The sequence below is a fragment of the Carettochelys insculpta genome, chromosome 1 (genome assembly GCF_033958435.1).
Source record: "Carettochelys insculpta isolate YL-2023 chromosome 1, ASM3395843v1, whole genome shotgun sequence".
Classification (NCBI taxonomy): domain Eukaryota; kingdom Metazoa; phylum Chordata; order Testudines; family Carettochelyidae; genus Carettochelys; species Carettochelys insculpta.
The window spans coordinates 147105940-147245327 of record NC_134137.1 but is presented as its reverse complement, the minus strand read 5'-3'; the positions used below and the strand labels follow the sequence as shown (position 1 = coordinate 147245327).

At 44.3% G+C, this 139388-nt stretch overlaps 3 protein-coding genes across 3 annotated transcripts; all 3 read right to left on the bottom strand.

Annotated features, from left to right (window-relative positions):
* Positions 1-16295: 16295 nt before the first annotated feature.
* On the bottom strand, positions 16296-19370 carry LOC142006848 (toll-like receptor 8). Its single transcript, XM_074983346.1, has one exon. The coding sequence runs from the start codon at positions 19368-19370 to the stop codon at positions 16296-16298; it is 3075 nt and encodes a 1024-aa protein (XP_074839447.1).
* Positions 19371-40838: 21468 nt separating this feature from the next.
* TLR7 (toll like receptor 7) lies at positions 40839-70317 on the bottom strand. Its single transcript, XM_074992865.1, has 4 exons — positions 70255-70317; positions 69561-69712; positions 52449-52497; positions 40839-45732 (listed from the first exon to the last, which is right to left on the bottom strand). Exons 3-4 carry the CDS (start codon positions 52449-52451, stop codon positions 42583-42585), a joined length of 3153 nt encoding a protein of 1050 aa, XP_074848966.1. The 5' UTR covers positions 52452-52497; positions 69561-69712; positions 70255-70317; the 3' UTR covers positions 40839-42582.
* A 981-nt stretch (positions 70318-71298) lies between these two features.
* On the bottom strand, positions 71299-112706 carry PRPS2 (phosphoribosyl pyrophosphate synthetase 2). The gene is made up of 7 exons (XM_074992854.1): positions 112476-112706; positions 97567-97750; positions 91450-91548; positions 85236-85360; positions 80735-80908; positions 76650-76809; positions 71299-75343 (listed from the first exon to the last, which is right to left on the bottom strand). The coding sequence occupies exons 1-7, from the start codon at positions 112595-112597 to the stop codon at positions 75251-75253; spliced, it is 957 nt and encodes a 318-aa protein (XP_074848955.1). The 5' UTR covers positions 112598-112706; the 3' UTR covers positions 71299-75250.
* Positions 112707-139388: the final 26682 nt, after the last annotated feature.

Here is a 139388-nt window from a genome sequence, read left to right as displayed (position 1 = left end):
CAGACACACACTTCTTACGATGAGCAAGGATGGGAACCCTCCAGCACTGAGAAGTCAAGAACAGATAAAAGGGAAGTCTCATGTTTTTAATGGAACCAAGAGCAAAGAAACAGGAACAAGATATTTTACAGTTTTATAACAAAGTCAATGGGCATTAGAAGATAAAGTCAGAACAGAAGTGTCATGGTATTCTCTGTTTTGAAAGTAGGATCATTGTTAACAAAACAGTCTTGAGTGGAAAGAGGAAGAAAAAATACAGTTAGTAAGAAACTTTGAATTTAAAGTGACATTTAAATTTACAGAAAAATTAATGCATTGCAGCAAAATTCACATTGCCAACCTCTGATCGTTAAAGAAGAATATTTCAGAGGGGTACCTGTGTTAGTACGTAAGTTTAAAAAACAAGTGGTTCTCTTGTTAGTTTATGTGCTACCGCAGGACTGCTCCTTGTTTTCAAAGAACAATACTTTGAGCCTAAAATTTTCCACATCACAATTAATATGAAAACCAGACTTTTTGATTGAGGGTCAGATTTGAACTCCTTACTGACAGCATGAGCAATCCAATAGAAGTCATCTAATAATTTTCTTTAAATAGAAGTCAGTGGGACTATTCATGTGAAGAACTGTGACACCCTTACTCCCGAAGGCATTCAAGGTGTCTGTTAGATATTTCTTTATATAAGGAATTCACCTGATTACAATATATTTCACACTCCAACAATGACATTCCTTCAAGAACCTTGAGGTTGTGCTGCCACTTGGGGTAACTTAGTAGAAGCTCTAAAATGATTTACCGATCAGCCTATTTTCTATGTTAAACCTAAGTAGCTCCTGACATAGCTAGTAGTCCCTCTTAATACCTTTGTCCACATCTACACTATCAAGTTCTTTCAGAAAATCAGGCCCTTTTACAAAAGAACACGCGGAGAGTCCACATACAAAATGCGCTCTTTCAATCTGAAATTGAAAGAATGAGGCTCTTCTTCCGGAAGCCCTCGTCAGCTCCCAGATCAGGAACAGCACTTTCTTTTAAAAGCTTCTTTCAAAAAAAAAGCTTCTTTCAAAAAAAAAAAAAGTTTCTCCATGGGCCCTTTTTTCAAAAGAGCAGTCCTCATGGCACTGGATTTTTCGATCCCTGGCCCATTCTTTCCAAAGAGCAGGGGCTCTGTGGATGCTCTGTATCAAAGGAGCAGATAGATCTTTCAATCTGCTCTTTTATGTGTGGAGGTGCTCTTTTTAAAAGAAGATCTTCCAAAAGGGCTCCTCCAGAAGATCATCTTTCGAAAGATCACTGTAGTGTAGATGCGGCCTTTGAGATACGCCCATTTTGAGCTAAAAGAGCCAGCTTTTCGCCTCCTCCTGAAAATAAAAGGAAAAGAACAAAATGCAAGTTTCAAGTTTTGTCTTTCTTGAACCAGACTAATTTGTTGCTGGATCTAGAGCTAACCCTGATCATCCTCCAGAACAAGTTGCTTTGTTTAAATAAAAACAAGTCAATTTCATTTTATTTTTTCTTTATAAATTACTGAAAATATTGGGCCTTCTTTTTCTCCTATTTATATCATTTTTGCACCAATGTAACACCCTTGTCTTCAGTGGAATGACACCTGAGTTATCTTATCCAAATATACATTAGCGATTCCAGCTTTGGTGCAGCTGCATAAATTAAGCCCCTTTCAACCCTATGCCATGCCTTTTATTACAGTAAATTTATTAGGTTCTATTATTTACAACTGCAGAAAAAAACAGAAAACAGAAAAGACAAAAAAGGCTGAAGGAAATCCAAGTTTGGCCATAAAGTTTAAAAAGACATGTGATTACCCTCTAATGTAGCTGTGAACAGGTAAATTGCAGCGCACACAAGTAGCATAGAAATCAGAATTTCAGGACGCTGACAAAATGGCACATGAGGAGACACCTTCAAACTGTCTAAATAAGCACTCTCCTCACCCTCCCCCCACCCAGGAGAAAATTCTAATGGCAACCAATGATAGGCAGCTTTTGCCTTCTCATGCTGATCAGAAAAATGAACTTGAATAGCTGGAAGCACTGGTGGACCAGACAGAGATAACTCAGTTTGAAAAAAATTTTGGGCCTGATCAATCATTCACAAACATTTACAATAAATCTTTGACATAAACTGTGATTAAAAATAAGACCTGTTTGTATTGTCCTGGTGGGCCTGTTCATGAACTTTCACAACAAAGGCCATTACTTGTTCAAATAATCATGACGCAAAAATGTTAAAATGCAAGGAAATTTTCTGGCTTATGAAGGAGAGTGCTATAAATGAGACATGGCTAAAGAAACTCAGACGTAGAGAAGATGGAACAGCTTACAGCTGGAACTGAGAGTCCTTTCACTGCTGCGTTAGGCCAGGATATAATTTAATTGTTGCCCATAGCCCAGTTCCTGTCCACACAACCAAGCTTCTTGTTCTAATTAGGTGGTGTTTCAAATGTGAGCTAGCTGGCCACTAGGGCATATGGGCTGAAGTGCAGGTGATGCTGATGCTTGACAGGGTGCTCGCGAACAGGGTGTGTGCTAACAGGAGGGAGTTTGGAGAGGCTCCCCTGGAGGAGGAGAAGGAAGGAGCAAACTAAAGCACCTTGGGGTAAGTGGCTGCTTATATTTGGAGGTTTTGGGCTTGTGTGTTTGTTTGTTTTGGAGTTTGTTTGTTTGGAGTGCTGAGCTGAGTGTTTGTTTGTTTGAAAGGCCGTGTGCTCAGGCAGGCAGGCAGTTGGAAGCTGATTAGGTTTGAATTGAAACACCGTGTGCTGATTGGCTGAGCTGTAGGCAGAGGGAGGAGCTATCAGGGAGGCCGAGCACTTAAACCCTGCTAGTAAGCGACCAGGGAGCTCTGTGACCGGGTGCTTGCGAACAGGGTGCGTGCTAACAGGAGGGAGTTTGGAGAGGGGAGTTTAGAGGGGGAGCTTGGAGGGAGCCAGTGACTTCTGTTGCCCTTAAACTAAATCCTTTATAACAACCTCTATCTGAAACATTTAATTAACCCTCATATATAACTAGAGTAGGAAATGGAGGCAGAAGCCCAGCAGCAGAGTGGGGGCTATCCTGTTTATTGTGTCGAGTGCAGTATGTATGACTACCTACCCTGTGGGCGGGTGGCGTATGTGTGCGCTCGATGCAAGGAGCTCCTGGCCCTCAGAGACCGAGTGCGTGCTTTGGAGGCCAGGGTGGCTGAACTGGAGGAGCTAAGGAAGGCAGAGGTGTTTGTGGATGAGACTTTCCGGGATATAGTAGGGCTGTCCCACCTCCAATCTGACAGTCCTGAGGCTGTTACGGAGGATGAAAGGCTCAGGGAAGGAGAGCAGTCAAGGGGAGCAGAGGGAAACCATCCCATAGTTGGGACCCTCCTTCCAGAGGGTGATGTTGTATCCTCTTGTGCCGAGGATACTTCTCCGGGGGAGGGAGCGCCAGCTGTTAGGAAGAAGCAGGTTTTAGTAGTGGGGGATTCGATCATTAGAAATATAGATAGTTGGGTTTGTGATGACCGGGAGAACCGTATGGTGACTTGCCTGCCTGGTGCGAAGGTTGCGGCTCTCTCGAGGCATCTAGACAGACTTATGGGCAGTGCTGGGGAGGAGCCGGTCGTCGTGGTACATGTTGGTACCAATGACATAGGGAAGGGTAGAAGAGATGTTCTGGAGGCCAAATTTAGGTTACTAGGAAAGAGACTGAAATCCAGAACATCTTTGGTGGCATTCTCTGAAATGCTTCCAGTTCCACGCGCAGGGCCAGATAGACAGGCAGAACTTCAGAGTCTCAATGTGTGGATGAGACGATGGTGTAGGGAAGAGGGGTTTAGATTTATTAGGAACTGGGGACACTTTTGGGGTAGGGGGAGCCTATACAGGAATGATGGGCTCCACCTAAATCAAGGTGGATCCAGACTGCTGGCATTAAACATTAAAAAGGTCATAGAGCAGTTTTTAGACTAAGAGGTGGGGGAAAGCCGATTGGTGCGGGGGAGCACCTGGATCGGACGGAGACTTCTCTTACACGAGGCTCCATAGACAGGGATTCCCTAGAAGTTAGTCACATAGGGAACGTGGGAAATAATATATGGGCAAGATCAGATGTGAAACAATCGTGCATAAAAAAATCCAACGCGTCTGTGAAAGGCGGACATATAAATAGTGGTAGTTTTCTAACATGCTTTTACACTAATGCTAGGAGTCTGTCTAATAAGATGGGTGAACTGGAGTACCTCATATCAAAGGAGGAAGTTGACATAATAGGCATCTCAGAAACATGGTGGAATGAGGACAATCAGTGGGACACTATCATACCGGGATATAAATTATATCGGAAAGACAGAACAGGTCGTGCGGGTGGCGGAGTGGTACTATATGTGAAGGATAATATAGAATCAAATGAAGTAAAAATCCTAAAGGAATCAAAATGTTCCATAGAATCATTATGGATAACAATTCATTCCTCTAATATGAATATGGCATTAGGAATATATTACCGACCACCTAACCAGGACAGTGATAGTGATGCTGAAATGATGAGGGAGATTAGAGAGGCTATCAAAATAAAAAACACAGTAATAATAGGAGATTTCAATTATCCCCATATTGATTGGGTGCATGTCACCTCAGGACGGGATTCAGAGATTAAATTTCTTGATGCCTTAAATGACTGCTTCTTGGAGCAGCTAGTACAGGAACCCACAAGGGGAGAGTCGATTCTCGATCTAGTCTTGACTGGAACGCAGGATCTGGTCCAAGAGGTAACTGTTACTGGACCGCTTGGAAATAGTGACCACAATATAATAACTTTTAATATTCCTGTGTTGGGAAGAACACCGCAGCGGTCAAACACTCTGGCATTTAATTTCAAAAAGGGGAATTACGCTAAAATGAGGAAGCTAGTTAAACAGAAACTAAAAGGTAGAGTAATTAAACTAAAATCCCTGGAAGCTGCATGGAAACTGTTTAAAGACACCATACTAGAGGCCCAACTTAAATGTATACCCCAAATAAAAAAACACAGTAAGAGACCTAACAAAGAACCACCATGGCTAAACAGCCATGTTAAAAAGGCAGTGAGAGAGAAAAGGGCAGCTTTTAAAAAGTGGAAGTCAAATCCTAGTGAGGAAAATAGAAAGGAACATAAACACTCCCAAATTAACTGTCATAATGTAGTAAGAAAAGCCAAAAAAGAGTTTGAGGAACAGCTAGCCAAAAATTCAAAAAAACAATAGTAAAATGTTTTTTAAATACATTAGAAGCAGGAAGCCTGCTAAAAAAGCAGTGGGGCCCTTGGATGATAAAGATATAAAAGGAGCGATCAAGGAAGACAGTGCCATTGCGGAGCGATTAAATGATTTCTTTGCTTCAGTCTTCACGGCTGAAGATGTTACAGAGGTTCCTAAATCTGAGCCAGCCTTTTTAGGCAACAAATCTGAGGAACTCACTCAGACTGAAGTGACATTAGAGGAGGTTTTGGAATTAATTGATAAGCTGAATAGTAACAAGTCTCCAGGACCAGACGGCATTCACCCAAGGGTTCTGAAAGAACTCAAATGTGAAATTGCGGAGTTATTAACAGTGGTTTGTAACCTATCCTTTAAATCCACTTTGGTACCAAATGACTGGAAGACGGCCAATATAACACCAATATTTAAAAAAGGCTCTAGAGGAGATCCTGGCAATTATAGACCGATAAGTTTAACATCAGTACCAGGCAAATTAGTAGAAACACTAGTAAAGAGTAAAATTGCAAGGCACATAGAAGAGCACGAATTGTTGGGCAAAAGTCAGCATGGTTTCTGCAGAGGGAAGTCGTGTCTGTCTAATCTATTAGAATTCTTTGAAGGGGTTAATAAACATGCGGACAAGGGGCACCCAGTGGACATAATATACCTAGATTTCCAGAAAGCCTTTGACACGGTCCCACACCAAAGGCTTTTATGTAAATTAGGTGGTCATGGGATAGGAGGAAAGGTCCTTTCATGGATCGGGAATTGGTTAAAAGACAGAAAACAAAGGGTTGGAATAAATGGTAAATTTTCACAATGGAGGGGGGTAACTAGTGGTGTTCCCCAGGGCTCAGTCCTGGGACCGATCCTGTTCAACTTGTTCATCAATGATCTAGAAAATGAGGTAAGCAGTGAGGTGGCAAAGTTTGCAGATGACACCAAGTTGTTCAGGACAGTCAAAAGCAAAAGGGATTGTGAAGAACTACAAAAAGATCTCAGCAAACTGAGTGATTGGGCAGCAAAATGGCAAATGAAATTTAATGTGGGTAAGTGTAAGGTAATGCATGTTGGAAAAAATAACCCAAATTACACGTACTACATGATGGGGTCAAATTTAGCTACGACAGATCAGGAAAGGGATCTTGGAGTTATAGTGGATAGTTCTCTGAAGACATCCACGCAGTGTGCAGCGGCAGTTAGTAAGGCAAATAGGATGTTAGGAATTATTAAAAAAGGGATCGATAATAAGACAAAAGATATCATACTTCCCCTATATAAAACTATGGTACGCCCACATCTCGAGTACTGCGTGCAGATGTGGTCTCCTCACCTCAAAAAAGATATATTGGCATTAGAAAAGGTTCAGAAAAGGGCGACTAAGATGATTAGGGGCTTGGAAAGGGTCCCATATGGGGAGAGGCTAGAGAGACTGGGACTTTTCAGTTTGGAAAAAAGGCGATTGAGGGGCGATATGATAGAGGTATATAAAATCATGAACGGTGTGGAGAAAGTGAATATAGAAAAATTATTTACCTTTTCCCATAATACAAGAACTAGGGGACACCAAATGAAATTGATGGGTAGTAGGTTCAAAACTAATAAAAGGAAATTTTTCTTCACACAGCGCACAGTCAACCTGTGGAACTCCTTGCCCGAGGAGGCTGTGAAGGTCAGGACTCTATTAGGGTTTAAAAAAGAGCTTGATAAATTTTTGCAGGTTAGGTCCATAAATGGCTATTAGCCAGGGATAAAGTATGGTGCCCTAGCCTTCAGAACAAGGGCAGGAGATGGATGGCAGGAGATAAATCACTTGATCATTGTCTTCTGTTTTCCTTCTCTGGGGCACCTGGCATTGGCCACCGTCGGCAGATGGGATGCTGGGCTTGATGGACCTTTGGTCTGACCCAGTATGGCCATTCTTATGTTCTTATGTTCTTATGACTAGTAGAAAGTAGCTGTGTGGCTGATGCTACATTAATCATTCTGTGTAGCTCAAGTATTGTTTTATACTATGGCTGCTTTCACTTGAGCGAGGCTAATTTGAGTTAACGCTGCAGCGAATGCTTACCCTCGCAGGCTATGTCTAGACTAGAGCATTCTGTTGACAGATCCATCAACAGAGGTGTTCTGCATCATGGAAGAACAGCAGGATGCTGTCAACAAAAGTGCTGTGTTCTGTCAATTTAGGGTTGACAGAATGGCTTGGTAATGTGGATGCTCCACAGATTTTGTTGTTTGACAAAACTCTGTAGTGTAGACATCGCCAGACAGTTCCAAGAACAGTTCTTACGCTGATGGGCTTTACCTCTCACACTGTGGGAATTGTATGTGAAACAGAAAGAAGTGACAGCCCCCAACTTGAAACCACCCAATATACATGTCAGCTCATCATCATGCAGTGATCCCCAAACGGAACAAATCCAGTTACCCACACATTTTCTACAGGCAATTTGTAAGAACAGCTGCTTGTGTGCTTCTCCGTGTATAACAGTGGTTCCCAAACTTTTGGGCATCATGCCTCCCTTCTGATTTTTGAGAAACCCTCACACGCCACTACCTCTTTTTTACCATGGGCCAACCACCCCAGCTGCCTGTGAGCCACCTGCCTGAGCCCCTCCCCTCCCCAAAAGCCAAGCACCGCCAGCTCCTCATCTAACCCCATCCCACACTCACTCACCTTTGCAGGAGGCAGCTAGCTCCTCATGGGCCTTCACCAGCTCCTTGCTTTTTAGAGGGTCTGTGCTGGGTTGCCCATGTGAAATCACAGGGGTTGAGACTTGGAAGCAGGAGCTGGTTTTTTCTTCGGATGGGGGCTGACTGGGTGACTGGGGGGCGGGTTGGGTTGCCTTGCGCTCCCTCTGGAATTGCTTCACGCCCCCCCAGGGGGGCACGCCCCTCAGTTTGGGAAACTATGGTGTATAACATTTCTACAACAAATACCTGTATAAATCTTACCAGATCGTGTTTTTCTCCCTGATAGAGCAATGCTAGAGTAATTGTATGAACAAACAACACTGTACATTACAACAAGAAGTCCTGTGGCACCTTATAGACTTAGTCCTTTGGTGCCACAGGACTTCTTGTTGTTTTTGAAGAGACAGACTAACTCAGCTACCTCTCTGATACTGTACATTACATCGATCACAGGTAACACTCTCACACTCCTATTTATACATTTACCTAGCTATTTATTCTTATCTTTGAATATGCGTATTAACCTTTATGCCCATTTTGATTTTACTCTTAAAACCATTGGTGAGCACTTTCTAAAGACAATGTAATTGACAACCTTGAACACAGGGAGGTTGGGTATTATGAAGCATAGACCAGAATCAGTCTAGCTGTTTCCTCACAGGAGGTGGTGGAATATATAAAAATTAATATAACTCAAACATGTATAAAAAGACATTTTATTAATGGTGTAACAGAAAAAATATGATCCAGTGACAGATGCGTGAATAACACATTGACACAAAGAAGCCGTCAACTCCACAAACTATTTCTGGTGTCATTATTAATGTGGCATCATAGCTGTGTCTACACATGCACGCTACTTCGAAGTAGCGGCACTAACTTCGAAATAGCGCCCGTCGCGGCTACACGCGTCGGGTGCTATTTCGAAGTTAACTTCGCCGTTAGGCGGCGAGACGTCGAAGTCGCTAACCCCATGAGGGGATAGGAATAGCGCCCTACTTCGACGTTCAACGTCGAAGTAGGGACAGTGTAGACGATCCACGTCCCGCAACGTCGAAATTGGCGGGTCCTCCATGGCGGCCATCAGCTGGGGGGTTGAGAGACGCTCTCTCCAGCCCCTCAGCTCACTGGTGGCCGCGTGGAGTGGCCCCTTAAAGGACCCCTCCCCCGCCCTGACTCTGCAGGAAGCTGAGGCTACGTGCAGGCTGCAGCCTGCACACGCGGGCAGCTTGCAGCACCCTCAGCCACCCACCCAGCGGCGATGGCTAGCCAGCAGCCCCCCCAGCGTCCCCAGGGGACCCCCCCCCCAAGGGGAGCCAGGGCAGCCAGCCCAGCCAGAGGGCCAGCCAGTCTGGGAAGCAGCAGCGGGGCCCCTCCTGGATGGAGGCCGAGCTGCGGGACCTGCTGGGGCTCTGGAGCGAGGAGGAGGTGCTCCAGGTAGTGGGGAGCAAGAGGCGGAACGCGGATGCGTTCGCTCGGCTGGCCGAGGGCCTGGCTGCCTGGGGTCACCCTGCCCGCACTCCTGACCACGTCAGGAGTAAGGTGAAGGAGCTGCGGCAGGGTTACTCCCGGGCCCGGGATGCGGCCAGCAGATCTGGGGCCGCCCCCGTCACTTGCCCCTTTTACAGGGAGCTCAGGGACATCCTGGGCTCCCGGCACACCTCCTCCCCTCCGGCCACCCTTGACACCTCAGCTGACGAGCCCCAGCAGGCCCTGCAGCCGGAGTCCGCCCCGGAGGCAAGCCCCGCACCCTGGGGGCGCCCCCCGGAGGCCATCCCCGGGACATCGCGGCAGGAGGAGGAGGAGGAGGGGGGCTCCTCCTCTGCAGAATCCAGCCTGCAGATCCTCCTCCTGCCATCCCGGAGCAGCAGCAGGGCCTCCGACCCCCGGGGATCTCCAGACCGTGGGAGCAGACCCACAGGTAGGTACTCCTCTCTGGTGGACACCCCGGGGCTTGAGAGGCGGGGGTAAGAGATATGTGTCCTGGGCCCCCCACATGCTCACATGGCCATGGCCCCAAGGACACCAGGGCCATGGCCCTCACAGCACTGCAGCCATCAGCCCCTCCTCCCCTCCCCGGCATGACAGTGCCATGCCCCATCCCCGGGCCAGGGGGGAGCAGAACCTCGAGGGGCCCCCGGGAGGAGGGGGTGGGACACCCCGCAGCAGCAGCATGTGATGGAGTGGGGGGAGTGCCAAAGGGAGACTCAGGCTACATATGAGCCACAAGAGCCGAAGAGCTCCCAGGGCCAAAGGGGGATCCTGGTGCTACAGCTGGCAGGTGACACCTCTGCCCTGAACCAACAGGAGGGAGGAGCCGAGCCGGCTTGGAATTGGGGGGCGAGGGCGGGGGCCACAGGTAGAGGCTAGGGGAAGGGAGAGCTGGTAGGCAGCCAGCCTGAGGAGGGGGAAAGCTGCATCCCAGAGGGGCCCCCCTTTGGGGTCTTCTCCCCACGACGGGTTGGAAGGACTGTCTCTTCCGACAGCTGGTGCTGTCACTCCTGCCAGAAACTGGCCATCTGTGGCCTAAGAAACCTCTCCTGCTGTCAGACCCTGCGGGGTGAAGTGAGAGTCGCTCCCACCAGGGGACGGGGTGCAGGGCCGGGGGACCCCTGAACCCCATCCATCACAGCAGCATTTCCCGGGGACGGGGATGGAGAACCTGCAGCACAGGGCTGGGGGGACAAAGGCCATGGTTCGGGGCCCACACTAACGCCTGTCTCAATTCTTCTTCCCCTCCTCTCCTGTGTCCTGCACCTGCACCATCACAAGGACCGGAAGAGAGCGCTGGGACCCTCGCTCCAGGGCAGCCCCTCAGCCGAGGACCAACTGGCCCCGCGGAGGGCTAGATGGCGGACCCCGCGCCACCAACTGCCGCCGGCGACGGACCCCCAGCTGCTGGCCATCCTCCGTCGGCAGCTGGAGGTCGCGGAGCAGCACCTCCACCTGCAGGAGCGGGCGCCAGGAGGCATGGGGGGCCTACATGCAGACATTTAACCGGCTTGTGGACTATCTGGCCCCCCATGCCGCGCCGGCCGAAAGATCGCCCGCCCTGCCTGCTCCTGCAGCCCCACCACCAGCTGCTCCGCCCGTCGCCGTCCCGTCCGCCGTCGCCCTGCCACCCACCCGCGAGGGCCAGAGCGCCGAGGGACCCCTGGAGCCACCTGACACTCGCCGGCCCCGATACCTTCCGGTCCAGCCCACTCCCACCCAGCCGTGGACCAGGCTGGAGGCGCGGCGGGGCTCCCAGCCAGCTATAGGGGCGAGGGGCCCGGGACGTGGCCCCCCCTTTGTATATAGTTGCACCCTGTTTGTTTGGCCCCCCCGTTTGCCCCACCCCCCACATGTAAATAGTTCTCCCCTTTATCCTCCCTGGTTTCCTTTTTATTATTTATTGCACACTGTTGTTTGTTTGCATTGTTTTATTGTTGTACATATTGCTTTGGTTGGATGTTTGTCCCTGTTTTCTGTTTGTGGTTGACATATTTCTTTTTACATCCCCCCAAAAAACAGTTTCAGAAAGACCCAAAAAAAGTTTACGTTCAGCCACAAGTGTGTGCTGTCATTTGTCCAAGACAAGTGGGCGGGGGGGGCGCTGGGGTGCTCCATGGTGTGGGTGTTGGGGCAGGAGTGTGGGGGAGGAGGGGGCGGGCAGTAGGGGGCCTGGGCAGAGTTCACCCCGCGGCCTGGTTGTCGAAGTGGGCCCGCAGGGCCTCCCGGACCCGGGTCCCCTCGGGGTCCACCTGCCGACTGGGGGCAGCAGGTGGCTGGACGTGTGCCCTGGCGGCCTCCGCAGCCCAGCCCTGCAGAAAGGTCTCCGCCTTGCTCTCCACGAGGTTGTGCAGGGCGCAGCAGGCACCCACAATCTGGGGGATGTTGTTGGGGCCCGCATCCAGGCGGGTCAGGAGACATCTCCAGCGTCCCTTGAGGCGGCCAAATGAGCGCTCCACCACCTGGCGCACACGGTTCAGGCGCTCGTTGAAGCGCTCCTGGCTAGCAGAGAGATGGCCCGTGTAGGGGTGCATAAGCCACAGCCGGAGGGGGTAGGCCGCATCTGTGATGACGCAGAAGGGCATGGTGGTGTCCCCCAGAGGGATCTCCCGCTGGGGGATGTAGGTCCCCGCCTCCAGCCGGCGGCACAGGCCCGAGTTCTGGAAAACCCGGGCGTTATGGGCGCTGCCAGGCCAGCGCACGTAAATGTCCTGGAAACGTCCCCGGCTGTCCACCAAGGCCTGCAGGACGACAGAATGGTAGCCCTTGTGATTGAGGTATCGTCCGCCACTGTGATGCGGGGCGCGGATGGGGATGTGAGTCCCATCCAGAGCCCCGAAGCAGTTGGGGAAGCCCAGGGTGGCAAAGGCCGCGATGGTGGCATCTGGGTCCCCCAGCCTCACGAGCCTGTGCAGGAGCATGGCGTTGATGGCACGCACGACCTGCAGAGAAAGCACATGGAACGGTACCAATGAGGGGTGAGTAGGGTGTGCGTGGCCCTGCCCTGCCCTGCCCTGGCCCCGCTGCCGTGGCCTGCCCTGCCCTGCCCGGCTCTGGCCCCCCTGCCGTGGCCCTGCCCTGCCCTGCTCTGGCCCCCCTGCCGTGGCCCCCCTGCCCGGCTCTGGCCCTTCTGCCGTGGCCCCCCTGCCCTGCTCTGGCCCCCCTGCCCTGGCCTCCCCCCGTGGGTTCGCTTACCTCCATGAAGACAGCCCCGACGGTGGCCTTGCCGACACCAAACTGCTGGCCCACGGATCGGTAGCTGTCCGGAGTGGCCAGCTTCCAGACAGCGATGCCGACCCGTTTCTGCACCGTGAGGGCACGCCGCATGGCAGTGTCCTGGTGCCTGAGTGCGGGGGTGAGCCACTGGCACAGCTCCAGGAATGTCTGCCGGGTCATCCTGAAGTTCCTGAGCCAGTGGTCGTCGTCCCACTCCCCAAGCACCAGCCGCTCCCACCAGTCGGTGCTGGTGGGGTAGCTCCACAGCCGCCGGCGTGTGAGGCGGGGGGTGGAGCGGGGTGCTGCAGGGGTAGGGGTTGAGCTCTGCTGCCCTGGGGGTATCTCCTCCCCTGGGGCAAGGAGGTGCTCAGCTGCCTCTCACATGGCATGGGTCAGGGCAAGCCCTGCTCCTGCCGGGAGGGCTGGGTGGACCTCTAGCTGCTGCTGCTGCTGCTGCTGGGGGTCCATGACTGCGGCGCCCGGGGTCTGTGTGCCTATATGGCTCCTCAGACCGCGTGCTGTGCAGGCTGAGTGTGTCTGGGAGGGGCCCTTTAAGGGAGCGGCTAGCTGTTGCCCCGGAAGCGCTAGTCCGCCCATTGACCCTGTCTGCACCTGTGCCTGGCATCCCTATTTCGATGTGTGCTACTTGGGCATGTAGACGTTCCCTCGCTGCGCCTATTTCGACGTTGCTCAGCCCAACATCGAAGTTGAACATTGACGTTGCCGGCCCTGGAGGACGTGTAGACGCTATTCATCGAAATAGCCTATTTCGATGTTGCAACATTGAAATAGGCTACTTCGATGTAGGCTTCACGTGTAGATGTAGCCCATAAGTGTATACCATCTTGACAAAGGATTAAACATGCCACACATGCAGCAACCCATGAATAGTTGACATTCTGAGGCAATTATTATGTAAACATAAATTAATAAAATGTTGTATTAATTATAAACATAAATTCATATACATTTCAAGAAATAAAGTTATTCTAATAAATATGTTGTTCATACATGTAAAGTTACAGAAAAATAAATATCTGAACAAATAATGCCTTGTTAGAGATTAAACCTCCTGCCACTACACTTCTGCCAAATGAAGCAAAAGAAAGAAAAAAATGCTGTTTTTATGCAGCAAGCTTGTGCATGTTATTAATTCTCTCTCTATAGTTTTATATTAGCTATTTTACCTTAAACTAATAAGGAAGACTATAGAAGTGGAATGGGTATGTTAACTTTTAGTACTCACTTGGGTTGCAAACTTTCTAATTGCATAGAACCGAACACAGCTCTTCTAGCCTCAGTTAAGTCCCTTCTCTGAGGTCCTACCCCCTGTTAGTTCAGCCCCCTTCCTCCGTCGTTCACTCTCCCCCACCCTCACTCACTTTCACCAGGCTGGGGCAGGGGCCTGGGGGGCGGGGGAATGAGGGCTCTAGCTGGGGATGCAGGCTGTGAGGTGGGGCGGGGAAGTGACCAGGGTGTTTGGGGCAAAGGAAGGGGCTCTGAGATGAGGTAAGGGGTTGGGTATGGGGCAGTGAGGGGCGCTGGCTCCAGGAGGGAGCTTAGGTGCAAGAGGAGACTCCAGGCTGGGGCAGGGAGTTGGGGTGCACATTGGACATGATTCCCAGGCAAAGGGAACAGTGAGTGGACATTTGTGGCAGAGGTGACACTCAGAGTCTCCTGAGTCTAAGGCAGCGGTTCTCAACCTTTTCCAGAGAAGGACCCATTTTCACAATTCAGGAAGACTTGGTGACCCAAGACACTTCAGAAACAGGGGTTGGGGGTGGAGAGCAGAGCCACAGTTAGCTGATTTTGTGCCTGAGGCAAGACTATAAATTGCGCCCCTCATGTTTATATATTCATAGTGGTTATTTAATAGAAATAGGGAAAATACATCAATAATAATAAAATAAGAACACTACATTTATTATAGTTAAATATTAATATTCTAGTTGATCTGTATTGTGGTGGGGGAAAGACCCTCATCTCTGAACCACTCCCCACCACTCCCCTTGCTTAAACCCCACACACAGCAGCTGAAGGGGCTGGGGGGAGAGTCACACTCAGGGGCTGAGGGGGGTCATACGCAGGGGCTGGGGGATTGGAGGGCTGGGGAGCTACACTCAAGGGGCTGGGGGGGTCACACTCAGGAACTGGGGGAGATACAAACAAAAAATGAAAGCTGACAAATCAGCTACATAGAACAGAGGCTGGGGGAAGGGAGGAAGGGTGGGAGTGAAAATTACTCACTGCAAGAGTCTATTAACTGGCTGCCTGGGATATCTACAAATATCAAAGGTGGAGAGGCTGTCTTTGTAATGTGTAATTGCTTCTCTGTGGATAGAGAGAGCTGCTGGATGTGGCAGCATTAAGGAACTGCAAATGGCTTCTGTAACAGCCACATGGAGCTCCAAGCTGTTAGCCACCCTTAATAAATCTAATCGCAACCCATGTTTGGGTCCCGACTCATAGATTGGGAATCCCTGGTCTAAAGCCACCAGGGACATAGCAGCCCCTTCCAGGAGCTGTGCAGAGCCAGGCAGGTAGGGAGCTTGCCTGAGCCCCAGGTCTCTGCTGTGCCACCGACAGCAGGGGCGGCAGTTTTCAAAAATGTTGGTGCCCAGAATGCCCAACACTCGCACCCCTCCCCAACTCATATGCCTGCCCCCACCTGCCTAAGGCCCTGAAAGGGAGCTTGGGTGGGAAGGGGTGGGAAAATGCCATCCCTATTGGGAGTGTGGGGCTTGGGGCAACTCTCCAGTTCCCCAGGCGTGGGGCCCAGGGCAACACCCCTGCCACTGGACCCGCCCCGGCCCCACTACACCCCTTCCACTAATCCTGTCCATGCCTCACCACTTCCTTTGCTGAAGGCCCCTCCCCTGAGCAATATGAGCTGGGGCGGAGTTATGGGGGCCCTGGCACAGGGTGGCAGCAGGGTTGTCCCTCCTTCCACACTCACCGCATTGGCAGGAGCTGGAGCAGTCCAGCAGCCTGTTCCACCCTGCTGCCCTCTCCCTGCCCGCCGCACTCTGCTTCTCCATGATGGTGAGAGCAGTGCCTGAAGACTCCACTGCCTTTCCCTCCCCAGCTGCAGGGACACATGCTGGCAGCTGAGGTACATGAGCAGCCAGGAGCCACTCTAACCCCAGCTGGGCCCCCCAGGGCATTTTAAATCATCCCAGGTTTGCAGGTGGGGCTGGAGGACATGCAGGGAAGCACACAGAGCAGCGGGTGGGCCGGGGTCACTGGGGACAGGGGTGGCAGGAAGTGAGTTTTCATGGAGCCCAGCCCCAGGCCAGGAATATTTCTGGCGCTGGGGCTCCACACGCACATATTACTCGTCACCTACGGCAAACACCGCTGACCAGAGCCACCCTGGTTCCTTTGCGATGAGGTTTTCAGTTGAAAACCAGATGCTTGTCAACCTCAGAACCTATCCAGCCCATGAAACTTTAAGAACACCAGACAAAGGTTTCAAAATGACCTGTGAGGTTGGTTGTCCAGCTAGGGGCACGGCAGAGCAGTCTGATTTCCAGAAGAGGCTGAAAGCGCCTGTCCCTGAAAACTAGAACTCTTTTGCAACGTTTAAAATTTGTCACCCAAATAATGAGGCACAGAACATCACTAGTTACTTTTTGAGAACTGAAGACGGGTGTTACAACCCCTCTTTAAATGCTGTACACCCCATCGTCTCGCATGCTGTTACCAGTTAGCACGACGCTTTTTAGTCTTTGCCAGAAAAAGCCTTCAGCGTGTGGATTCTTAGGCCACTCAAGAACAGAGCTCCTGCAGAGCCTTCTCTTCAGCCTGAGGTACTGGGAATGTTGCAGCACAGGCTCCAGCAGAATAAACACAATCACGTCTATATTCTCATCCATTAGCCTCTGCAGAGCTATGTAAAAAGCAGTTTTGAAGTTCCAGGTGTTTACATACCTTTTGGTTAGAACAAATATTGTCTTTCTGCTCTGATGGATGCTCTGTGCAAGGTTGTCAATAACAGCCCTTCCCAGCTCCCAGTCCCTTTCCTCCAAACAAAGCAGAATTCGTTTGTTGCCATTTTCCTCTAAATGAAGCTGTAGCTCATTTACAACCCAATCAGTAACTGATGTATCCTGAGTGTCATAGGCTATGTAAGCATCATAGAGAGCTTTGTCTGGGGCTGTAGACTTGTAGCCTTTTAATTTTGCCATACAAGAATGATAAGCATACCAGACATCCCAGTAAAATAAATGTTTGGTAACTGCTGTCATCATAATGCTTATAATTGTGAAGTAAGAGAGACAAAATAATGTTGCTGCAATATTATCCAGAACGCAAGCATGCATGTCAACCAAGATAATGCTATGTTGTCTTTGGTCCTCTGGGTTCATGCAAATAATATTTCTTGCTACGTGTGAGATTGGGGTTTTGGCTTTCTGAATCCACCTTATGAAGTTGCTGTTTTTGCAGGTGCAGTCAAATGGATTCCCTTTTAATTTTAAGACCTTCAAGTGTTGCATAATGCCTGATAAGAAAGTTGGCTGATTTAAGACTTCCAATTGGTTGTAACTCAAATCCAGGTACAGGAGGCTGCTGTTTCTCTCCAGCAATGTAAAGGCAATGCTGGAAATCTTGTTCTTCCGTAGCAGCAGAGTTTGGAGGGACTGTGTATAGTTGTACTGGATATCAACAGCCTTCAGTTTGTTCTCGTTTAAGTCAAGCAACTTCAGAGACTTAAAGTAGCTGAGATTTTCCCAGCTGATGACATGTAGTTTGTTGTTGTTTACATACAATTCAGTTAAGCTCTGAGGCAGATTTTGGAAAACCTTAGAGGGGATATTTCGAAGTCCGTTGCACGAGATGTCAAGATGTGTCAGCTTTTTCAGGTGCTTAAACAACTGTATGTAATTCGTTTCTCCATTTTTCCATAAGAGATCAAGACAGTTTCCTTTGAAGTCCAGCTTTTGAAGGGAGTCACTCCTTAGTTCAAATTTTGTTAGTGCGGAAATATCATTCCAGCTTAAGTTTAAAATTTTTAACTTCGGAAGGTTTTCAATAAATAGTAGTTGATGTGCAAAACCTGTCACTAGAAAATAGTGTTTGTTGTAGCTAAGATCCAGCACCTCTAGGCTAGGTAGTTCTTTAAATGCAGAGTAACTGGTGAAGTCCAGTTTATTAAATGAGAGATCTAAATATTTGAGATTGATCAAATGGACTAATTCAGTGCCATTAAAAGCCTGGCCAAGGGCATTTGATGACAAATTCAAACAAGCTATATCTCCAAGGCCCTCAAACTGATTTGGGTTAATGAAGAAGATATTGTTTGAACTCAGATCCAAGGCTTTCCCATATGAGGTACAAAGCTGTTTAAGGAAGTAATGTGATTGCTTTTTATTATCAGAATATATAGCAGGATGGTTGTCCCTTTTCTCATATGGTTTTAAAAAACCACTCTTTTCTGTTTGTGGGAATATTTTGTTTTCTTTCAAGTATATTTCTGTGAGGTTGGTAAAATTCCGGAAGACAGACATATCAACTCTTTTAATAAAATTTAGCCCAAGGTCAAGGATATTTAGTTTTCTAAGAGGAAACAGAGGTTCCAAGTGCAGTTTATCTAGTTCTTTGAAGACATAACCTTTAATATATAATCGTTTTAGAGATACTAGAGAAGAGAAGTTTGGTGCCAGAGTTAGGTACCTTGTATATGTTTGTTTTTGGTAGTTGAAAGATAGGTCAAGTTCCTCTAAGGAAGACAAATTCTGTAAGAATTCTCCTGTAGCTATTTCATTCTGTAAGAAGTTAGATGCAAGGTGCAGCACCTCCAGCTCTGGCATGTTCTGAAACCAAATGGCAGGGACACTTGTGAGTGACAAGCTGGATAGAACCAAAGTCTTTAATTTTTTAAGGTTCTGGAAAGCTAGAGGATGTATTTGAATGGCAGAGGTTCCAGTGCAGGGTTCACATGGAAAAGGGGTATGGAAGCATTTTGGACAGTTGCCACTTAAATCAAGAACTTTTAGATGAACTAGTTTCTTAAAATCATCTTGACCAATATTCTTTATCTTGTTATGACTCAAATAAAATTCTTGTAGTGACACCGGAAGTTTGGTTGGCACCCAGGTCAAGTTATTGTAGGAAAGTGATAAAACAGTCAAACCGGTAAGGGCTGAAAAAGCCCCATCTTGCACGCTGAAAGGTTTTTCACAGGCACTAGCAAAGTAACAGTTCTCATCCATATAGAGTTCCTTCAGTCTTGTGAGTCCTTGGAAGGTATTCTTCCCAATAGTAACAATTTTATTGGACTGTAGGCTTAGTGAAGTTATGCTAGGCGAAATCCCTGCTGGCACTTTGGTTAGCTGATTGCCATTAAGATATAATTCCTTTAAGTGTCTTAAGTTTGAAAAAGTTGCATCTACTATTTGTAAAGGTTTTGGAGAGAAATCAAAATTAGATTCTTTTGGCTTAACATGCCAATTCCAGTTTAATTTTAAAAATTTAAGTTCCTTAAAGTTGTTAAAATCCTTTTTGGATATCTCCTCAATCCAGTTGAAAGACAATATCAAGCCAGTAACATTTGCATATATTTCCTGAGGAACTGCTCTCAACTTTTGTTTACTGCAGTCAAGGAGAATTGAGGAGCTATTCTGTTTTGCTTTTATTTTACAAGGTAGATCCTTAGAAACCCATTGATGGTGAGTCGGGAGACCAAACTCAGTCTGAATAAGGAGGAGAAAGAAGAACAGGTTGTGGGTTGTGGTATCCATGTTTCCCTAATTAAAAAGAAAGCAGATTAATGGTCTGCATCTTACTGATGACAAATACTGTTCGTATACATATGTTTCACTTTACAAACTTAATATTTAAAATGTATGTCCAAATCACAGTATTAAAAGCAAAACATACTACAGGTATAGTGTACTGGTAATTTAGGATTATTATAAATATTGACCAGTAACATAACGGACCTGTCTACACTTAGAAAAAACTTTGAAATGGCCATGCTAATGGCCAAATCGAAGAATCCTAATGAGGCACTGAAATGAATATTCAGCGCCTCATTGGCATGCCACCGGCTTCGGCACTTCGAAAGTGCTGCATTTCACTCACGCGTGGCTCATCTACATTGGGATCCTTTTCGAAAGGACCCTGCAAACATTGAAATCCCCTTATTCCTACCAGCTGATGTTTCGATGTTTGCAGGGTCTTTTTGAAAAGGACCCCCATGTAGATGAGCTGCTCGCGAGCGAAACACAGCACTTTGAAAGTGCTGTGGTCAGTGGCATGCTAATGAGATGCTGAATATTCATTTCATTGCCCCATTAGTATTCTCTGAATGGCCATTAGCATGGCCATTTTGAAGTTTTTTCCAAGCGTAGACAAAGCCGTTGTTTACAACAGTCAAAAGTTCATTGCTTCACCTGCTCCCATCATGCTTTGTTTACAAGTATTACATATGCACACCTTTGCATTTTCATGCAAATGATTTCTAAAGGACACAGTCCCCAAATCCTTCAGCAGTATTTAGCTCCCGCTGGCACATTCCTTACACTTCAAAAGCAAGTGATACATTGCAGTTGTAATTGTGCAGCTGGGAAAACAAATTCTTCCAAGTGATGGCTTGTTTATCACCTCCCCGATACACTCTGCCAATGTTTAATCAACCTCACAGGCAGGCTATCGCCTCTTCTTTCAAGGCTGTATTTGTCCAAATTCTTCTTCCAGCCATTGGATACTGTCTGAAGATTGAAAAGTCTAATACTATCAGATATCTTTTCCCTGTATAAGAGCCTAGATACGGTGATCATGCCTCCTCTCAACCTTCCACTCAATACATGGAGAAACTTGAGCTCTTTAAGCCTCATTTTCCAACCCTTGGATTATTTCTGTGGCCTCCACTGAATTCTAATATTTCTTCATCCTTCTTGAAGGGCCAACACCACAACTAGATGTGTGATCTAGTAGAAATCTCACCAATGCTGTATATAGAAGCCAAATCACTTCCCTGCCTCTACCTGAATTTCTTCTATTTATATGGATCACAGTAGTCCTTGTTGTCTCCACATAGTACTGAGAGCTCCTGGCTGAGGCAGTGCTCTGGGATGACCCCTTTGTCTTTGCTTAGTAACTGCTTTCCTCTGTCTTGGAAAGGCTTGGAGGAAAGTAGGTCCATTGCTTAATGAGGAGGGAGATGAAATGCTTCCTCAGCAATGGCTGAGGGTCTGAACACTCTTTTAACAAGACAAATAATACTAAAAAAATCATACCACACAGAACCCTGTCACACACATACAGAGCCAACTCCAATGTTCCCTCTAATCTTTTCCTTTCATATGTGGAATAAATGTTCATGCCTATCAAGGCTTGTGCGAATGTACACCACCAGTAGAAACAAACACTAACTGCAGGTGCTCTGCTAATTAGCTGGGCCGCATTTGAATCTCCCCTGAGTGGCCGTACAAGTACACAGCTTACAGGGAACAGTGGTCAAATCTTGAGATTTTTTTAAACTCATTTTTACTGAGTTTTTAATTAATTGTTAGTAACACCCATGAGAGCTGTGCTGACAAGGAGCTGGGAGCAGAAGCAAGTACAGGGGCTCACGGCAACGATCTCCAAACTCAGGGCTTAGTCTCAAATTCATGTTTATACCCATAAACAAGGTCTTGATTTTCAAAAGCATTAATCCTTTAGCACCTGCTGTTAACTTCAGTGAGAGGCACTGGATGCTCAGCACTGTTGAAAATCAGGTCACTTATTTAGCAGCCTAGCTTTAGCCACACATTTCTGAAAGTCCTTCAAGCGGAGAGTGCAGCATTTCTGTCTGCTTCCCTCTGACAGTAACCAATCTGGAAAGTAAACCCTTGCCCGTTTTCAGGAAACCAAATAGAATTTGAAGGAAATTCCCTGAGCAGAATTTGAATTTAATTCCCCTGTCTAGAAGAATCTGCCTTTGCATGAGGCCTCTAGTACCATGCCACTGTATGTACAATCCTCAATTGGTATCAAAATTTCCCCTGATTTCTGGTTCAGTAGGGGTGTATGCGAGTGTATACACACACACACATACACACACACGCATACACGCAGAGAGAACAGGAGATTAGGAAATATTGTGATTGTCAAATTGAGCATTGCTAAGAATGGCGAGATACTATGCAACACATCATACACATTTAAAACTTCATGAGAGCATATACTGAGAAATAACAAGTTTGGCACAATACGTGATACTCCTGTATAAATATGGCTAAATCGCACTCCATCACACACATGCACACTGAGAGAAAGCAACTAATAGCCAAATACATTTATGTTAAAGAAATGTTACTACACGGTGAGATTTTTAGCAGAAGGGTGTGATCACTTACTTGCAGAAATGAAGAATCAACACTAGCAGTTAATTGGATGGTTCTAAGGAAGTGTAGACTTGCACTGAATCTGCTCTCAGGACGTCCTTTTAAGCAACGTAGCTAACATGTCTTGAGTGGCTCACATGAAATACTTCTACATCTGAAAAAAGTCTAGAAAAGCAGCATGATGATTAGAGAGAATATTTCAGCATTAATGTTGACTCACATGATTTTCTCTTGCACAAGCCCCTCACAAAACAGGAAGTGACTGGGAAGTAAAGAGGAAGACCAAGGTTAAATAGAATGAAGAATTGGGAACTAAAAACTACATGTCCGACTGATGACAGGGACAAATAAAAGCTCAGACCATGTATGGTCTATTAAACATTACATACATTATTTTACAAGATTAGGGGTATTTTCTTGTGTCCTAGCTAAATTCCATTTTGGTAATAACTTTCTGCCTACAATAGCTTTACTAGAAGTTATTCCTCATCCCTCTCCTGTGAAACTGTTATGTAATTTGCTAAAATAAAATAGCTGCCATACTTGGGATATTCTTTAAAGCACAATCAAGGTAGCAGTTAACTATGGATAGAAAATGGCATTAGTTATCTGGAACTTACGAAAGAGAAAAGAGTATGTGTAGCCAGGTTGGCTTCCTGGAGAGGTTCCTCCCACTACGGGTCAGTGTGCAGCTGCTCTGCCCCACTGCCATGGGTACCACAACCCCCAAGTCAGTAGTTCTGGGATTCCCACCTTGCCTCAGGTGGGTGAGAGGTGACAGCTCAAAATCCCAGCCTTGCTTTAGGCAAGTGCTGGGAAAATTAGCTCAGGTCAAGGCCAACTCTACGTCAGGGCAGCACACGTGTGCTCCCAGTGCACCCGGGCCCTAGCTCAGAGTGGGACAACAAAACACCCCGTCTCAGCAAGGCCCAAGCCCTGGTTCAGTATCAGGCAGCAAATAGTCTCAACTAGGGAAAGTAGCTCAAGTCTTCGAAGGCCCAGGCCCTAGCTCAGGACAGGGCAACAAACCAACAGGAGGCCCAGTCCTTACCTCAAGGTGGGGCGGCAGACATCCAGGAGAGTCCAGGCCTTAGCTCAGGGTGGGACATCAACACACCCAGGTTGTTTCCTCGTTCAGGAGAGTTCTGGCCCTAGCTCAGGGCAGGGCAACCAACCTAGTTCACAGTTCAGCGACGGCACTGACACTTTGCCTGTGCTGGCTGGAGTGACCCTCACTGCCAGTCTCTAGTTTTTTCTAATTTGTCCTGAGTATTCAAATGAGTCTGGGTCCAGTAGCCCCTCCCTCTAGGCTGGGGAAAGGGCTTTGGTGGACAGGCATAGGCCCAGGCCCACCACCACCACTACCTGTGCTCAAATAGTGCCCCACTACAGTATGACTAAAGAACAGTATTAGACAAGACAAAACAATATTAGACATAAGAAGCAGAATAACAAGTCAAAACTAACAACAAAGGACAGAGAAAGAGCTGGAAGTAAAAAGAGAGAGATTAAATTATTTAGTAAAGAAGTGAAGATTTATGTGGTTGTTTCATTTGAAGTTAAATCTGAATGTTTGTCATCTCATGATCTACAGAGTTTATGGTTTTGTTCAGAGCTTTTTTTTTTTTTTTCTGTGAGAAATTCTTTGCAGATACTGACATTTTCAGCACTACTTAATGTGCATTCTCTACTTACCTGTCAGCCTGGAGGCCCTATATTATGGCAATCCTTCTCGCTAGAGAAGACAGACATGGCAATTTTCAGGACCAGTCAGCAATGTCTAGCCAAGAGTCATTCAACCATGATATAATCTACTCTTTCTAAACAAGAGGTGGAAGCAACTCAATTCACCCAGAAGCATCCGTTTTGATTGCACTGATCATCAGATATTTTTGTAAAGCTGCACCAGCTCACAAGCATTGTTTTATTATTTGTATCATGGTTCCTAAGAGCCCCGGTCAGGCTGAGGACCCATTGTGCTACTCATTGTACAGGCATATAGGAAGACATTCTTACTGGTAATTGTGTACAATGCTATGCACAGTCATGACAATTCTACCAGTCCTGTTAATCAAACTTGGGTCCATTCTTTAGCAGAGCTGGAAAACAATTCATAATAAATAATAGAGTTGATAATTGTAGTTATCTTTTCCGTTGTCTTCTACAAATATAGGCTTTCTTCATAACTGTTTGCCAAATAGATCAAACAACCTGATTCCCACCTATAGATTCTTTATGATTAATATCTGAATTAACTTTACTAATCTCCTAATATGGCATCATTTCTGTTCCCTGATTGGCAACCAAAGTTTAAAAAATAGAAGCAGTCCCTAACTCAGCCTCCTGATTTTATATTGATTTTAAGCTTATATCGATCATAAAGTAATAGCTGGTATTGATTTAAGATGTAGCATAGTTGAAGTGAGAAATAATAGGTACTGTGGGATCTGGCACAGTTTCAGTTGCCACACTAATGCACTTATTTGAGGTCTGAAAACTCTGCATGACAGTAAGAACATGTTTCAACACTCAAGCTTTGTTAGGCCACACTCTCTTGCAAAAGATTTTAAATATTACAACAATCTACCTAAGGATGTGGAGAAGTCCCCATTACGGGCAGTCTTTAAATCAATTTGGAGTGGCTGCCTAAAAGATAAGCTGTAGCACCGGAAGCTATGGTGTTAGGTAGGCCTTACTGGGTGAAATCCAATGGCCCTATATTGTGAAGGAAGTCAGAATAGGTTAAATGATACCATCTAGCTCTACAAATGTTTTCTATTGCTCCTCTGCCTGGCTGCTATTCTGTTCCCCTGCTCATAGGGTTTTATGGCAGAGGATGAAAGTATTAGCTGCCAAAATATTAAAACATTGTGCTATAGGCTATATAAAATCTCTTGCACAACAGAGAGGGTGCTTGGATTGAATCCACAGATCTCTACATTAATTCACGTTAATATGTACCAAGCACACAGCCCTTTTGTACAATATATTTGTGTACCCTCATTAGCTATATTAGCTATGTTTATGGTAGATACTTCATCTACGATTAGCAAGCAATACTGTGTAACTGCCCAGAGAAGTTCCCGCTACAACCACATACATGTTTCAATCAAATGCATGGATTAAAATTAGTCAGACAGCTATTCATTAGTGCTGTTTTCACAGAGTGTATCAACTTATTTTCACAGTTCTAATTTAATTGCCAGAGCTCTGGCCTGGTGAGCCTGGAGAACTGCCATGTGAGATCAAGGGTCAGTTGTCCATCCGAAATAGACTGTGTACAACATTTTTTCATATATTTGCCAAGCGCATGGTCTGAATTTATTATTCTTCATTTTTAGCTGTTCTTTTTAATACAATCTTTGCAAATCGCAGTAATGTGGTAATTGAACGTGTTCGCAGTGTAAATAATTAGACTGTAGAATGCTGTGAATGTAAAGTGCCAAATAAAATTTGTTATTGTTAGCGAAAGATAGCTTTGATGCACAACATTGATGATTCTAACAGCCATTTGTGTGAAATTTCACACATTTGTTTGTGTTTTGCACATATTGCTAATTTTGTTGCACATGTTGCAGTCTGTTTTATCATGGCATTTTCAAATTCGATCAGTACATACTTTCATTATAGCTAAGAGTAATTAAAATATTAAAATTAAAATATAAAATATTATAGTAATATTTGGTCTTACTGTCTAATTTAGGAAGACATAAACCCAATTAACGGTTATTTGGATTGTTGGGTATATGTTGCTGAGTATTCAGTATACTTCATTCAATTATGCAACATTTCTCTTGACATGAGATTCATTATATGATCATAATTTAACACAGAATACCAAAATATGTTCAAGTATTTAAAATACGTGATTATAAATTGTATAATAAAAACTAGATACATTTTCAATATGCAGTAATAAACATTTAATTGCCAGATTACTTATATCAGAAATAACTGGGGGAAGGTAAGAGGAACTAGTTTGTGAAACCATTGTAGATCCATTTCTTTTCCTCCAAGAAATGATATTCTTCACTCTTACCTTTTGGTTTTGTAATCTTACATTTCTTGCCTCTTTTGCACAATTTAAACATCTTTCGATTTCTAACATGTCACTCTTCCCAGCATTCTTATTATCAGAATAACATATTGGATGTATATTCGTCTGTTGGATTTTTTCTGTTTTAATGTTCTTTTGAGGCGTGCGGGGATTGTTTTCGTGTACAAGAAATAATTGTTTTTTTTTTATTATGAGTGCAATATTTGGGGTGCCATTGTAACACATTCAGATTGCCTCAGTGCCGTGGGTGACTTTTTCAATGAGACTTAGTTTCCCGGGTCAATTTTGAAACTATGCCTTGGGTTATTGAATCCATTAGGTGGCTTTGAAATTGTTACCCTTGTTGAATCACACTTTTCTTCCAGCAGCTCACAGTATCTGCATTAAGGAATTTGTGTCATCCTAGAACAGTTGTTTACTAAAACCATGAAATCGCGACACAGAAGAAAATGAATCTATTTATTTTTAAAGACTAAAACAAGAATGGTGTGATTGGTGTGGGTTACCCGCTGCCACCTGTGACCCCTGCAAAAGAAGAAGAAATATTATTTCCACAGTATTTGGGCAAACAACAGCAACAGAATCTGTGTATGTTGGTCTCAAATCAGTAACAGGGAGCCTGATTGCCCCCCCTATAATTCCTTTGTGTAGAGTAACCTTTACTGGGGCAGATAGTCAGCGACTTCAGTGGCCGTAGACATCCCTGCCTCCATTAGCCTTCTGTGAGGTCATCATTCCCTTGCTGGGGATCAGACTAGTGGGAGGAACAGCGTCATACCACCACTGTGACATACGTATCAGTCACAAGGCAAAGCAATGGGAAAAAACGAATTCAGCCTGAGTCATTGTCTTTTGCTCAGGGGCTCTTCCATGCTTGAACATCTCCTCAAAGCAGAAGTTGAAGCATTGCTTGCCCATGCAATGAAGCAAAAGTGTGAGGAAGTCTTAATTCAATGTCTTTGACTTTATATCTATTTATTTGTTACAAGTGGTTGCTTTACAGATCATATAGATTTGTGCAGTCTGCCCCACCACCACTTTTCACCCCCTAAAGAGCCTGCAATCTAACAATAAACATAACCTATTTCTCTACTCTTACTGCTCTGCTTGGATGGTGTTACCCAACCAGGCATTTTACAAACAAGGAGACTGGCTGATGAGGATTACAAAAATAAGGACACAAGATTGCTTATCTGTTATGTGTGTCTTGTCCACAATATTTACAAAAATTGAGGGTGTGTAGTTCAAACTCACTAAAATTCCCTCCCAGGGGCCAATGCTCCCTCTTCATCCATCATCCTACCACCTTCTGTCCTGATTACACATGGCAACAGTATGCATGCCATTTTGTGGACATTTCTATCAACCAGAAGGCTGACACTATCATTCAGTAATGGCCAGGAGAGGAGCTTTTCCTGTTTCCTTCACTGTCTGAGGGAGAAGGGCCAGAGGTCTGCTGCAAGGGTCTAGGGCCAACAGCTAAGTCCAGGAATGTTAAGGCCAATGATTGACCAGCCCTAGCTAGGACTTATTTCCCACACTGGCCTTTCAGTTTCAGGAGGCCACAGATAACAATCTTTTGATTGTTTTCTAAGGCCTCCTGTAACCTATAAGAATGGCAATGCCATCCTGGCAGAGAGGCATTGCTGTATAAGCCATATAGTGGTCCTAACCCACTAAAATTCCCTTCCAGAGGTCTGTGCTCCTTCAGCCAGCTTTCCTACCTCCTTCTGTCCTTATTTAACATGGCAACAGCCCACATGCCATTTTGTGGCTATTTGGGGATAATTTGGGCCTGACTACATCTTTTTGCTTTTGCAGGCACTCTAGTTGCTGATTCAATACCAAGGATGGTTAGCTTTGCTGCTGGGAGTTCTTCAGTTAGCCTGCATGACTGGCGTAGAGACCACTGGAAACCTCATGCAATGGGGTAAGGTAGAGACTTCCTCCTACTGGTGCCTGGCTTAGAGATGCTGGAGGGGACCAAACCTGATCCATGTTTTTCTCCTTTCCTGCTCCCAACCCTATCTAGAGGAACAGCTTTGGCTGCTGGTGGTGTAATTGCTCACTCCCAGTGGCTGCAGGCTCCAGCCCTGAGAGATGCTCTTCCTCCTCAGCATACTGACATGAATGTGGGGTGGTGGACTGACTGCAAGTAGACCACTGCCAATACAAAGCTTAGGAAAGAGCTGTAGAATGTGGCTTATTGTTATATAGCGAGGCCTCTCTGCCTGGAGGGCATTACTATGTTTACAGGTTTCCACCCCAGTTACAGGAAGCCATAGATAACATTCAAAAGCCTAAATAGCACTGCCAATGACACTTTTGCCCAGTGCCCCTTGTGCTCGTGCACATATTGATGCCCTCTCTATGCCTGTTGGCATCTCTGGTACAGGAGTCAAAGCTAACTTTGAAGGTGTAGAGAAAGACATGGGTATTTGGGACCTTTGACTTTTCAAGGTAACGGGGCCCAGGAAAATGTACTAAGACTATATGAAATGAGAGAACATATGACACATATATATGTTGCGTGTGTGGATTTATTACATGTTGGCCAAAGGAAAAACAACACCAAAAGCACACAATTTTGTGGTTGTTGCTTCATCACATCTCTACCATCACATCTAGGGCACAGGCAGGTGACAGCTCAGAAAAAGCAGTCAAAGGTCAGATTCACAAAGGAACTGTGGGCTAAGACCCACTTTGTCAGCTGCATCTGACCAAGTGAACCTTTGCTGATGAAAGCTCATGCTCCAAAACATCTGTTAGTCTATAAGGTGCCACAGGATCTCTTGTTGTTTTTGTGGATACAGACTAACACAGCTGTCCCTTTGATAGGAGGCTCCTTAGTCTAGGATTCACAAAGGCCAGCAAGCTTGGCAACTCCTTGGCTAAGCTTGCCAAGATGCAAAGAAGTGGGTGTCTGAAGACTTTCCTTCATCATGGAGGTAGGCAGCAGAGGCCAGGCTGGAGGGAGGCACCTAGACTTGCTTGGGATTCTCAGCTTTGATGCCTCTTTTGCATTAGGAAAATATTGTTGAGTAGAAGAGGCCGTCCTTGCTACTTCTGACACCAAGTAGGAGTACGCACGTGGGATGTAGGAGACTTCCCCCACTCCCCACTTCAAGCACCTCCCCTGCTCAAGGAGAGGAAAGGTTTGAAGAAGGTTCTGCCACATCTCAAGTGAGTGCCCAACTCTCTGGTGTTCCAAACTCTCATGGGGGGATCTTTCAGTCTCTCCTGCTGAAGATATTCCACAGGGGGTAATGAATGAAAAAATTTATGGGTACAAGGGGCTTGAAGAGTGGATCACTCACCTCCCAGTTGAATACTTTAACCACAGGCTAGAGCAGTGATGGTAACCTGTGGCCCAACGGATGTATGTGAGTCATTGGGGATCTCTGGGTGGCCCAAAAGACATTATTCCTGCATGGGGTGCCAGATCCTGCTGGTTTTCCTCTGCATAGTGTTTTCCTACTGATATTACAAAAGTCATACACACACACACACACACACACAAAGTAAAGGCACATGAAGTGAGGTACTTGCTGATTGCACAGAACTTTATGGGAGCTGTGCACTCCATCTGTCTCTAGTTGAAGTGCAGCTACAGTTCAATTGGCACATGCCGTGAACTCTAGATATGAAAGTACAGCTAGTTAAAACGACAGTTACTTCCGCAATTGGTGTTCTTCAAGATGTGTTGTTCATATCTGTTCCAATATAGGTGTGTGTGTGTGTGCACATGCCCAGTTGCCACGAAAATTTTCCCCTGGCTGGTAGCCCTGGAGTGGCACCAATATAGTGCCCAATATAGGCACTCTCTGACCTGCCCCCCTCCCCCCGACCACCCACCAGTTCCTTCTTGCTAGCTACTCTGACAGTGGGGAAAGGCAGGAGGGTTTGGAATGCACAGGAACAACATGTCCCAAAGAACACCAGTTATGGAAGTAAGTAACTCTCTTTTCTTCTTCCAGTGATTGTTCGTTGCATTCCTATGTAGGTGAGTGTAAGCTGACATTAGGAGATGGGGTCAGAGCCCCAAGATAACTGTAGTACAGCCCTGCCCACTTCAGTGTCCTCCCTAGCCTGCTGCATGATAGCATAAAGGGCTGAAAAAATGTGAATGGAAAACCAGGTGGCTGCTCTACAGATTTCCTGATTCGGGACATGGGCTAGAATTGCTGTGCATGAGGCCTGAATCCTTGCAGAATGAGCCCTGAGGAGGAGGAAACCCTGCAAGCATGCAGCATTCTCAATACGAGCGACTATCTAGGGGGAAATCATCTGGGATGAAGATGGGAGGCCCTTCATCCTGTCCACAATGGTCACAAAGAGCTGTCACAACTTTCTGAATGGCTTGGTCCTGTCTATGTAAAAGGCCAAAGCCCTACAGACATCTAGGGTATGTAAACTCTGCTCTCTTGGGGTAGCATGAGGTTTGGGGTAGAACACCAGTAATGAAATATTCTGGATGACATGGAAATAGGAGACGTCTTTGGCAGGAAAGCTGGTTGGGGTCTCAGTCCAACCTTGTCCTTGTGGCACACCATATAGGGTGGATCCACTATAAGAGCCCTCAGCTCAGACACCCTTCTGGCTGATGTGATGGCCACCAAAAAGGCTGTTTTGTAACTTAAAAACAGCAGGGAGCAGTCAGTAAGGGGTTCAAAAAGGGCCCCATGAGCTTGGCCAAAACCAAACTGAGGTCCCGGGAAGTTAAGAGATCCCACACCAATGATCTAACCCTCTCCAAGCCCTTCATAAAGCTTTTGACCACGGTCCGAGAACACCAACAAAAGGCATGGATCAGGATGGAAGGTGGAAATAGCCTAAGGCAGACCCAACTGGCTTAGGTGCCACAAATAATCCAGAATCAAGGAGATTGTGGCCTGCAAGGGGGATAACCCCTTCTGAGATGCCCAAGTCACAAACCTTTTCCACTTTGCCAAGTAAGTTGCCCTTGTGGAAGGTTTTCTACTATTAAAGAACACCTCCCTCACTGGGTCTGAGCAGGAAAGTTCCATGGCACTCAACTATGAAGCTTCCATGCTATGAGGTGAAGGGACAAGAGTTTGGATGCTGAAGCTGCCCATCCACCTGTGTCAACAGGTCCAGGCATAACAGGAGTGTTATTGGATTGCACACCAACAGATCCAACAGAATCAGGTACCAATCCTGCCTGGCCCACGCTGGGGGCACCAAGATTACTGAGGTCTGGGACCTTTGAATTTTGAGGAGGACCTTGTGGATAAGGGGAACCAGCGGGAACACATGCAGCAGAGGGTCTGACCAGGACATGTCAAACACATCCACTCAGGACCCTGGACTCCATGTCCTGTAAGAACAAAATGATTGGCACTTCACACTGAGGTGCAGTGCAAACAGGTCACCTGGAGATACCCCCAAATTCAGAAAATTGATTGCAGCACATCCATATGAATGGACCAGTCATGGTTTGTGACAGACCTGCTGAGGTGGTCCGCTATGGTATTGTGCACCCTGGGTAAGTAGTGGGCCTGAAGGAGAATTTAGCGCTGAATGCAGAACTTCCATAGCCTGAGGGCCTCATGACATGATGGAGAGAGTGCGTTTCCCCCTCTGTTGGTATAATACATTATTATTTTGTTGTCTGTACTCACTGACACTCAGTGCCCCACTAGGTTGTCTTGAAACACCTCACATGCCAACCTGATCACCCTGAGCTTTCTGACATTGATGTGAAGCTTTAGGTCTGAAGCACCCCAAGGAGCCTGAGTTCAGCACTCCCCCATATGTGCCTGCCCAGCCTAATTCTGACATGTTAATTACCAGATATAGAGAAGTTTGGGACGGCCTGAAAGATAGCCCCAGACACACGGTCTGAGTGTCCAGTCACCAATGCAGGTTCCTGAACACCTGCTGCAGCAATGTCACTAATTTGTCTATATTGTCCCTCACAGGATGGTACACTGAAGTGAGTCACAACTGGATGGGACGTAGATGAAGTCTGGTGTGTTGCACCACAAAGGTACAGGCTGCCACGTGTCCCAGGAGCCTCATGCAACATCTGGTCATCGTGGTGGGGAAGTTGGTCATGTAATTTATGATGCTGGCCATAGTCTGAAACCTGCTGTCTGGCAGGGAGGCCCTAGTGAGCACTGAGTTCAGAAGAGCCCCCACAAACTTTATTCTTTGAGTGGGGACACAATGGTAGCTCTAGGGCGTGAGGACTGGACCCCCAGATGGGTGTTGTTGCCTGACTGTTCCAGGTATGCCCATGGCACGTTTTTCCCCTGCCGCTGCCTGGGAGTTCTCCCTGCACTTCAATGCCATGAACAGCCCTGGTTGTGTCTTCTTTTTGTGAGGCACCAGGGATGGAGACTTATGTCTCCTGGGAGGCTGAGGTGCTGGCTCTTTGCCATGGTGTCAGACTCCCTCCTCCTTTGTCAATACCATGGCTGAGCTAGATACCAATGCACTCTACACCAAGGAAGATGTCTCGGTCTGGCAGATGGGGATTTCTTGTGCTGGAGAGCTGCCTCCATCAAGACTTTGAGGTGCTGAGCCCCGTCCTTCAAGGTCCTTGGCTTGAAGGTTTTACAGACTGGGCAGCATTCCGACTGGTGGCTTTTGCTCAGACACTTCAAGCAGGCCAAGTGTGGGTTGGTCTTTGGCATGTGCTCCCCACAGTCTACGCAAATTTTGAAGCCTGTTGACCTTGGCATGCCCCAGTGCCGTGGCCTCAAGCAAGGGATCTACCTTCCTACTCGGGCCTGACAAACTACTCTACTAAGAAAAATAGACCTATGCCTATTAATTATGTAAACTATTTAACTATTGATACCTAATTAGAAACTATTTACAAACAACATCTAAGTGCTACCAGCTGAGAAGATTGCTCCCACCAGCAAAAGGGGTTTCCAACAACCCACATCACAGCAAGAAGGCACTGAGCAGGGGGCGGATTGGGCAGTGCCTATACTGGGCACTATATCAGTGCCACTCTAGGGAGTGCCACACCAACCCAATGGCAACCAGCTTGGGGAAAAATTTTCTCACCACTGGGCAGGCACATGCACACACACCTGCAGTGGAATGCACATGAACAATCATTCAAAGAAGAACTACCCTGTTCTGGGAGACTATCTTGGTGACAACAATCTTGTGGGCTACAGAGATGAAATAGGGCCACTCATGTGGCTCACTCGCTAACTAAGGTTGCGCCTCCCTGGGCAAGAGTATCAATCTCTGATTTGTGCTCACTTTCTTGCTCCAAACCAATGACTCTTTCATTATTTCATTTATAGTTGAACAGCTTCAAGTAGGAGAGAATGAGACTTACTTGCACCAAAATATTCTATTTGCTGGCCTTAGGGCATGCTCCTGAGAAGTTAGAGCCACATCAAACCATGTCTCAGCGAAGGGAGATTTTACTGCAAATACTTAGATGCTGAGTGAGTTAAACACCTACAAGACTAGGCAGCAGATGCTGAGCATGAGTTTTGTGAATCCCAGTGGGGCCTGATTCTAGGATTTAGGGGCCAAAGTGGCAGTTTGACACCTCACTCATTTTCATAACTCTACCCCGAGCTTTTCTACACCAACAATGACATTATGGGGATAATGACAGTCACTTGTTTTATTATGAACTTTTCTTTCCTCATTTGTAGAGTATTTAAGAACATTATTGTTATAGGAATGATGGTCTTTTATATAAATATCTGCACCTCAAACACTGTGAAGTTATGATTTTCTCAGTGTGCTCGTGACAAACAGAAAACAAAAGGAATAAAATTCATAGGTGCTCTGCTTCAGGAATGTTTTTTTCCCCAATCTGTTATGTTAAAATAAATGTTTCCATTGGGGCATTTCAATGACAAAGTAGCTTTTCATTTAGGAAGGCAAACATGGAAAATACTTTTAAGGGAAAAAGATGTATGCTTGATGGGGTGCTTGCAGAAGACAAGCGCTCTCTTTAATGTGGCATACAAGATATGTAAGGAAAGATCAGACTGTGGATTGTACTGTTTGCTATGTAAACAGCAAGGACTTTCAGATTCGTTCTCACTACTGAGATAGTTTAGCAGAATCCTAGTGTAACTGATATAACTTGTCAAGCATGCAGCTATTATTGAGAGTAGAGTGGTGGAGCTAAAGTGGATGGAACAGCCAGAAAACAAAGTTTGAGACTGAAGTTAGATCCAGTGACTTTGGTTTTGTGAAGTCACAACTTTGCAGCCATTGTATGAATTGGTTATAATTATTTTTTAAAAGTCCCAACCATCCATAATAGAGATTTTTTAAAAAATGAAACTTCATTTCAAATTTCTCAAATTTTTCTGAAACTGCACTAGCAAAAACATATTTTTGCTTGTTTCTGCCATCCCTTTAAAAGGTCAAATCTACCAGGTTTGCTTCCACCAAATATTTTTGATGCCTGCTACATAATTGGTAAATGAAAGAAAGAAAGAAAAATAATTGCTGGAGACAGAAGTTCATTAATTTAGGGTTAGCAGCTGCTCTGCCTCCACTCCTCTGTATCAGAAATTTTTATCTAGTGGGGTTAGGGACACCCTACAAAAACCAATTATTTTGGATCCCAGGGATGTGTCTATTGGCAATAACAGAACATACGAGATAGAAGTCTTCGTTAAACCTTCTTTAACCCTCCCATGTAGGGTCAATGCTCCTCTGTCCCAAATTCAGAACCTTACATCCACAGCCTCCCAAATTTGATTCAAATAGCAAATGTCTTCATACATGGTGGAATGAGGACAATCAGTGGGACACTATCATACCGGGATATAAATTATATCGGAAAGACAGAACAGGTCGTGCGGGTGGCGGAGTGGTACTATATGTGAAGGATAATATAGAATCAAATGAAGTAAAAATCCTAAAGGAATCAAAATGTTCCATAGAATCATTATGGATAACAATTCATTCCTCTAATATGAATATGGCATTAGGAATATATTACCGACCACCTAACCAGGACAGTGATAGTGATGCTGAAATGATGAGGGAGATTAGAGAGGCTATCAAAATAAAAAACACAGTAATAATAGGAGATTTCAATTATCCCCATATTGATTGGGTGCATGTCACCTCAGGACGGGATTCAGAGATTAAATTTCTTGATGCCTTAAATGACTGCTTCTTGGAGCAGCTAGTACAGGAACCCACAAGGGGAGAGTCGATTCTCGATCTAGTCTTGACTGGAACGCAGGATCTGGTCCAAGAGGTAACTGTTACTGGACCGCTTGGAAATAGTGACCACAATATAATAACTTTTAATATTCCTGTGTTGGGAAGAACACCGCAGCGGTCAAACACTCTGGCATTTAATTTCAAAAAGGGGAATTACACTAAAATGAGGAAGCTAGTTAAACAGAAACTAAAAGGTAGAGTAATTAAACTAAAATCCCTGGAAGCTGCATGGAAACTGTTTAAAGACACCATACTAGAGGCCCAACTTAAATGTATACCCCAAATAAAAAAACACAGTAAGAGACCTAACAAAGAACCACCATGGCTAAACAGCCATGTTAAAAAGGCAGTGAGAGAGAAAAGGGCAGCTTTTAAAAAGTGGAAGTCAAATCCTAGTGAGGAAAATAGAAAGGAACATAAACACTCCCAAATTAACTGTCATAATGTAGTAAGAAAAGCCAAAAAAGAGTTTGAGGAACAGCTAGCCAAAAATTCAAAAAAACAATAGTAAAATGTTTTTTAAATACATTAGAAGCAGGAAGCCTGCTAAAAAAGCAGTGGGGCCCTTGGATGATAAAGATATAAAAGGAGCAATCAAGGAAGACAGTGCCATTGCGGAGCGATTAAATGATTTCTTTGCTTCAGTCTTCACGGCTGAAGATGTTACAGAGGTTCCTAAATCTGAGCCAGCCTTTTTAGGCGACAAATCTGAGGAACTCACTCAGATTGAAGTGACATTAGAGGAGGTTTTGGAATTAATTGATAAGCTGAATAGTAACAAGTCTCCAGGACCAGATGGCATTCACCCAAGGGTTCTGAAAGAACTCAAATGTGAAATTGCGGAGTTATTAACAGTGGTTTGTAACCTATCCTTTAAATCCACTTTGGTACCAAATGACTGGAAGACGGCCAATATAACACCAATATTTAAAAAAGGCTCTAGAGGAGATCCTGGCAATTATAGACCGATAAGTTTAACATCAGTACCAGGTAAATTAGTAGAAACACTAGTAAAGAGTAAAATTGCAAGGCACATAGAAGAGCACGAATTGTTGGGCAAAAGTCAGCATGGTTTCTGCAGAGGGAAGTCGTGTCTGTCTAATCTATTAGAATTCTTTGAAGGGGTTAATAAACATGCGGACAAGGGGCACCCAGTGGACATAATATACCTAGATTTCCAGAAAGCCTTTGACACGGTCCCACACCAAAGGCTTTTATGTAAATTAGGTGGTCATGGGATAGGAGGAAAGGTCCTTTCATGGATCGGGAATTGGTTAAAAGACAGAAAACAAAGGGTTGGAATAAATGGTAAATTTTCACAATGGAGGGGGGTAACTAGTGGTGTTCCCCAGGGCTCAGTCCTGGGACCGATCCTGTTCAACTTGTTCATCAATGATCTAGAAAATGAGGTAAGCAGTGAGGTGGCAAAGTTTGCAGATGACACCAAGTTGTTCAGGACAGTCAAAAGCAAAAGGGATTGTGAAGAACTACAAAAAGATCTCAGCAAACTGAGTGATTGGGCAGCAAAATGGCAAATGAAATTTAATGTGGGTAAGTGTAAGGTAATGCATGTTGGAAAAAATAACCCAAATTACACGTACTACATGATGGGGTCAAATTTAGCTACGACAGATCAGGAAAGGGATCTTGGAGTTATAGTGGATAGTTCTCTGAAGACATCCACGCAGTGTGCAGCGGCAGTTAGTAAGGCAAATAGGATGTTAGGAATTATTAAAAAAGGGATCGATAATAAGACAAAAGATATCATACTTCCCCTATATAAAACTATGGTACGCCCACATCTCGAGTACTGCGTGCAGATGTGGTCTCCTCACCTCAAAAAAGATATATTGGCATTAGAAAAGGTTCAGAAAAGGGCGACTAAGATGATTAGGGGCTTGGAAAGGGTCCCATATGGGGAGAGGCTAGAGAGACTGGGACTTTTCAGTTTGGAAAAAAGGCGATTGAGGGGCGATATGATAGAGGTATATAAAATCATGAACGGTGTGGAGAAAGTGAATATAGAAAAATTATTTACCTTTTCCCATAATACAAGAACTAGGGGACACCAAATGAAATTGATGGGTAGTAGGTTCAAAACTAATAAAAGGAAATTTTTCTTCACACAGCGCACAGTCAACCTGTGGAACTCCTTGCCCGAGGAGGCTGTGAAGGCCAGGACTCTATTAGGGTTTAAAAAAGAGCTTGATAAATTTTTGCAGGTTAGGTCCATAAATGGCTATTAGCCAGGGATAAAGTATGGTGCCCTAGCCTTCATAACAAGGGCAGGAGATGGATGGCAGGAGATAAATCACTTGTCTTCTGTTCTCCTTCTCTGGGGCACCTGGCATTGGCCACCGTCGGCAGATGGGATGCTGGGCTTGATGGACCTTTGGTCTGACCCAGTATGGCCATTCTTATGTTCTTATGTTCTTACATGAAGAACATTCAGAGATCAGTAATTAGGTATTAAGGAGGCAGCAGCACAGTTAAGTAGCTAGGTTACTAGTCTAGCAGCCAGACGACCTGACTCTGCTCTTAGTTCTGCTGCTGTTGGGCTGTGTGATCTTGTGGGAATCACTTGCCTGAGTTGGATGTCAGTTTCTCTAGCCGTAAAAATGGGGACACTACAACTATTAAAAGTGATTTGAGATCCTTGTGTGGTAAATGCTGCATAAGTGCTATTAATAAGCATGATTATCATTGATCACTGGGAAAATTAGAAGTGACGCTCTGGTTTCTCAGATGAGTGCTCTACCACATCTCTTGTTTTGAGCAAGACTCAGCAAGCACGAAGGCAGGAAATGTTGAGGATGAGGCAAGATGTACATCTTCTATTTTTGGTGTGCAGTGGTGCTTAACAGTTGGTTCCGTTGGCAGCCCACACACAGCCAGCGTCCCAGCCTCCTTTTGTTATTAGCTCTGAAATATTATTGTGAAGTTCCCTAACAAGCAGCCTAACAGGACAAAGTCTTTCCACCCACCTCTGCAAGCTTTGCTGCACATCCCTCTTGAACAGACAGTCTTGTCCATTTGCCAGGGCAGAAAAAAGGCTCCAACCCAGACTTTTTATTTTTTGTTGGGCTCCAGAAAACCCAACTTGAAGTTGTACAAGCAGCCTCCCCTGGGAGTGGTCCCTCTCTGGAGGTGGTTCATCTTAATCACCCTATCCTGTTTCTAGCTCTTGTAGCAACTCTTCCCCTTTGGAGTTGCACACAATCCCTGGCCCATGGCATTGAGTAAACTGTTCAGACATTTACAACCCAGGGGTTTCCACAACTATTGCATATAGATGCAGCATGTGAAACAGCAGGGGAGGGTTTGAATCTGGGTCTCCCACAGCCTAGGTGAGTTGTCCAACCACTGAGATAAAAGGGCACTTCCTTCTCCAAACAGGTCCCAAACCAGTAGCCATCCCCTGAACACACCTATCAGTTCAGGTGCTGCAAGCAGCATGTCCAGCTTCCCTTGGTTTGTGGGTTGCTCTGCACTGTTGTCATCTCACGTGCTAATGGGAGACAGCAGTGTGCATACTCAGAGGCAGGCTCATTGGTACCCAGGAACTTTTACACTGAAAATTTAGGCATGGAATCATAGAGTCATTGAATTCTAGGGCTGGAAGGGACCTCAGAAGGTCATCTAGTCCAGCCCCCTGCCCAAAGCAGGATGAACCACAACTAAATCATCCCACCTAGTATATATATTACATACAATATATAGTATTATAGTATATATGCCTACAAATAGTTATAGTATACATAGCTACAAGGTTAGGCAGCCACTGAGCTGGGGGAGGAGGGGCTGTTGGTTCAAGCACCTCATCTTCCCTGTCTTCTCCATTAGAGAAGTATCTCTGAAGTATCCAAGCTCTAAACCATTAAGGGTGTTTACTAGCAACCTGTTGCATATAATTAAGGTTATTTCACTCCCCCACCACTTTTGAAGTAGTGGTTAGATGGGGCTGAAAATCACCAGGACAGTGAGCAGACCCAGCTCTTCAAAGTTATTTAGGTGTTTAACTCCAATAAATACTAGGGTTCTAAGTTCACTTGAGGGGTTGGGCCCAGATGCTGTTTTTGCATATTTGCTCTCTTGTATTTTAACTATGCATTTTGTGAATGTTTAGGTCTTAATTTTTGCATTGATCATCTTCAGAATGTAACTCAAATGTAAGCCAGTTCACAGGTTTACAGTCTGTGTTTTAATCCATGACCAGACTGCAGCAGTAGTTCAGAGAGCAGTGTGACCTGCTGCTTCATCTAAACTAGTTGGTAACTCAGTGTGAACTAACTGTAACTCTCCAGCTGCAAGGATGGAAGTGGAGAGGAGGATGTGGGTTAGTTTTCTTTTTTCCTAAGTTACTTGCAGCAAGTCGTGTTCTTAACTCTGCCCCACCCCAATGACCGCCTCAGCTCAGGTGGGCTAGGAGCCACTCCCTTACCTCACATCCTACTTTTTGTGTAAAAAAAGAAAGTCTTATGTGGTGTAAATTAATAGTAAAATTACAACAGGTAGTAAAATGCTTGTTAGCACAAGGGTGTAATGCTGCACTATTTAGAATGAAGAACATTCTACATTTGCAGATTGAGGGGAGGCCTGGATAATTTACTGCTAGTAAATTACACAGGTCCAATTATGTACAAAAATATTATAGGACCTATAATGTAGGGCTTCCAATAAGGAGCAGAAAAGGAGTAAAATGTCTCCTTTGTCTCCTTTCAACCCTCACATCTACATACTTGGTTTCAGGGGTCTGAGGGCATATGTGAGTGTGGGGTGCCACATGAAGGTTGTTATTTGCTACTCCTGCATTAATTCCTGCATAGACAGTGAGCTGTGGCTCAGTCTGTGATTAATGCACTGCTTGGGAGAGGAACTCTGATCACTTTTCAGAGCTGAGCACAGGCAATCATTCAATTTTTATAGGCTGTGCATGGGCATCGCCACACACAGTTACTCCTGCTTTTGCTTACTCCTGCTCATGAGCAGTGACTGGGAATCACTACACAACCCTAACAAACATTTGTGGAACACCATCCTTATTTACACTTATTGACAGGTAGGGGGAGACAGACAAGATTGTCTTCTCATTCTCACCATGATGTTTGACAGGTCTGCAGAAAGAGGCCTAGGTGCCAATAGTCCACAGCAGGATGAACCAAAGCATTTTCTTTCACCCTCACCAATGATAAGAGAAAATAGGCAGGAGCAAGAAGAATTAGAAGAGTCTTCTGTTCCTGCCCCTTTCCCCGTACCCAGAAATTGGAAGCCATTCCACTTAGATGAAACATTGTGGGAAAAAGTTGGGGGAGAAGCCACCAAACATAGCTTTCTTGGGCAGAATAATCTCCTGCACGCTGTTCCATTATCCTTCATGTACGCAGTGTGGTAGACAGTGTTCCCTCTAACTTTTGCCATCCACGGGCAGACTAAATTCTGTTACATGCACCAAGGCATGTGCGAAGGTGCACCACCAATAGAAACACATGCTGCTGGCTGTGAAGGCTCTGCTAATGAGCTGGGCGGCATCTGAATCTCTCCTGGGTGGACAACCAAGAACTCAGCTGACAGGGAACACTGGTTGTAGCCATATAAGTCTCAGAAGATGAGGGAGACAAAGTGGGAGAGGTATTTATTATTTATTTGTCCAACTTCTATCGGTAGGAGAGACAAGCTTTCCAGCTTACACACAACTCTTCTTCAGGTCAGGGAAACATACTCAGAGTGTTGCAGATAAATACAAGGTGGACCAGTTTGTTTAGCATAAGTAGTTAACACGTATTTCAAGGGACCCTAGAAGATGAAGGGCCTTGCTAATATCCCTCCACTTATTTTGGGGCAGGAAAAAGGAGACAAAGTGAGGAGGAAAAAAGGCACCCAAAGGCAAGGGAAGGAGTTGATAGTGGTGTATAGATTGTTGTAATAATCCATAAATACAATGCTTTATTCAGTCCTTGATTTTAGTGTCTAGGGAAGCTATGAATTTACGCTAGAAAAAGAGCAGGTGGTCCTTTGAAGCAGTTGTGAGGAGAGGTGGAGAAGCAGAAAAGAGCAGGAAAATCTGCCCCTCACCCCTCCAACAGCTACTAACACCTGCCTCTCCTGTGATAAGACTTGCGGCTCCAGAATTGGGCTGATCAGCCATCAACAAACTCACAAATAGGAGGGTGACATGAAGATGCCCTCCTCTTTATTGAGTGACCCCTGACAGAGAGAGCAGGTTTCCTTTGAGAATGAGGCCTGAGAGGTCAACTGTAGAGTGGTTGCTCTGTGAAGAGCACTCACCTTCAGGTAACAGGGTACTTTTGTTTTTTATCATTTTTCAGTGTGAGTACTCTGAAAAGGTAGTGATTCACCTACATAGTTATCAGGGCACCTAGTGCTCTGGAAGAGGTACTCCACATGTTTCTGATAGGCATGTACAGGAGCCAGGGCATCTGAATGACGTGTGATGGAGGGTATTGATCACTGCAGAAGTGGAAGTATACCTACATGTTCTGCATCTGTTGTTCTGGCGGGGTCTGGTGCTGCTTTGAGTGGGTGAGCTATTGTTTTACATGAGACTCTTTTTTCATCTAATAGTGATCCTAACAGCAGCAGAGTCTATCATAGCTAAACACCTAATAGCCGCTGCATGGGAGGTGGATGACCCCACAGCTTGGGGGAGACAAGCACTCCCAGTCTCCGGCCGCCCAGGCCCACTCCCCATGGTGGCCACTGGCCTCTGCCCAACCACCCCATAATGGGGGATGCTGGCCCCAAGTCTAGAGTAGTGCACCCTAGAGCTGCGAGGAGCCAGTGGGTAGAGCAGCTACAGCCTTCTGTGGCCCTGGAGCTCTGAATAGCTGGCAGGTACTGTGGCATAGCCATCAGTGAAGCATGGGCATTGCCAAATGGAGGAGTTTGGGTAGGCGTTGCCTTCCCCTGCCTATGATACCCACTACCCGTGAGTCCATATAGTACACTAACACAAGTAAGTGGTGACACCTTTGAGCCAACCTATGGGAGATTCTCTCAGCCTCCATTGAACTGAAAACTGCAGGCTAAGCTTCTGTTCCAAACCTGAGTCATCCAGTTGGTAGTGCATCTCCTCTCTTTGTGTAGCTGTGAGTGCCAGGTAAGGTGCATGTCATTGAAACAGTCTGCTTCGCAAGTGGTGATGGTTAAACGCAAGGCTGTCATGTTGCAGGGCAACAGGTAAAATACTGTCTTTACAATGCCGGTTGTGCGTTTAACTCATTTAACTTCCAATATGATGTCATGCTTAAGTTATCGCTTCTGCTTTGGACCCTTCTTCAAGTAAAATATGAGTTTCAATGTCACCCGGTGTACGCAGTATCATACTAAGATTTTACAGATAGAGCTACACAGCTACACAGTTTCTTGGAACAGTTTGTTGTAAGGCATATGATTGTCTGCCATTAAGGCATTTTTCAGACATTGCCAGAAATAACACTGGGAGCGAGGATTGGTTGGCCATTCTAGAACAGAGGTACTGCACAGTCTCTTCCTCAGCTGAAGATATCTGGACTTCTTCAGAGTTCTCTCAAGAAATATCAAGATAATCACATCCACTTTTTCATCCATAAGTCTCTGGTGTGCCATGTAAAATGCTGTCTTAAAGTTACCATTCGTTGTGTACTTGTTAGTCAGCACAAATATGGTTTTTCTGCTTAGTTGTATGCTCTGGGAAAGATTGTCCAAAACGGGTTGTCCTGGCAGCCAGTCTCTTTCTTCCAAACATAAATTGAACTGTTTCTCTTTTTGATCTTCCAGGTTTTCAACTAATTCTTTCAAGACCCATTCAGTTACATCCGGATCTTTGTTATCATAGGAAATAAAAGCATCATAGCAAGTTTCCGGCGACTGTAAACGCCGATAGCCCCTTAACTTCGCAATGCAGAAATGGTAGCTATACCACACATCCCAAAAATAGAGGTGACTTGTAACTGTGAACACCATCAGACACAGGATAGCTGATGCTGACATGGAGTACAGGGTCACATAGGAGGAGTCCAATTCACAGGTATACAGATCCAAGAAAATCACACTCTTGCCTTTGTGTGCTCCTGGGCCTGCACAGGTCACATCGGTGGCTAGCAGAGGAATCGTAACCTCAGTCTGGTTGATCCACCAAGCAAACCACACAGCATCACAGATGCACTTAAAAGGGTTGCCATGTAAAAGTAACATCTCCAGATTGCTGATGACATTCTCCGGGAAGCTAGATTTCTTAATTATTTGGATTTTGTTTGAGCTGAGGTCCAAGTATTTTAACTGGAAAGCATCTCTGAGAAAGTACTTAGTCAGCCTTCGGATCCTATTGTTTTGTAGTATCAGTTTGTGGAGGTTTGCCGAGCAATTGGAAAGCTCCCGTGGGACCGTACTGAGAAGGTTGTTGCTAAGATCCAAGGTTTCCAGTGTCTTCAAAAAGTGGAGTTTCCCCCAGTTGAAAGACTTCAGCTTGTTATTGCTTAAGATGAGTATCTTAAGCCTTGGAGGCATGCCTTCAAAAACACCAGGAGGTAAAAAACTCAGAGAATTGTAGGAAATGTCCAGTTGCTCTAGGTTGGTCAGATTCTTGAAAAAGGACAAGTATCTTGTATCCCCATCCCTCCATAAAACATCTAAGTGATTTCCTCTGAATTCCAAAGTCTGAAGAGAGTTACTGACCATACCTGCAGTGGTAGAAGTGGAAATTTCATTCCCATTCATCATCAGCTTCTTCAGAAAGGTCAAATTCTTTGTAAAATCAAGCATGTGTGTAATACCTTCTGCCAGAAAATAATGATTGTTATCACTCAGGTCTAGTATTTCCAGATCTTTCAGTTCCTGGAAGGCAGTCGAGTATAGCAAATCAATCCGATTGTTAGAAAAATCCAGATATTTCAGTCCAGCTAGAGGTTGGAACTCACTTCCATTCAAAGTCTGGCTGATAGCATTACCTGATAAATTGAGGCATTTGAGGAAAGTGAGATGCTGGAAATCAGAGGGATTGATAAAAAATATGTTGTTTCTGCTTAGATCCAGAGTTTCCCCATAACTGAGGCACTCTTCATTGACAAAAGGTTGAAAGGAACCAGACTCTTTGTCTTTAGATTTACAACTTCGCCCATACTCATCATATCTGAAATAATGCATGTTCTGCTGCATTTGGGTTTTGTATTGGTATTCTAGAGCCATGGGGATAGAACAAAAACCATGATGATTGAATTCACCTGAAGAAGGGGATATTTTATTTACTGAGAGGTCTATGATTTTAAGAGTTGGGAATTTTTTAAACATATTTAGGTTAGCAACTTTGATAAAATTAGTTCCCAGGTCCAACACTGTCAAATTTCTAAGATGAAGCAGTGGACTTAGGTTTTCTTGATTTAATTCTCTGAACACATAACCCTTAAGCCTCAAGATTTCCAGATGTGAGAGAGAGGCAAATGTCTTTGACAGGTTTAAAAATGAAGAATAGACCTGAAGTTCAAAATTAAAGGACAGATCTAGCTCTACGAGGTTGGGGATAAAGTTCAAAAAATGAGCTTCTCCAATTTCTTTGGCTAGGAAATTCTGGGAAAGGTCAAGCATTTTGAGATTCTTGGTGTTCTTAAACCAGCTACTGGGCACAGTTTGTAGGGAGTTACTGTGAAGGCGCAGAATTTTTAATTGTTTTAAGGTGTCAAAGGCCTTGTGGTGGATCCAAATTGGGGCTTTATTAGGGCATGGTGTACATGGAAATGGGGCATTGTAACAGCGAGGGCAGTTGCCACTTAAATCAAGTATTTCCAAAATATAGAGGTCTTTTAAATCATGCTCCTGAACTTTTTGAATTGCATTATTATAAAGGTATAGTTCCTTTAAAGTGGATGATAAATTGTGTGGAATGTAAGTTAAATTATTGGATTTCAGGGACAACACTGTTAAGTTCCTTAAGCCCTGGAAGGCTGCCTTTTCAATTTCAAATGAAACATTGCATGGATTACGGTAATAGCAGTTCTGTCCCAGGTACAACATTTCTATGTTTCCAAGTTCTGACAAATTCTCTTTTGTGATGGAAAAAATGCTGTTTGCTTCAAGGCTCAGCAGACGTAAATTAGGAGGAAGACCCCGAGGTATTTCTAGTAGCTGATTTCCATCCAAGTACAATGACTCTAGCTTTGTAAGAGTGGCAAAGCTGTTGTTCTGGACTTTCAGGCGTTTGGTGCACACGTGGTCCTTTGGTCCCAGTCGAACAGGCACACAGTTGCATCTAAAATCAACCTCCACGAGATTATCAAGATGGGCTAAGGATGTTGGGTAAATATTTGGAATATGGTTAATGGTGAGAGTCAGGTTGGTGGTGTTAGGAGGAATCCCACGTGGGATTTCGATGAGGTGACGATCACTGCAGTCCACTATCACATTGGCTTTCGAAGCTTCAACTTTCACATCACAGGGCAAGCTTTTAGGAAACCATCTGGCAGACAACAGCGTGGAGAACAGGAACAATAAGAGGAACTGCAATCTGTTTGAGGGCCGTGTGTGAAAGGCCTGAAAAGCAGGAAAGAAACACACATGGATTTAATACAGCTGCAACAGAAACCTACAATTATTTTTCTCTTTTAGCTATTAAATGTTATATCACAAAGGTTTCTATTCAGAAAGCCCAAAAGATCATTAAAGAACTTACTCGAAAGTGCTGTGAAAGACAAATTAAATTAATATACCAGGAATTTTTTTGGGTTAACTTCCATTTCCATGCACCGCTACATTATAATAATGTAGATCCACAGAAACCCATTTGCAAACTTGTGTGGAATTAGATAGCTCTCTATTTAAAAGCCTTAATTAAACCCCAGATAGAAACCTACCAACACAATCCAGCTGTATATGCTAAGTCAGCAAGGCGAGGTGGAGGGATCTAACATTTGTTTCATTTCATGCTCGTGATTTCTCCTTATAGTATGGAGGGTGTGCGGGAGGGACTGACCGACTGGCTGGGGCACTGGGCAAGGTGGGAGGGGGCTGCTCTGTGCCCCCGGAAAGGGAAGAGCTAAGGGCAGTCATACCTCAGTGCTGCCTGATGTGCCCTGTGCTGTGCACCGCCCACCCTCGCCCCCACCATCCAGCCTGCACAACTGCCAGAGTGCACCATGTGGCACTCCAGCAGTGATTTAAAGGGCTCGGTGCTCCCACTGCCGCTGCTGCTGTAGTAATGGCAGCTGGGAGCCCCGGACTCTTTTAAATCGCTGGGCCCCTGAGCAACTACTCTCTTTGCCTTCCTTGCTGCCCCCATAAGCAGGTCAGCTTCTCGGTATCCTCTGAGAATGTAGTTTTGTTATATTTAAAAGTATCGGGGAAACATTCCAAATAACACATTGGAAATACGCGGTAATTTGTAGCAGCACAAAAGGAAGCAGTGAAATGACTCGTACAAATTGCTATCAAATGCACAAAATAAACCAACAGAAAAATATGATGTTACTGTTTTTACAATACTCAGGTCCAGTTTATAATAGGTTAAAACAGGGGCCAACACATATGCCAAGAATGGCATGTGAGCTGATTTTTATCAGCACAAAAAACAGGAGCTCAGTCCCATCCTGCCCCTCCTCCCCCATGCAGCCAGGAGCTTGCTCAAACCCACCTGTGGCTTAACAAAAGACCAACTAATGCTACCAACCACCACATCAACTGTAAAGCTCTGTATCTTTATTTATTCATTTATTTAGTAATGAAGCTGTTATAAGTAGCACTATTAGTGACTTTAAAAAGTATCACGGGACTGTACATACAGGTCAAAAGGGCACATTTTGGCAATTCCCCTCAGAAAGGTTGCTGACCCCTGGGTTAGAGGCTTGTCCATAGGGAGACAGTAGGTTGGCAAGCTGGGATGTATATATCACTGCGTAGAAGCCAGCTGTGCAGTAGGTGACCGTTTGTACTCCATGCCAGGCACTAACAGTTCTGTATTGCACTTGTACCTACTGCCAAGTGATACTGAGCTTTCAGTGTGTAGTAGCAGGTTCAACTTGTGTGCGCAGAAGGCTTGTGTACTATGTATTCACACCCTGGCTTGCCATATGCTACGTTTTGATGTGGTCAAACTGCAAATTTTCAAAAAGGAAAAAGTGACTGGGGTGTCCAACTTGCAACACATTAAAGGAGCCTGATTTTCTGTGGGTAGGTGCTCTGCACCCTTTAAATCAAAATGAAATATACTGTCACTATTTAACAAAATCAGTATATTCCTTTGAAAATGCAGGCCAGTAAAGTGTTGCTGTACAAATGATGGCTTAAAAAGAATCCAGCAGAGGTATAATTTTAAATTGGCTGTGTCCCTTGAACAAATAGTCATAGCTAAACAAGACAGCCTCAAACTACTGACATTTCAGAGAATCTCCCAAAGTGAGTGCTATTCTCACACCTACCTTTGTGATCTTGGCTACTCCTTCTAGTTATAGTTATAGTTTTAGGGGGCGCTGGGGATGAAGAAGAATGGGGAAGTACCCTTCCTCGGTATTCTAGTAGAGAATTCCTTCTATTTTGTGCACTCACTGTTTTCTGCTTTAAGAAAATCTTCACTGAAGTTGTCAATCACCTGAATTTTAATACAATTGTAACTATCTATATTTAGTATGCATTTTGGGAGTGGACCTTTTTTGTTTTGATTGGTCAATAAAGTCAATTAAATCTTTTAAAAAATTCAGAATTATAAATTTTTCCCTCATACTTTGATTTGGATGGAATGAAGAACAAAACATTGCACACAATACTTTTTACATGAATCATAACTAATTACATGAGGGAATGCAGTGACTGAATCTGGAAGTTCAATTAAGCATCTAACTACATTGAAAATCAGATGCTTAAACAGATGCCAGTAGGTATGTCAAAGTGTTTCTTTACTCCCGTTGGATTACGTCAACATTTTTTGTTATCACTAGCCACCTGTTTGAATGAAAGTCTATGAAAGTGCTGATGAACACTAATTTAAATAAACTTGGTTGGTAACATAGGCATTTTAAATATGTCTTTGCGTTCTCTTTAGTGTCATCCACCCTCAGGAAGTTCACTGATGATGCTAAGCTGTGGGGAGGGGTGGGTATATTGTAGAGTAGGGATAGGGTTCAGAGTGACCCAGACAAATTGGAGGACTGGGCCCAGAGAAATCTGAGGAGGTTTAACAAGGAGAAGTGCCGAGTCCTGCGCTTAGGACATAAGGATCCCAAACAGTGCTACAGGTTGGGGGCCAATTGGCTAAGCAGTAGTTCTGCAGAAAAAGGACCTGGATATTACAGTGGATGGCCATGAGTCCATGATGAGAAGCTGGACATGAGTCAACAATGTGCTCTTGTAGCCAAGAAGGTAAAAATATAGTGGGCTGCATTAGAAGGAGCATTGCCAGCAGATCAGGGAAGTGATTATTCCCCTTTATTTTACACTGGTAATGACACACCTGGAATATTGTGTCCAGTTCTGGGCCTGCCATTACAAACAGGATGTGGACACATTGGAGGGAGTTCAGAGGAGGGCAATAAAAATGATTAGGGGATCTGGAGCACATGACATATGAGGTGAGGTTGCTGGATTAGGCTCATGTAGTCTACGGAAGAGTAGAGAGAGTGGGAATTTGATAGAAGTCTTCAACTACCTGCAAGGGGATTACAAAGACGACGGAGAAAGGGTGTTTTCAGCGATGACGGACAACAGAATGAGGAGCAATGGTCTCAAGCTGCAGTGGGAGGTTGTATATTAAGAAAAACTTTCACCAGGAGGGTGGTTAAGCTCTGGAATGGGTTAGCTAGGGAAGTGGTGGAATCCCCATCTCTAGAGGTTTTTAAGTTCCAGTTTGACAAAGTCCTGACTGGGATAATTTAGTTGGCATTGGTGCTGCTTTGAAGAGGGGCTTGGACTTGATGTCCTCCTGAGGTATCTTCTAACCCTAGGATTCTGTGATCTGCTCACATAGTTGCTTCCTTGCTGCTTCCCAGCTCCAGTCATTTTGTATTTCTTTGTTACCTAAAATACTCAGCACAAGATGTATATAAAAGAGTTAACAAGAACCGAAAGGAGATCAACCACAAGAAATAGACGGATTGGGTCTCATGTGACACTGCATTTCTGTTCTCTAAAAGTAACAGTTATTTTCAGAACTTCAGGATTTAGATAAAAACTGAGAATAATGGGATAATAAGAGTAGATAAATGAGGTTATCTGCAGAGGAGCAATTAAAAAAATCACACATATACGAACTCAATATTTTAAATTAATAAACAACGGAGTTGGTGAATGAAGAAAAAAGAATATACAAGTGGGAACTAATTTTTTAATAAAATTAACTGGAAAAACAAACTGTGAACAAGATGAAAAATTAAGATTTTTATTTAGTTATAAATGGAATTATTTTTGCTAAAAAGTTGCAAGGGAAAAATTTCAATAATATTACATGTCGCTTCATTTTAAGGAATACCTTTAATACACTCAAAAACAGCACGTGAGTGATCAGTAACTTTCATAAAGGATGAGTAACTACATATATGAGTATTAGAAAAACGAAAATTGCTACCAAAAAGGGTGAGCTACAAACCGCTCCTCTACCAACAGCAGAATCTCCCCCAGAACTATGAGCAGGGAACTTGAGGCTATACACCAGTCATGAGAGCTGCAAGAGATGCTCTCAGTTTCTAGCACTAGGTTGCTAAGGAAGCCTCAGGCTCAATTAGCTCCTCTCCAGAATTATGTGGTTTGTCTGCCACGGAGGTCACTCAAGGCTATGTCTACACTGCAGGGTTTTCAGAAATAACTTTCAACATTATTTCTAATGTCAAAATAAGTTATTTCTGAAACCAAGCATTCACACCACAAGAGCATTTCAAATTGAGCATTCACACCAGAGAGCCCAATTTTGAAATAAGAGCAATGATGGGCTGCCTCCATGGAGGCCAATTAAGTTATAGTTACCTCTGCTTAGTGAACACTGAGACCTTTTTGAAACTGAAAGCAGGGAGGTCAGCAAAAGTAGTTCGTTTTGGGGGAGTTACTATTTCTAGTTAAATGCTCTCTTAATCCAGAATAACAGGCTTTGCAGTGCAGACACAAGGGATTTTTTTTTTTCAGGAAACAAGTGTTGGTTTTTTTGAAAAAACAAGCCCCAGTACAAATAAACCCTGTGTGTGTGAGTTTTTGCACAAGCACTATTGCAGGGGAAGACGTGTCTAACGTCAACATGCTGGCTATGTCTATACTTGCATTCCTCTTTTGAAAGAGGAATGCAAATGAGGGAAATCAAAAATGCAAATTAGCCAATGATTTACATAGTTCATGCTTCATTTGCATAATCTATTTTTGGAAGAGATTCTTTCTGAAGAAAAAAAGCCATGTAGACGGGCCTCTTTCGAAAATAAACCCCATCTTTGAAACAACCCTTCTTCCTATTTTGTTTCAGGAAGAAGTGTTCTTCCAAAGATGGGGTTTATTTTCAAAAGAGCCCCATCTACACTGCTTTTTTTCTTTTGAAAGAATCTCTTCCAAAAAGAGATTATGAAAATGAAGCATGAGATATGGAATCCGTGCCTCATTTGCATTTTTGATTTCCCTCATTTGCATTCCTCTTTCGAAAGAGGAATGCAAGTGTAGACACAGCCATTGTGGCTAGCTCAAAGACCCTGCTGGAAGTGGGAGCAGCGTGTTCCAAAAGAATTACTGGTGGAAAACTAGACAGGCACCATCATGTTAGGGTGAAGAACAGGCCATAAGGATGCCTGTCCCTTTCCCATTCCCCAACAAAGACCAGTGTATGTTTTTTTAAAATTGAACTTCCAAGTTAAATTCCAGTTTGTAATGATCTTGCTGTAACAGAAAAGCTGTGGGAGTCTTTGCTATGATGGCTCACTATGGACAACGTACACGTATATTCAACCCTGTTCTTTGACACTTCTCAGACAGAGTCCTTAGAGGAGAAGGGTGGTGTTGTGATTAAGGTATTGTATTGGGACAGACTTGGGATCCTCTGTTAGGTCAGGCCCAGGTGCTGGCTTTTGGTTTTGATGGTGGGTGCTTTTAAAGAAGCATGTGTGTTGTGTGTATGGGAACAGGGGAGGCTCTGCCAGTTTGTGGGGAGGCTATTTTCAGCATATTTATTATACACATATTTCATAATTTAGTTATTGAATATGTTTCTGTCTTTGGTATCTTAACAACTAATCATTATTAAGATAGTAATGAACTACATATTACTTTATATTATATAGTATTATAGTATATTAAAATCACTGCACCAGCCTACAAGCTGTCTTCACAAATGTCCCACTTAAAGATATTATGTCTAACCATAGCTTTCTGGATGAAACTGCGAGCAACACCGCTGCTTGTGAGGGAAGAATATCAGGTTTACAATGGTGCCAATGAGGTCATGACACTGGGCTCACATGTGGAAGGGGCCCCAAGGCCCTGCTCCACCTTCACCCTATTCTAAGGTCCCACCCCTAATTATTTTTCCTTAATTATTTGTCCACATCGCAGACTGCTGTATTACAAACAAGAATGTCACCTTTCCCAGTTCTTTGTAGACAGGAGATGGAATTAGCATTAATAATTTTTCAAAGTTTTCAGAGTAAGAGAAACTAAAGTAAAAAGCAGTTGCAACCAGCATGTTATATTTGCAGTTGTTTTCTGTGTGGTCACCTTGTTACTGTTGTAGGAATCACAAGAAGTGTCTCTTTATGCCTGATTAACATTTGCTCAAGTAATCTGTCTTCTAGACAAATGCCAGCCTTTCATAGCTACAGGTAGATGCATGTATTTTTATAATCTGATTGTGTGGCTGTCCATGACAATGTAAGGACCAATTATGACTTGTATAAACCTTATTGAGTCCATATCCAACTTACATTATTATGCACTGGAGCTATTTTCTAGAAGGACATCTCTCTTTTAAGTTGTTTCATACACACAGATTTTAAAAGCAAACTATAATTACAGCGGAGTTAAAAAAAAACAACATCCCAAGATTTATGGACTTTCTGGAAGATATTATTAACATACTACTATATTAAACTTACAATAACATAGTAGGAGCAAATGATATGTCTCCCCTGATCTGTGTTATTATGTAGTGCCCATGATAGTCATTATGACAAATTATGAAATTGGCATTGGGAATGAAATGGACGAGGATACAATCTGAAAAATCCCACTCTGACCCATATTGCAGTTCCTATGCCACAGAGCTCTAAGAATATACTTAAAGTGAAAGCTGAACCTACCATTTTCTACTTCTTCTGAGACTCAGAGATGACTTTTCCCTGGTGAAAACTGCAAATCAAAAGTAGATGCAAAAGATTGAACGAGGAGTCCACTGCTTCAACTCAGGTACAGAAGACGGCACAAATGGCATAACTTGGTGAGGCAATAGAATAAAGTTAGGATACAATTGTTTCTTCAGTCAAGATGAAACTTCAGAAATCAAACTACATGTGAAACAGCTGTTGCTACTCACTTCCTCAAAGCTTTACATTTAAATTAGTTTTGGGGACCTCATTTATTACAGCCAACAGTCTACAACCTTATAAAAATAGCTTAGGATTTTACCTATACCTTTCCCTCGCTTTCCCTAGAGTCCACATTTGCACATGCAGAAGAAAGAGGTCACAGATTTTTGTCTTTCTCTACAGAAATTCAATATCAAGTTTCCCATGTGTTCATACAGCTTCCTTTTCAAATGGCGTATGCTGTCCAAACACTCTCTCATACCACCTCTCGCTCTCTCATACCGTCAGGAGCTGGATTGGCTATGGTGGTGAATCCTATTCCAAGAATCTCCTGAGAAGCCCAGCTGAGGAGATGGGTGACCACAGAGCATGTACAATTCTGAAATACTTGAAGAGAATTTTTAAAAAAAAATAGCTACATAGGGAGAGGAATGTTGCTAGAAAAGTATAAAATCCATGCAGATGACCCAGATTTATACAAAACGTCAGTCATGTAGCACTTTAAAGACTAACAAAATGATTTATTAGGTGATGAGTTTTCGTGGGATAGACCCACTTCTTCAGATCTGTATAATTTCCAGTCCAGACCCAGATATATAGCACAGAGATCCAAAAAAATTGCAATAAAAACTGACAAATCAAATACATGAACTGACTGAGGGGGTGAGGACGGGGGATGTTAAGTGTCTTGCCTGAGATCATTACAAACATCAAAGGAAGGGAAGCAGTCCTTGCAATGTGTGAGATAGTTGTTGTCTTTATTCATATCAAGGATTAATGTGTCGAATTTGAATATGAAGCCCAGTTCACAAATCTCCCTATATAATCTGTTTTTAAAGTCTCTTTGACATAGGATGCATGTTCTCAGGTCTTTAATAGAATGGCCCACTCCATTGTTAAAGCTACATGACTGCTGTATTGTTTTGTTAGAATACAGACTAACTCAGCTACCTCTCTGTTACAGATTTATACAACTTCAACTTCTCCCTTCTAAGACAGCAATGCTGTTATAAGTAGCATGAATAGAGAGAAGATCCTGATATTAAAATAGTTCACAACTAGAAATTTAACTGTGATTATTTAGGTTTCAATCCTGTTCCTATGTAAAGGATCAGGCCTCCTTTTAGAAAACCACCCACATATCTGAAGTTTTATAATAAATACAAATGAAAAAGAAGTCAAGTAGCACATTAAAGACTAACAAAATGATTTATTAGGTGATGAGCTTTTGTGGGACAGCCCCCCTTCTTCAGACTATAGCCAGAACAGACTCAATATATAAAGCACAGAGGTGCAAAAATCGTTGTCAAGGTAGGCAAATTGGAAGAGCAGAGGGGTGTGGGGTGAGGAAGTCAAAAGTTAGATAAAACAAAGTATGTTAGAGAGTTCTTATAATGGGCCGGGTAATTGCTGTCCCGGTTCAAACCGTGTGTTACTGTGTCGAATTTGAATATAAATGAGAGTTCTGAGCACTCTCTCTGTAAATGATTCTTCAAGTTCCTTTTCAGTAAAACACAGACTTTCAGGTCATTAACAGAATGGCCCACTCCATTAAAGTGCTGGCTGACAGGTTTTTGAGTTAGGAGGTTTTTGATGTCTGTTTTGTGTCCATTCAGTCTTTGTTGAAGAGTGTTTACAGTCTGTCCTACATACATGATATGTGGGCATTGTTGGCACATGATGGCATATATGATGTTAATTGAGGAACAGGAGAATGTGCCCGTGATTCTGTGACTAACATGGTTAGGTCCAGTGATGGTATCTCCAGAATAGATATGTGGACAAAGTTGGCAACAGGGCTTGTTACAAGGGCTGTGTCTACACGTGCCCCAAACTTCAAAATGGCCATGCAAATGGCCATTTCGAAGTTTACTAATGAAGTGCTGAATATGCATTTCAGCGCTGCATTAGTAAACTTCGAAATGGCCATTTGCATGGCCATTTCGAAGTTTGGGGCACGTGTAGACACAGCCAAGGATTGCAAGGAAAAGTTACAGGATAGGTATTATTGTGGTATAGCCTGTGTTTGCTGGTAAGAATCCTCATAAGGTTGGCAGGTTGTCTATAGGAGAGAACAGGCCTGTCACCCAAGGAGTTCTGGAGTGTAGCACCCTGATTAAGGATAGGTTGAAATTTGACACATTAATATGTGGTTTGAACCAGGATGGCAATTACCTAGCCCATTATAAGGACTCTTTTACATACTTTGTTTTATCTAACTCTTCACTTCCCCACCCCACACCCCTCTCCTACTGCCCCTCTGCTCTTCTGATTTGCCAACCTTGATAACAACTTTTCTGATTTGTCAACCTTGATAACAATTTTTGCACCTCTGTGCTTTATATATTGAGTCTGTTCTGGTAAGGCTATGATCTGAAGAAGTGGGTCTGTCCCATGAAAGATCATCACCTAATAAATCATTTTGTTAGTCTTTAAAGTTCTACTTGACTGCTTTTTCTGTTTTGATAGAATACAGATTAACATGGCTATCTCTCTGTCACTAATAAATACACATGTTCCCTTGCTTAAAAGGCTTATAGTTTAAATTAAAAAGGTAACATGAATTAGATGCAAAACAGACAAGTTCCCAGTTGCGGATTATTTTGGATTTTTAATTTCTTGCTTTGGTGGATCAACTCTGAAAGGCTGTGGCCACACTAGCCCCTCCTTTCAGAGGGGCTATGGTAACATGGCACTTTGGGGTATGCTAATGGGGTAGCATAATGGGGTAGCTAATGGGGTAGCATAATGTTGGCTGTGTGAGCTTCAAAACTGCTGGTTTTGAAACGCACACTGCCCGGGTAGCCAGGGAACCTTTCGAAATAGACCCAATTTTGAAAGCCTCTTATTCCTAAAACCAGATGGGAATAAGGGGCTTTCAAAATTAAGGGTTCATTTCAAAAGGCTCCCTGGCTACCTGGGCAGTGTGCATTTCGAAACCAGCAGTTTTGAAGCTCGTGCAGACACAATTATGCTAATGAGGCACTGCATATTCATGGCAGTGCCTTATTAGCATACACCGAAGTGTCATGTTTCCATAGCCCCTCTGAAAGGAGGGGCTAGTGTGGCCATAGCCAAAGAGTTTGTGAAGAAATTCTTTTAAGGGTGGGGGCATTGAAGGAAAGTTGCTAAGATACGGGATGCTGTACTGGGGCAAGCACCTAGCTCATTCTAGGGTACTAATATGGCCCTCCTTCCCATATATCTACTTGCTTCACGGTCTCTTCATGAATTTTAACTCATGCAGTTTTACAGATTGAGAACTGAGGTCCGGAGAGGCTTAGGCACAGATCACCAAAAGGATAAATCAATAGGAGTTAGAAACAGATAGTTTTGAGAATCTGTGTCCATGGTCACTCAGGAAATTTGTGGCAGAGCTGGGAATTACATCCTGGTCTTCCCAGGCCAAGATTAGCACCCTAATTTTTGAACAATCCTTCCTCTGTAGGGATCGCCCCCCACCCCTGCTCAAGAAAGGAAGAGGAGTAATGGTATGTTGCCCTGAGCATTAAATGCTCACAATCAGGCCTATAGTTGCCTACATTCTGTGTTCAGTTCCTAAAGCTAGATTATCAATACCCTAACGTGCGGTTTTGCTCATACAGCCGAGTAGCTAGAGGGTTATTTCATAGTAGGTTCATTTAGCTCTTGCCTTTTGGCTATTATAAAGAAGGAAATAGCTTTTCAAAAGCTTTGCTTAGTTTTGTGAGACCCACAAACTCATTTTTACAGTCAGAAAAATATTTTACAAAGCAGTTCTACATCATTTACGGAGGCAGTCCAATTAGAACGCTTAACATTCTCATCAGTCCTGAGGGCCTGCCTGAATGTGCCTAATTCATTTGTGAAGTCCATTGCATGCCTTGGGTGCTATGGAAATAATCCATTTGATGCACTTAATATTACAAAATGGATATTCATTCAGGCACTGCTTTGACACCAATTGGAGTTTAATGGGAGACATTCACTGACTTCTAAGGGAGTTTGCTGAGGTCCTAAGGGCTTAAACATGCAAGGTGGGTGTCACCAGGCCTTTTTCTGGTGGAACACAGTGGAACCGAGTTCTGCCACCTTTTTTCACAGTGCCACCAGTTTTAAAAGGCAGCTGGGCAGCTCTTTAAGGAGCCACTTGCTGCTCCCACCACTGCCACCTCTCTTCCTCCAGCTCCCTGCCTGCTCTGATGAAAGAGCAGGACTTGAGTGAATTGGTTTAACAGCTGGTAGAAGGGATACAGCTGCTAAACCAATTAAATTGAGCTGCTCATGCCACACTGGATGTGGGGGGAGATGAAGGGCTGGCAAGAGCTGCATAGCCACAGTGAAGAAAAGATGGCGGCTGGCGAAGGAGCAGCAGCCCATGGAGCTCCTGGGTAAGCACATGAATCCTGAGTTTTGGGGCAGCAGTTTGGGGCCACGTGGGGGGAGGGTTAAAGGCTTGGGGCTGTTTGACACTGTGAGGAGGCTGGAAGGGGCAGTTTAGGGACGTTGGGGGGGTTAAGTCTGGGGGGTTTGGGGCTGTGGGGAGGAGGGGTTAAACATGGGGGTTTAGGGGCAACATGTTTTGGGGCTTGAGTTCTGGCACCATTTTTTCTAAAACAAGCACTGGATATCACACTGTCTGCAATGTTTCTTGACTACAAGTGCCATCTTCAGGGCACCCTGCCAAGAAGCAGAGCAAAGACCCCAAACTGTCTGTATGGTCTTTTGACAGAATGCACCCTCTATTCACATGTTGCATGAGTGTAATAATCTTTGTACGCTGTATACCTTGTGAGGCAACTGAAAACTCATAGCTTGCTGATCAATCGTATCATAGTAAAATCCATGTAGCAACATTATGTATAAATTTGTGAACATCAGCTGAAAGCATGACAGTACAGTGTTTCCCACATAAGTCTGGGTAGGGGCTAAACAATTTCTGAAAGATAAAGGGAAAGTTGGTGTCCCAGCTAGTAGGTGATAGGCCCCCACCTGTCAAGTGGCCATTCTGGGTCAAGAAAAGGGTGGCGGGGATGGAGTAAGGCAAAGAAAGAATATGAGGTCTCCTCCCTCCATCAGACCCCCGGTCTCTTCCTTCTCACCTGGAAATGCTTTTTCAAGCGGGACTGAAACTATGCAAAGGAGGATAAAACTCTCCACAACAGCCCCCCATCCCCACTCATCTCATTCAAGAAGACAAAGGAAACAGCAAGTGGACTCTGGGGGAGGGGGTTTGATCTGAAGAGTTTGGTCAGTAATTCTGTTGGAAGTGTATGTGAGAAACTCTGCGTCACATCTAATCTATGTTGTTAAACTTGGCACTAGAAAACCCTTTTTGTCTTTGACAAATATCAGAGGAGTAGCCAGGTAAGTCCGATAGCCGTGCCAGGGGCTATAGATGTGTATCTGCGCAGAGCTCTAGTCACACACACGTACCTGGGAGTGACTTGCACTTGGCTAAGTTGTTTGGGAGTGCTGCAGGTTGGGAGCTACGATGGTAAAACTCTGCAATGCACCCAAGTTGAAGGGCAAGACTTTCCTTGGGTCTGAGCTGCACACTGGCATGTCACAGTTGTGTAATTAGATTTCACCATTCTGGTAATAAGTGTGAACTTCTAAAGCGCTTAACATCGAGTCACTTGGGTCTCCCATCCTAGCTCGACAACCAGGCAAACTGGACTTTGTGGAGGCAGTTGCTGTACACTATAGATCACAAAACATTTAGTTTACACTCAGTCCCAAAGGACCAGTCATTTTGTAGTATAAGATTCTAATTGAGGTTATGTCTAATCTATGATAAAGGGTAATATTATAATAGTTAGCATCAGACAAATTGCTTGTTTCTGTATCTGATGTTACAGCAGGAATAGATGCTTATGGTCACTGTTTGCTTTCAAACTTAAAATGAATATTGTGAAAAAGCATGATGATTGTTTGTTAAAACTGTAACTTGGTGTTCTAGTCTAAATGCTTATATTGTCTCTGTGCTAGAAAAAATACTCTGTTGTGTGAATGGGGGTGTGTGTGTGTGTGTTAAATGATAAGTGTGAAGGCCATCATCAAACCAGCTGTTCTAGGGAGGAACCAGAATGGACATGAAAGTGCCAGGATGACTTTATATACTCATCAAAACATGGGAAGGGAGCAAGCTGATGACTCTGAAGGAGGAAGTCAGGCAGTTATCAATCAGAGAAGATAGTGGTGATTGAAACTAGTAGGATGGGACAATAGATGAGGGATGAGGAGGACAACTTAAGAAAACAAACACTTGTCAAACGGTGATTGATTACAGCATGATGGTGCAAAACTCACTGATCCCATGAAAGAAAACTATTTTAAAACAAGACCTGCTATGACACAGACTTTGGATTCATCTGCCACTTCTACTGGAACCTCGGACCAGGTTGAAAAGAATCTGGTTCCACTCCTCATACTTAGCATGGTTGGCCAACACGTGGGTATGAGCAACAGTCTGGTCACTATAACATCTGCTGGCAAGGCTCGTGTGTGTGTGTGTGTGTGTGTGCGTGTGAGAGAGAGAGAGAGAGAGAGAGAGAGAGCATATGCTAATTCCTTTTCTATTGTATTCTCAGTAAATGCGGCATATTGCCTTTTCTCCTGAAAGAAAATCCCATGTGCTTCTATAAGCATAAAAATTTACCCAAGTCAATTTGCACTTTAGATCTCACACCAAAAAAAACACTCATAGCTTTGCTATCAAAGCATCTGTTAACAAAGGAAAGAAATGAGACCATTATTACAAAACTAAAGTGGGCAAAAACATATACATACATGAGATAGGCCTCAGTTTCTTAAAAGTGACAGTAGTAACACCTGATTTATCACCTCTGACTATCTTTTTGGGCTAACGCAAGTTGACCCTGAGATCTCTGCTTTTGTTTTGTAGTTCTGGTCCTATGAGAATCCAAATGGCAAAGGAAGTGAAAAATTTTCTTGTCAGATATTTTTATTTCCTTCTTCCAGAATTCAGGCGATGGAAAGAGCCCTTTGCACATAGTTTCTGCATGGGCTTAAGGGGCCTGTTAACAAAAGTCTATGTATTGTGATGACACATGATGGCCCATTTACTTTTGACAGGTCTTTCTTGTGAGCAGGACATGAATCCGGCAGACCCGATACACATAAGCCGGTCAGTGAACACTTCAATGGAGTGGGCCATTCTGTTAAAGACCTGAGGATTTGTGTCCTGGGAACATAGAGAATTTAACAACAGATTAGAACAAGAGATTTCTGAGTTAGAGTACATATTCAAATTCGATACATTAACACATGGTATGAACATAGACATCAACTACCTCATGCATTACTAGGACTGCTTCCCTTCCTTTCATGCTTGTAATTATCTCAGGTGGGACAATTAACATCCCCCTACCTCTCGCCCTCTTCCTCCTATCCTATTTGATTTGTCAGTTTTTATTGCTATACATTTTTTTTCTCTTTTTGGTTCTCTGTACTTATTATGTCACTCTGTATTGAAAATGAGATTGATCTGAAGAAGTGTATCTGTCCCACGAAAGCTCATCACAGAATAAGTCATTCTGTTAGTCTTTAAAGTGCCACATTTCTGCTGCTGTGTTTTGCTGGAGTACAGACTAACACGGCTACCTCTCTCTTAGTTTCAGAGCAGACATTTTTGCAGTTACATAACAAAATAAAACCTTAACTATTACTTTATAGCTGAGCATAAACCTTTGGCAATTGCTTGCCTCTGGTCCGTCAGTGTCACAGCAGTAATCACCTCTGAAGAATTACATGTTTTATTAAAAAATAGTTACAGCACTTTGTGCCATCTGACTACTGATTTAAGGGAGATTTTCAAAAGCATAAATGTCAACTTAGTACCCAACTCTCATTGACTTTCAGAGAGAAAACCTTTGCAAATACTCTTTTGTGAGTACATAACCAACAATACACTAGTTTTAACTACTGAACAAACAAGCTTCCTTTTAGAAACTATAGTTAATGCTGATTTTATTTCACTTTTTTTTTCTAAACTGAGTGCTGCATTTAAGTTTCAATTCACTGTAAACTGTCTGGTGACTGGAAAGAAACATTACCGAAACAAAAAGTTCCACTCCTCCACTCCATGGGGGAGAAATGTTTCAAACATCACACAACATACAGAAAATACTGCCCTTTAGAGAGGGTGCACATGCTAGGTTAGTGGTGTGAAACCAGGGCATGATTCTCAAAGATGCTGAATGAAAATTGGGAGTGTTCAGAACCACTGAAAATAAGGCCGTTAGCACTTCTGGAAACCACAGGTTCAGTCACACCAGGGTAACACAACATTTCAGCTATCAGATGTAGAAAAATTAAATTCCATGCAGCGTGTCCTGTGGATAGATGAGATATACCCTAAATCCTGGACAGGTCTGTGTGGACAAAACATGCATGGCACTAGGCATAAAAGCAAGTGTTTGTCTCTATGCTTGTCCAGTTCTCTTTTCTCTGTTGTGAAAGTTGCTCCACAGAAAAATGCCCCTAATTGGACAATGAGACTACAGTAGACCCTGACTTATGTGAGGGCTGAGTTCTCGCAACCCCTGCATAAGTCAAATTTCCTGTGTAATGCGGGGGAAGGCAGGACACTGAAGAGGGCACCAGCCCTGATCAGTTTCCTGGCTCCAGCGGGTGCAGGGGAGGTGGAGACCAAGTAGCAGCCTGGCTCCTGGATCCCCTCCACCAGTGGGAACTGCTGCCTGGTTTCCAGCTGCTTGCCACTCTGGGAGCCAGGCACAGCTTCTGCCCAGTTTCCCCTAGCTGGGGGATGCCAGAGAGAAGCTGCAGTGTCATGGCTGTCTGTTCACCAGGCTTTCCCCAGCTGGGGGAGCAGGGCAGGCAGACAGACACAGCAGCACAGGTTCTCCCCAGCTGGGGGAAGTAGAGGAGAAGCCACACCACAGCGCCTGTCTGCACGTTGCGCTCCCCCAGCTGGGAGAGCTGGGGACTGTAGTGCTTTTGATTTGCACTTAACTCACAAGCACAAATCAAAATCAGGCATACTGAGGGATTGTCGTATCTTTTCTCTCCATGGTACAACCAAGAAGAACCATATAAAATGTATTTCCACTCACACAAAAAAGGTGGCTGGCCATTCCACATGAGGATTAAATGGGTAACAGAGCAGTAACTGCTGTGACAAATGTTGTGGCATGAGTCACAGAGGAGCTGACAAACAAGCAAATGATTCAGAGATGCCCATCTATACAATTACCTGCATCTGTTGGACTGGATCTCAGTGGTTCCCCCTCCCCTGCATTTCTGATTTCATCATGCTATTACTTAACCATTTACTGTAGTGATGTCACAATGCAGACAAGGTTCAAAGTACAAACTTATCGGGTGATTTAATAAGTAGTCATCAAATTCCCCCAAAAAAACCTTGATAGCTTTTTTAATGGATATACAATGTAGCTTTACACTGAAATAGATAGATGCACAAGGTGAACCTCAAAGAGAAATGGATAGGAAAATTAAGAAAAACAAAAACAAACAGTCATAGTATATGACTGTGGAACTTGTTGGATCCTGCCTGATAACACTTACAGAAATTGTGGTGGTAGGAACTAAAACTACTCAAGATAATACATAAAAGAGGAAGCGTAGTAGGCCAGATCTGTCTACGGCAGCCTCATCCCCAGCTGTGTAGAAACACTTAAAAGGAGCAACATAGTTAATTTAATGCTTTCTTATGCAAACGAGAACTGAATTATATTGCATCATAAATAAAAAGGGTTGATGGTCAAAATTCAGCTGCAATGTGTCATGGGGCAATAAGAACTTAATCCACTTGGTTTTGCATGTTACAATTGATACCACTTTCCTAAAAAATAAATTTGCCTAAGTACTGGTTGAAGAAAATCTGTTTGCTCTGGAAGAGTGCACTTCATTAGAAAGTGACCTTATAGAATCACTGTGCCACTGTTTCCTTAAAACGCCAAGGAGGAACTATCAGAAAACAGATTTAGACAATAGCAGTTCTTTGTCTATTTACTAGAGCTGGATCAGGTGGCTAGTTGATTTTCCTATGGTGTAGACTTGACTGGAGTTTAAATGATGTGTATTCCAGTCCAACATGGGTAGGAGACAGGTATTACTGGTTCCCTGGAGGGGAAAGAAAACTGACAGAAGAGCAAAGGAGCATTATTTCCTTGGGTAAGGAAGCATTCCCATTTGCTGTTACTGTAAGTTGGAATCTTGGGATCCTGGTTGAAAAAACTTCCCTGCATCCTGTGTGTAAGTAGAGGGCAACTTCTTGTTTCAGGTGCAGACTTTACAAAGTGTGGTTTGGTGTTGATTAGGGTTACCATATAAAAAAAGAGGACACCAGGGAGAGGGAGTGTATCTGTATCAAGATCTAGCAACTCACATTGTATTAATGTGTTACAGGATATGTAGTACATGAATCCAGCCTAAGCTGGTAGATCTTGCTACAGATACACTCCCTCTCCGTGGTGTTCTCTTTTTGGAAAGGTCAGATATGGTAACCCTAGTTGATAAATGCTTGGCTATGTGTATAAACAATCTTTGTGTGCCACCCCACCCCTACACATTTGGCAGGCATGGCCCATCTTGAGTGATCCACCAATGACCAAAAGCAGGCCCAATCAGAGATGGGGCCAAGAACGCCATTTGGCCTCAGCCTCAAGCTCAAAAGGAACCTTAATTTAGACACTTGTTAATTTTTTTTTGGCATTTGGTAAGTTTTGCAATTTGTTTTTATGTGCTTACCTCAATAATTGTTACATAATATATTCAAATTACATCTCACTCTTTTTTTGGAGCCTTGTTTTATTTTCATGTGGTGGTGTTTTTTATTTTTCTTACGGCTAGGGGCCTCAAATGCTGGAAGTGGCCCAGGCTTCTCTGGACCTCTGAGAGGAACTGACCACAAGATCTGTTAATGGACAAAGGCACCTGGTCACTTTAATAGCTGATGAAGCATGGTACTAGTATTCTGCAGACTCTGCCAGACCGCTAATAGATGTGTGTCCCTCTGGTATAGTTATTGCCTCTGAGGTGGTGTGTTATCACTCATCAGCTTGTACATATTGCTTTGATAAAGCTATATTCATTCCATACAATTACATTTCAGGTTTTCTTCCTACACACTAAGCATATTGCACATTTTATTGAGATTTGTTTTTATATTAGGGTTTCACATAGGTCTATAAGTGAAACAGATGAATCAGAAATTCCTATGCTATTCCAAGCCTGTCTCAGCTATCTTTGCCTCAAGCCCCACTTCAGTCAGCTGTGGCTTCTCTGCAAAGAAAAAGAGGAGAGAGGGATAGCCCAGTGGTTTGAGCATTAGTCTCCAAAACTCAGGGCTGTGAGCTCAGCCCTTGAAGGGACCATCTAGGGTACAAAAAAAAGGAGGTGGGGGGAAGAGATGGTGCTTGCTGCAGCAGAACTGGTTTGTTGGTCTGCCCCTGCAGACTCTCTGAGGCTTCCTCATTCCCACATTTTCCCCAGCCAAGGGGTGATTTTTACCTTTTGGGGTGGTAAACTACCACTGGCCATTTTAAAAAATTAAGCTTGAGTGTATTTCTAGATGATACGTTCTAGGAATGTTTTGGAGAAGTTCTGTAGTGTGGACTCTATGGAAAGTCAGACTAGATCAGGGTGGTGGGAGGGAGAACACCAGGCACGTGGTCTGGATCCAGCGCCCCCAAGACACTTTGATGTGGCCTACGGGGGGTCCATTAAATCCAACCTGCGGAGGACCCAACCCATCCCACCTCCACCCAACTTAACTGCAGCTTCCAGCTCCTCATCCTGCACGTAGGCAAGAGAGGAGCCCATGTGCAGGTGAGGTGGTCACATAAGAACATAAGAATGGCCATACTGGGTCAGACCAAAGGTCCATCAAGCCCAGCATCCCATCTGCCGACGGTGGCCAATGCCAGGTGCCCCAGAGAAGGAGAACAGAAGACAAGTGATTTATCTCCTGCCATCCATCTCCTGCCCTTGTTATGAAGGCTAGGGCACCATACTTTATCCCTGGCTAATAGCCATTTATGGACCTGACCTGCAAAAATTTATCAAGCTCTTTTTTAAACCCTAATAGAGTCCTGGCCTTCACAGCCTCCTCGGGCAAGGAGTTCCACAGGTTGACTGTGCGCTGTGTGAAGAAAAATTTCCTTTTATTAGTTTTGAACCTACTACCCATCAATTTCATTTGGTGTCCCCTAGTTCTTGTATTATGGGAAAAGGTAAATAATTTTTCTATATTCACTTTCTCCACACCATTCATGATTTTATATACCTCTATCATATCGCCCCTCAATCGCCTCTTTTCCAAACTGAAAAGTCCCAGTCTCTCTAGCCTCTCCCCATATGGGACCCTTTCCAAGCCCCTAATCATCTTAGTCGCCCTTTTCTGAACCTTTTCTAATGCCAATATATCTTTTTTGAGGTGAGGAGACCACATCTGCACGCAGTACTCGAGATGTGGGCGTACCATAGTTTTATATAGGGGAAGTATGATATCTTTTGTCTTATTATCGATCCCTTTTTTAATAATTCCTAACATCCTATTTGCCTTACTAACTGCCGCTGCACACTGCGTGGATGTCTTCAGAGAACTATCCACTATAACTCCAAGATCCCTTTCCTGATCTGTCGTAGCTAAATTTGACCCCATCATGTAGTACGTGTAATTTGGGTTATTTTTTCCAACATGCATTACCTTACACTTACCCACATTAAATTTCATTTGCCATTTTGCTGCCCAATCACTCAGTTTGCTGAGATCTCCTTGTAGTTCTTCACAATCCCTTTTGCTTTTGACTGTCCTGAACAACTTGGTGTCATCTGCAAACTTTGCCACCTCACTGCTTACCTCATTTTCTAGATCATTGATGAACAAGTTGAACAGGATCGGTCCCAGGACTGAGCCCTGGGGAACACCACTAGTTACCCCCCTCCATTGTGAAAATTTACCATTTATTCCAACCCTTTGTTTTCTGTCTTTTAACCAATTTCCGATCCATGAAAGGACCTTTCCTCCTATCCCATGACCACCTAATTTACATAAAAGCCTTTGGTGTGGGACCGTGTCAAAGGCTTTCTGGAAATCTAGGTATATTATGTCCACTGGGTGCCCCTTGTCCGCATGTTTATTAACCCCTTCAAAGAATTCTAATAGATTAGACAGACACGACTTCCCTCTGCAGAAACCATGCTGACTTTTGCCCAACAATTCGTGCTCTTCTATGTGCCTTGCAATTTTACTCTTTACTAGTGTTTCTACTAATTTACCTGGTACTGATGTTAAACTTATCGGTCTATAATTGCCAGGATCTCCTCTAGAGCCTTTTTTAAATATTGGTGTTATATTGGCCGTCTTCCAGTCATTTGGTACCAAAGTGGATTTAAAGGATAGGTTACAAACCACTGTTAATAACTCCGCAATTTCACATTTGAGTTCTTTCAGAACCCTTGGGTGAATGCCATCTGGTCCTGGAGACTTGTTACTATTCAGCTTATCAATTAATTCCAAAACCTCCTCTAATGTCACTTCAATCTGAGTGAGTTCCTCAGATTTGTCGCCTAAAAAGGCCGGCTCAGATTTAGGAACCTCTGTAACATCTTCAGCCGTGAAGACTGAAGCAAAGAAATCATTTAATCGCTCCGCAATGGCACTGTCTTCCTTGATCGCTCCTTTTATATCTTTATCATCCAAGGGCCCCACTGCTTTTTTAGCAGGCTTCCTGCTTCTAATGTATTTAAAAAACATTTTACTATTGTTTTTTGAATTTTTGGCTAGCTGTTCCTCAAACTCTTTTTTGGCTTTTCTTACTACATTATGACAGTTAATTTGGGAGTGTTTATGTTCCTTTCTATTTTCCTCACTAGGATTTGACTTCCACTTTTTAAAAGCTGCCCTTTTCTCTCTCACTGCCTTTTTAACATGGCTGTTTAGCCATGGTGGTTCTTTGTTAGGTCTCTTACTGTGTTTTTTTATTTGGGGTATACATTTAAGTTGGGCCTCTAGTATTGTGTCTTTAAACAGTTTCCATGCAGCTTCCAGGGATTTTAGTTTAATTACTCTACCTTTTAGTTTCTGTTTAACTAGCTTCCTCATTTTAGTGTAATTCCCCTTTTTGAAATTAAATGCCAGAGTGTTTGACCGCTGCGGTGTTCTTCCCAACACAGGAATATTAAAAGTTATTATATTGTGGTCACTATTTCCAAGCGGTCCAGTAACAGTTACCTCTTGGACCAGATCCTGCGTTCCAGTTAAGACTAGATCGAGAACCGACTCTCCCCTTGTGGGTTCCTGTACTAGCTGCTCCAAGAAGCAGTCATTTAAGGCATCAAGAAATTTAATCTCTGAATCCCGTCCTGAGGTGACATGCACCCAATCAATATGGGGATAATTGAAATCTCCTATTATTACTGTGTTTTTTATTTTGATAGCCTCTCTAATCTCCCTTAACATTTCAGCATCACTATCACTGTCCTGGTTAGGTGGTCGGTAATATATTCCTAATGCCATATTCATATTAGAGAAATGAATTGTTATCCATAATGATTCTATGGAACATTTTGATTCCTTTAGGATTTTTACTTCATTTGATTCTATATTATCCTTCACATATAGTACCACTCCGCCACCCGCACGACCTGTTCTGTCTTTCCGATATAATTTATATCCCGGTATGATAGTGTCCCACTGATTGTCCTCATTCCACCATGTTTCTGAGATGCCTATTATGTCAACTTCCTCCTTTGATATGAGGTACTCCAGTTCACCCATCTTATTAGACAGACTCCTAGCATTAGTGTAAAAGCATGTTAGAAAACTACCACTATTTATATGTCCGCCTTTCACAGACACGGTGGATTTTTTTATGCATGATTGTTTTACATCTGATCTTGCCCATATATTATTTCCCACGTTCCCTATCTGACTAACTTCTAGGGAATCCCTGTCTATGGAGCCTCGTGTAAGAGAAGTCTCCGTCCGATCCAGGTGCTCCCCCGCACCAATCGGCTTTCCCCCACCTCTTAGTTTCCCCCACCTCTTAGTCACAGGGACTGGGTGGCAACACCACAAATGCTAGATCAGTGGTTCCCAAACTTTTCGGCATCGTGCCCCCCTTTTGACTTTTGAGAAACCTTCACGCCCCCCACTTCTTTACCATCATCCAACCCCCCTTTTAACAAAAAATTCAATTTGTAATTTACTATAAACACAACAACTTGATAAAAAATGTTATTTAAAATTAAAAATAAGCACAAATAGTTTTCCTCGGCCCCTTGTGAGTGCCTGGTGTAGCCCCAGCTGACCAGGTGCCTGAGCCCTGTGCCAGCCCCCAGATTTGCCCGCATCAGCTGCCCTGTCCACCTGTGCTGCCAGAGCTGCCTGCCTGAGCCCCACACCATCAGGGCCAGCCACCTGCTCACACACCAGCCACCTGCACCAGCTGCGGGCCAGCCACCTGAGCCATTCGCCCAAGCCCCATGCTGCCCAGGCCAGCCACCTGCCTGCCAGCCCAAGCCCCGCACTACCAGAGCCAGCCGCCTGCCCACCAGCCCAAGCCACCTGAGCCCTGATTTGCTGGGGCCAGCCGCCCAAGCCCCATGAATCCTGCAAGCTGGCTGGCAGCCTGAGCCCCTCCTCTCCCTAGCCCCCCACTCTTACCCCATCCCCATCCCTCTTACCCAAGCCAGGCACCCCCAGATCCCTATCTAACCCTGTCCTCCCCTCCCAACCCACACTCACTGACCTTTGCATATGGGCCTTCACCAGCTGTCTGCTTTTTATAGTGGCTGCACCGGATCACCCATGTAAAATGGCAGGGGCTGAGAGCCAGAAGCAAAGACCAGATCTTTCTTTGGATGGTGGGAATGATTGGGGGTGGGGGGCAGGTCACCTCACGAACCCCCTGGAATTTCTTCACACGTGCCCCCAGTTTGGGAAAAAATGTGCTAGAGCCACTGCTGCACTCCCCACCCAGCAGCCAGGAGGCAGTGCGGAAAGGCAGGAGCCTTTTTCCATTTGCACATTCACCACTCAGAGCCACCCAGGCAGCTGGCAGTGGGAAAATGTAGGAGCCCTTCCTTACCTGGGGCGGCTGCAGCAGGGACCCTGGCAGCTGCTTGCTACACCCACCCCCACCCCTAGCAACCAACTCCAAGCCCATTCCTATACCCTCCTTCCCACCCAGAACCCACACCCTAGGCTGCTTCTGCATGCTCCCCTCTGCTTGGCACCCTCTGCCTGGACAACCTCGGCCCACTTCCCAGTGGCCCTCTTCTACACCCCTCCCCAGAGCTTAGGGGATCCCAAAAATCTACTAGCCCAGGCCACATCACGCTATGGGGCTGATATGCAAGGGGAAGAAGGGCATTTTTTTTTCTTTCCTGCTTCTCAGTTGGGTGCCACATCAGTGAAGGGTTTGATTTTTTTTCTTCTGACTTGTGTGTGGCCCCGACTGATTTTTGTGTGTCAGTGGCCCCTGATCCAAAAAAGGTTCCCCACCCCTGAACTAGGTCATCATAATGGTGCCTTCTGCTTTTTGAGTGGCTTTAGCCACCTGAGGGCCTGGAGCAATGACTTGAAATAATCTAGGATGGTCAGAGAGACCAGAGGTGAGGTGCCTTTTGATGATCTTGTGACTATCCATCTAGACTTGCTGAAGTTACTAAAGCTGCTTTTTGTGGTTTGTGTGTGTTTAGTAGATTTTGTTATAGGGTTGTTCCTGAGTTTTCTGAGCACTTCATCTTATTTGTGCATGAATCCTCGCCCAAGGCAGCCATATAGATCACACACTGCTTGCTCTAAAGAAAGACATAACTGGGCTGCAAGTCAGTAATGCCAGAGTTCAGTTATTGCTACTTCTGATTGAAATACATTAAATTCATAGCACCAACCTTCTAACTCCATCAGTTCAGTGTGTACACAACATGTCCACGTTTGATGACATCATCATCAGCCAGGCAGATATCTTGCATTTCAACAGTGGGCTAAGTCAGTGGGCACCAGTTAAGTATAATCTGAAATTGACCACAGCTGAATGCACATCCTAAGGACAAACAAAACATTTAGAGAGACTGGTGGTACCTGCCCAATATTGTTAGACAGTGGTTCAGAGATGATAAATGGTACCTTGGCAGATCAAACCTGGCGGACCAGGCTGACCATATTTACAGAAAGGAAAAATAGGACACCGCTGGGCTCGTCCCCTCCCTGCTATGCAGAGCAGACAGCAATCCTCATTGCTTCCCAAATATGCAGGAGGAGCTGAGGTCCCCCTCTGCACTGGTGCCCAGAGCTCAGCTGCCTACCCTGCCTGCCACTGCCATCTGCTTGCCCACAATGGCCCTGCCTCCCATAGCCCGCATCAAAGCTGCTCCACCTCCACCTGCCCACGACCCCTCCCCAAAGTCCCAGTTCAAGCCAATGGCTCTTCCCCCAGTAAGTGATGAAAACCAGTCAGCCAGCAGAGCCCTGCCTTCTGGAGGAACAAGGAGTCTCCCTCCAGGCTCACTCTTCTCTAGATTGCCCTGGGCAGTGGGGAAAGCAGATACACAAGTGGTGGGAGTACAAAAGTCTCCAGCTACTCACCCATACAATGTAGGTGCACAGCCTGGAGAGCATGGAGGGTCAGGAACAATGGTGGGAGTGGGGGAGAGCACTCTCACTTCCTGACAATGCTAATACTGCTCCTGTTACAGAAAGTGACAAGGAGAACTGAAGCACAGGCGCACATTGGTGAAAGCAAAGGAGTGGGCACAACTGCTTGCTGGCCCTACTACTGGCTCTGTGCCATTATCCCCTCAGTACCTCCCTTCTTGCCAACATGGCTCCAACTGTTTCAACACCCCTGCAGGTGGCAGCAGGACTTTGGGTGTTCAGTCACTGTTTCTGACTGGACACCGGTCAGGTGCCCTTTTATAGTGGGCTTTCTGGTCGACAAGGAAACCTGGCAACCCCACATATACTTCTACCCCTTATACACACACGGGCCTGACTGACCAAGAGAACCCACCCTGATGGGCCCCTGCAACATGCCCTCCTCTCAGCATTGCACCTTTCCAGCCCTGGACCATTGCCTGTTCTCAATGACCAGCCCTCAGTACACAGACAACAGGAAAGTGGAGCTGTTGCATTTAGCATACCCAACCACACTGTAGACTTACCCACCCCCCACTAGTTACCACGCGTGGATGGGCAGCTGCTGAGCAATAATCTGCCCACTTGCAAGATTTGTTCATAATGAAATCAAAGCAGCAGAGGCAGAAAATATGGGACAATCTCCCTGTGTTTAACAAAGTCAAGGCATGTGATATAGGGGTTAAGTACAGGACTAATGTTAAACATGGGACAGCTGGTCACGTATCAAGGTAGTGTAGCGTTACAATTGTACATAGGAGAACTTCTTTATTTCTTAAAACAAAACCATTTGCTATGAAATACTATACAGTAGTGCCTTGATTTATGTTCCCACGCAGCCTCACGTAACAAATTTTACATAAGTTGGGGTTGGCTTTTCCCCCCAGCAGAATGCATGTTCTGCAGCCAGGGAAGCAGCAGAACCTACAGCTCCTTTTGCAAGGTAAGTCCTGTGGGTGGGAAATGAGGTTTAAGCCTGGCAGCGGGTCAGGGCTGTGGGAGGGGGCAGAGGAGTTAAACTTAGGGTGGGTTAGGGCTGCAGGCAGGGGTAGGGGTGGAGTTGAGCCAGATCTGCACCCTGGAGGAGGTAGTTGAGCAGAGATGAGGGGGGTTGAGCTAGAGCCATGAGGGGGTGTGTGTGGTGAGCCACAGCTGTGCATGAGGTGGGTCAAAGCCATGTGCAGGTGATGAACAGGGTCAGGGGTCGGGATTTTGAGCTGCCCTGAACTCGTGTTAATGAGTTAAGCGCAACTCGAAATCATGCATTGTGAAGATTTACTGTGTAGTGTTTAAATATTTTATTAAAAATTAGAGAAGCTCAAGTTTGAAAATACAAAAATTAAGATTCCTACATAAAGTTAATTTGTGTATGCTTTATGACAATGTTTTTGGACTACATGATCCTATTTTTTTTCCTCCAAAAAGCCCATGCCTTTCAGTGCTTAGTTTGCAGACTTGAAAAAAAAAATTTGCATTCGTGTAGCAAAGATTTCCCCCCCCCCCCATTATGAACATGTGCTTGAGTTTGCAACCAACTAAGCCAATGCCACAAACAAAGTAACATTCAATTCATAGACACAAGGAGTTAAGATTTATTAAGAACACTTGAGCACAGTAGTGGCAAAAGAGTCTGTTTCATTTGTAACATCCCCGATCTGCAGAGTAAGACAAAAGATATGGTCTATGATACTAAATACACTAACAGAAAAGATCAGTTAAAGGGAAGTTTTTTAGATGGTCACACTTCAAGATGATTACGGCCAGTCAGCCATAGTTTTGGGCTAAGCTTAACTGCAATGGAGATAATTTCAGAGCTGTCTAGCTTTAAGTATACAAGAGGTTCAGTAATTCTGTATAAGATATTTCCTGTAGCAGATTAATTTTCAAATCTTGTGACAGAATCAAACTAGGTCTAGAAATTCTCAGACACCTGATTTACACTTTCTTTGGATTACTGACATGGAGGTGTTCACCACCACTCTGACTCTCCTTGTTGATAAAAGCACTACAAAAGGATTTTCTTTTTAAACAATTCCTGAAAAGGTACATGAGAGTTGGCATAAACTAAAGCAGTTTTAGAATTATACAACATCCACATTGGAATAAAACGTTAGGTTGCCTAACATGTAGCAAAAAAATAAGCATGTCTAAAGTCATACCATAACACGGTAAAGACTGGCAGAAGTCAGACTAGGCTTTTTTAAATTCCCCACAACAATCGAGAGACTCATTTCCAAGACGTGACAAATGGAATTGAAAATGAACTTAATCGGGTGTAAAATGGGATCTTCTGCCATGATCTAGGTATGTGATTATCATCCTAACTTAACTGAAACCTCAATACCTTTAGTGATCTGCATCTGAGTGCACTCTATGCTTTTAAGTATCTAAGTCCCCAGGGAAAAGGGGTGGGGAACCTCTAGCTCATTGTCGTATCTGACCCATCACATAAGGCCGTCTGGCCTGTGGCAAGAGTCCACGTTGCAGGCCGGAAACTCTCTATGCCTCAGGCACAAGGGAAATCAGGAAAGTGTTGCATGATGCTCCGACTCCTAATCCCAGCTCCCACTGTCCGCGATCTGCAACCAATGGGAGAGGTGGAGATGGTGTCTGAGTACAGGCAGCACATGTATTATGCAGAGCCACCTGGCTGCTCCACCTAGGGAGGAGACACGGAAGTTGCTTCTAGAAATGGAATGGAGCCAGGGCATGCAGGGAGCTTGTCTTAGCCTTGCTGCACATGAGCCATCTTCGGAGGAACCCACACACAAAGCCCTCTCCCATACCTCAACATTTTCCTAGACCAGGGGCCTGCAACCTATGGATCTGGAGCCAAATGTGGCTCTTTAAGGATTTCTTTTTGGCTCACAACACTAACTGCAAAGTGAAAAAAGAAACCAACCCTGATTACTTTCCATATTTCAGTGAAGATCTAAGAGCCCAACAACGAACAACTCATATCTAAATATCTAAATAGCAAAAAATGTGATCTCAGAATGTTGGATAACTCCTCCTTTAATATGTCATGGGATATGTACACTGTTCTTAAAACAGTGGTTACAGAAAGTATAGTTTGACCTTATTTATTAAGGACTGTCTCATATTCACATGCATTGCGGCTCCTGAATAACTGCGTTTACCAGATAAATGGCTCTTCTGGCTCTCTTCGTTGCTGACCCATCTCCTAGGCCATACACCCACACCCTAGTCCCCTGCCCCAGCTCTTGATATCCTATCCATTGTAGATATCCTTCTGCATTCCAAATCCCTGGGTTACAGCTTGAAGCCCCCTCCAGTTCCCTGCTCATCCCCAGCCCAAAGCCTGAATCCCCATCTGGAGCCCTTACCTGCTTCTGCAGCTCAACGCTCTGCCACAGCCCAGAGCTCCTTCTCACATTCCTCATATCTGGCTCTGTCCCAACCTCAAAGTCTGCCTCCCTTCCCCCCCGCCAACAGAGAGACCACGATTTTTTTTTCTATGTGTCAGTGACCCCAATGGAAAAAAAGGTTGTAATCTCCAAGGGTGAGGATTACTATTTAGTCAAAAAACCCTTAAAATACAAAAAGAGTTACCCATAAGTAGCAATGGTAAAGGGTCTCAACATTTTAATTACACATGTTCAAAGTGGCTTTCACTCACTTGTTCCTGAGTACATAGGACTGTTGAGCAACCAGACCACTTGCTCAACTGCACAACAATAAAGATGTCACATGACAGAATAGCCTAGGTCCACAGTCCCTAGGGAGGTGGAAAAGCTTTAAGAAATATTTTATTATGCCAGTAATAATGTTGGCAACGAAAATTTATGTGTTAACAGAATATATTGGGCTGACATGTCAAACACCAAACTACGAACTGGAAAACTGCAGCTGAACAACAAAAACCAGAACAAAATGACATAGCATAATTAACTCTTCTGGGAGGAAGGAGGGAGAAGAGAACCCATTTTACCTATATCTGTGCACGCACATGCAAAATTTGGAATTTCACATGCTCCAAACCATAATATACAGGATACGACAAATGTGTCAATAGTTCACTTAACTTTGCTATAGAAGCCTCGAATTTTATTGAAAAGACCTACAAAGAGACTTGTGGCTAAAACTGAAGAAGTAAATAATGCTCAAGAAACATTAGTAAATTAGTTGCAAGGCTAATGAATAAATACAAGATGCCTATGAATGACGCACTTAATTCTCAATTAAGCATAACAATTTGAAGGCAGAAATGCATAAACTACCTTACACAAAAATGTGGTGGTTGTAGTCCCAGCTTTATAGATTATAGACACTGGAAGCAGCAATTGAACAGGAAGAGAGCACAAACAACTAATCTCTAATTTACAACAATGCTGGCCCCACAAAAAGTGAACTTGCCCAGCAGTTTTTAATTCATGAGGTATATAAAAGTAGGTGAGCATCAAACTACCACAGAATTTCTGCTAAAGTAAAAAGCAAAAGTAAAAAAAAAAAATTTAACTGTTAAGGGAATGTACATTTGATCCCTTTTTTCCCCAATGTTTAGTTAACAGCCTTCAAGGTTGAATATTACATAGCAGGATGACTACCTCATTGTCCAGTCAACTGTTTATTAAATATAAAACTGAATATTTTAAAACTGGGCTACTTCTGTCAGCCTTGCAAATATAAAGAATTCTGAAACTATATTGACTCTCTTGCTGGAGGCAAACACAGAAAACCAAAGTTAACTGTGGCTTACTCCTACAGGTAAATATTGAAGCTTCCTCTCCAAAATCCTCAAGCTGTATTCACAACAGATTTCCCAAGATGGAGCTGCATTGCTCATTAACAATAAAGGTTAAATAGAAAATGAAAAATTTTTAAGTCTGCAAAATCTTAAGCTTTTTATAGAGAGTCATCTCACTGGTGAGTAACATTATTTAAAAACAAGGAGCAGTGGATACAGCTAATAGGAAATCTCTTGCAGTTATAGAGGAACGTGGCTGAACAGGTACGACACAGATTCACCATTGTGTGTTCTTCGGATTGCCTCAGCCAGAATCATGGAAATGTCAATGACCTAAAGACAATTGAGAAAAAACACAATTTATTATACCATTAACCCGACTGACCATTTGAGCTTACAGTATCTTTCTTTTGGGAACTCAAGGTGCTTTACAAACATTAACTAGATAAATCTCAGCTATGAGGACTGCTCACTGTATTTTTTTTTTTTTTTTTTTTTTTTTTTTTTTTTTTTTTTAAAAAAGATGAGTAAAAGGAGCACTAATCCAAGACCACAGGAAACTGAGTGGTAACATAAGGAATACAATCCCAGTTTACTGACAATTTCAGCCACTAGATGGCAATGCCCCCTTGAAAGTAAGTTTAATTTTAAGAGCTACAGATCTTTAGCACAAAATCTTGTTTCTGTCAATACCAAAATGGCATTAGTATGTTCGTTTGATTATTGCATCATAACTGAATTTAATGTACATTTAAGCTTATGCACTGGACAGCACAAAACATATTTGTCCTTGCCCTAAAGAAACTCTCAAGTCAACACCAAACTTTCTGTAAGGCTGTCTAAAAGAGGCTTTTTTTTTGTAAAATGCAACTTCTGCTCTCAGTTATTTCATTTAAAAAAAACAACAAAAATTTTTTTAAACTATAACCTCAACCAGTACACAGGAACAAATCAAAGTCTTCAATAGCAGAAATTACATTAATTTATCACATGCAAATGTAACTTGATGCCTATGGGTTATAAAAGGACATTTGTTGAGAGTACAGAGGGTGCCAGTAATTTTAAAAAGGTTAACTAAGAGGGAGGAGTTTCGTGTGCAAGGGGAGGGGAATGCAGAGCAGCAGTGTGAGAAGGGGCACACACTCTGGGAGGAAATTTAGATCCAGAAATGGGCTTGCAGGCAGGGGACTGAGGTGTGAAGGGTGTCTGAGGTGCCAGGTGGGAGGAGAAGCTCTCTGGTGTCCCACAAGCAGATCCCTGTCCCTGCTGCTCCAGGAGGAGGCACAGCCAGATGGCTCTGCTCCAAGCAGGCATGCTGTCTCCATCTACAGGCATCACCCCCTTATTCGGCATTGTGCCAGGCCAATGGGCTGGAAGAGCTCAGGGAGGGGGAATGGCTGTACCTCCATAAGCAACAGTAGGACTGATGGACACCCTTCCATTCAGCACCCTGAACTCTTCCCATACCCTAAGACCTGCTCCAAGCTCCTTTCCAGAGTGGACCATGCACTAACCACATTATAAACCAGACTTTCTGTGGAGATCTTTTATGTCAGTGGCATGGCATTCTAGCATCAAGAACTAAATTGTGGAACTGCATTTTAACAGCCAGATGAAAAGCTACACCAGACAACAGTACCTGAATCTTGGGACAGTGTTTAATTTTTTCATCCTGTGGGATGGTGTTAGTTACTACAACAGCCTCAAAAGCAGCATTATTGATCCGAGAAATGGCAGGGCCGGAGAAGATTCCGTGAGTCAGAATAGCATAAACTTTGGTGGCTCCAGCAGACACTAACCTAAAAAACATGCAACGTGTATTTAAGCACATAATTCTAGTGCTACTTAGGACACAGCAAAACTAGATATCTCTTGGTTTACGAACCAGCTCATATATGGACTCCTTCTATAGGCCACAAAAAGGTAACCCCTGTAAAATAATATAGTGCAGTTTTGTAAAGAATAATACAGTGAAGACAGGGAACTGTTCAGTCTGGAAATTCCTCCTTCCAGGAGGGGGCGGGAGAGAGATGTGATGGCTGGGGAGCCAGAACCCTAGAGTGGGTGCTGCTGCTGGACAACTGAGATGAAGATATTAGGAAGGGCTGGTTAAAAATACATCCCAATGAGCTCTCTACGCTTGCTAGTCAACAACTGTAGTCAAGTCAATGGCTGCCAGTAATTACTGCAATCTAAAAAAAACTTACAGCTTAGCTTACAAATTTGAATTCCAACGTCTTTTTAGTTCACACCACGTACATTGCCAAAGATCCAGCTTATATGAACTGGATTTATATGCTATTTAGAATTGGATATTTTCAAACATCTGTGGTGATTTACTTGGGATGTGGGCTGCTTCTTTATTGTCCCTAGTGGCTCAAGTATGTTTGGAAAGAATGAAGAAAAGGACACAATCCTCCTTCTGACCTCAGATTTAGGGAATGAAAAGGGCAAAAAAGTCACAGGATAAAATTAACAAGGAGTTCAGGAAAGCAGTCAGCTCAAAGTGTCATCTATTTATGAAGGTCAGTCTACTTCAAAATACTGACAGTAGTGAAAAACAAAGCTAGCTGAAAGCCTGGCTCAGCCAGGCAAAGCCCTTTCCATCTGCTTAGTCAGGACAAGAATAATTTATTCAGCCACTACGGACCCTTTCATACAGGGTGGAAATTTAGGCTAACTCGCTTTGTTTTTAGCGGTATGTACCACCAAGTATCAAAAATGAGCTAGAAGATGCAGAATAAATTTTAAGTTACAGACCGTACTGAAAAGAATTATGGTTTTTCACATTACTTCTTTCAAAGTCACAAGACTTTTCTGAAGACCATTATGAATAAAGACCTGTAAGCACTAAAAAGTTCATCTGATCTACTCTGCCCCAAAGCAACATGTTCACATAAAAAAGGAGTTCTCCTCTTTCTACTATAACTCTAAATGCTGACCCTAGCCACAGTGTCCACCACAACCATTGCAGATTGGAGTGCCATGCAGGTGATGATGTGCCCTTCGTGGGTTACACATGAGGGCTGGGCATTGCTGCTCGTGTAAGACTGGAACCAATTCCAAGCTGCAAGGAGTAGCTGGTCAGTTTGCCAGCATGGCTGCATATTTCACCACCTGCAGAAACAGCTTCTGGAAGAATAAACTTTATACCTCACGATGTCCCACTTCTTACTCATTTTGTCCTGAGGAGTGGAACAAAAGGACTTGGTTTTTTTGCAGACAGCATCCACCACTAATGAATTTGGCTGCAGATAAGTAAACAGAAACACTATGTCCTTTGAGGCCACAAAATACTGTTTGTTGGTGCTCATTAGTGGGAGGGATGGAAGCTGACATCTTTCATATGACATTGGTAGGGTCCCTAATGGGCATTGCAATTCTGGAAGAGGAGGGAGGGCTGCAGGGTTCAGAAAAGTCTGCATTACTTAACTGGCAGCTCCTGCAAGTCCTCTTCCAGGGCCTGAGCCACCCACCAAAGTAGCTTCTGGAAAGCCCATGAGCTGTCTGCAGGGAGAGGTGAAACCAAAAGCACTGTCATCTGATGAATATGAGTGGTGCAGCTAGGACCTATCCTCACCCCCACAGTGCTGTGTTGGTGGATACATTGCCAGCACAGTGGGCTGTGGCGATACAGGGTGGTCCCTGAACACTGTGGATAGTGTCGGCACAGCATGGGAACGGAGCAACTGCACCAGCCAAGGCGATCATTGAGGAGCTGGGTCATGGTGGTATGGGTAGTGGTGTGCAAGCCACAGCAGGGGTGGCTGCAGGTAACCCATAGGAGGCAGTACATCTTCCTAAATGAAGTGTGTGGGGCTGGAGTGCTGTGATAAGACACTCTTGTGGCTGGAACTGCCACGTCCCGGGGTAAACGATTTGGCCCCCAAGCCGTGTGAGAACCCCAAGTGATTAAACGAACACAAGGAGGTGGGTGGCACCAGGAACACATGGTGTGGTGATCTGGGCAGTGCCAGGGCTGTGTGTGTCCTTGGTGAAGAGTCTTCGCAGAGCTGCTTAGATGCCGTGTCACACTCAGGCGCTGGGGGCTTTGGCAAAGCAGTGTCTCGGTGCTGCTTCAGTGCCTTCTCTGGTGCCGTGTGAGAGTGGGAAGGTGCTTTGGCCCTGGACTTGTGCGGTGCCTCATGTGAGCAGCAGAGACTTGGAACAGTACAGCGTATGCTCTGGGTCCAGCACTGAGGGTGGGGTCTTGATATTTGAGGACCTCTTACGCCCAGGGTTAGAGGCAGCCAAACCGGCGGTGTCGATGGCATTGGAAGTGCTAAGTGCTGGTGGCTCAGCTTTGAGGCCACCCACTTCAGCAGTGCTGGCTCCGACGGTGGTGAGGACATCCCAACAGTCTTTTCAACTGGCATGGCCCTTGGGGACAGTGCCGGAGGAAAGGACCGTCACTTCCTGGATGGGGTGCTCACTAGAAATGCAGAGTCCTTGTCTTTGGTCTCCCATGCTGATTTCTTGGTGGAGGGCTGCTCTGGGGCTGGTGGTTGGAGGGACTTTTCATATAGATAAGTCTTGAGCCTGCTGGATCAGTCCCTCCTGGTCCTCACTGTGAGGATGGAGCAATGGGTGGAGGGCTGGGTTTGGTAGCCCTCACCCAGGTACTTGATGCAGCATGCACAGCTGTCAGATGTCGACAAGGCTTCTCTGCATATTACATGTCACTTAAAGCCTGGGGAGCCTGGCATGGCAATGACACAGCCACTAATCCTAATGCTAACTTTTTTTTGTTGTTGTTGTTGTTTTTGTTATTAGAATGTCGAATGGGAAAAATAACTTGGATAAAGGTAAAAGAAAGCAAAACTAACTAACTAGCTAGCTAGCGAGCGAGAGCGCGCGAGCGAACCTCCCTCTTCAGCCAAGGCTGACAGAGAAGGAACTGAGGAGACCATGCTGCTCACACACCAGATAGCACAAGGAGACACTACTGTGCATGTGGGGTGTGGGAAACCACAGCTATAGAAGACACCCAGACATACAGAGTGGAGCACCCACAGAGACACTACTTGAAGAGGAATGCCTATTTCACTTCATTCTAAGTAGCTGCCCTCCTCAGGGAGAATGACATCTCACTGAAGAGCACTAAAAGCCATAACAGTCTCTCTCATTTCCTTGCCCACAACCATGTGATAAAATTGTCTTTACATGAAGGCCCACAAGGGTAAGAACAATTCATGGGGCAGGAGCAGATAACAAAAAGTGGCTCTATTTAAGAATGGGGTTGTGGTCTGTGATGGGAGCACCGACCCTCATCAATCCAAAATGCTGACAGATTTGCAGAAGGGATCAGATCAGACTAGGTAAGAGTGTAGTGCAGGACTTCTATTTGCAAATATCTATAACTGTCACGTACTTTGAAATTTCTTTGCTAAGCCAGTGTTCCTTGTTTTCCTGCTACATTGTCTGTGAAAGGATCAAACTAGAAACTCAAACCACACCCTGATTAGAGATCTAAGAGAGTATGTACGAGAAAGTAGGGAGCCTAATAGGTTTCAGACACACTGATTTTGAGGTTGAAAATGAGGGCACTCCATATTCCAATGAAGAAGTCAGGCATGAGGTCTGAGGCTAGAGTTTGCCTAACAGACTGAGATACTACCCAGACACACCTGAAATGAAAGCTCAGGGGACCAATGAATTTGGACAATTTGCAACAGATTGGTAACTATACATTGGGGTACTGGATCAATCTGAAACAATACTTACTTGTCCGCTGCATGACATATTGTGCCACATGTGTCAGCCATGTCATCAACAAGAATAGCGATCCTATCTTTCACATCACCAACCAAGACCATCCTGTCTACTTCATTCGCTTTCTTTCGTTCCTTGTGTATTAGAGCAAATTCAACATTCAGTCTATCTGCGATTGAAGTAACCCTAAGTTGTAAGAAAGATACAAACATGTTTTTAAAATACACTTTCAAAAACAAGAGGGAAAGAAACTGAATGTGTCGATGTAAAAATAGTTAATATTCAGCCATATTTGGGGCACACCACAGAATTAATAATCCACGTGTGCTTTTATACAGATGGAAAAGAGTATTCATCACTTCCCTTGTACAGAGTCTACATGTATAAAAAGACATTTCGATCTGAAAAAAAATACAGATCATTTATTACTTCTCACTAGCCATCCTCTTACCATTCAGGAACCTTAAACAGAATTTAAACCAGTAGTTCAGTTATAAAACATTTAAATTATTGTCTACACATATTTGTATTAAAAGGAGATATATTTAAAAGGTTTACTACAAATGACTGAATCATAGAGAACTCAGCCTTGAGTACAAGCTAAGCTGTTAAAGGCTAGTTCTACAAGCAAACTCTGCAACACAATAAGCCCCAATCTCAACCTAAAACGTGATATGAAAATAAGACTGTAGCCTGATCTTTTCAGCAATACAAGGAGGAAGAGCAAAGATGTATTGTGGGATAGTGAAAGCAACTTTAGATGGGCTTCCCAAAAGAAAGGCTACTGTCTAGGGAGACACCAGGGCCTGTTACAGTGCAAGGGGATGGAAAGAACAGGTTATGTTTTAATCAGAAAGTAAACTAAAAAAAGCTGTATGTAAGTAGGAAACCCATCTCATAAGCTAAAAATCAGCATTAAACATTAAATGTTAAATTATTTATGTAGATTAACTTCAAAAAAGGAAAGTTAAAATAACTAAAATACTTAAGTTTGAAAGAAATACTGCACATCATACAAATGCATGCAAGTCAAAGTGTAGGTTTGTTAGCATCTCGTTGGAGAATATTGTGCATACACACAACATGCCAGCTGTTAGTAAGATTCTAGAACATTGCTGCAATATTTAAGGACAAGTATATGAGTTAAAGATGATAGAGATAAGAAAATTCCAAATAAAGGCTAATTATAAAAATGGTCCTTTACAGATAACATTAGAGAAGCCTTAATATGTTAAAGCGCTTTACATTAAAAGAAACAAAAACAAACAGCACTTCAGCTGGAATGGTTAGTACCAAAGTTGGGTTTTTTAAATTAAGAACCTTTCAGCCATTTGTAAATTGAGGTAAATTAGGACCTGTTTCTTTTTTAATGTTCAGCATCTGATGAAGTGAGTCTGTGCTCACGAAAGCTCATGCTCAAAACTTTTCTGTTAGTCTATAAGGTGCCACAGGACCTTCGTTGCTGTAGCATGTGGTTAGTGACTCGGAACTTTCATCTGAATTGTATTTTTAATTACTGAAGATTTTATAGAATACTAAGAGTGACTTCTTGTGGACATACTGACCTCTTCTAAAATATTAAATTCTTAGCGCTGCATAACACACTTTGGACAAGATTTTTTAAAAATTAAATATTGGTGTGGGGAAATACTTGAAACAGTAACGGTTTGATTTTTTGATAAGTAACTATTAAAAGGTATCAGAATCTGTTTTTAAAAACAGTCTTATGTACTAATAAAGAGAGCCAGCCTATGAAAGGCAATCATTCAGAAGTAGATACTATTCTTATATCACTTAAAACCAGAAATGTATCAATGTAAGAGTTTAGTTTCAAGAGGAAACTAAATTTATGCCTCATCTACATTTCCAATCTCACTCATTTGCATTCTGCTTCTGAAAGCAGACTGCGGCGTAGACATTGCCAAAGTGAACTTCTGAATTGTAAATGCAAATAAAGATTTTTCCCATAGGTTATTAAGCTATTTATTATAATCAAACATCTGTCTGAATCTCTATTAGGGTTCTGCCTTTTAAATATAATCTCAAAATGACATCTTTCTGACCACAAGTCAAAGTGTTTTAACACTTCTGTACACAGCAGCACATATTTTCATAACAGGTCCTGACAACACAGGAGAAAAATGTTAAGAGTACTAGAACTGAAAGGGACCTCAAAAGGTCATTGACCCCAGTCCCCTGGCTTCACGGCAGGACCAAGCACCATCTAGACCATCCCTGATACAGGAAACGCTTATATCTGGCAGCCCTGGGACTGGGAAGTTGCTGGATATTCAAGTATTCTGGACAATGGAGAGGTACACCTAGCAGTGTGTAACAGTAAAGAAGAACAAGATTAGATAATGAGAAAAAACACAAATAAATAAGTATGAAGAGTCCTTTATTTACCAAACAGCAGTACTGTATACTGTAAATTTATATTGTATGTGCTATATTTATTTGTATTTACTTTCACTATTCTGTACTTATGGAAAATGTAACAAAAATTTCCATATGGTTAAAATGCTGGCTATCTAAGAGTTCCAGATGATAAACTGCCGGACATGGAAGAGTTTGCTGTAGATGTCTATTGAACTTGATCTTAAATATCTCCAGCGATGGAGATTCCGCAATCTCCCCAGGCAATTTATTGCAGTGTTTCAACAGAAGTTTTACGCTTAACTTCAGTCATAAAATACCTTTAATAGCTTTACGCCTAACTTTTGTTGGTGAGAAACACAAGCATTCAAGCTTACACAGAGATCTTCTTCAGGTCTTACCAGCCGAAGTTGGTCAAATAACACTGATGCACTCACACTGTCTCTAATATATGTAGCAAAACCCCATTAGACTAACTGGTTCTCAGGCCAGCTCAGATGATTAGAATTCAGACTTGTAGAATAGGAAAATGAGATGATGCAGCACCATCTAGAGGCCACAGGAGAGATCACCTGCATCCAGTTCTGTTTAGTCAGCCAGAGACAGTCCTATTCCTTCAGTATTTCAGATCTAAGCCAAGATCATCCATTTAAACAGCCAACCAACCTCCCCCTGCACCACAGCATGCTGCTCTTCTAGTAACCTGTTACTAGTAACTGTTTTTAAAAATCTTGTTAGCCCTGTGAAGTTTGTATAGGTAGTCCTCTCTCAGACTATATTAATTAGCTAGGTAACATGCGTAAGTGTCCACTTTTTCATATGACACCATTCTCCCTTTCAAAAGGCGGTGTTCGATTACTTTATGACATGAAAATATCCTAATTACAGTCACTCTAAATACAATCAAATATTTCTTGAAAAAAAGTCCTTGTAAGTAAGTAATTTGATAAAATATATAAAAAAAAAAAAAAAAAAAAAAAAATATGTTTGCCGGACAGGTTCACTGCCCCTTGATGAACTCTGGACACAAGACTGAGTTGCCTCAGGCTGCTGGGGAAAAAGAACAAATATATCTTATTGGACTCACAGAGGAAATATGCCTAACTTAGATTATCTTTTGGAATGGTTCTACAGTCTCTCCCAATCTGCAACTTCATTCTTCAAAATTGATTATGTATAGTAAATAGCCAAGTGAGCCCCTTTTCTTTTCTTTTTCTGCTGTTTGTCATCTAAACTCATGACAAACACGAGGCTTTCGTCAGCCCTATTTTATGGCAGTCCTCCACTGGAAATGAGCTAACTGTTCTCCCGCTCCCTGCCACAATTTCGAAGTTTCCAGTGGATGGGTAGGGATTTCTTATTAGCAGGATGTCCAACCATCTCTGTTTGAGAAGAGTTCCACCAATAGGAAATACTTTCCCATTGCACAAATAGCATGCTTCTAAATTCTGACATCAATTTGTACTTAACCAGAATCAAACAAGAGATGATCTGATGAATGAGTAATAATAGATGCCAAGGTTGAAGTAATATTCCATTAAATTAAAATTTTCACAGTTCCTCCCTTTTCTGCAAGCTTGTTCAGTATTTTTTACTTTACTTGAGTCAACACTATACACTATACTTGAGTCAAAAGGTTTTCAGCCACGAATGTAACAACCCTTTTTAAAAAAATAAATGTGACTCAGGTATTCTCTTACCTAAACTCCAGCAGGTACTGTGAGGGTAGGCCACATACTTGAATAAAGAAGGGATATTTATGTAGCTCCAGTGAAAAGCAGGAAGAGGTGCAGCAACTGTACTAAAGAAGCAAGCAGCAGGAAAAAACCTCTTTCCTCCTGTATAGTGACTCAGCTATTGAGGCCACAATCAGGGAGAGAGAGAAAATATTTTCTTTAGAGCACAGAATATTCCTAGATACAACCAAGCATGAACTACATTGGACGGACTACTGTTTCATTACAATGGAACTGGAGTCATCAGCATTGACAGCCTCTGCCTCATACTATTATCAGCAATAAAAGAAATTAAAAAAAAAAAAAAAAACACCCAACCTAGTATGAGAAAAACATTCCTTTTTGTAAAACAGACCGCGAATTAACAGTTGAATTTGGACAATTCATAGTTTGAACTCTACCTTTTTGCTCCACCTGCATCAGGTGAGACTATGATACAGCTTCTCCATTCCAAAATATTCTCTCTAATCCATTGCAACACTGCAGGTTCTGCATATAGATTATCCACTGGAATATCAAAGAAACCCTGAGTACAAACAGAAACACAGTTCATAGTGTTTATTAGCTTTCAACCAATCTGTGTAGGATAAAAGCACCAGAAAACAACATACAATCACTTGGTCAATGTAAACATGAAGGGTAGGATTTTCAAACCAGTGTTCTACATTGGCCTATTCTGCTCTCACTGAAGACAGCTGTAATATTCCCACTGGTAACTCTGGTTAAATAGAATCTCAAGACTAGAAAAAGCAGGTATTTGCTAGTAAGAAGTAAGACAGCTTCATAGGGCTGCATGTTGAAGCACTGAAAAGTGACTATTCAACATGTCTGATTCTACCTAAAGCTATTAACTTTTCACTTTAATTAATGTATAATTGATAAAATGGAAGTGAAGAAAGAGACAGTTACCTGTTCTACAACCGTGTTCTTTGAGATGTCTTGCTGATGTCCATTCCAAAAATGGGGTGTGTGCCGGCACACACCCCGTTGCCAGAAGCTTTTTTGCCCTAGCCAGTAGCCATAGGGTTGATGCAGTGCCCCCTGGAGTGATGCCTGTATGGCGACCAATATATGCACCGGGTGCCCTGCCCCCCCCCCAGTTCCTTCTTGACGGCTACTCCAACAGTGGGGAAGGCGGGAGTGTTTTGGAATGGACATGAGCAACACATCTGGAAGAACACCAGCTACAGAACAGGTAACTGTCTTGTCTTCGAGTGATTACTCATGTGCATTCCAAGTTGGGTGAATACAAGCCAATGCCTAGGAGGCGGGGTTGGAGCCCCGGATAGAATGTAGCGCAGCCCTGCCCATGGCAGTGTTGTCTCTAGCATGCTGCATCAACACATAATGGGCCATAAACATGTGTATGGAGGACCAGGTGGCTGCCCTGAAGATTTCCTGGGTAGGAACCTGGGCTAAATATGCTGCAGAGGAAGCTTGTGCTCTGGAAGAGTTAACTCGGATCAGGGGAGGGGGGACCCCCGCCAGCTTATAGCATTGCTTAATGCAAGCTACTATCCAGGAGGAGATCCGCCGGGAGGAGACCAGGAGACCCACCATCCTGTCTGCCACCGCCACAAACAGCTGCTGGAACTTCCTAAAGGGTTTGGTCCTGTCCATGTAGAAGGTCAGTGCCTTTTGAACATACAAAGTATGTAAACTCTGCTCTGTAGAGGAGGCATGAGGTTTCAGGCAAAAGACCAGTAAGGGCATGTCCTCGTTAATATGAAAGGAAGAGACCACCTTCAGTAGGAATGCCAGATGGGGTCTCAACATGACTTTGTCCTCGTGTAATGCTGTATAGAGTGGGTTCACTGTCAGAGTGGGTCCACTGTCAGAGCCTTTAGTTCCGACATCCTTCTGACTGAGGTAATGGACACCAAGAATGCTGCTTTGTAACTAAGAAATAGGAGGGATCAGGAAGCAAGGGGTTCAAGAGGGGCCCCCATGAGTTTTGACAATATCAGATTGAGATCCCACAACGGCAGAGGGGGGTCACACCTGCGGTCTGACCCTTTTCAGGCCCTTCATAAACCTTTTTACCACATGGTCTGAAGACAAAAGACAGACCCGGCCCGGGATGAAAGGCCAAAATAGCTGCTAACTGCACCCTGACAGAAGATAGTGATAACCCGTCCTGTCTCAAGACCAACAAGTAGGCCAGAATAACTGGTATCAGAGATAACCCCTTTTGAGCTGCCCAGATAGAAAATCTTTTCCTTTGGCCTACATATGTTGCCCTTGCAGCGGGCTTCCAGCTGTTCAACATCATGTCTTTCACCAGTCCCAAGCACGAGAGCTCCACCGCGTTCAGCCATGGAGCTTCCATGCTGTGAGGTGTAATGTTTGAAGGCTCGGGTGCCGCAGTCGCCCCTTTGCCAGGGTCAACAGGTCTGGGAGTAATGGGAGTGCCATTGGGTCGCAGACTGACAGCTCCAAGAGAGTCAAGTACCAGTGCTGCCCAGCCCACACTGGGGCCACTAGGATGACTGATGCCCGGTGTGACCAAATTTTGAATAGGGTCTTGTGGATGAGTGGCAACAGAAGGAAGACATACAGCAGAGAGCCTGACCAGTGAATGCTGAACACATCTGCCAGGAGCCTGAGCTCCAATCCTGGTATGAGCAGAATGTCAAGCATTTCGCATTGAGATGGGAGGTGAATAAGTCTACTTGGGGACACCCCCACTTCTAGAAAATTAAATACAGCACATCTGGTGTAACGACCACTCGTGGTCCATAAATGGCCTGCTGAGACAGTCCACCAGGGAGTTGTGGGGCCCCAGTAGATAATATGCTTTCAGGAGATTTTGATTTTGATGTTGAATGCAAAACTCCCAGAGCCTGGGGGGCTCGTGACACAGGCGGGAGGAGCGTGAGCCCCCTTGCTTGTTTATATAGTACATTACTGTGGTACTGTCTGTGCTCATAGCTACACATTGACTTTTCAGACTGTCCTGAAACACCTTGCAGGCGAGCCTGATGGCTTTGAGTTGTCGCACATTTATGTGGTGTTGGGCCTCCTCCTTGCTCCACAGGGCCTGAATCTGGTGCTCTCCCAGATGTGCCCTGCAGCCCAAGTCTGAAGTGTCCATGACTAGAGAGAGGGAGGGTTGCGGGGGGTTGAAGGGCACTCCCGTGCAGACTGATCAAGCGTCCAGCCACCAGTGCAGGGTTAACAGCACCCATGGTGGGACTGTCACCACCACGTCTATGTTGTCTCTGGCAGGTCAGGACACTGAGGTGAGCCACAGCTGGAAGAGATGCATTTGCAGCCTGGAGTGCTGGACTACAACAACTCTAGGCAGCCTCTGGTTGTCATGTTAGGGAATTTGATCAACCTGTGGACAAGAGATGCCATAGCTTGCACCTGCTTTGCTGCAGGAAGGCTCTGGCCTGCCCCACATCCAGTAGGGCCTCCATGAGCTCCATTACTTGGGTTGGGGTCAACAACAACTTCGCCTCATTTACCATGAAACAGACTGTTGAACGTTTGTCGAATCAACTGTGAGCGACCCCTGACCAGCCAATCATCCAGGTACAGAAAGGGATGTACCCTGCACCTGTGTAGGAAGGCTGACACTGCTGCCATGCATTTGGTGAAGACCTTCCGGGCTGAAGACAGACCGAATGGAAGGACTGTGAACTGATAATGAATGGTCCTTTCCCACCGCAAAATGCAAGAACCTCCTGTGGGGCAGGTAAATTGCTATGTTGAAATACGTGTCATGTAAGTCAAGAGTGACAAACCAGTCCCCCCATTCCAGCACCAGAATGATTAGGCCCAGGGATAATCACAGGAAACCTTATCTTTTTTACAAATTTGTTTAGGTTTCGCACGTTCAAAATGGGCCTTAGCCCCTCTTTTGCCTTCAGGACTAGGAAATAATGGGAATAACACTCCTGCCCCCGAAACTGATGGGGAGCCTCCTCTATAGCCCCACATTGAAGGAGGGAGTGTATCTCCTGCATGAGCAGAGTCTCATGAAAGAGGTCCCTGAAGAGGGACGGGGAAAGGTGGGTAGAAAGTGGGGTATGAGGAAAACTGGATAGTGTGTCCCCTTTCCACATGTGTAGGACCCACTGGTGCGACGTTATGTTGCACCAGTCACAGAAGAAGGGGGATAGGCGGAATGAAAACAAAAGCGGAGCTGGAACTGGGGTAGTGACTGCTGTGTCACTCTAGACCACACCCTCAGAATTGTTGTTTAGGCCCTGGTGGGAGTTTTTGAAGACTCTGGCCCCGAGTCTGCTGGCCATGGCACCTTCTATTAGTATGACCCTGTCTCCTCCTGTCTCTGTTGTTGAGGGCCACCTTACACTCGCTCAGCCTGCACACCCGTGACCCAACGTTGACACTTCACTCCTAGGCCTCTGTTCAGATAATTCCCTCAAGTCTTTCAGGCTGTGAAGCCTTTTGTCTCTCTTTTCCAAGAACAGGGATGGCCCCTCGAAGGGTAGGCTCTGAATAGGTTGTTGGACCTCATAGGGGAATCCCAAAACTTGTAACCATGCCCCCCTACACATGGCTACCCTAGTGGCACCATCTCCTGCATCCAGTGCTGCCTGCAGTGCTGCCTTGGATATGAACTTATGCTCCTCCACCACAGCCTTAAAATCAGGCTTACTCTCTGGGGGAACAAGCTCCAAGGAGCAGGACAAGGAACTGGCCGTGTTGTACACATAATGTGCTAACCAAAGCCTGCTGATTAGCAATCCTTAACTGTAAGCCTCTCATTGAATAAATCTTTTTACCGTACAAGTCCAGGTGTTTGGCCTCTGTTTTTAGGTGATGGGCCTTGAAACCCTGTCTCTCCCTGTGATTTTACACATCAACAACATGGGAGTCAAGGGGAGGGTGGGTGAACAGGTGCTCGTTGCCCCATGTAAGAACAAAGTTCCTACGCTCATTCCTTCCGGCCACGGGTAAGGCAGAGGCCGGGGTCTGCCACAATGTCTTTGCCGCACTGGCAGTTGTTTTAATAATGGTCAGCGCTACCCTTGTGGGCCCTGATGCTGAGAGGATCTCTGTCACTGGGTCCATTTTGGCCCTGACTTCCTCTGCTTGTACACCCAGGCTCTGGGCTACCCTGCACAGCAACTACTGATATGCCCTACTGTCCTCCATGACTGGGGGTGCCGAGGACTCAGTCAAGACATCGGCTGGGAAGGATGGAGGACAATGTATCTGCCCCTTCCAGGCCTACCAGCAAGAGGGATAAGCCTAATTCCTCTCTTTGAGTCCCCAGTACCGGGGCCTGTGGTGTCGTGCTTGGTGCCTGGGGTAGAGCATCAGAGAACAAGGCAGGCTGTGTTAGTGGCATGTTGAGGTAACTCAGCACTCGGAACAGCACTGGGCCCGCTGGTGCCATAGCTCCTGGTGCCTGCAAGGGCAGTGCCCAGAGTTGGGTTAGTTCTGTCTGTGACAGTTCCGACGTCAGTGCCAAGCCCACTAAAGGGGCACCAACATAGTCAGCCCCTATGACTGTTCTGGTGGAGGTGCCCCCCAATGCCCTCAGCACCTGGGGAGTGCTGAGCCCCCAAGTAGGAGTCCCATGGCCTGTCCCTGCATCTCATGGACTGCCCACAAGGTCCAAAAGAGCCACTGTGGTGCACCTTGGCAGGATGCCTACCAACCCTCATCTGCACAGTGACAGCTCTGGTGCCTGCGCCCACCATGATGCAATGACCTTGTGCTCCCACTCTTAGCCGAGCTGGAGTAATGAGTCAGATTCTGATGCTGACTCTGACACCGATGAACCGGACAGTGCCATGGGACCTGTGGCTTGCACAGACTCCTACTGCCCTTGTGCTGTGTGGTAAGGCATGCTAAACAGGGTCATGGTAGGTGGTCTGCCCTGTGGAAGCTGTTCTGGTGCCAGTAACAGCGACAGTGCCATAAATGACGACTCCTGCTGGGTGCTCTGCATTGGTCCCTGTGTCTGGCTTGGTCCCTCCAGTGGAGATGGAGGGGAGCGGGGCAGGCGGTGCATATACTGGTCACCATGCAGGCGCCACTCCAGGGGGCGCTGTACTGACCCCATGGCTATTGGCTAGGGCAAAAAAGCTTCCAGCAACGGGGCATGTGCTAGTGCATACCCAACCTGGAATGGACATGAGCAAGTGCTCAAAGAAGTTTCATACCTATCATACGTATTAACTGAATGCACGATTAGAAAGCCCTGTGCAAACCCTTATTATATTAGCAAAATAATTTAGTTATACTAACTACTTTTTAAACAGTATAAATAGAAGCCTGCCAGTATACTGTATTTGCTAGGGGCTCCAGTACGTTTTGCAGTATTATCAAGCCCTTCATTTTTCCCAGTATACATGAATGAAGTTACTATTGGCAAGTAAGCTACCTAGGTCAGGACTGGTCTCTATCTAGAAGCAAGTGTTATTTCTCTTAAATTTTGCATCAAACTATATATTTAAAACTTTGGGACAGTTTCTCTTCTCTCTGGAGCTTCAGAGTTATGCTTTTGAGCAACAAATAGCCTCTCCCACACACTTGCGAGGAAAGCAGAAAAAGAATGAGGTTTGGCCATGAGTTAACCTATCACTAACTCAGTAGCGAAGCTCCTAGTTACAGTCAACAAGGGTTTGTAATTACCTGTATTTGAGAAGCATGCAAATCCATGGTGATGATGTGGTCAGCCCCAGCAACCGACAGCATATTGGCAACAAGCTTTGCTGAGATTGGAGCACGACTCTTGAGGAAAAAGGCATAGGTTTTTACAAAATAGTAAAACATATTTAGTCACATTAAAATTTAAGACTTGCATATGAGTGGAGGGATAGCTCAGTGGTTTCATCACTGGCTTACTGAACCCAGGATTGAGAGTTCAATCTTTAAGGAGGCCATTTTGGGGTCTGGAGCACACAGATTAAAAAAAATTGTCAGGGAGGGTGCTTGGTCCTGCTGAGAGGGCAAAGAGACTCAATTTGATGACCTCTCGAGGTCCTTCCAGTTATATATATAAAGTACAAATTTCTCTTTACATCTTCTCTAATATAACCTGATACTGGTTTTTAATTTCAGAAAGACAAAAACAAAAATATCAAACTATTTATTCCAGCTTAGTTCAACAGGGAGATGAGCATAGATGGAAAAAGCATCCAAAAAAACAGTCAAGTAGCACTTTAAAGACTAGCAAAATGGTTTATTAGGTGAGCCTTCGTGGGACAGACCCACTTCTTCAGACCATAGCCAGACAAGTGGGTCTGTCCCACGAAAGCTCACCTAATAAACCATTTTGCTAGTCTTTAAAGAGCTACTTGACTGCTTTTTGTTTTGATAGTGTATAGACTAGCACGGCTTCCTCTCTGTTACTATCCAAAAAACGTTACTTGAGCAAAAGTACAGCTGCTGGCGGGGGGGGGGAGGGAGGGAGAAACATACTTAAGTACAAGTCCCCATTCACCCTCTGGAAAACTACTTGAGTAAAAGTACACACATTCAAACACACGTAAAGGCAGCTGCACTTTTACTCAAGTAGCTTTTTGGGTACTTTTCCCACCTTTTGGATATTTCCTTGGAACACATTCATCTTGCACCCAACAACAGCGATCCACTGTGACATCGGCACTGCCCCTCTGACAAGCACTGGCCTATGTCTAGCACCTTGGAAGTCAGCTTTGCAAAGAAGTCATTGGTACAAGTGTGGATGCTCTTTCAGTGTAACGTGTTTTATTTACACGTATGCACCAGCCTAGGAACAGATGACCTAACAGTATGTAAGCAACCGTTTTCCTACATTTGCAGAAAATGCCAGGCAACAAGAAGGAAGAGTGGAGAAAAGGTTACTAATCCTGTCCAGTAACTGGTATTCTTTGAGTAGCATCATCCATTGGTAATCTAACTTCAGATGTGCTTTCACCCCACAGACTTCTGATAGGAGATTTTTGGTCACAGTAGCAGCCATTTGATCCACTGAGGTTACTTGAAAGAAACCAAGACTTCTTCAAAAGCAGTCTCCTTTTAAGGAGAATGAGCTCACTTTTTATAGGTCTCTGAGGCTTTACCTCCTGCAGATCCAGGTGAACATGCCAAAGTCAAAGAGGCAATACATTCACTCCTAGGTTGATGCCCAAGAGGTGCTGTGGCCTAGATCTCTGGTTGAGAAGAGAAAATGCATTATCCCTGTTAGTCCTTGTCCTTATCTCATGACTCTCCCTCATTCTATCCTTAAAAGCAGAGCAGACTGAGCACTTTTGACAGAAATGCAATTTCCCCCAAGCATCTGATAAACTGGGAATGCCTATCACAGACTGAAATAATTTTATCAGTGAGAAAACACACTGTATGAAATCTGGAGAACCTGGCATTCTCCTGAGGTAGAGTTCCAACCCCACTATGTGCAGAGAGACTGAGAAAAGCTCCTCAAAAAATATTAAACAAAATAAAAAGAAAAAAAGAACAAAGTGATAATCTAGTGTTTCCCAATAAAAAGGCACACCTGTGCTTCATTTTAGGCCAAGATGGTTGATAAGAAATTAAGTGTGGTTCAAACTTACTGTACAAAGCTAGTGTCCTAACAAATTCACGATACATTTTGATGAATTTCACAGACATAGTTTAAAATAAATTTTATGATTTCAGGTATTTAAATCTGAAATTTCACGGTGTCAATTATACAAGTGCCAACCCAAAAATGGAGTTGAGTGGGAAAGGGGTTCTCAAAGTTATTGGGGGAAGAGTTGTGGTACTGTTATCCTTACTTCTGTGCCAGTGCTAGCTAGCATCCCAGCTCTAAAGGTTGAGCCACCCCTAGTAGCAGAGAGGGAGTAAAGTAAGGTGTCCCCCACACAACTTATATGCTGCTGGCAGGGCACTGTCTGGAGAGCTGGACACCTAACAAACAGTTGCCACTCTTCAGCTCTGAAGACAGCACAGAGGTAAAGGGTGCCAATAAGACATCTCTAAAATAGCTTCGTGACCCCTCCCTTCCCCTTTTGGGTGAGGGGCCTGAAGCTGAGAAATGCTGGTCTACCACATGAAATCTTTATAGCATAAGTAAAAGCACACAAAAGGCCAGGTTTCATGAGAGAAGGCCTTATTTACCAAGCATGACATGTTTTTCACAAATCTGGTAGGGCACTATATATAGACTTATTGCACAGTTAGGATGTATAGGGAGCATGTGCTGGTTGAACAAGCTACTTCCTAAAGTCTCCAATCAAAGGCACTTGGAGTGAAAATGCATCTGAAGTTGGGCAGCCATGGGGATGCTATTCAAATTATCCCTTTTCAAGGTCAGCTAAATCAACACAAAATCTTGCATAAACAAGAAATGCACCACCATATAACATGTCTCTGGAGACTAAATTTTAGCTTACACACCAAGAAAGGAGATGAAAGACTGAACAGCAAAAGTTTCGGATACTCAACGTAGCAGTAATAATTTCTTCTGTTTCCAAGCCTTTACAGTGACGCTCAAGGATTTAAAATAGTCTAGCTTTACAGCATGGGTCGGGGCACTCCAGTGCATGCTGCTTCCTGAAGCTCACATTATGCAGGAACGGAGAACTGCAGCCACTGAGAGCTGTGAGTGGCCATGGCTAAACACACTCAGATAAACAAACCATCTGGCAGCCTTTGAGCAACTAATGCTGATGAACACATGTAGCCTGTGGACCAGGAGGTTTCCCACCCCTGCTTTACAGGCAGAAAGATAGGAAATTAGTACCAGGGGTTCAAGTATGCAGTTGAGTTAACTAGCAGTTTTTATAATAGCTTCTGCTAACATGTGACATTATAAAGCTTTTTACTGGCAGCTGTTTGGGATTAGCTATGTTAATTGATTTCACCCTACATTCAAGTCAATAAAACATTTGTGCCACCATAAGATACAATCTGTATAAATAAGAACTATTTGGGGTATTAGAAAATTTTTTAAAAGTGGGGCTAGAAAGTACATAACATAAGTAATGGATACCAAGCTTCTTAGTATGGCCATATATTGTTAGCATGTGACAGCTGTTTGAAGATCTCCACAAAAAAAAGAGTTCTTGCACTTCTACAATACCATTAACTCAAAAAGAATGCAAAGAATTAAAAAAAAAAAACAAACCCACACCTTTACTAAACTCTCATCAGCAGTGCTGTGCAACAGTTCATAATGATAGGTCAACATATTAATGGTATAATCTGCAGCAGTACTGACACTATGGTGGAAGACTGATTCACAATACTTCAGAAGACAACCACTGATGTCACCAACAACAGTTGCGACATCACCTATATTTTCCCTTTTAAACTTCCAACAACAAAGAAACCCAACCCTGCTAAAGTGATAAAATCTCAATTTGACGTCCTCCTTACCCACATCAAAAACGTCACTACACACTACTGCAATAATTGGCCCTTACTGAGGAGCACTGAAAGCATCAAAACACTACATGAGCCCAGCAACTCATTACCACCTTAAAACCTCAGAAGAAGCCCCTTAAGGTTAGAATTAAGTTAGCACAGCAAGTTCTGCTGCTTTTTTTGATTTGTGGATAAGTTATCTCCATCTTTAGATTTCTGCCTCTATCATGGAAATTTACTTCAAACCAAACCAGATCAATGTGGATTTGCATAATCAGGAATACATGGTCAAAATAGCCTGACTAATCTGGCTTCACATTATGCAAGAGAAACTAAATTTACACATTCAAAGGATCATTTTTGATTACACTTTGTAGAGTCTGAAACCGTTAAAATGATTTTTATGCGTAGATGTTATGAACAAAAGGCAGGTGAGAGGTTGTGATGAGACTCATTATAAGAAATGTTTTATGGCATGACACTTGAAATAAGTTACAGAATTTTTATTTTATATACATTGTAGGTTCTGCTAGGGCTATCATTTACAGAGTCACTGCCAATTTTCATGCTTCTCATTTCCCTGCCTAATTCATAAACAAGCAGGTGGACACGAGAAATCAATGGTAACTTCATTATCAAAACTATTTCCTGCATTATGAAATTATCTGTGAACATCAGAATTAGAGACAAGGGGGAAAAATAATACCTGAAATTATTATTAAACACATGGCAAAAGCAAGAGTCAGTTTGAAGGCAAGGGATAAGATCTGGAAAAGCAAACCGATTAGCTTAGGAACAAAGTGGAACATCTTGAAAACGTGTCTATTCAGCAGCATATTGTACGGATGTGAGACATGGGTGATAATGAAAGAGTCGAAGAGGATACTAGCATTCAAGACGAGTTGTCACAGAAAGATCCTGAGAATAGGATGGATGCAGAAGGTTATGCAACGGAATCTACAGCTATTGAGGCATATCTGCAGAACGAACAACGAGCGAAAAGTCAAGACACTGGTATTCAGATGATAAACAGCGTGAATAGGAGAGGCAGACCCCACAGAGAATGGGTAGATGATATAGTAGATTGGTGCAGAGCTAGAGACTAAGAAACAGAAACTAAGAAACTAAACCACTCCGCACTAGACAGGGGAAAATGGAAGGAAATAGGGCGGAATCGGACACCTACAGGCGATGAACACTTGGTTGTCGATGATGATACCACGGCTTCACTCTCACCCACTGGGGGGCGGTGTGCGTGTGCAAGAAAATCAAATGAACTTAAAATAAGCGAAAGCAAGAGGAAGATACAGCCACAATTGTAAACTTATTTGCCTCAAGCAGTTTATTATACTGTCTTGATCACTATATAGCACACTGTAGAACATGACTATTGCCAAACCATGCACTAGCTAGAAAACACACAAGCTTTTATTTCAACAATAATTTCTGAGGCTGCAAATTATTTTTAAAAAAGCTGTATTTTTAACTGAAACACCCACTTCCAAGAAAATCTATTTGTGAAGTTTTCCATGAACTGAACTGAAGGCCCACTAGATACACAGACAGAAGCCCTAAAATCTAGAGTCTCTTGAACCTTCAGGAGCACAGATTCAGGACATCTAAGTATTTACATTGAAAATATCAGTTTCCAATTAACTAACTGTTTTATAGGATTAACACCAATGGTGGGGAACCATTTTTGGGTTAGGGGCCACTGACACACAGAAAAAAAAAATAGTCAGAGATCACACACAAGAAACAGAAGACTACACCTCACTGACCTGGCCCTCAAATGAGAAACAGGGAAAAACAAAAAACAACAAACAAAAAAACAAAAACCAAACAAACAAAACCACCCCACACAAACAAAAACCAAGACTCGCCTCACTCATGCAACTGGAGGCACCAGGGTGTCCTTCACACTGCAGCCCAATGGCTCCACCCAGAACTGGATTAACTCTTCTGGGGACCCAGGCCTAGCATGTTTTGTGAAGTCTGCCTAGGTTCTGGGATGGCAGTACCTGCTGGGGCCAGGCTAGGGCTCCAGTGTCTGGACGAGGGACAGGGTATAGGAGCAGACTGGGGGTGCGGAGTCTGGTCAGGAAAAAGGATGAGGAGCAGGTTGGGGGAGTCTGGAAAGGAAGGCAGTGAGGGAGGGAGCAGCGGATTGGGGCACTTATCTGGTACAGCTCCTGGAAGAGGCACAATGTGGAATAGCCCCATGGGCTTCCCATTGGCCACAAGTTCTGGGAGGGAGGGGCTCAGATGTTCCCACTCTCTGCCCTACACAATATATGTAACTAAATATCTAACAGTCTGATTGAAGTTTTCCAGGCAGTTTCATTAAGACAACCTGACCTTTCAAGATAACGTTAATAGAGTATTTTATTATTAGACTATATAGCACATCTCACTTACCTTGTCTTTCTTATCTTGCCTGGCATATGGAAAACATGGCATTACTGCAGTCACTCTGGATGATGATGCAATCTTGCAAGCATTGATCATTATGAGAAGTTCCATCAAGTTATCATTGATTTCTCCACAGCCGCTCTGGATAATATACACATCTTCCCCTCTCACACTTTCACCAATCTCTACACTGAAAGAGCAAGGTTTGTCCAATGAATTATTTAAAGAATTTAAACAGAAGATATCATTACAGGGTCAAATAACAAGAGTTCACAGAAGTGATTTTTAAAAAGAAAACTAATAGCGCTCACAAGTTTGAATAATCTAATATTTGTAATTTATATAATTGCTCATTTGGCACATACATTTTTTGTCTACTGGAGAAGAATCTAAGGATTTGCCACATTATTCTAAATTCGTCACCTGAAAGGTCTGTACCAAAGCTGCATAAAATAATTACATTCAACTCTTTCATATCAAGGAGCCCTGGAACTGAGAGGCTGCCAGATATTCAAATATTCTGGATAACAGAGAGGTATACCTAGCAATACATAACACCAAAGAAAAACAAGATTAGATATTAAGAAACAGAAATGTATGCAGAATACTTTTACCAACAAAAATAGTATTTTACACTGTAAACTTATATTGTATTTGCTGTATTTATTTGTATTCACTTTCTGTATACTGTACTTACAGAAAATGCAACTAAAATTTGCATATGGTTAAAATGCCAGTTGCAACAAAGCTAGAAATTATTGATCACTTGAAAAGAAGAGCAATGCAGGCAGATCTCTGTCGTAGTACTGGCTATTAGAAAAATGCAGAAATCCACCATAATTTTGCCATAAAATCAACAATGACAAAGGACTGTCACAAAATAATGTCATGATTACGCACAAGATGAAGCAATCTTGTTGTGGTGTCAGTGCAGAAACACTACTGATCCTGTATATAAGTACAAATCATTTGTGAAAAAGGAAACATCCTGGCAAAGCAAGTTAATCGTGAAACCACATTCAAAGTATCTAATATATGGCTGTGGCAATTTCAAAGGTACAACATTCAGGAAATGAAAACTGTTGGTGAGCAGACATAAGAATAAGGCTGTAGACAACTTTCTCTCAAAATTAAGGCACTTTTGTTAGAAGCAAGATATACACCAAAGCAAATACACAATACCAATGAACCATGGCTGTTCTGGAAATGGATGTCCAACAGAACACTGCCCCTGGGGGAAGAATCAGCAAATGGACACAGCCTTAAACCCCTCTCCCCACCCCACATGCGCTCGTGCCCAATCTGCAGCAGCTTTAACCTGCCCCAGGGACCCAACTCACCACAGCCTTAACACCCTGCCCTCCCTATGGACCTAACCTGCTGCAGCCTTAACCTCCACTCCCACCCACCCCACAGACCCAACCTGCCACCAGGTTTTTATCGTCCCTCCCACTCATGGCTCCCAACTGCCCCCAGCCTTTAACCCTCTCCAACTCAAAGGTCACTTACCTTTCAAAAGCAGCACCATATGCTGCCACTCCTTCTTCGAATTAGGAGCACTTGGAACAAATCAGAGACTTTTACATGTATTTTAATGGGAATTTAGTGTCCATCTTTTGAGTTTTTGCCTATGAGCAGAAAGTTGGGAACCAACTGCACCCATATAGCGAGGGATGAGTGTACAGTACTCCAGTTGAGGCCTAACCAGCAGAGTAGAGGGGAAGAATTATGTATTGGCTGTGCCTACATTACCACCTTCCTCACAATTTTGAAGAGTAAGGGGACTTCAAAGATGCCCCGGCACTTCGAAGTACTGGTGGGTGTGCCGCAGCTAGACGTGTGCCAGTACTTCAAAAGTTTAAAACTTTGGAGTTGCTGCGGGGTGGAATTTGCTTAATGAAGTGCTGCCTAAGCACGGCAGCACTTCATTAGTAAACTCCAAACAGCCTTGTTACCATTCCAACCCAAACATTCCTACTTAACCCCAGTCTCCATGTATCAGGCTTCCCAATCCAAACCCAGACTCCCCAGTACTCCAGCATGTCCCCCTGCCTCCTCAGTACTAGTCTCAGACTTCTTGTTCTAATCTACTCTTTACGCTCCTCTCTGGTCCAGCTTTTGTCCCCTCTGCATTTGATTGACTACTTCCTCCTCTATAGCACCAGAAAGCTGTTGGTGTTACTGCCAGTACAGAACACAGATGCTTCCTGCTGTCAGTTCCAGTGCCCAATACAGATTCAGGATAGCCAATATAGCCAATTCAGCCTTTATCCTGTTAGCCCTGCAGAAGGTGTTCATTATGAGTCACTCTGCAGGGATAGACCATGAATTCTGATCACCACTAGTAGCTCTGAGAAGCTTGAGTACACTCAGGTGAGGATGGAATCTTTGGAGATTAATTAAGAGCTATCATATGGTCAACGGTCACATGCAAATTGAAAGTTTAAGGTTTGTAGCTTGGCCAAATACATGTATGAATTTGCACGGGGATGGCAAAGTCACATCCCTGTCAGAGGCCACCGTTCTGCCAAATTTCAAATCCCTGGCTCCACACCCTCAGGGCACTATAACTGCTGAAAGGAAAGCTTGCCAAAGTTTTATGGCAAACCCATGTCTTTTTCCTAGCCTCATTCTCAGAGCTATTTTCGCTGAAATTAAAAAAAAAAAAAAAAAAAAAAAGTACTATCCCAAGGGAGACATCCTCCACACAGAACGTCAGCCCAAAAGGTTAACGTCTGACAAAGTTAAAGGAAATTCACACTGAATTTTGGCATGGAATGTTGACAGCTTGTGTGTTGTGAGAAAGTTTAACTAATAACAACCACCGATTAAAAAAAAAAAAAAATTGTCTGTATCCTGTCCCCATAACACCACACAAAACTGTTAAATAAAAAGAAACAGAAGAATGCTTAAAAAGAGAGAGAGAGGTATTATCCAAATAAAATTAAAAAATTGAATTCTGACAAGCTTATATATTTTACTAGAGAAGTAATTTCATTACAGCTGTATCAGGATTTAATTATTAGAGAATCAGTTTTAGATTATGTAAACCAGGAAATCTAATTTAATGAGGATGTAGAAAAAAAAAACCAAAAGCATAGATCTGCCCAGGCATTACAAGCTATATTTGTTTTCTGCAGTTTAATCAAATTCAACTGTTTGGTAACACTCAAGTTTACTTAAACTTCTAACATAGGCTGCATCTAGACTACATTCCCCTTTCGAATGAGGAATGCAAGTGAGGGAGACTGAAAATACAAATGAAGCGCTGATGTACAAATCTCACGCACCATTTGCATAATCTCTTGCGATCGCTTTTCCAGAAGAGACTTTTCCGAAAGCAAAAAACAGCCAGGTAGACAGGGTTCCTTCAGAGGAGGAAAAAACAAACCAAACAAAAAACACACCTCACATTTTCAAAAGCACCTTTCTTCCTGAAACAAATTAAGAAGAAGGTTCTCCTGAAAACGAATTTTTCCAAAGGAGCTCCATCAATACAGCTGTTTTTGCTTTCAGAAAAGTCTCTTCCGGAAACACGATCTCCCTTATTTGCATTCTTCATCTGAAAGGGGAATGCAGTGTAGACACAGCCGTAAAGATTCTGTTGATTCTCACTGAGTAATGCTACCTTACAGATAGCTTTCATTGTAGGCTGTTTTAAAAAACACTAACAAACAAAAGAAAGGCCCAGATGCAGCTTTAAGCCTCACCTACTCGCTTAGAATTTGTAAAGAAGGGAAGTTAGATTACTCCTGGGCAAATTCTGCATCCAAAAAAAAATTCTGCATACTTTATCAAAATAATGAGATATAATCCAGCAGATTCAATTATTTTGGTAATTTATTTTATTTACAATACAAATGTCACAATAACCATTCAGCATTTCCTAAAACACAAACATTACAAATACTCGGTAACCAATAGCCTACATATCAGCATAATCTTGTACTTTTATTTAAAAAAAAAAAAAAACCACACAACAAAACATCAAACAAAGCAGAACGTCATTTAAAAATTGCTCACTTTCACACATCAAAGTCATACAGTTTTGCTAGTTACTGTCCCATATTTCAGTATAATCCAGTATTTTCATTTAAATTATAATACAGAAAACAGAGTTCAAGTTCTTCCTCCCTGTTCCTTCCGGCACAAAGATCAAGCTGTATAATGAAAAACTGTCCCAAACTTAAAAGATTCTTCTCTCTGAATCTATAATGCAAATCAAGGCCAGTCAGGTAATATATGAAATCTGTCACTGAAATCTAAAACACTTCAAAGTCTACAAAAATAGGTTGAGTCTGAATAGCTTCAAGCACAGTCTTTTCCTTGTACAATTTTACCTTCTCTTCAGGTACCTCAGAACAAACAAAATAAAAACAGATATTGCTGAAAATATTCAGTATTCTGGCATCATATACACATGATGAGGATCAAATAACTAACAAGCCTTCAGAAAATTTAGACCTGGTTTGCCCAAAATACAAGTATTTGTCAAGCTTTTCAGTAGCTTCATAAAACATCTCTTTGGAAAGACACTAAAAAAAAAAAGACAAGTCTTTCCACAAGAAACATGTTTTCTCCTCCTTAAATCTGAAGAATTCTGAAGTCCTTTCTGAAGGGAGCTCTACGTGTGAAATACATTACGTCTGCAATTCTTCTTGAACATCAAACACAAGGTTTCCTGTTCTCAAACGCCAGGTTCAAGATGAGAATTTGTTCACATTGCTGTACAAGAAAATTGATTTGTACTTTCAACAGTGCATACACACTGGTCATTTGGCATTTTCTGACTTGTTTGCACAGAAGCTGTGGAGCTGCTTAACAGAGGTACTGAATGATGCTGCACAAGTGTGTTCTGTCTAGGCTACAGCAAAGAGAATATTATGCATCTAGAGACAGTTTGTTTTCCTACTATCAGAATTAGAGGGTGCACCTGTGACATGTTACAAGCCAATGAACCAGTTGAAAAGTTTTCCTAAACAATATACCACTTAAGTCAACAATACATGCCAAACAGAGCATATGGACAGAATTTGGAAACTGTGTCAAAAAACACAATCCAGTATATTTTCCATGCAACTAGCGTTGTCACTATCAATTACTACAACATTTCAATTAGCCTGGTACTCATTCACTGCTCTGACTACAATCTGATACAGGTGAGTAACAAACTGGATCTAAAATGACTGTAGCCATCAAAAAGTTAAAATGGACACCACAGTCAGGTTTTAATGGTGCATATTCAGACTTGATACCGAATCATCATCAACATTCATAGGTAAACAGAAACGTTCTTGGCTTTATGCTTCAGTTTTAAGTTTTCCTTCTTTCAAACGTACTTGAGGTAAGTGTCAGTCAGCTAAGTCCTACCAGGAATCGCACCACCATTCCAGACTCCACTCAAGAAACTCACAAATAGGTGGTTGCTCTTTGGTAGGAGATGCTGCACCTGTCTTTACCTTTGCTGTTCAAAGCCAAAAGAAAAAAATTAAATGAGACTTGAGTAAGCACTTGAGTGTGTTTACTATCCATTTAACATCTTTTTCCTCAGATTCATATATATTCATATTATATTAAGTTCTTAATTTCTAGCTCAGTAAACAAATCAAGTAAACAGAGTGAGAGAAATATGTAGTTATTTGGTTCGTGTGTCTATCCAAGAAAGCTCACACTCAACAAACACATTAAATTATAATAAAGTGTAAAATGTGGAAGTAGAAGTTACACAATATAGTGCAGGGGAGAGGATTTTGTGGCTGTATCTCACAACACACTTAACCCTCAGCAATGCAAGACAGCACTGGTGCTCCAGCCACATGAGGGGCACTGTAAATAGGAGCACTAGCGTTGGCTCCCACTGCAGGGGACCACCACCAAGCTTTGTGGGCCCGACCAAGGCCAGCCTCAGGCTGGCTCTGCTTGGCAGATGGGAGGAAGTGGCTCTGCACACTACAGGGAAGCACTCCTTGCAACCCTCACCCCCTCCCCTCCAGCCCCACAGCTATTGCTCCCCTTGGCCAGAGAATTGTGGCCAAGAGGAGCAGCAGGAGGCAGTTCTTGAAGGGAATGCATTGCTGCAGCACCCAGGACCATGCAAAGTCACCTGCACTCTCCCAGGAGCTGCACCAGTTGGTGCCGCATTCCCCTGCGTCCTTGCCTCTCACACAGACTCCACACCTCAAACCACACTCCTGAATCCTCCCTCGCAGACTTCACACCCACACCCCCAGCACACTCCTCACCCCTCTCTTGCCCATACTCCACACCCTCACCCTGCTCCTGCACGCTACCTCATGCCCAGACCACACAATCCCTACCCCCAAATCTATCCACCAGACCCCAACCCTGGCCTCTCTCTGACCCCGGATCCCTCATTTGACACCGCCCCAGAGTTCAGGGGGCCTCCAGAAGAGTTAATCCAGCCCTGGGCACCTTCTTCTCCCTGACACCCTGGGGTTGGAGCTTGAGGAGAGTGACAGGAGTGTCCTTTTTCCTGCCTTTCAGTTAGGGACTACATCTGTGAGGGGCTTTTCCCCCCTCCTTCTCACTTGGGGGCCAGGTCAGTGAGCATTTTTATTTTTTTAGCCTCTCACTTGTGTGTGGTCTCTAACCAATTTTTGTGGTTCAATGGCCTCCACAACCCAAAAAAGGTTCCCTACCATTGTGTAGTCTATTATCGGCAACAGAAAATAGATCATAATCATTACTTGAAAAAAAAAAAAAAAAAATTAAAAACAGAACTGTCTGTTCAAGATCTCAGAGCAAGTGAAGAGACCCTCTTACTTCAGCTCTTCCAAGCTGCTTATTTTTCTATACAAGATTTTTCTTATATTTTTCACTCACCTCCACATGTTGTGTCTGTTTTGTTTCAATGTACTGGCAAGGGCTTCAAACGCTGGTTTCCACCTTAATCTGCAGGCAGCATCTTCTTTCAGTTTGTTTTGTTTTTTAAATGCAAAATGATCCATAATTACAGACACAGTCCATCATAACTACAAACATTGCCAGTGTGCCCAGCAGATTGTCTCCATTTGCATGCAGTTTTGTAGGGAATTCAAACACAACAAGCTGAGGTAGCCATTTTTGATGTATGATGTAAAAGTTGTTCACGCAAAAGAACACAAAGCCCTTCAGTAACTTCAGCTGGACCTGGTTGATTACTTTAGAAAGAGCTTGGTTCTGACTAACATTTTATTAACTGCTTGATAAATGTTTTATTTGCCCTTTAAGTGTTTAAAGCCAAAACAAACACCCCTCCCACCAAAAACAAAAAACAAAAAACAGATCCTGAGCTGTATACCACACGGATATAGGACAAAAGCACAGATATTTGTAGCTGAGGACACCCCATCACGTAAAATAAGGCTCCTGGTAATATATCTGGATAATCACTCTGAAAATGTAAAATTTTTTATATTTTATCCTGGGAGCTAAAAATAATGTTCCTATTGTTAGTGAATTCTTAATGACTATGCAGACAGGCTGCTGCAATAGTGAGCAAGAAGAACAGAGTATCTCTTTCTGGTTCTGTCTCTCTCGCACACACTCACACACCTGTCCAGCACTTCCACCCCAGTACAGTAAACCCTTGAGTTACACAGGGGTTGTGCTTCTGAATTTTCGTGCAACTTCCTGGCTCCTCTGGGCTTGCAGGAGCCAGGAAACTGCTGAGCTGGTCAGTTTCCTCGCTTTCAGAGTGGCAAGAGGCTGGGAACCAGAAGGCAGCCTAGTTCCAATCTCCCCATTCCCACTTACAGGACCCAGAAACTACCAGCTGGTCAGTTTCTGGGGTCCCCCAAGCAGCAGGGAGCTGGGAACCAGGCAGCAGCCTGGCTCCCAGCTCCCCTCCACACCTTGGAGCCATGAAACTAACTAGGGTTGCTGCCCTGCTCAGTTTCCCAGTTCTGCAAGTGGAGGGGAGGGTGGGAATGAGGCTGTTGCCTGGTTCCCAGCTCCTCACCAAGCCAGGAACCAGGAAATTGCTCCTGTCAAGGAGTGGCAGCCAGACTCATGGCTGCTGCCTCTGACAGGAGTGGTTTCCTGCTCTTATCAGGGGCAGTGGTCGCATTAACCTGAGACATGCACAATCTGACTGCATGTATCTTGAGGGTTAACTGCACTGGATTTCTCTGTTTCCACTAGCTGCTCCCTGTGCTTAAACAAACACGCTCAGTCTACTAGGGAAGAGGCTTGTGTCCCCTGAAGAATTTCTTTGCTTCCCCATTTCTCTGCAGGGAAGAAAAAAGTCAGTGGGGGGACATTAGTTAAGCATGCATACAGGACACAGAATTCCTCCAGGAACAGATTATATAGTTTTGTACAAGTACACCCAAGAACAAATTTTCAATGTTTTCCTAGATCAGGGGTCAGCAACCCCTTATCATGCAAGCCTATTTTTACAAGCATGAGAGGCAGGGACTCAGCCCCATGCATCCTCTCCCATGCAGCTAGGATCTTGCTCAAAGCCATGCCGCCTTTGGATTAACAAAAGACCAGCTAATGTTATAAATCACCACCTAAATAGTAAAGCTCTGCATCTTAATTCATTTATTAATGATGCTGTTGTAAGTAGGACTATTAGGGCTCATCTACACTGCATATGGAGCTCCTCAACAGCCTAATTCCTGCAGCGTAAACTTCGAAGTTGGCATCTTCAAAGTGCTGGCAAGCCTTGTAGCTTCAAAGTACCTGCGCATCTTTGACACACCAGCACTTGGATTGGACAGAGGTCACATTTCAGCACTCTGCCTCTGAAAAGTCGTTGACCCCTGTCCTAGGCCATAATAATGCAAAGATGTGGATCATGTTAAACTTTACTCACTATGAAATCCCATTTAATTAACTGATCAAATGGTGGGAAGGGTATAGCTGGGGAGCCCACGATATGATTAACTGGCAGGGGCTAGTGCAGCCTAACTGGCAAGAAACAGATAGCCTGGGTCTACACGTGCCCCTTCCTTTCAAAAAGAACATGTTAATGAGCAGGTTAGAAATATGCTAGTGAGGTGCTGCAATGAATATGCAGCGCCTCATCAGCATAATAGCGGCCACGGCGATTCGAAAGTGGGCTTTTCAAATCGTGCGCCGCCCGTGGAGACAGGCCCTTCCGAAAGGACGCCCCCAGTTTTCGAAAGCCCTTCTTCCTACCTGGTGATCAGAAGGGCTTTTGAAAACTGGGGGGGGGGGGGGGGTCCTTTTGGAAGGTCCCGCCTCGATGGACAGCATGCAATTCAAAAAGACGCACTTTCGAATCGCCGTGGCCACCATTATGCTAATGAGGCACTGCATATTCATTGCAGCACCTCATTAGCATATTTCAAACCTGCTCATTAACATTCCTCTTTCAAAAGGAAGGGGCATGTGTAGACCCAGCCATAAGGTTTACTGGTTAACCATTAAAATCCCTAGTTGTGGATTGTTCTTATACACACAGCTCCTGTATTAGTCAAGGAACACAAGCATGCAAATCATTACTCAGTGATATAGATGAAATATTTTGTTGCATTGTATGTTCCAAGCAGTATAAGTGAGGATAGGGGATTTTCATGAAAATGTTAAATTGCAGACTGTGATGGAACAAAAAATAAATGAGAGATGCAAGTATTCAAGGCAGATTAAAACACAGACATTATAGCCACAGTGTCCAATACACTCCCTGTTTACATGTGGTGAATGCGGCTCAGGAAGTGAGAATGGCACCTTCTATTTTTTTTTTGTAAAGTCTCCCGCCCTGCCCCCCAGCGCACAGATACCATCCAAATTTATTGTAAATACAGACCTCTTTTAGGAGCGGAATTTGGCTGTCTCGTTTTTGTTTTCCACCAGGCTATTATTAAAAAAATATTAAGCATGCTTATCCATCCACATTCTAAACTACAAGCAGATATAGAATATTTGGGAGCATTTTTTTTCCCCAGATTGTATCGTAACATGATTTTCATATGTATGCACATTTGCAAGTCAGGGGTTCCACAAACATATCAGTTAACCTACACATGAAAGTGTTTAAGCATATTTGCAAATATTTTAACAGACTCAGCTGAGCAGCAACAAAACAAAAGCAGTCCAGTAGCACTTTAAAGACTAACAAAATAATTTATTAGATAATGAGCTTTTGTGGGACAGACCCACTTCTTCAGATCATAGCCATACCAGAACAGACTCAATGTTTAAGGCACAGAGAACCAAAAATAGTAATTAAAGGTTGACAAAATCAGAAAATCATCATCAAGGTGAGTAAATCAGAGAGCGTGGGGGGGGGGGTCAAGAATTAGATAGAACCAAGTATGCAAAACAGCCCCTATAATGATCTAGAAAATTCCCCATCCTGGTTCAAACCACATGTTAATGTGTCATATTTGAATATGAGAGAGTTCAGCAGCCCCTCTTTCCAAACTGCTATAAAAATTCCTCTTCAGTAAAACTCAGACTTTCAGGTCATTAACAGAATGGCCCACTCCATTAAAGTGCCAGCTGACAGGTTTGTGAATCAGGAGTGTTTTTATGTCTGTTTTATGACCATTAATTCTTTGTTTAAGAGAGTTTGAAGTCTGACCAATATACAAAGCTTCTGGGCATTGTTGGTACATGATAGCATATATGATGTTAGTTGAGGAACATGAGAATGTGCCCGTGATTGTATGTATCTCCAGAATAGATATGTGGACAAAAGTTGGCAATGGGCCTTGTTGCAAGGAAAAGTTCCAGGATTGGTGTTCCTGCGGTGTAGACTGTTGTTGTTGGTGAGAATCCTCATCAGGTTGGGAGGTTGTCTGTAGGAGAGAACAGGCCTGTCACCTAGGGCCTTCTGGAGTGTGGCATCCTGATTAAGGATAGGTTGTAGGTCTTTAATAATGAATTGCAGTGCTTTGAGTTGGGGGCTGTAAGTAATGACCAGCGGTGTTCTGTTATTGGCTTTTTTTGGGCTTATCTTGGAGTAGCTGGTCTCTGGGTATTTATCTGGCCCTGTTGATTTTTTTTCTCCTGGTGGGTAATTCAGGTTTATGAATATTTGGTAGAGATCTTGTAATTTTCCATCTCTGGTCAGTAGGATCAGAGCAAATGGGTCTGTTACAACCGAGCAGCAACAAGTTTGTCTGTGGGACTTGCCACCATAGTTGAATAAGAGTTGTTGACCCTGAGGGCAATAGCTTATCTACATGCACAGGTTTTTATCTAAATTGTGTGTGTAAAGGATCTGAGATTCCTTTAAGGAAGAAAACTGAGTATTTTAATATTCAGTCAATTAATCATTGATAAAAGAAACAAGCAGTCATTTAGCACTTTAAAGACCAAATCATTTATTAGGTGACGAGCCTTCATGGGGCAGAACCACTTCTTCAGACCTGGGGATAATTATTTATGTCTGTGCAATATGTTCTATAATATCAGTTTATTTAATAATGATTACACTCTTTTTAACAAATCTTAGAAAATAAACTGATGCAGGGAAAGTGGCTTACAATTATATATAATAAGCATCAGGGAAATATTCTTCTGGTATTCCTTTATATTTTGTTTATATAAAATGAGAAAGCTGTGTTCTCCCCCAGGATCCTCCTTCCCCCATGCTCCCCCCCCAGTGATTATTTTAGAAAGAGAAACTTCCGACTTATCCAAAGCAAACTAGGGCTCTCTCTATACTTGTAAATCGACGAGCAGCCATGGCAGCATGGACAAACACCCACACTGGGACAGAGCTCTCCCAGCGTTCCAGGTAAATTACCTCCACATGTGGAGTAGCTAACAGTGCTCGGAGCCTGTTTACACCGGTCCTTTCAAGTGTTGTAACTTGCCATGGGGAATGCATGGGGTGGGGTTGGGAGGTAGAGAGGTGTTTTTTCACACCCCTGAGCAAAAAAAGTTACAGTATAGTAAAGTATTAGTGTAGTCAAGCCACAACAGACTGGAGCTGGTGAGCAAGGTCTCATGCAAAGAAAATCTGGCAGAGAGGGGAAAAAGGAGCTTAGCAGAGCTGGCAGTTTCTCAAGACAAATATTAAAGACAAATACAAAAAGTCCTACTGAAAAGTCAACGTGAGACAATATGGGAAAAAGATCAGTCACACTAGTTGGCACTGGTGGGGCCACAACTGGAGTATTATGTCCAATGGCAGGCACCAAACTTTTAAAAGATGTGGACAAAATGGGAAGTTCAAGGGAGAGCAACAAAAACAATACAAGGTTTAGAAAACTTGCTCTATGATGAAAGATTAATAAAAACTGAGCATTTTTAGTCCATCAGTCTTCAAATACATTTAGGACTTTTATGCAGAGAGCAGTAATAATTTTACACACACACACACACACACACGATTTAGGTTAAGTATTTGAAACAAACACCCACACATCTCCTTCCCCCACCCTCACTATATAGGTAGTTAAGCTCTGGAATAGGATTCCAAAGGAGGTTGTGGAATCCTCATCATTAAAGGTTTTAAAACCAGATTAGACAAGTATCTGTCAGGGACTGTCTAGGTTTATTTGGTCTTGCCTCAGAGTAGGGCCCAGACTTGATAACCTTCTCAAGGTCCCTTCCAGCTCTCCTTTTTGAATGCAAAAACATAGCTACTTAATCAAAAAACGCATGGTAACCGATACTCCAAGCAACAGGACCACCACTGGACCTAACCAGGTTACTCACAGAATCACGGGCACTTTTCTCATGCTCCTCTACTAACATCATATATGCCATCATGCGCCAACAATGCCCAGATGCTTTGTATATTGGACAGACTTCTAACTCCCTTAGACAAAGGGCCAATGGGCACAAAATAGGCATCCACAAACCAGACAGTCAACATTTTAATGGAATGGGGCATTCTGTCAAAGACCTAAAAGGTATGTGTGTTACTGAAGAAGAATTATCGCACCGTTCTGGAAAAGGAAACAGCCGAGCTGGCTTTTATATTCAAATTCGGCACATTAACACACAGTTTAAATCGTGATGGGAACTTTCTGAGTCACTATAGGGGCTTGTCTGCATACTTGGCTCAGTCCAATTCTTGACCTTCCCCCCTCCCCACCCTCCACTCTCTGATTTGCTCACCTTGATTATCTTTTTCTGGTTTGTCCTCCTTGCTTACTGTTTTTGGTTCTCTGTGCCTTAAATATTGAGTCTGTTCTGGTCTGGCTATGGTCTGAACAAGTGGGTCTGTCCCACGAAAGCTCACCTAATAAACTATTTTGCTAGTCTTTAAAATGCTACTTGACTGCTTTTTGTTTTGGTAGTGTATAGACTAGCACGGCTTCCTCTGTTACCATCTCACCAAACTGAGTTATTGGGCAACAAAATGGCAGATGAAATTTAATGTGTATGAGTGTAAAGTAATGCACATTGGGGAAAAAAATAGCCCCAACTACACATATATCATGGCAGCTAGTTTAGATACAACCAATCAGGAAAGAGATCTTGGGGTTATCATGGATAGTTCTCTGAAAACATCCACGTACTGTGCAGCAGCAGTCAAAAAAGCAAATAGGATGTTGGGAATTATTAAAAAAGAGTTAGAAATAAGACAAAGAATATCTTACTGCCTCTTTATAAAAATAAGGTACGCCCACATCTTGAATGCTGCATACAGATGTGGTCTCCTCACCTCAAAAAAGGTATTTTGGCATTAGAAAAGGTTCAGAAAAGGGCAACTAAAACGATTAGGGGTTTGGAACGGGTTCCATATGAGGAGAAGTTAAAGAGATGTGGACTTTTCTGTCTGGAGAAAGGGAGTCTGAGGGGGATACGATAGAGGTATATAAAATCATGAGTGCTGCGGAGAGGGTGAATAAAGAAAAGTCATTTACTTGTTCCCATAATATGAGAACTAGAGGACACTAAATGAAGTTAATGGATAGCAGGTTTAAAACTAATAAAAGAAAGTTCTTTTGCACACAGCGCACAGTCAACCTGTGGAATTCCTTGCCAGAGGAGGCTGTGAAGGCTAGGCTTAGAAGAGTTCAAAGAAGAGCTAGATAAATTCATGGAGGTTAGGTCCATAAAAGACTATTAGCCAGGGATAGGAATAATGTCTGTGGCCTGTTTGTCAAAGGCTCGAGATGCACAGCAGGAGACAAGACGCCTGATCATTGTCTTCAGTCCACCCCTCCGGGGCACCTGACACTCGCCACTGTCAGCAGACAGATTACTGCGCTACACGGACCTCTGGTCTGATCCAGTAGTGGCCATTCTTAAGTTGCAATCCAGCCACCTGTCGAGGCTCTCAGTATTTTTTGCTGTTATGTAGCTGCAGTTTACCCCAAACGTCTTCTAAGAGCCCAGGAAGCAGTGGGAGTGTTGATAACGTGCTGGACAATATTGACCTCCCTTCAACCAGCAAATTCTCTCATCTGGCATGGGTCAGGTCCCAAGAGCACCAGACGAGGTTCAACCTGTTGCAGGCTCTTTCTGAGAGGCCCAGATGTTCATCTCCCTGACACCTACCCCAGTGACCGGGGCTACCAAGTGGGCTCTCAAGCTCAAAGCCGAGCGCACAAACTCAAATAGGACTGCTCCTCCCCCCGCCTCAAAGAGCAGGCTGAGGCACCGCTGTGACTTCAGTCCCCTCATTCCTGACCATAAGGCTCAGGCTCCCGCTCGCCGCTCCTTTCCAGGGTCCCGTGTCACGCGCCCTACGCCCCGCAAGACAGGGGTAGGGCGGGCAAATAAACACATGGCGGCTCAGCCCCAGACAGGCGGTGCCCCCACCCTCTCCGCGGGCCGCGCGCGGAGGGCGGGAAGCACGAGACAGGCTGAGTGAATTGTCACTGCGGAGCGCGGGCTCAGCGCGCGGGCACGGGGAGAACTGAGCTGACACCCGGGCGAGGGGCGGGGCCAGTGACGCAATGGACAGCAGGTAACGTAGGCCGCCCCCGCTTCATTAGGCCCCCCTCCCCCACCGGCCTTATGGCCACACGCGTCACCTGGTCTCCTGGTTGCTGAACTTCTTGGTCACCACCTTGCCCAGCTCCAGCCCCAGGCGCTCGGCCACACGCTGCGACAGGTCCTGGTGCGAGCTGCCACTGAACAGCACGATGTTGGGCATGGCCGCGGCAGCAGGGCTCGGGGTCCCGGACAGCAGCGAAGAGTGCCGAAGCGCGGGCGCCGGGTCAAATAACAAGCGGCCGTGGACCCGCCCCCTGCCTGCGCGCCAGGAGAAGCCGGGGGCGGGGCGGGATAGGCGAGCGGGACGGCGGGGCGGAGTTACAGCCAATGGGCTGCAGGGGGAACACGTGACGGGGGTGGGCTCGCAGCGGTGGCTGTTGGAATGCGAAGGCGGGTTGGGGGCGGCGGTTAGAAGGGTTGGGGAGGGGGGGCTGTTGGCTGGCAGCCGGGAGGGTCTCTTGAGGGACTGGGAGGGTTGGAACGCGGGCGCTGAGCACCAGGCCGTGTCACTTAACTCCATGACCTACCCAGCCCTGCCCTCGCACCCAGCTGTGCCATGAGCCTCCTCAGAGGCCGGGCCATGACATGGCACCGCTGGGCACTCTTGGAGGAGCAGCCTGATGCCAGCGGTGTACGTGTCTTGTAAGAGATAGTTGAGGCCCCCGCTTTACTACGGTCACTCGGGGGACTCCCTTTTCCCTTTGGCTGTAGTCATTCCTCTATTCACCATCCCAGTGTGTCGGAGCTGTGATTTGGTTACAGTGGGTGACACAAGGGGCATCATTTGTTCATCCGTGGGCGTCTCGTTCATCCTCAAATGAGGGATCCACTCACGCCACAGAATCTCTCACGTTTGCAGATTTGTGTTATGAGTGATACCATCAATTCAAAAGCCAATCAGTAAAAATAATAAAAGTTTGAAGGAGTCTGATGTGCTGCACCTGGCCATTTTTTCTAGGTTTACAATTAGATTTTCTGGTTTTTTAAAAGGCATGCTCACGCTATCAGAAGGAGTTGGGTAGAGGCACAAATTGCTCGCAAATACAGAAATAAAATAAAAAGTTGTGTTTGCTTATCTTTAAATTAGAGCTATTAAGCTCAAATGATCATTTGTAACAACAATATATAGAAAAATAAACCAGATACAACTGTACTCAATTTTAACTTTATTTTGGGGTGATTTTTTTTAATCTAATGAATCTTTGCTTCCCTTTCGTGCAGTACTTGTTATTGTCTTTCCTCCTATACATACTATTAGTTCCATACTGCCAAAAGCCTTTGGTCTAAAAACCCAGGTATACTTCAGTCTCCAGTGTAATCAGTGAAAATTGAATCTGCAATGCTGCAAACATTTGCATATGCTTAATTTACTTATACATGATTTCAATGGATTATAATGTTAAGCTCCTGTAGAAAAGTTTGTAGGATAAACGGCAATCTTCTATATTTATGAAATCTCAATATCGGGGCTGGTCAAAAAATTTCCATCATAATTCGTTCTGAGCAGAACAAGGCTGAAAGCTAAGTCTAAGGTGCGAGAAGTCCTCATCAGAGACATGCTGTTTGCAGACGATGCTGCTGTAGTGTCTCACACAGAAGACCAGCTTCAAAAACTGCTGGATTGGTTCTCCAAAGCGTGCAAGGACTTTGGGCTTACCATCAGCCTAAAGAAGACGAACGTACTCAGTCAGGATGTTGCTGAATCCCCATCAATCAGCATTGACAACTATACGTTAGAGGTTGTCCACGAGTTCGTTTACCTCAGGTCCACCATCACTGACACCCTGTCGTTGGACACTGAGCTAAATAGGAGGATCGGAAAAGCGGCCACAACTCTGTCCAGACTCAGCAAGAGAGTGTTGAATAACAACAAGCTGTACACTCACACCAAAATGCAAGTCTACAGAGCCTGCATCCTCAGCACCCTCCTTTATGGCAGCTAGACTTGGATCCTGTATGCCCGCCAGGAAAAGAGGCTGAACGTCTTCCACTTACGCTGCCTCAGGCGCATCCTTGGAATATCATGGAAGGACAGAGTTACCAACACTGCCGTCCTCGAGCAAGCTGGAATCCCAACCATGCACACCCTCCTCAGGCAGCGTCGACTCCGCTGGCTTGGCCACGTCCACAGGATGAACGATGGAAGGATTCCAAAAGACATCCTGTATGGTGAGCTAGCCTCTGGCAAAAGACCTCCCGGACGCCCCCAGTTGCGTTACAAAGATGTCTGCAAGAGAGACCTCAGAGAGGTAGACATCGAGCTGTACAACTGGGAAGAACTAGCAGACGACTGCAGCAGATGGAGGCAGGGGTTACAGAAGGGCCTTCAGAAGGGCGAGTTGAAGATCAGACAGCTAGCAGAGGAGAAGCGAGCACACAGAAAGCACAAAAAGGACTTGCCAGACACCCACTACATCTGCAAGAGATGCAGCAAGGACTGTCACGCTCGTGTGGGTCTTTATAGTCACAATAGACGCTGTAAATGAAGTCCTCAATTAAAACTTTAAAGGGCGCGATCCATAGTCTATGCAGACTGAAGGATGCCTACTACTAGAACATTGAATTTTTTCAGGAAATAAAATATGTAAAAAAAGTATTTGCTTGGTGCCTCATAGGACTTGTAGTTTGGCATCTTTTCTCTCATTCTCAAACCAACATCTTTTCCAGCCAGCTCTGCTCAATAAATAGCAAAATATATTTCTTTCTATAATGGCATACCCACACACTCAAAGGGCACCAGAAACAAAAGTTGTGATGTTTCCATCTTGCATATCTTCTGCAGTAAACAGTTTTGCAGGCCACATTCTGGTATTAGCAACAAAGGGTCCTGTGGCACCTTATAGACTAACAGAAAAGTTTTGAGCATGAGCTTTCGTGAGCACAGACTCACTTCATCAGATGCTGGTCTTGGAAATCTGCAGGGCCAGGTATAAATAAGCCAGAGCAAGGGTGGGGATAACAAGGTTAGCCCAGTCAGCAAGGGTGAGGCTTACTACCAGCAGTTGATCTGGAGGGGTGAACACCAAGGGAGGGGAAGCTGCTTCTGTATTTAGCCAGCCATTCACAGTCTTTGTTTAAACCAGAGCTGAGGGCATCGAATTTGCAGATGAATTGTAGCTCAGAAATTTCTCTTTGGAGTCTGGTCCTGAAATTTATTTGCTGTAGGATAGCTAATTTTAAGTCTGCTACTGTGTGGCCTGGGAGATTGAAGCGCTCTCCTACAGGTTTTTGTATTTTACCATTTCTGATATCTGATTTGTGTGCGTTTATTCGTTTACGTAGAGACTGTCCAGTTTGTCTGATGTATATAGCAGGGGGCATTGCTGGCACATGATGGCATAAATTATATTGGTAGATGTGCAGCTGAATGAACCCACGATGGTGTGGCTGATCTGGTTAGGTCCTGTAATGGTGTTGCTGGTGTACATATGTGGGCAGAGCTGGCAACAAGGTTTGTTGCATGGATGGGTCCCTGAGTTAGAGTGACTATGGTGCGGTGTATAGTTGCTGGTTAGGATTTGCTTCAGGTTGGCAGGTTGTCTGTGGGCAAGGACTGGTCTGCCTCCCAAGGCCTGTGAAAGTGGGGGATCATTGTCCAGGATGGGTTGTAAATCCCTGATGATGCGCTGTAGAGGTTTTAGCTGAGGACTGTAGGTGATGGCTAGTGGTGTTATTCTGGTATTAGTTACTTGCCAACTCCTGTAATTTTATTGTGAATCTTATGATATTTTTTAAGCTCCTGGAATCCTTTGATTAAGTGAGAATCTCAGCTTCTATTTTTTGCAGACTAAATTTCAATGATTGTAGACTAAAATTTGAAAATGTGATTCAACTGCAATCTATAGGTTCTGATTCTCATGGGAGACTTGAGTCATTCAGACATTTGTTGGGAGACCAATACAGCAGCACACTGACAATCCAGGAAGTTTTTGGAGAATGTTGGAGATAACTTCTTGATAAAAGTGCTGAGGGAACCGACCAGGGCCCATGCACAACTTGACCTGCTGCTCACAAACAGGGAAGAACTAGTGGGAGAAATAGAAGTGCGTGGCAACTTGGGCTGCAGCGACCATGAGATGGTAGATTTCAGGATACTGACAAAAGGAAGAAAGGTGAGCACTAAAATACAGAGCCTTGATTTCAAAAGAGTAAACTTCAAATCGCTGAGAGAACTGATGGGCGGGATCCCTTGGGAAAGGAAGAGGAAGAGAGTTCAGAAGAAGTGGCAGTATTTTATGGAAGTCTTACTGAAGCCACAGGAACAAACCATCTCGTTGCATAGTAAGATATGCAATTATGATAGGGAACCAGCTTAGCTTAACAGTGAAATTCTTGGTCAGCTTAAACTAAAAAGGATGCGTATAAGAAGTGGAAACATGGACAGTTGACTAAGGAGGAGTATAACTGTATGGCTGGAGAATGCCGGGCAGTAAGCAGGAAACCGAAAGCACAGTTGGAACTGCAGCTGGCAAGGGATGTGAAGGGTAACAAGAAGGGTTTCGGTGGCATGTTAACAATAAGAGAGTTATTGGGGAAGGTGTGGGACCGTTACTGGATGAGAGAGGTAACCTAGTGACAGGTGATATAAGAAAAGCTGAAGTACTCCATGTTTTTTTTGCCTCAGTCTTCATGGGCAAGGACAGTTCCCACAATACGGTGCTAGACAATGAAGTATGGGAGTGTGGAGGGCAGCCCTCAGGAAGGAACGAGTTAAGAGCTACTTAGAAAAACTACATGTACACACATCCATGGTTCTGGATTTAAGGTACCCAAGGTACTGCGGGAATTGGCATATATTATGGCCGAGCCTTTGGCCATTATCTTTGAAGACTCTCGGAGATCAGGAGAGATCTCAGATCATTAAAAAAAGGCAAATGTTGTGCCCATCTTTAAAAATTGAAAGAAGGACAATCCAGGGAACTATAGGCTGGTCAGCCTTACCTCAGTCCCTGGGAAAATAATGGAGGAGATCCTCAAAGAATCCATTCTGCAGCACTTGGAAGAAGGGAAAGTGATCAAAAGTAGTCAACATGGACTCACCAAGGGCAAGTCCTGCCTGACCAATCTGATTAGCTTCTAAGATGAGGTAACAGGCTCTATGGACATGGGGAAGTCAGTGGATGTAATATACCTTGACTTCATTAAGCTGTTGATACAGTGTCTCACAACATTCTTGCCCATAAGGAAATATGGATTGGATACATGGAGTACAAGATGAATAGAAAGCTAGCATGATGGTCAGGCCCAACAGGTTGTGGTAAATGGCTCAATATCTGGATGGCAGTCCGTTTCAAGTGGAGTGCCCCAAAGCTCAGTTCTTGGGCTGGTGTTGTTCAACATCTTTACTAATGACCTGGATGAGGGAAAGGATTGCAGCCTCAGCAAGTTTGCAGATAACACAAAGCTAGGGGGAGAGGTAGATAAGTTGGAGGTTAGAAATTGGATCCAGAGTGACCTGGATAAACTGGAGGATTGGGCCAAAAGAAATCTGAGGCAGTTCAGTAAGGAGAAGTGTTGAGTCCTACACTTGGGACAGAGGAATCCTAAGTATTGTTACAGGCTGGGGACTGACTGGCTAAGCTGTAGTACAGTAGAAAGGGTCCTAGGGATTATGGTGGATGAAAGTCTGGATATGAGTAAACAGTATGCCCTTGTAGCCAAGAAGGCTGATGGCATATTAAGGTGCATTAGGAGGAGCATTTTGAGCAGATCTAGAGAAGTTGTTGCTCCTCTCTATTTGGCACTGGTGAGGCCACATCTGGAGTATTGCATCCAGTTTTGGGGTCCCCCCATATAGAAAGGGTGTGGATGTACTGGAGCAGGTGCAGCAGAAGGCAATGAAAATGATTAAGGGGCTGGACCACATGACCTATGAGGAGAGGCTGAAGATTGGGCTTATTTAGTTTACAGAAGAGAAGACTGAGAGGTGATTTAATAGCAGCTTTCAACTTCCTGAAGGGGAGCTCTGAAGAGGATGGAGAGAAACTGTTCTCACTGGTGGCAGAGGGCAGAACAAGGAACAATGGTCTGATGTCACTGAAGGAGATGAATAGGTTGGATATCAGGAAAAATTTCTTCACCAGGAGGGTAGTGAAGCACTGGAATGCATTGCCAAGAGAGGTGGTTGAATCTCCATCCCTAGACATTTTTAAGTCCCAGCTTGACAAAGTCCTGGCTGAGATGACTTAGTTGGGGTTGATCTTTCTTGAAGCAGGGGGCTGGACTTGATGACCTCCTGAGGTCCCTTCCAGCTCTAGGATTTTATGATTCTATGATAAGTGGAGTGTGGTGGGGAAAAATAACTCTGTTTCATGGAAGATTTTGTTATTTTGAAATTAGGTTTTGTTCTTATTTGGAATGAAAACCAAAATGTTGAAATTCTCCCCAAAACGGAATGGCGCATCAACTCAGGAGCAGGCAGCACAGTAGGTTGTCTTGGAAATATGGACTCTGGAAAGTCTGGGAACTCATGCTGCTGAGGATCTGTGAGCCTAGAAGCTGCGGAGTTAGGACATCCATGGCTGCTAGGTTCCTAGTTCCCATTCACCTGCTAGGCAACCTGCCAAGGTAACAGGAGGCTGGAAGCTGGCCTGCAGAAGAGCTGGGTGGTGAGTTGGCAGGAAGCCAGGCAGGTTTCAAAACTTACAAGAAGTCAGAGTTTTGTCAGAACTCTGCCTAGGTTCTAAATGAAATCAAACTATGTCTATACAACATTTCTATATCTCCAAAAACATACATCATCAGAACTTTTTCAGCAAACTATGCTTGGAGATCAAAAAGCAATTGAAAAGATACCTAAATTTATTTTTTAAAAATCTCATTTGACTTTTAAGGTAATCTAAAATCTTCTGCTTGATTAATGATCTTTTGGTTCAAAATCTTCAAAAATAAACCAGCTCATCCAGTGAATCCCTTCACCAGCTTTCCATAATCTGATACGGCAACCTTCCTTGTCTTCATCTTTAAGTCCCTACACATTTCTCTGGAAATCTGGAAGAAGGCGCCCCATCTTCCGGAGTCCATACTCCACTGCAGAATCAGGATGAGGGCCTTCTTGTGGAAGATTCTTCCGGAATAAGGCAGGTGTAGATGTTCCTGGACCACTTCTTCCGAAAGAAGTGGTCCACCTTGGTGCTGGGCCATCAGAGAGCAGGGATGTTCCAGGTGACTCCAGCGGGCCTTTATGGTCTCCGGGTCCTGCAGCTTTTAAAGCTGCAAAGACCCGGTGACCCTGTGGCAGGAAGCTGAGAGTGTGAGACAGGCAGCATGTGCAGGGCTGCCTGCCACACTCCCCTGAGGCCCTGCAGTGCCCAGCAGTCCATGACCCGTAGAGATGGCCAGCAGGCCAGCACCCTGCACCACACAGGAGAGCCCCAGGGACCCGGACCAGGGCAGCCAAGACCCCAATCGGGCTCCAAAACAGAGGGTCCCCTCCTGGCCTTAGCCAGAGCTCCAGGACCTCCTGGGGCTCTGGCGTGATAAAGAGGTGCTCTGGGACACCAGCAGGCACTGGAGGAATGCCCCAGCCTTCGCCCACCTCGCCCAGGGCCTGGCTGCCTGTGGCCACCCCTCACCGACACCGGAGCAAGTCAGAGGCAAGGTGAAGGAGCTGTGGCAGGGGTACATGCGGGCCCGGGACAGTGCCCGCAGATCCAGCCATGCCCCTGCCAGCTGCCCCTTCTACCAGGAGCTGTGGGACCTCCTGGCTGCAGATAACACCTCGCCACCCCACACCTCAGTGGAGACGGCCGCACCCGAGCCCCCTGCCACACCGGAGGAGGAGGAAGAGGAGGAGGGACCCTCCACTGTGGACATCCCATCTGAAGGGGAGTCCACAGATAGGTCCCTCGTCATCGTGCTGCCCTCCACCGCCAGCAACCAGGCCCCTTCCAGTCGGGCATCACCTGACATATACGAGGCCACCTCGGATAAGTGTGCACCATGGCAAAGCCCTGGGGGAGGGAGGGAAGGGGGATACCTGGGCCCCAGCCCCGGGCCCCCAAGTCCTAAAGCCCGTCACCGGTTGGGGACCAGGGCACACCCATGCCTGCGGACAGCACCCGGCTCCCTCCCCCATGGAGTGCCCCCCGAATGTGCTGAGGGTCCGTGGAGGGGTAAACCAGCCAGGGAGCCTGGGGCCAAGCCACCCAGGTTCCAGATGTGGCACTGACTCCCCCTCTCCCTGTTCCTTCTCTCTCTTAACAGCGGCACCATCCGAGGGCTGGAGCAGCCGGACAAGGAGCCTGGGGCCTGCCAGCCCCATCCAGGCCGCTGTTTTCCCCGCAGTCCCCGCAAGGACCGCCTGCTGCCCACCGCTGACCTCCCTTTTTCCTCCCACACGGACAGCCCAGGCTATGAGCTGAGCACCAAGCACCTGGCTGACAGCTTGAGTTGTTGGCGCTGGAGCCAGCGGTGAGCCCCATGCCTGGCATAGAGCTGGGGTTGTCAGCACCAAAACTGTGAGGATCCAGGGAGTCAGTGCTCCACAATGCTCCACTTCAGTCAGTGAAAGCACTTCTGGGGAAGCTGCACACCTCTGAAAGAGGGAACATAATGGGGATGTGAATCACTGCTTTAATTACTGCAATGGCTTTTATGTCAGTTTAGGTCAAATTAATATTGTCATGTAAACAAGCCCTCAGATGGAAATAGGAATATAACCTGTCTTTTAATGGAAAAAAAAAAAACATTTAGCTAGTTCCTTCTTTCTCTGAACCTCTGAAAACAGATTCTTACCTGATGTGGAACATACAATTTTTTTTCTTTCCTGATCAGGAAAGAGCAAGAATTATTCCTATTTCCTGATAATTGTAGAAGACATTCATCAGTTCAGCTAGAAGAGTATTGCTGCAGAAACCTCTTGTTGTTTCCAAGGCAGAGTTCTAATAATGTAGGATAGTGAAGATAAGTTTCTACCAAGAACTCAGGAGCTTAAGTCAGAATCCTGATATAGTCTGATTTCTAGGAAACTGTAATCTATTTTTGCTTTTCTGTTAGTGCTTTTTTTTCCCTCTTTCACCCATTTTACTGGCACTTGCTGTAATTTTAACCATTTTGCAAACCTGTTCTAGTGAGTCAGTAGTGACATTTGCCTTTCAAATTTCCTCAAAAGCAAACTGATACACCCTAAGGAATGCCTGAAAATGTCATTTCACGATTCTACATTTATTGGTGCACAATGAATGCTGGTCAAAATGTGCTCATTATAAATAATATTTTATCTTTAAACTGTCTGCCTTTTCAGTGAGGCCTGGAATGCAAATGTCAAGCTGATTCTTTTCTGCCTTTCACAATCAACTTTTCTAAAAGATTCTGTGGACCAAATTCTGCCATCATTTATAGTATTGCCAACTTGAAATGTTAATAAATCATAAGTCATGTCACAGAATTAATACAAATAATTAGAGTAATTTTTCTTTGTTTCTGAATTACAAGGGTACATTTGTCACATTTTCCATCTTTTCTCTCTGACCCTGAAACTAAAAACTTCCTTTTTTAATGAAATTGATATTCACCTAGTCATTTTTACTTGATGTTGTGGCTTTTAAAACTAAATATTGTGCAGTTTGTGGAAAAAATAGCAAGACCTGGCAACACCATGATTATAACAGTGTAATACGACTGTCTTCATATTCTGGCAATACAATTTCATTGTTTTCAAATGGTGAAGCAATATATTTTATTGAAGTTCCTTCTGTTTTTAGTGAGTTTCTAGTTCATTTCAATTTGCCACATCCTAGCACAATGCTGCATTGTTTGGGTTGCAAATACCAAAGGAAGGAAATTGGAAACTTTATTTTTAAACTTCCCTTTTCCATTGCATTACAATATACTAGGAATTTTCCCCCATTTTTGGCCTGTGATATAGGTGCATGTTGCAAATCCTTAGTGGGAGTGTAGAGATATACGCAGTTAATATTTACCCCTGCTTGAGTTGGTCCTAGGGTTAATTGGGACAAAAAAATGAAAAAAAATTAATTTGAGAATAACCAAAATGGTATGGGTTTTTTTCAGCTTATTCCCCAAATTCCCACAGGCCATGTCTACACACACACGAGCTTCTGGAAGAAGCCGCTGCTCTTCTGGAAGATCCTTACAGCATCTACACATACAAGTATCAGACGAGTAGCCAAGTTAGTCTGTATCTTCAAAAACAAGAAGAGGTCCTGTGGCACCTTGTAGACTAACAGATATTTTGGAGCATAAGCTTTCATGGGCAAAGACCCACTTCATCAGATGCATGCCACATAAAAGGTGCTCTTCTAGAAGGAATCTGGAAGAATGCACTGCCTCTTTGGCTGTTTCTACACCTGCCACTTTCCTCCGAAAGTGTCATGCTAATAAACAGCCCAAAATATGCTAATGAGGCATGGATGCAAATTCCCAGTGCCTCATTAGCATAAGGTCACATGATTTGGAGTCCGGAAGACGTTCTTCCAGACTCCAAAACAACGTGTAGAAGTGCAGCCCCCGGGGGCGGTCTTCTGGAAGGAGTCCGAACTCCATGGCATGTGTAGAAACAGACTTCTAGATTCCATACACTGCTCCCAAACCAGGAAGAGCGCCTTCTTCTGCAAGATTCTTCTGGAAAAATACATGTATAGATGCTCCACAGCCCCTTCTTCCAAAAGAGTGGTCTGCCATGGCAGAGGCCAGCTGGAGCACAGAGATGCTCCAGGCAGCCCCAGTGGGGCTCTATAGTCTCTGGCTCTGGCCACTTTTAAAGCTGAGAGTGTGGAAACAGGCAGCATATGCAGTGGTGCAGCACACTTTCCCCAGCCACTCCTGCAGTGACAGTGGAGCCCAGAGCCTGATGCATGGCTAGCAGCCAGAAACCCCATGCCCCCTTGGCCACTCCCAGGGAGCTGGCCAAGGGCAGCCAGGACCCCGATGAGCTCATAAAAAGGAAGGCCCCATCCTGGACGGAGCCAGTGCTCTAGGACCTCCTGTGGCTTTGGAAGGATTAAGAGGTCCTCTGGGACACAAAGGGGCACCAAAGGAATGCCCCCTGCCTTCATATGCCTCACAAATGACTTGGCTGCCCAAGGCCACCCTTCCCTGACCCCCGAACAGGTCCAATGTGAGGTGAAGGAGTTGAGACAGGGGTACATAAAGGCTTGGGACAGCGCCTGCTGGTCTGGGCAGGCCCCAGCAACCTGCCCCTACTTCAGGGAGCTTCAGGACCTTCTGGCGGGGGAAGGACACCTCCCCAGCCCACAATATCGTGGAGACAGCAGCACTGCAGCCCACTACCACACTGGATGGGGAAGCGGGTCCAGCTGAAGACCAGCCCACACCAGCCACAGAACCCAGCGCCCCATAGCTAGAGGTCCCATCTGGGGACAAGTCCTTGGAGAGCTTCCTGATTATCAAATTGCCCTCTGCCTCCAGCAGTCAGGGTTCCTCCAGTGGGACATCACCTGATCTTTTCAAGAGAGCCTCTGGTAAGTGCACACCATGGTGCATCCCCTGAGGGGGCACACCCAACCCCACATGTGACAGATCAGTCCAAGATGTCCCACCCTGGAGTGTGCCTTGGGGCTGCAGACATGCCCTCGGTGACACCTGGCACCACTCCCCATGGAGAGCCACACAAGCTGCGCGCGTGCACTGGAGGATCTCAGGGTGTCCGGCCACACCCAGCCCACCTACCCCTCGGTACGGGGCGGAGTAATGGAAGACGCTCAAGTCGTGGGCCTGGCCTGGCCAGCCCCCATAGATATCCATGAACTGCCCTCAATAGTCCACCACAGCCTAGAGCATGATGAAATGGTACCCCTTGCAGTTCATATAGTGGCTGGCACTGTGGTTTGGGGCCCTGGTAGGGATGTGTGTGCCATCAATTGCTATGAAGCATTGGGGGAACCTGAGTTCAGCGAACCCTGTGATGGCTGCATCCAGATACCTGATGTGCACAAACCTCTGCAACAGCACCTTGTTGATGGTGCTCATGACCTACAGGGGACAGAGAGCAAGCATGCTTGTAGGTGTGCACAGAGGTACCCCTACCCCCTCCCTGGACTCTCCCTCTCTCTCTACAGGGCCCTCTGCCTGCCCCCCAGCAGGGCGCCCCCTCTGGCAGCTGTCCTGTGTATGGTTGGAATGTCATGGTCCACTGGGGTTTGGTCTCCCTGCACCCCTGTTCAACCCCCTCAAATCCCCGGTCCCCAAGGGTCCCCCCTTGCTGGACATCCCCACTTCCTGCTCTCCAAGCCAGGCCAGGGCATGGAGCGTGGCTCACCTCAAGGACAACAGCCCTGATGGTGGATTTGCCCACCCTGAATTGCTGCCAGATGGAGGAGTAGCTGTTCAGGGTGGACAGCTTCCAGACTGTGATGGCCATGCACTTCTCGACGGAAAGGGCTGGCCACAACCATGTGTCCTGCCATCCAAGGATGGGGGCAAGCTAGCTGCAGATCTCCAGGAACATCATCTTTTTCAGCTGTCAAAACAAAAAGCAGTCAAGTAGCACTTTAAAGACTAGCAAAATAATTTATTAGGTGAGCTTTCGTGAGACAGACCCACTTCCTCAGACCATAGCCATACCAGAACAGACTCAATGTCTAAGGCACAGAGAACCAAAAACAGTAATCAAGGAGGACAAATCAGAAAAAAATGCACAAGGTGAGCAAATCAGAGAATAGAGGGGTAGAAGGGGAGGGGGAAGGTCAAAAACTAGATTAAGCCAAATATGCAAATGAGCCCATATAGTGATCCAGAAAATTCCCATCCCGGTTCAAACCACGTGTTAATGTGCTGAATTTGAACATAAAAGACAGCTCAGCTGTCTCCCTTTGAATAGTGGTGTGAAAATTTTTCTTCAGTAACATGCAAACTTTTAAGTCATTAACAGAATGGTCCACTCCATTAAAATGTTGACTAACTGGTTTGTGGATCTAGAGTGTTTTGATGTCTGTTTTGAGCCCATTAACCCTTTGTCTAAGGGAGTTAGAAGTCTGTCTAATGTACAAAGCATCCAGGCATTGTTGGCACATGATGGCATATATGATGTTAGCTGAGGAACATGAGCATGTGCCCGTGATTCTGTGAATAGCCTGGTTAGGTCCGGTGATGGTATTTCCAGAGAAGATATGTGGACAAAGCTGGCAGAGGGCTTTGTTGCAAGGAAAGGTTCCAGGATGGGTATTCCTGGGGTATAGACTGTGGCTGTTGGTGAGGATCCTCATAAGGTTGGGAGGTTGTCTGTAGGAGAGAACAGGCCTGTCACCTAGGGCCTTCTGGAGTGTGGCATCCTGATTAAGCATAGGCTGTAGGTCTTTAATGATTCGTTGCAGTGGTTTGAGTTGGGGGGCTGTAGGTGATGACCAGTGGTGTTCTGTTCTTGGCTTTTTTGGGCCGATCTTGGAGTAGCTGGTCTCTGGGTATTCGTCTGGCACTGCTGATTTGTTTCTTTACTTCTCCTGGTGGGTAATTCAGGTTTATGAATATTTGGTAAAGATCTTGTAGTTTTTGGTCTCTATCCCTCTACTCTCTGATTTGCTCACCTTGATCATTTTTTTCTGATTTGTCCTCCTTCATTACTGTTTTTGGTTCTCTGTGCCTTAGATATTGAGTCTGTTCTGGTATGGCTATGGTCTGAGGAAGTGGGTCTGTCCCACAAAATCTCACCTAATAAATTATTTTGCTAGTCTTTAAAGTGTTACTTGGCTGCTTTTTGTTTTGATAGTATATAGACTAGCACGGCTCCCTCTCTGTTACTTTTTCAGCTGGTGTGCATCATTCTGCTCGGCCATGACCACCCTGATCCACCAGTTGGTGCTGATGGTGTGAGTCCAAATGCACTGGATAGCCTCGGGGGGGACCAGCAGGGGCCATGGTGAGTTAGGACCCTCGAGCCTGGGTCTTCCGTGCCACAAGAGAATGAGCAGTGTGGCCAGGAGAATGCCCAGCAGCCGGGTCAGGGAAACCTGTGGGTCTACAGCTGCTGGGGGGTCCATGACAGTGAGCTCTGACATGGTGTGTGGCTGGCACCCCCAGAAGGGCTTTCCAGCCATGGGACCCCATCTGTGGTGTTTCCTGCCCCTTTCTTCTGGAGGAGCATCCATGTCTGGGTAGATGCAATCTTCTGAAAGAAGGGGTGGCTCTTTTGGAACACGTTTAACATGTGGACACAATCTTCTGGAAAACAATCCTCCAGAAGACAGCTTCTGGAGGATCTTCTCCTGAAAGATCGTGTATGTGTAGACGTGGTCATAAAGTCTTACTCTCCTGGCAACCAGCTCCATGGTCTGCTTGGCCATCTGAAAAGTCATGGAACTCAGGGAGGCGGTTGCCTGGAGAGTAAGGAGCATTTGGAACAAGAAAGTTGGACTGTTCTGGGAGTCTGGCAAGCAAGCAGCTTGGAAACCCTGTCTGCCAGAGGAGCCAGGTAACCCTAGGAGGCAAGTGCTTCTGGATATGAGCAGTCTAGGACACAGCTGCCATGAAATCCCAGGCTGGCAGAAAACGAATCTGCCTGGTTTCCGCAGAAATTTTGACAGAATCCATGCTTTCCACAGGAAAACTTCTTTGTCAGATAATTTGTGACCAGCTCTAGGAAAGATACCAAAATGTTAAAGTAGTCTGAAACTTCATTCCCGTTACTACATCTTCCTTTCCACTGTTGAAAACTCTTTAAGATACAGGGATCTTAAGGGTTCCAGCAGGGCTCTGTCAGTGTTCCCAGGAAGTCTTTGCAGAGGAGGAAGGCCATAGAACTTATCTGAAGGCATTGAGTCTCACTGCAGATGGCCCTCCTGCCTGTGAATCTCAGGATCTCTGTGCTGGTAGAATAAACCAATGTACAGGAGTTGAGGAGGAGAGTCTAACCACCCACCGAGATTTTTTTTCCCCTTCTATTACTGTCTCTGTGATCATTTCAAAGGTTGGGCTACAACCTCAGATCAAATGTCTACACTACAATTTTTACTCTAATAGCCTGTGAACCCTGAACCAGAGTAAGCTGGCCTAAGTGAGCCACTGGATGGGAGCTGATCAAGCTTTCATTCTCTTGTCTGAAAAAAGCTGGTGGGCCAAAGTATCAGGAGTTTTACAGTGTTTGGCTACAGATTGGAGATGATTACTATGAATTCTGTATCGGAGGGGTAGCTGTGTTAGTCTGGATCTGTAACAGCAACGAAGGGTCCTGTGCCACTTTATAGACTAACAGAAAAGTTTTGAGCATGAGCTTTCGTGAGCACAGACTCACTTCATCAGATGCTAGTCTTGGAAATCTGCAGGGCCAGGTATAAATAAACCAGAGCAAGGGTGGGGATAACAAGGTTAGCTCAGTCAGCAAGGGTGAGGCTTACTACCAGCAGTTGATCTGGAGGGGTGAACACCAAGGGAGGGGAAGCTGCTTCTGTATTTAGCCAGCCATTCACAGTCTTTGTTTAAGCCAGAGCTGAGGGCATCGAATTTGCAGATGAATTGCAGCTCAGAAATTTCTCTTTGGAGTCTGGTCCTGAAATTTCTTTACTGTAGGATAGCTACTTTTAAGTCTGCTACTGTGTGACCTGGGAGATTGAAGTGCTCTCTTACGGTAAACCCACTGACTGCTGAGGGTAGAAATAACAGCCTGGACCTATATATAGAATGCTTTGGCCGGTGTGCACAGGCAGAAATTGTGGAGAGACAGCACTGTTTGCCTCACAACCTCAGTTGTGCGGAACGCAATGCCATCCACAGCCTCAGAAACAACCCTGACATTATAATCACTTCACTACTCTACAGAGGAAAAAGGACTGCAAGCTGTCTAAACTCCTGCCTGCCACACAGAGCCACAGCAGTGGTACCACTAACTCAGCCAGCAATATCATCAATCTGTCCAGCTGCACACTCAGCTCAGCAGAAAAGTCTGCTCTTTCTCGGGGACTATCTTTTTGCCCCACCACCCACACAAACATAATACAGTTCTGCGGTGATCTGGAAGCCTACTTTCGCCGTCTCAGACTCAAAGAATACTTTCAACACAACACTGACCAGCACACCGTTACACAGACACCCTCCCAGCTGCACAAGAAGAATAACTCCACGTGGACTCCTCCTGAGGGTAGAAATAACAGTCTGGACCTATATATAGAATGCTTTTGCCGACGCGCACAGGCAGAAATTGTGGAGAGACAGCATCATTTGCCTCACAGCCTCAGTCATGCGGAACGCAATGCCATCCCCAGCCTCAGAGACAACCCTGACATTATAGTCAAAGAGGCAGATAAAGGAGGAGCTGCTGTCATCATGAACAGGTCTGACTACCAGAAGGAGGCTTCCAGACAACTCTCCAATACCAAATTTTACAGGCTACTTTCCTCAGATCCCACCGAGGAATACACTAAGAAACTACACCATCTGCTCAGGACACTCCCTACACAAGCACAAGAACAGATTTATACCAACACACCTCTAGAGCCCCGTCCAGGGCTATTCTACCTACTACCCAAGATCCACAAACCTGGAAATCCTGGACGCCCCATCATCTCAGGCACTGGCACTCTCACTGAAGGACTGTCTGGTTATGTGGACTCTGTCCTCAGACCCTATGCCACCAGCACTCCCAGCTATCTCCGAGACACCACTGACTTCCTGAGAAAACTGCAAGACGTTGATGACCTACCAGAAAACACTATCCTAGGCACCATGGATGTAGAGGCTCTCTATACCAACATCCCACACAAAGATGGAATAAATGCTGTCCGGAACAGTATCCCTGATGATGCTACAGCACGTTAGATGGCTGAGCTCTGTAACTTTATCCTCACACACAACTATTTCAGATTTGGCGACGACATATACCTTCAAATCAGCGGCACAGCTATGGGTACCCGCATGGCCCCTCAATATGCCAATATTTTCATGGCTGACCTGGAACAGTGCTTCCTTAGCTCTCATCCACTAACACCCCATCTCTACTTACGCTACACTGATGATATGTTCATCATCTGGACCCATGGGAAGGAGACTCTGGAGGAATTCCACCGGGACTTCAACAACTTTCACCCCAACATCAACCTCAGCCTGGAACAGTCCACACAGGAGATCCACTTCCTGGACACCACGGTGCTAATACACGATGGCCACATCAATACCACCCTGCACCATAAACCCACTGACCGCTACACCTACCTTCATGCGTCCAGCTTCCATCCCAGATACACCACATGATCCATTGTCTACAGCCAAGCACTAAGATATAACCGCATTTGCTCCAACCCCTCCTACAGAGACAAACACCTACAGGATCTCTACCAGGCATTCTTGAAACTACAATACCCACCTGAGGAAGTGAAAAAACAGATCAACAGAGCCAAACGTGTGCCATGAAGCCTCCTACTACAGGACAAGCCCAAGAGAGAAACCAACAGAACACCACTAGCCATCACCTACAGTCCTCAGCTAAAACCGCTACAGTGCATCATCAGGGATTTACAACCCATCCTGGACAATGATCCCCCACTTTCACAGGCCTTGGGAGGCAGACCAGTCCTTGCCCACAGACAACCTGCCAACCTGAAGCAAATCCTAACCAGCAACTATACACCGCACCACAGTCACCCTAACTCAGGGACCCATCCATGCAACAAACCTCGTTGCCAGCTCTGCCCACATATCTACACCAGCAACACCATTACAGGACCTAACCAGATCAGCCACACCATCGTGGGTTCATTCAGCTGCATATCTACCAATATAATTTATGCCATCATGTGCCAGCAATGCCCCTCTGCTATATACATTGGACAAAGTGGACAGTCTCTACGTAAAAGAATAAACGAACACAAATCAGATATCAGAAATGGCAATATACAAAAACCCGTAGGAGAGCACTTCAATCTCCCAGGCCACGCAGTAGCAGACTTAAAAGTAGCTATCCTACAGCAAATAAATTTCAGGACCAGACTCCAAAGAGAAATTTCTGAGCTACAATTCATCTGCAAATTCGATGCCCTCAGCTCTGGTTTAAACAAAGACTGCGAATGGCTGGCTAAATACAGAAGCAGCTTCCCCTCCCTTGGTGTTCACCCCTCGAGATCAACTGCTGGTAGTAAGCCTCACCCTTGCTGACTGAGCTAACCTTGTTATCCCCACCCTTGCTCTGGCTTATTTATACCTGGCCCTGCAGATTTCCAAGACCAGCATCTGATGAAGTGAGTCTGTGCTCACGAAAGCTCATGCTCAAAACTTTTCTGTTAGTCTATAAGGTGTTACAGGACCCTTCGTTGCTGTTATGAATTCTGTGTTACTGAAGCAGTTGTAAAACTTGAATGCAAATAGCTGTTAGCATTTTAAGTGTTGATTCAGTGGGGGCTCTGGATGCAGAACACCCATGAAAAAAAATAGTGAGTGCTCAGCACCCACAAGCAGCTCTGCCAGTTAGCTCCTGCCCCTCCCGCTAAGTGCTTCCCACTCACTCCATATCAGCTGTTCGGCAACATGCAGGAAGTGCTAGGTGGAAGAGGAGCAGGGGCAGGATGTGCCCGGGCAGAGGTCAGGACAGGAAGAGGCTAGCTGAAGGGGATGACAGGGTGAAAAGAGGAAAATCACAGAGGTGGCACCTCTGTTTAGCAGTATGTTAATTTTTGGTATAATTCTATGTGACCAGTGATTTAGGTAACAGGCAAACAATTCTCATAAAAGTACAACTGTGATAAATGAGGCAGGGATAGTATCTTTTTCTGGATATTACAACTCTTCAGTTAACTAAAGTCTTTCTCAGTAGTTAAATCTTGGGACCCACCCCATTTGTCTTTCCTGTAAGTTTTAATACCATCTGTCCTAGAGAGTCCCTGGGAATGCTAGGGAAGCAGGAAGTGAGTTGTAGGAGGCCAGGAGAGAGAATGGAAACAGAGTGTGATCTTTTGAATTGAAATCAGTGGCCTTCCTGTTCCTTCTGTTACCTAACTAGAGCAGAGCTGGAGGAAGATGAGTTAAGCCCGGCCTGAAGAATCAAGTAACACCCACTTTGAGAGAAGGAGTAAATCTTGAAATAACAATTTTGATACATGAGGAGAACAGGGAATGTTCAGTCAGACGTGATCAGGTTACTTTCTTTTACTTTTGAGTTTGTTGGAGTTCTCTCTGATGAGCACATATAACTTCTCCCCGCACCTAGGGTGCGCCTACACTACAAGATAAATTTGATATTTAATAAATTTGAATATATAACCTTGATATTATGAATTTGAATAAAGTGTCCATAAAGCTTCCTGAAATTCAATCCACCTTTTCCCATGTTGAATCTCCACGTCCCCATTGCCCTATGTAAGTTTGACAGCATGAGCACTGCATTGTGGGTACCTATCCCACAGTGCCTTAGCCCCAGTTGCTTGTGGGTGTTTCATATTGGAATCCAAGAATTCCAAGCTCTGTCCCATTATTCACTACATCACTAACCATGCAAAAAAAGAACTGGAGATCATGCTATTTCCTGCGGCAGCATTCCAGCACAAGCATGGCTCCATGAATGCTCCAATGGATAGTACAGATCATTTCTGCAACCACAGTGGCTGTCACGCAATTTGTCCTTGAATTCTAAAGCTCAACGATGCTTGTCTATCCTACTGGTGCTGCTGCTGTTGATGACAACAAGGATGGTGGTTTGGAACAGCAATTGTTCCAACTGCGGTCCAAGCACTCAGAGCTGGTGGCTGCCATGACTGCATTGCTGACAGTGGAGTGGCAGTTTTGGATTCGAGAGACCAGCACGCACTAGTGAGATCACATCCTTTTGGAGTCCTGGGACGACCAGTAGTGTGTGCAGAACTTTCACACGTGCAAGTCCACCTTTATGGAAGTTCGTGATGTGTTGACCCCTGCCTTGAAGCACAGCAACACCAGAATGAGTCCAGCTTTAACAGTACAGAAGTGAGTGACAATTGCACTGTGGAAGTTTGCAACCCCCGACAGTTACTGGTCAGTGACAAATCAGTTCAGGGTGGGCAGATCTACAGTGGGATCCATGGTGATAGAGGTGGCCTGTGCAATCTGTCGGTATCTCCTCCTGAAGACTGTGACCCTGGGAGATGTACAGGCCATAGTAGCAGCAACGAAGGGTCCTGTGGCTCCTTATAGACTAACAGAAAAGTTTTGAGCATGATGCTGATGAAGTGAGTCTGTGCTCACGAAAGCTCATGCTCAAAACTTTTCTGTTAGTCTATAAGGTGCCACAGGACCCTTCGTTGCTGTTACAGATCCAGACTAACACAGCTACCCCTCCGATACTCGAGGCCATAGTAGATGGCTTTGCTGCCTGGGGCTTTCCTAACTGCAGTGGTGCATTAGATCGCATGCACACCCACAGTATGGCTTTGACCCACCTGGCCTTGGAGTATATTAATCGAAAGGGGTAATTCTTCATGCTCATTCAGGGGTTGGTAGATCACAAAGGTCATTTAACTGACATCAACATTGGCTGGTCAGAGAGGGTTTATGACATGCGCATATTCCGAAATTTGGGATTGTACCGAAAGCTCCTGGATGGGACTTTTTTCCCTGATCAGAAAATCATGATTGGCGACGTGGAGATGCCCATTGTTATACTGAGCAACACTACTTGCCTTCTACTTCCCTGCCTGATGAAACCCTACACAGGAGCCCTGGACCCCAGCAAGGAAAACTTAAATCACAGACTGAGCAGGTGCAGAATGATCATGGAATGTGCCTTTGGACATTTGAAAGTGAGGTTCAGATGTTTATTGACCCATTTAGACGTTACAGAAGCTAATGTTCCCACCGTTATTACATCGTGCACTATTTTGCACAACATATGTGAATCAAGGTGGTAGACTTTCCCGTCTATCTGGAATTCTGAATCACAGGCAATAGGCAGGGCTTACTTGCAGCTGTCCACACTGCCATCCACTAGTAGCCATGCTCTGGCTGCAGCAATAAGGGACACTTTAGGAAACAGCTTTATGACTGATCTGTAACGCACATGCTACCTACGTATGTCTCTGCCATAATGCAAATAAATCATATTGTGCCAGAATGAATCAATGCTCTTACTTGGTGAGAGGGGGTTAAGCTGCAGGAAATAGAATGGATGTGGTGGGCAGCTGTGCCTTCAGCGCCCCCCCTACCAACCCACTCAGTTCCCTCAGCCATGAGTCTGCTGCGGACCAGGGAGTTATCATTGGTCACCTTCAGTGGCACTCACCCTCCTCTAATGCCCTGATGGATTGGGAGTACCTCTGCAGCTGCAGCAGGGAGTCCAGGATCTCTGTCTGCTGAATAACAGCTGTTACGAGCTTTGCCGTGACCTCAGTGTGCTTTGCTGTGGCCTCATTCATCTTTGACAATTGCTGCTACTTGATGTTAAGCATTCTCTCGTTAAAGTTCACTTGACTCTGATGCCACGCAGCTATACTGTGATGCCACTGAGCAGTGTCTTTGTCAGGTTCTTGTGCTCTGCCTCAGTGTTTTCTGTGTGATGGAGGATCAGATCTTGTTTGCATTTCTTGCGTCTTCTGGTTTTCTGTGCAACGCTGGGCACTGGGTCTGGAAAATATAGGTCAAAATTAAGATACAAGTCACATAACGTGCTTTGAAATGCAGTGAACAGGTCTCTGTGTGTACTATTAGTGAAAGTATGTTTTGAAGGATGCATGGGTTATTAAGGATGGTACAGTAAGCGTGCATTTCACAATACCTCACTTGCCATCACTTCTCCAGCACATTGCTTTGGGGACATGGTAAGTTATAAGCAATTGTCTGCTTTTGGTGGGAATGGGAAGGTCTGCAAAGCAGGGGCAGCTGCCAGGTGTCCTGTGGCAGTTAAAAAATGGATATCTGTGGCGGGGGTTCGATGCACAATAAAAGTAATGTAAAGAATTTTTTTTTAAAGGCCAGATGTGAAGGGACATGGGAGGGGAAAAACACAGCAAAGGAATCCCCTGCATGGCACGGGAGATTCCTGAAAACTGAAAACAAATGGTGCTTGGAAATGGACATGGGAGGGGAAATGCCTAACAGAGCCCAGTAGCCGCATGGCACCCGGGAGTCCTGGAAAACCAAAAGAAACACCGGGAGGAGGGATCAGGAGGGGAAATGCCCAGCAAAGCCTGGCAGCTGTGGGGGCCCAGGAAAATGCAAAGAAATACTGGGGGAAAAGGACGTGGCATGGGAAAAGCACAGCAGAGCCTGGCAGTGGGGGAGTCCTGAAAAACAAAAAGAAATGCTGGAATAGAAATGCAGGGGGAAGGGGACATAGGATGGGAAAATCCCATCAGAGCACGGCAGCCATGTGGCGCTGGGGAATCCTGGAAAATGCAAAGCAATGGTGTGGAAAAAATACTGGGGCAAGGAAACATGGGATGAGAAAAATCACAGCACAGCCTGGCAGCAGCATGGCATGGGGGAGTCATGAAAAATGAAATACTGGTTGGAAAGGGACCTCTGCAGAACCTGCAAACCACATTGTAGGGTGAGGAATGGAGCACCTGCCAGCAGCTACAGGCCAATATAAAGGGGCAGGAGTCATGTATAAAAAAAAAAAAAAAAGAACAGATGTGAATTCCTGTGCTTCTGCAGGTTGCCAAAGAAGACATCACCCTCCTAAAACTCACAGGTGTGGGGAAAGAACAGCTACTCATGCTGTGTTACCGAAAGCCTAGAAAATTTGCTAAAATGCTGTATGGTGCCATGACACCTGATCACTGTCTGGTTGCCTGCCATGGCAAGGTGTGCTACCGTGGAAACTGCAATAAGTCAGGCCTACTCAAGAACCTCATGAAAACAATACAAAAGTGCCTGGATGAGGCCTTCGAGGAGATCTCCAAAAGAGAGAAGCACTCCATCCCAAGAAACATTAACGCTCTGTTCTGAGGGGCAAAGAAGCACAGATGGCACTTGAATTGCCAGCGTGTGGAACTTCCTTGACAGCAACACTAAACCAAAACATAAAAAATGAATGAATGCAGCATTGAGTACCAGTCCAAGCTTGAAACCAATGCAGAAATGATACCAGAGATAAATCACTGAACAGTAACAATTGATATTGCTACAGGCAAAATTTCCAGAACAGTTTATATTCTGGTACACTTTATTACAATAAGGAATGGAGGAAAGAGCAGGAAGAAGTTAGCCAACTGCAATGTTGGTAATAGTCACTTTTACACTGCATCGTTTGGACAAAATTCACCTATTTTACATAAGCCTGAGCTAAACATTTGCTTGTAATGTTTGCTTATAATGTGATGCTAGTGAAAGATATTTTTTTCAAAGGTGGGTAAGTATGTATTTCTTTATGTAATTATTTAAGACCTTCATGGTATATTTAATGGTCTATGGGTGTCACATTTGCAGACCCTAAAAGAACTACCTAAGTTTGCTTTCTGATGTTGTCATCTGATGCCAAATTACTCGTGAGACACTGCTCTACTATACCTACAGATATTCTGTCAAGAACGTCAACGGCTAAAATAGCTTATAAACAAGACACACAGTAATAAATTAGCTGAGGAGCTTTTTTATTTTCATGAACACTTCAAAATCTTTATATATAGTTATTGCCTTGTGTTCAAGGTCCTAGTTCATCGAAATCTCTAGTGATGTTCTCCAGGATTAATTTATTATTTATTCAGAAAAAAGACATTTTTTTTCCTTACTCTTCCCTCAGAATTTAGCGTAGTTTGTGATTTATCAGCCTCTTATTTTTTCTTGTTCAGTCATCCCTATGGAAGCATTTCCTGATCATCCACCGCACAGATATACATTACCCAAAGGAGACGCAACATAAGAAACATTCACAGTGGTAAAAGAAAAGTTCATTTAAAAATACTCCATACAAAAAGTGACTACATAAGAGGCAATTCTCCAAGAAATTCATGCAGGGCCTCAGGGTCTTGAAAGAGGGAAAGATCATCTGTCTCAGCCCCTTTCCTTGAGCATACCTCCAAATGTCCCATGAGCAGATATGCATGGATTTCCACTGATCTTGGCTCCACAACCCTGCCTCTATTTTTGTGAAGCAGAACTTTACAATAGGTCTGCTCTTGATCTCATCCCCTCTTTCTTTTCTCATTAACCTGTTACTTTCTTATGGCTGCTTCACATCAGAATTCAAGCATGGTTTCTCTCTTCCATCTTAAAAAATAAAATTCGCAGACCCAGTTGCCTCTCCATCTACCACCTCAGATCCAATTTCTGTTTAATCCTGAGGCTTATTGGATGCACCATCTACAGTCAGTGAGAGTGAGAGAGCAGAGAGTGATAACTAGTGGTGTGGCCCCAAGGTCCTTACTGCATTCAATCCTTTTCAGCCTGTTTTAAAATGATCTGGAGAAAGGGGTAAATAGTGAGATGGTAAAATTTGCTGATGATGCTAAACTGTTGAAGATTGTTAAGACCAAAGCAGAATGTGAAGCTCATCAAAAAGATCTCACAAAACTAAGTGATTAGGCAACAAAATGGTCAATGAAATTTATTGTTGATAAATGTAAAGTAATGCACATTGGAAAAAATAATGCCAACTATACATGCAAAATGATGGGCAGTAATTGAGCTATAACTGCTCACCATACTCAAGAGGGAGATCTTGGAGTCATTGCGGATAGTTCTCTGAAGACATCCACTCAATGTGCAACAGAAGTGAAAAAAAAAGCAAACAGAATGTTAGAAATCATTAAAAAAAGAGATAGAGAATAAGAGAGAATATCTTATTGCCTCTATATAAATCCATGGTATACCCACGTCTTCAGTACTGCATACACATGTAGTGGCTTCATTACATCTTAGAAAAGAGGAGAATAAGGAGGTATAAGATAGAGGTCTATAAAATCATGACTGGTGTAGAAAAGTGAATAAGGAAAAGTTATTTACTTGTTCCCACAATAAAAGAACTAGGGGGTCACCAAATGAAATTAATAGGTAGCAGGTTTAATACAAACAAAAGGAAGATTTTCTTCACACAGTGCATGGTAGACCTGTGGAACTTCCTGCCAGAGGATGTTGTGACAACCAGGACTTTAACAGGGTTCAAAAAAGAACTTGACAAATTCATGGAGTTTAGGTATATCAATGGCTGTTAGCCAGGATGGGTAGGAATGGTATCCTTAGCTCCTATTTGTCAGAGGCTGGAAATGGATGACAGGGGAGGGGACACTTGATTACCTGTTTTGTTCACTCCCTCTGGAGCACCTGACTTTGGCCACTGATGCAAGACAGGATACTGGGCTAGATGGACCTTTGGTCTGACCCAGTATCCTCCATTCTTGTTTATGCTCTTGCACTCACTAAATATATTTGTGAGATGCTATACCTTGGGAGAGTGCCCTGTAGCCCATATATTCCTCATTTCTTTACCATTGTGATTTTACATATAAAGCATCATCCTCATCATCAATAAGTGTGGGCTCAGCACCTGTTGATGTCTGATGCCTCTCACTATTTCCTTCCATCTTTCTCTATCCAGTGCAGAGTGGATTAGCTTCTGTAGATTAGCTCCGCACCAAGTCTGTCATCTATCATTATCTATCCATTCTCTGTGGGGTCTGCCTCTCCTATTCAAACCATCCCTTATGCCAAATACTAGGGTCTTGATTTTTTGTTCATCGTTCATTCTGCAAATATGTCCAAATAGTTGTAGCTTCTGTTTTATAACCTTCTGCAGCAGGTTCTCTTTCTGCTGTATTTTCCTATATAATTCCTCACTGGTGACCTGCATCCATCCTATTCTTAGAATGTTTCTATAACAACTCCTTTCAAACACCAATATTCTTTTTGAATCTTTCATTATCACCCGTGTCTCACATCCGTACAATATGCTGCTGAATACACGTTTTCAAGACGCCCAGCTTCGTTCTTAAGCTAATTGCTTTGCTTTTCCAGATCTTGTCCATTGCCTTCAAACGCGCTCTTGCTTTCGCTATTCTAGTTGCTATTTCCTTCTTATTGTCTAGATCATACATTATGTTGTTTCCCAGATATGTGAATTTCTCTACATTTTCTAGTTCAATACCATTGACACTGATCTTCCTTCCTATTTCCTTATCTCCAAATACCATTGTTTTTGTGTTATCAATGTTCATAATCAGTCCATACTGCTTCCCTTCTTCATTTAACACCCGCACCATGTTCGCTAGCTTCTCCTCATCTGCCTCAATCATAACTATATCATCCACGAATCTCAAGTTGTTAATTCTTTTCCCATGCACGGATAACTACTAGAGGTTCCACATGCTGTGTTGTTGGTTCTGTACTTCTTGTAACTCCATGATGTGTTCAGTTTCAAATGCTCCTCTTACAATCCATCTACACACAAGGGGTCAGAGTGGCATTTATAATTAACACACCAACACAGGTCATATTATACTTAACATCTTTTTTAGCCAACTTACAAAGTTTTTTGATCTGCTATAGCCCTTCACAGTAACTTGACACTGGTCCTCACAATAGCTGCAACTTAAATGTACAGAAATGTGAGTGTGATTTGGGGAGGTTTCAAATATATTTTGACCTCAGTTTGCGCATTAAAGTAGTATAGATTGATTGAGAAATTAACTTTTCTGGGGACAATCACTGATAGAGCCAGTCTTCACTTTGATGAGGTCCAGTCTGAGAGGTCTGTTATACATCTGGCAAACAGTTCAGGACATAATATTATTCACATATTTTGGTCAGTTTTTTGGTAAGAGCTTGGGCAGGGTGTTAGGCCAATAGACTGCAAGATAATGCTGCAAGGGATCCTGTAACAAAGTAGATCCTCTAGCCTGTGTCTGTGACAGTCAGTATCTCTATCACCTTGTGATTATTGCCTATAAAAGTAAAGAAGAGGATTTGATTTATGTACCAAACAAATAGAAGTTTGTTAAGGATAAAATATACACATAAGGGAGATAAAAGGAGTAATTGTGAATGACATAAAATAATGAAATGAATACAGGAGTCAGTCCCTGTTGTATAAAACTATTGGCCAGGAAACAATTAAGTAAAAATAGTTTAAAGAAACCTTCTTCAAA

Coding starts and splice junctions, on each gene's coding strand:
- PRPS2 (XM_074992854.1), bottom strand. CDS start 112,597: ATGCCCAACATCGTGCTGTTCAGTGGCAGCTCGCACCAGGACCTGTCG. Junction 91,549..97,566: donor GGCAAGATAAGAAAGACAAG/GTAAGTGAGATG, acceptor TTTTTCCTCAAG/AGTCGTGCTCCAATCTCAGC. Junction 80,909..85,235: donor GATGCAGGTGGAGCAAAAAG/GTAGAGTTCAAA, acceptor CTTACAACTTAG/GGTTACTTCAATCGCAGATA.
- LOC142006848 (XM_074983346.1), bottom strand. CDS start 19,370: ATGGATACCACAACCCACAACCTGTTCTTCTTTCTCCTCCTTATTCAG.